This window comes from Triticum urartu, chromosome 6A (assembly GCF_056163025.1).
Source record: "Triticum urartu cultivar PI428250 chromosome 6A, HENAU_Tu73, whole genome shotgun sequence".
Taxonomy (NCBI): Eukaryota; Viridiplantae; Streptophyta; class Magnoliopsida; order Poales; family Poaceae; genus Triticum; species Triticum urartu.
The window spans coordinates 47,403,985-47,548,163 of NC_141878.1; the positions used below are offsets into that span (position 1 = coordinate 47,403,985).

The window sequence follows — 144,179 nt, forward strand, 5'->3', positions numbered from 1 at the left end:
TAATAGGATTTATTAAAGAAGAGTTGTATATGATGCAATAAGAAAGTTTGGTCAATCCTAAAGCTGCTAACAAAATATGCAAGCTCCAGCGATCCATCTATGGACTGGTGCAAGCATCTCGGAGTTGGAATATACACTTTGATAAGTTGATCAAAGCATATAGTTTTATACAGACTTGTGGTGAAGCCTGTATTTACAAGAAAGTGAGTGGGAGCACTACAGCATTTCTGATAAGTATATGTGAATGACATATTGTTGATCAGAGATAATGTAGAATTATTCTCCAAAGCATAAAGGAATGTTTGAAAGGATTTTTTTCAAAGAAAGACCTCGGTGAAGCTACTTACATATTGAGCATCAAGATCTATAGAGATAGATCAAGATGCTTGATAAGTTTTTCAATGAGTACATACCTTGACAAGATTTTGAAGTAGTTCAAAATGGAACAGTCAAAGAAGGAGTTTGTAGGATCTAGAAGTAGATGTGTCTAGAGGGGGGTGATTAGACACTTCATGCTTAAGTTGCAATTTTGAAGCTTTTTCGGTTTAAGTGGAGTTTAGGCACAATTTCAACATACACAATACATATCAAGCAAGCATGCAAAGAGTATATGAGCAGCAGAATGTAAAACATGCAACTTGCAAGAATGTAAAGGGAAGGGTTTGTAGAATTCAAACGCAATTGGAGACACGGATGTTTTTCCCGTGGTTCGGATAGGTGGTGCTATCCTACATCCATGTTGATGGAGACTTCAACCCACAAAGGGTAACGGTTGCGCGAGTCCACACAGGGCTCCACCCACAAAGGGTAACGGTTGTGCGAGTCCACAAAGGGCTCCACCCACGAAGGGTCCACGAAGAAGCAACCACCCACAAAGGGTCCACGAAGAAGCAACCTTGTCTATCCCACCATGGCCATCGCCCACACAGGACTTGCCTCACTAGAGGTAGATCTTCACGAAGTAGGCGATCTCCTTGCCCTTACAAACTCCTTGGTTCAACTCCACAATCTTGTCGGAGGCTCCCAAGTGACACCTAGCCAATCTAGGAGACACCACTCTCCAAGAAGTAACAAATGGTGTGTAGGTAATGAACTCCTTGCTCTTGTGCTTCAAATGATAGTCTCCCCAACACTCAACTCTCTCTCATAGGATTTGGATTTTGTGGAAAGAAGATTTGAGTGGAAAGCAACTTGGGAAGGCTAGAGATCAAGATTCATATGGTAGGAATGGAATATCTTGGTCTCAACACATGAGTAGGTGGTTTTCTCTCAGAACATATGAGTTGGAATGGTGTGTGTGTTCTGATGGCTCTCCCTTCGAATGAAGAGGAGGTGGAGGGGTATATATAGCCTCCACACAAAATCCAACCGTTACACACAGTTTTCCAATCTTGGTGGGACCGAATAAACAAACTCGGTCGGACCGAAATGGTAAACCTAGTGACCGTTAGAGATTTCGGTGGGACCGACTGTATCAACTCGGTGGGACCGATGTGCTAGGGTTAGGGTAAATCCAAAACTCGGTTTGACCGATTACTTAAACTTGGTGGGACCGATTTGGGTAATAAGTGAAACTGAGATTTGGCCAAGCAAACTCGGTGGGACCGATTGCATATCTCGATGGAACCGAGAATATTGCAATGGGTAATAGAGAGTTTGCAAGCCCATCTCGGTGAGACCGAGATCCCATCGGTGAGACAGAACTGATTAGGGTTTGGCAGTGGCTTATGACAAGTGAAGCTCGGTGGCGCCGGATAGGAAGAATCGGTAGGACCGAGTTTGGCTTAGGGTTTAGGTCATATGTGGAAGTGGGAAAGTAGCTGAGGATTTTTGGAGCATATCATTAAGCATATGAAGCAATAGGCTCATTAAGCAACACCTCATCCCTCCTTGATAGTATTGGCTTTTCCTATAGACTCAATGTGATCTTGGATCACTAAAATGTAAAATGAAGAGTCTTGAGCTTTAAGCTTTAGCCAATCCTTTGTCCTTAGCATCTTGAAGGAGTTCCCACAACTTTTAGTCCATGCCACTCCATTGTTGAACTTATCTGAAACATGCTAGATAGAAATGTTAGTCCAACAAGAGATATGTTGTCATCAATTATCAAAACCGCCTAGGGAGCACTTGTGCTTTCAATCTCCCCCTTTTTGGTAATTGATGGCAACATACATCAAAGCTTTAGATAAAGATATAAAGAACAGCAAGTAAAGCTTTGGAAGGACATGTAACAAGCATAGGCTCCCCCTACATGTATGCACTCATGTAAGTATGAAATATAGAGGCATGTGAGAGCATAACCATGACAGATTAGGCAATGTGTTACATGCATCTTGGCCATATGCATCAGAGAAAAAGATTATCAAGGAAAATACCTTCATGCTCATGAGTCCTTCTTGCAAACAGTATGTACATAAGCAAGAACTTCTCATACTCATGATTTTGATGCATATACTTACCTTGTGGTCTTGAGTTGGCTTAGGATGGAATGAACCTGCACAAACAAAGTTAGATAACACAGGTACATCCACTAGCCAGAGCAAACAAAAGAAACCACAAGAATACCAAGACTGGGATGACATGTAGAGAGTGAGTACAAAGTACCACATTGAATTCAACATGTCCCCAAGAGTAAAGATATGCAATGAATTTGACTGATTTCTTTCCCTTAGGTGTCTTGCTCCCCTTGAATCTTACATGGGATATTGGGAGAAGATAGGGAACAGAAAATCAGAGCTGAAAGATACAAATGGATAGAACTTAATGCAAATACATGTCTTTCCCCCAAAAAGACATGTGACATCTCTCCTCTTTGAACATCAAGCATTTGGGATCCTTGAGTATTTTCCCTCCTTTCTCTTGTAGGTTTGGTCCTTGAGACTTTTTCTCTCCCTTGATGTGATCTCTCTCTCCTACAAGCTTTGATGTGATCTCTCTCCCCTACAAGCTTTGATGTGATCTCTCTCTCCCCCTTTGACATCAATTTCCAAGAAGGGCTTTCTGGAATCCGTCTTATAGGTTTGGTCCTTGAGACTCAGCACAAAGCAATGGATAAAACTGTGATGCTTGTAGAGAAAAAGATTCATTGAGTGAAGCTGGATCAGAAGAAATGTAGAACAAGTGGCAAACTGTTTTTCTGATTGCAAAGTCGGTGGCACCAAGTGGTACATTTCGGTGGTACCGAAAAGATTCGGTTGGACCGAAAATTGCAAGTCGGTGAAACCGAGTTTACACAGAGAAAAACACTTGTCACCTCAGCTCACTAGACATGTAGGATCTTACAAAGATTTGCAATGAATTTCCTGAAGGATTTGCAAGGAATTAAGTGCAGAAAATGCAGAACAAAAACAAAGATAAAAGAGAATAAACTGAAAGATCTAGATGAAGTTTTTTTTGTTTTAAAAAAAGAAGGAGGAGAGAGAAAATAAACATGCATGAGACAAATGCAATAACACAAAGAAAGAACACAAGAGAGCTTCATCTAGAGTTGGGCGGTGACATAGTCACCTATGTTAGAGTATATTGACTTAGGAGTCAAGTGAGAACACTTGATCATAGGTCATACTCATCGTTTAAGCTCAAAATGGGGTTACCATGTTTCGTTTAAGCATCTTGATGTATTCACATCTTGTTGAGTTGCTTTGACTCATGTCTTGGAGTAAAGCTTCTCTAAGATGGAATAACATACCTTGGGTGGTGGTGTGGTTCTTGCTCATGTAGTTGAACTTGTGTGGGTGCTCAAGGTTGATGTAGCTCATCAAGAGTTGGGAGCACCACTTGGAGTTTGAGTTCATCTACCTACATGGGTTAGTTCTTGCAAGGAAGAGCACTTGTGTATCCAAAAGTGACAATCATGAAGCTTAACATAGAATTTGTCAAAGGATATGTTTGAAAGGTTTTGTGCTTCCTTGTCTTCAACCACTATTGTGTAGAGTCTTGGTGATGTAGAGATTGCTCAAGATGTGAGTGAGTCGCAATCTCATGGAATTAGATTCAACCAAGCACCTACATGGGTTAGACAACATGCAAGGTGCAAATATATCCAAGACATAAGATAGTTATCATAAGAGATATATCATGGATTAGTCATAAGCTCATGTCTTGCATGTATCCAATGGAGTTTCTACTCCAAGTTCAAAGCATCAATGATGTTCAATTCTCCTCTCAACCTGCAAAACACTTTCTCATCAAGTGGTTTAGTGAATATATCTGCTAATTGCTTATCGGTGCGAACATGCTTAAGATTGATGTCACCCTTAGCAACATGATCTCGAATGAAATGATGACGAACTTCAATATGCTTAGTTCGAGAATGTTGTACAGGATTATGACCAATTTTGATAGCACTTTCATTGTCACAAAGCAGTGGAACATGTTTCACATAAATCCCATAATCTTTAAGAGTTTGGGTCATCCAAAGTAATTGAGCACAACATGAACCAGCGGCAATGTATTCCGCTTCGGCGGTGGATAAGGATACAGAGTTTTGTTTCTTGGAAGACCAAGACACAAGAGATCTACCAAGAAATTGACAAGTACCCGAAGTGGACTTTCTATCAACCTTGTCTCTGGCATAGTCCGAGTCGGAATAGCCAACAAGATCAAGAGAAGATCTCTTAGGATACCAAATGCCAAAATTTGGTGTATGGATTAAATATCTCACTATCCTTTTCACAGCCTTAAGATGACAATCTTTAGGAGCAGCTTGATATCGTGCACACATGCACACACTTAGCATAATATCGGGACGTGAAGCACATAGGTATAACAATGAACCAATCATAGAGCGATAAACCTTTTGAGCAACCGGTTCACCATCTTTGGTCAAATCATTATGTCCACTAGTAGGCATGGGTGTAGACATACCTTTGCATTCTTGCATATTGAACTTCTTGAATAAGTCCTTGGTGTACTTTGTTTGAGAGATGAATGTACCTTCCTTAGTTTGCTTGATTTGCAAACTGAGAAAGAATTTGAGTTCACTCATCATAGACATATCAAACTTCTCTGACATTAGCTTTCCAAACTTTTCACTAAAGAGAGGGTTAGTTGAACCAAATATGATATCATCAACATAAATTTGGCATACAAATAGTTCTCCATTAACCCTTTTAGTAAAAAGAGTAGAATCAATTTTACCAATTTCAAAACCACTTGTAGTAAGGAACTTGGTCAAGCATTTATACCATGCTCTAGGAGCTTGTTTAAGACCATAAAGAGCTTTGTGAAGTTTGTAAACATGATTTGGTTTCTTAGGATTGACAAAGCCGGGAGGTTGTTTGACATAAACTTCCTCCTCTATTTCACCATTTAGAAAAGCACTTTTAATGTCCATTTGGTACAAGGTGATATTATGGTGATTAGCATAGGCAAGTAAGATGCGAATGGACTCAAGTCTAGCAACGGGAGCATATGTCTCACCATAGTCCATACCTTCGACTTGTGTGTATCCTTGGGAAACGAGACGTGCTTTGTTGCGAACCACTTGTCCATCTTCGTCTTGCTTGTTGCGAAACACCCATTTGGTACCAATGATGTTGTGGTTTTTGTCGGGCTTCTCAACCAATGTCCAAACTTGGTTTCTCTCAAAATTGTGTAGCTCTTCATGCATAGCGTTTATCCAATCCGGATCTTCCAATGCTTCTTCAACCTTCATAGGTTCAATGCTAGAGATGAATGAATAGTTCTCACAGAAGTTAGCTAAACGAGTTTTTGAGCGAGTGATTCTCCCGGTTTGTATATCATTGAGGATTTTCTCGACATGATGATCTTTGGCAATTCTTGCTCGAACTCGTGAGAGCTTTTGCTTGGGTCTTCGTTGAACGTCTTCTTCATCTTGTTCTTCTTCTTGGCCTTCTTCATTGTTGACGTTGTCGTTCTCTTGTCATGGTGGAGAAAGAGGTTGTTGATGTTCCTCTTGATGTATTTCCTCGTTTTCTTCATCTTGGTGTGTCCCACTTGTGGATGCTTCCGTGTCGATTCTTGGTTCACCTTGTCGTGAAGTAGAAGCTTCCACTTGGACGGATGAAGTACTCTCCTTCACCTCCGTTGGACGAATTTTGCCAATGGACAAGTCTTGAATTGCTTCTGAAGGGTCTTTGTCTCCTACATCAATTGGCAATTGCTCTACTTGCGAGCCATTAGATTCATCAAACTTCACATCTACCGTCTCTTCAACCTTTCGGGTGAAATTGTTGTAGACACGGTAAGTGTGAGAGTTTGAGCCATAACCAAGTAGAAAACCTTCATGAGATTTAGGAGCAAACTTTGAACGACGATGCTTATCAAGAATGTAGCACTTTGAGCCGAATACTCGAAAGTATCCAACTAGGGGTTTGTTACCGGTGAGAAGCTCGTATGCCGTCTTGCCGAGTAGCTTGTGAAGATATAAGCGATTTGTTGCGTGACAAGCTGTCTCAACCGCTTCTGCCCAAAAGTGCTTTGGCGTCTTGTATTCATCAAGCATCGTTCTTGCCATTTCGATGAGCGTCCGGTTCTTCCTCTCAACAACTCCATTTTGTTGAGGTGTGTACGTAGCTGAGAACTCGTGTGAAATCCCTTCTTCGTCAAGAAAGGTGTCCACATTTGCGTTCTTGAACTCTGTTCCGTTGTCACTCCGAACCTTCTTGATCTTCATATCAAACTGATTTTGGGCCTTCCTAGCGAAGTTTCTGAAGATCTTCTGGACCTGCGACTTGTCATTAAGAAAGAACACCCACGTAAATCTTGAAAAATCATCCACTATAACTAGACCAAAAGAATTTCCACCGAGACTCTTGTAGGCGTTGGGACCAAAAAGATCCATGTGAAGTAGCTCGAGTGGCCTCCTTGTGGTCATGATGTTCTTCACGGGATGTCTTCCTCCAACCTGTTTACCTGCTTGACAAGCGCTGCAAAGTCTATCCTTATCAAATATGACATCGTTAACTCCAAGGACATGATTTCCTTTAATAAGCTTGTCAAGATTTCTCATGCCAACGTGACCTAGTCGTCTATGCCACAACCAACCTTTTGAGGATTTAGCAACAAAGCAAGTTTTAGGTTGTGCCTTTTTAGAGAAATCGACAATGTAAAGATCACCTCTACGCATACCAGTAAAGACCATTTTATGATTGTCTCGACGAAATACTTGGCAATCTACTTCAGTAAATAGGACATTCAAACCGAAATCAGCAAGTCTAGATACTGAAAGTAAGTTGTAGCCGAGAGAATCAACGAGCATGACATTTTGAATGGAACTATCATGTGAAATGGCCACCTTACCAAGGCCAACCACTTTACCCTTTGAATTATCACCAAAGGTGACATATTTTTGAGGGCCGTCATTTTCAGCAAGCTCACGAAACATCTCTTCATCTCCGGTCATATGATCAGTACATCCACTATCAAGAACCCATTCCTTCCCTCCTGATTCATATCCCCGAAGATTTGCCATAAGACCAAAATGTCTCATTGCATCATCAAGATCGAAGTCACTATCATCATCATCATAGTATCCATGTTCATCATGATCTTGTGACTCATCATTTCCTAGAGAGGGTAATTCATTGGATAAATGATCATCAAAGTGGTCACTTTTATGAATTCTTATAGCTTTGAATATGATATCATTAATGATTCCAACATCTCCTTTAGCATGCTTAAGATTGGTAAGTTCAAATAGACAATTACCAAAACTAGGATCAGTAGAGTTCATCTTACTCAAGGCAATAGATTTATGGAGAATTTCATCCAAAGTTTTCAAGGAATGATCGGGAAATCGTTCCTCAAGAAATTTCCATATAGTATAGGCACAATTAAGAGTAGGCAAACTAGCAATCAAATTCTTGGGCAATCCTCTAGTGATGAGCCCAATAGTTCTAAGATTGCGAATCATGTCAATATCTTCATCTAGGGTAGGATGCAAAGGATCAATATGAGGTGCACAAGGGCTAGCAATATAATTGTTCAAATGATATTGATTGAAGATTACAAACATCTCATTTTTCCACTCATGAAAATACTCTCCATCAAGAATAGGCACTCTATGTCTAAGACTCCCTAATGTAGACACATCCATCTTCCTCCAATGGTGATTAAACCAAGGCAATGGAGACCAAAGCTCTGATACCACTTGTAGGATCTAGAAGTAGATGTGTCTAGAGGGGGGTGATTAGACACTTCATGCTTAAGTTGCAATTTTGAAGCTTTTTTGGTTTAAGTGGAGTTTAGGCACAATTTCAACATACACAATACATATCAAGCAAGCATGCAAAGAGTATATGAGCAGCGGAATGTAAAGCATGCAACTTGCAAGAATGTAAAGGGAAGGGTTTGGAGAATTCAAACACAATTGGAGACACGGATGTTTTTCCCGTGGTTCGGATAGGTGGTGCTATCCTACATCCACGTTGATGGAGACTTCAACCCACAAAGGGTAACGGTTGTGCGAGTCCACACAGGGCTCCACCCACAAAGGGTAACGGTTGCGCGAGTCCACAAAGGGCTCCACCCACGAAGGGTCCACGAAGAAGCAACCACCCACAAAGGGTCCACGAAGAAGCAACCTTGTCTATCCCACCATGGCCATCGCCCACACAGGACTTGCCTCACTAGCGGTAGATCTTCACGAAGTAGGCGATCTCCTTGCCCTTACAAACTCCTTGGTTCAACTCCACAATCTTGTCGGAGGCTCCCAAGTGACACCTAGCCAATCTAGGAGACACCACTCTCCAAGAAGTAACAAATGGTGTGTAGGTAATGAACTCCTTGCTCTTGTGCTTCAAATGATAGTCTCCCCAACACTCAACTCTCTCTCATAGGATTTGGATTTTGTGGAAAGAAGATTTGAGTGGAAAGCAACTTGGGAAGGCTAGAGATCAAGATTCATATGGTAGGAATGGAATATCTTGGTCTCAACACATGAGTAGGTGGTTTTCTCTCAGAACATATGAGTTGGAATGGTGTGTGTGTTCTGATGGCTCTCCCTTCGAATGAAGAGGAGGTGGAGGGGTATATATAGCCTCCACACAAAATCCAACCGTTACACACAGTTTTCCAATCTTTGTGGGACCGAATAAACAAACTCGGTCGGACCGAAATGGTAAACCTAGTGACCGTTAGAGATTTCGGTGGGACCGACTGTATCAACTCGGTGGGACCGATGTGCTAGGGTTAGGGTAAATCCAAAACTCAGTTTGACCGATTACTTAAACTTGGTGGGACCGATTTGGGTAATAAGTGAAACTGAGATTTGGCCAAGCAAACTCGGTGGGACCGATTGCATATCTCGATGGAACCGAGAATATTGCAATGGGTAACGGAGAGTTTGCAAGCCCATCTCGGTGAGACCGAGATCCCATCGGTGAGACCGAACTGATTAGGTTTTGGCAGTGGCTTATAACAAGTGAAACTCGGTGGCGCCGGATAGGAAGAATCGGTAGGACCGAGTTTGGCTTAGGGTTTAGGTCATATGTGGAAGTGGGAAAGTAGCTGAGGATTTTTGGAGCATATCATTAAGCACATGAAGCAATAGGCTCATTAAGCAACACCTCATCCCTCCTTGATAGTATTGGCTTTTCCTATAGACTCAATGTGATCTTGGATCACTAAAATGTAAAATGAAGAGTCTTGAGCTTTAAGCTTTAGCCAATCCTTTGTCCTTAGCATCTTGAAGGAGTTCCCACAACCTTTAGTCCATGCCACTCCATTGTTGAACTTATCTGAAACATGCTAGATAGAAATGTTAGTCCAACAAGAGATATTTTGTCATCAATTATCAAAACCGCCTAGGGAGCACTTGTGCTTTCAGAGTTCTTGCCTGTGTTACAAGGTGTGAAATTGAGTAAGGAGTTCTTGCCTGTGTTACAAGGTGTGAAATTGAGTAAGGAGTTCTTGCCTGTGTTACAAGGTGTGAAATTGAGTAAGACTCAAAACCCGACCACGGCAGAAGATAGAAAGAGAATGAAAGTCATTCCCTATGCCTTGGCCATAGGTTCTATAAAGTATGTCATGCTGTGTACCAGATCTATTGTATACCCTACACTGTTTTTGGCAAGGGAGTACAATAGTGATCTAGGAGTAGATCACTGGACAGCGGTCAAAATTATCTTTAGTGGAATAAGGATATGTTTCTCGATTATGGAGGTGACAAAAAGGTTCATCGTAAAGGGTTACATCGATGCAAGTTTTGACACTAATCCAGATGACTCTAAGTCTCAATCTGGATACATATTGAAAATGGGAGCAATTAGCTAGAGTAGCTCCGTGCAGAGCATTGGTGACATAGAAATTTGCAAAATACTTACGGATCTGAATGTGGCAGACCCGTTGACTAAACTTCTCTCACAAGCAAAACATGATCACACCTTAGTACTCTTTGGGCGTTAATCACATAGCGATGTGAACTAGATTATTGAATCTAGTAAACCCTTTGGGTGTTGGTCACATGACGATGTGAACTATATATGGGTGTTAATCACATGGTGATGTGAACTATTGATGTTAAATCACATGGCAATGTGAACTAGATTATTGACTCTAGTGCAAGTGGGAGACTGAAGGAAATATGCCCTAGAGGCAATAATAAAGTTATTATTTATTTCCTTATATCATGATAAATGTTTATTATTCATGCTAGAATTGTATTAACCGGAAACATAATACATGTGTGAATACATAGACAAACAGTATGTCACTAGTACGCCTCTACTTGACTAGCTCGTTGAATCAAAGATGGTTAAGTTTCCTAGCCATAGACATGAGTTGTCATTTGATTAACGGGATCACATCATTGGATAATGATGTGATTGACTTGACCCATTCCATTAGCATAGCACTTCATCGTTTAGTTTGTTGCTATTGCTTTCTTCATGACTTATACATGTTCCTATGACTATGAGATTATGCAACTCCCGTTTACCGGAGGAACACTTTGTGTGCTACCAAACGTCACAACGTAACTGGGTGATTATAAAGGTGCTCTACAGGTGTCTCCGAAGGTACTTGTTGGGTTGGCGTATTTCAAAATTAGGATTTGTCACTCCGATTGTCGGAGAGGTATCTCTGGGCCCACTCGGTAATGCACATCACTATAAGCCTTGCAAGCATTACAACTAATGAGTTAGTTGCGGGATGATGTGTTACGGAATGAGTAAAGAGACTTGCCGGTAACGAGATTGAACTAGGTATTGAGATACCGACGATCGAATCTTGGGCAAGTAACATACCGATGACAAAGGGAACAACGTATGTTGTTATGTGGTTTGACCGATAAAGATCTTCGTAGAATATGTGGGAGCCAATATAAGCATCAGGGTTCCGCTATTGGTTATTGACCGGAGACGTGTCTCGGTCATGTCTACATTGTTCTCGAACCCGTAGGGTCCGCACGCTTAACGTTACGATGACAGTTTCATTATGAGTTTATGTGATTTGATGTACCGAAGGTAGTTCGGAGTCCCGGATGAGATCGGGGACATGACGAGGAGTCTCGAAATGGTCGAGACGTAAAGATTGATATATTGGACGACTATATTCGGACATCGGAAAGGTTCCGAGTGGTTCGGGTATTTTTCGGAGTACCGGGGAGTTACGGGAATACGGGGGAAGAAGTATATGGGCCTTATTGGGCTTTAGGGGAGAGGGAGAGGCAGGCCGCGCATCCCCCCATTGGCTAGTCCGAATTGGACTAGGGGGAGGGGCGGCGCCCCCTCCTTCCTTCTCTTCCCTCTTCCCCTTCCTTGTCTCCTACTCCTACTACTTGGAAGGACTCCTAGTTGTACTAGGAAAGGGGGAATCCTACTCCCGGTGGGAGTAGGACTCCCCTAGGGCACGCCATAGAGAGGGCCAGCCCTCCCCTCCTCCACTCCTTTATATACGGGGGCAGGGGGCACCCCAAAGACACACAAGTTGATCTTCGTGATCGTTCTCTTAGCCGTGTGCGGTGCCCCCCTCCACCATAATCCTCGATAATATTGTAGCGGTGCTTAGGCAAAGCCCTGCGACGGTAGAACATCAAGATCGTCACCACGCCGTCGTGCTGACGGAACTCTTCCCCGACACTTTGCTGGATTGGAGTCCTGGGATCGTCATCGAGCTGAACGTGTGCAAGAACTCGGAGGTGCCGTAGTTTCGGTGCTTGATCGGTCGGGCCGTGAAGACGTACGACTACATCAACCGCGTTGTCATAACGCTTCCGCTTTCGGTCTACGAGGGTACGTGGACAACACTCTCCCCTCTCGTTGCTATGTATCACCATGATCTTACGTGTGCGTAGGAAATTTTTGAAATTACTACGTTCCCCAACAAGGGCAACCACCAAGGAGGGCGACCATGGGAAGGGCATTGTCCAAGTCGCCCCCCTTCGTACTTGCCTTCCACTCTTGGTCTTTTAAGGCATGTTGATATTTAAATTAAATATAAAACATTCTAAGTACCTGTAGATCATTTTATATATTTGTTAAAATCTTTAGAAACATTTTCCACATATATATAATTTATCGGTGATACCCGATACTCTCTGAAACCCTTCCGGTGATCCCGAAACGCTTCTGGATCTTCTCAGAACAATTCTGAATATTCATGAAATAATTCCTCAAATATATTCTCATGACTCCCATCCTACTAACACCAACAGATCGTGATTGCTTTAAGCCTGTGACCCCTAGGTTCGGTAACTCATAGACATAAACCAAACCATTCGTTCAATGACCGGCAGTAGGACCGTGGACGTCCGTATCGGTCCCTATGGGCACATGAATGATATTCGAGTGAACATTTGGTTATCATGTGATGTTCCTTTGCTTTGCGATACTTCACAAAACCTGGGAGGTCCTCCCGAGTCATCACTATGGTCGCTATACCGAAATCCTCGTTACCGGTTTTGTTCTTCTTTCTCGTTATTGTGTTCTGGCATCCCTGCGATGAAGTCACATGTGTCTGGCCAGACGATGTTTGATGCCGTCACAACGAGAGGGACCTAAGAATATCTTTCCATTGTCGAATGAGCAAATCCCACTCTCGAGCTATCTGGCCACTTGTCAAACTTTCCGATGAACCTGTAAGTTGTCGTTATGATCACCGTGTTACACGTGACATTTTAGCAACCCCAAAGCCCACCATACGGTAAGAAGTGATCACGATACTCTCATGGTCTAAGGAGCAATTTCACATGTTAACACTCTGTGTTATTACAATTGAATACAGACGATATTAACTCAATTCATAACAAACAAGATTGGGTCGGTTTAATATGATCGTCCTTCCAGCGCTATAATCTCAATGTTGTTTTGGGATCATCATTACACTTAATGATATCCTAAGATCCGGAAAACGTGATCACCAACAACACTTGAGCCAGTCTTAGAGGTGAGACTAGGAACTTTTTATTTTACCGTTTATCATTCCACACGTGCATATGAGTTTTCCACTGAATCGCATATTCCAGGATCATAACAGTTACATCATAGAATAAACTCAATAATTATGAATATGGAAATACAATAATACAAATATTATTGCTGGTAGGGAATATTTCTAATAGTTCGGTTTACCCCGACCTCTCTTAAAATTATTAGGACACTTTAGCCATCCGCTATGTCCGGAGGCCTGCACTAAATATGCCGAAACCATCTCAGACGATGTTGGACAAGCTTCTCCTCAATCGATACTACCCCAACTCTATCTCGTATATCATCATTCCGGACTCGGTTCTTCCTAGTGTGGCCACACATCCATCTCAACATGCGCATCTCCATCACATTTAACTATTGAACATGTCGTCTTTTACTCGGCCAACCTCAGCAACATATAATATTGCAGGTCGAATCGCCATCCTATAGAACCTGCCTTTTAGATTTTATGGCACTCTCTTGTCATAGAGAATGACAGAAGCTTAGCGCCACTTCATCCTTCGGATAGATGCAACAAAAAATAATAATAAATAAAAAAATTCCATGTTGTATTTTTCAGAAGTTTAGAATACGTTTCTGTTTGCAGTGTGTAAACTAACATAAGAGATTGAATTACAAATTAGGTGAAAATTTACACTGTGTTACAACTTTGACCTATCTAAAACATTTTTTGTTTAGTTGGGTAGGAGTAATGTGCTAAAACTCCAAAATTCGTGACGTTGGCATGAATAATATGCTAAAGATTTTATATATCAGTGAACTGATGACCAAATCTCATGACAAAACACAAATTTTGGAGATCAGGGAGGGATCGTCGACAATAATGTTACTAATTATAAAAACCTAATGCTATCACAATTTTACTTCATTGCTACGTGATATATTTCTAATAATGCCATCATCATTGTGTTTAATTGCGGAAATATGGTATGCCTTGGTTTTCAGTCAAAAGTCCATGTTAAGCTTGGTATTATGAACCATGCAAAATTAGTGGTCTATATTGAAGTGCCATCGCACAAAAGTCTATATAGAGGTGGGAGCACCCTAAAGTTTCATATAACCACTTGTTCTAGTGCTTTGTGCTTTTACTTGGACATACCATCACCTAGTTTAAGAGTATCTTAGAAATGTAGTTGTGCCAAACTTCTTCTGTATGTTTGTAAGACTGTTGGGTTATAGATGATGTGTTATGTGCTCTTCTCTATCCCATAATGTTTTAAACTCTGTTAATATTACAAGATTTTTAATTTGGGATGCACGAGTAATAAATATATATTTTGCATGAGAAATCTTTTATAGTCAATTCACATATCATATCCTTGATGAGTATAGGCGATATTAAATCTTAAAAAATATAGTGTATGCCCCTTAAGAATCTTCTCATAAAAACAACATTAACAAGCCTATTATTTCCTATGATCAATGTATTTTTAACAATTTATAGCGTTGAAAGGACTATTCGGAAAATCATGCATGGAATTTCTAAAAATATCTTGCCGAACTAGTATAAGAGTTGGTCCAACTCTAAATCCTCAACATGTCTCACTTTGCTCCTTCGCCGCCGCTCCCTCCATATCTCTCCAATGCTTCTAACAACTCTATGCACTATACTTTGAGTCCTCATATGGCCTCCACATCCTCCTTGCCACCCCCATAACCTATGGTCGGGTGGTGGCTTTGACACTTAAGCACCCCTGCCCTCTCAACATCAACTCGTTGTCACCATCGGAATGCCTCGAGCTCGTACTCACAGTTTTAGCGTTTACCGGACCAGAAGCCACCAGATCTAGATATATGGTAGCGTCCTCAATACAATTATCAACAACTTCATAGTGTCATACCACTACCTGCTCACCAGATCTAAGGTGGGCTTTGATGAATGTCCATGGTGTAGATCAAACGATAAAGACGGATCACGAGGCTTGATCAGATCACCAAGAAACCACAAGATCAAGCACAACAAATCAGGTACCTACTTAGTATATCTGACAAGTATTTAGCAAAATCATGCATTGAAAAGATGTGTGTGTGTGTGTGTGTGCTCGAAGTTTTAACACCGAGCTCATTGCAAGCTACCAGATCTATGGATGGTAACACCCTCGATTCTCTTCGCCACCCACCTCCTGTTGTTGTACCATCATGGATCACTAGATCTACGGTGGGCGTAAGTGGTTCTCCATGTTGTAAATCCAACAATGAAAAATGAACATGATGCCCCACCAGATTGATTCAAAACCACAAAATCAAGTCCGGCCATGAGGTATGTAACTAGCATATCCTAAAAGACATGCAAAGTTATGCTTATTTTCATGGTTTTTCAGCGGCAAGGTGATCGCATGGCCAAGATCTATGGATGGAAACAACCTGGGCGCTCATTATCACCCACCACCGATCGTCACACCATTGTCGCACACTGGGTCTAGGCGGGTTTTCCCACAACATAAATCTAATGACCAAGATGGATCTTGATGACCAACTAGACAGAATAAAAACAACCGAGAGAGATCAATCGTGACAAACAAGGTACCTACTTCGAAGGTCCTAAGGGCATTCGCAAAATCATGCTTTGAAAAATGAAAGAGACAATATATGCTATAGTTATGATTAATGAAAATGGTTCGATATCTATGACATTTGCAGGCCAGGTCTACGAGGGAGCAGCTTGGGCTACTCGCCTGCCCTTTTACGAAACCATGATGCAAAGATCTGGTGAGACTCGTCTTAGTTTTGACACCTTAACATCATTTTAAACATTATTAGCAAACATGCTCGTGCGTTGCAACGGGAGAGAAGAATCGCACGCTCCATCATAATAAGCACGACTCAATACCCCTCCACAAGCCGACATTATCTTTTTCAACATAGTGCCTCAACCTTCTTGTTGTATATCCTCCTTCCCGCCTTCACCTACCGTGGTCACGGTGTCCATTTCTAATTTGATGATATTGATCACCTCTGTCGTGGTATTTCTCACGGGGGGCTTGCGAGTCGACAGATGCCACAAGGGCTTAGTGTGTGGGTAAGACTGCTGCTGATAGGCCCGGGAGCGGGTATGCGAGTAGCACGCGGTGGTTTACCCAGCTTCGGAGCTCTCCGGAGAGATAATACTCCTACTGCTGCATGTCTGAGTGTATCTGATATATCTAGTACAGAGTTGCTCCTGGAGCTGTATCTGGGATCAGTGCCATAGGCATCTGACTTGGTAAATGCCTACGAGGCATGCTAGTGGCCGGCCATGCTCATGGCCCTGAGCATGTGTGCTCATGTGGATGGATGGATGGATAGATGGATGGATAGCTAGCTTGCTTGCTAGCTTGTGTGTGTCTCCGAGTCCATCCCCTGGATGGATGGATATGTGCCTTTATATAGGCATGGCTAGCTTACTTCCTAAGCTATGTGAGTGGCGTGGGGGGCAAGTGGGCATGGGGCACCATGCCCATGAGAGGTGTGGTGCATGTCATGCTTGTCCCTTAGGCACTTTATAGAATAGTGCCAAGGGGACAGGTACACTGTAGATGATGGTGTCGCGGTACAGCTGTCTCGTCTGCGGTATGGCCGTCCCGTCGGGGTCTTGTCGGTGTCGGGTCGGGCTGCAGTCGGCAGCCGGCTGGTTGGCGCAGTCGGCAGCCGGCTGGTAGGCGCAGTCGGCAGCCGGCTGGGGAGCCGGCGGAAGCAGCCGGGCAGTCGGACTGAGGGGCTTTGCTAGCCCCGATGTCTTGAAATATCGTCTTGCCGTCCTCGGGGTACCCGTGGTCGATTACTCCGACAGTAGCCCCCAAGCCTCCGGGCAACTTGGCAAAGTTGGGCGGAGGTTTTTTGGCAAATGTTCATGGAAATGATCATGAAAAAGGACAAAGTTAGTCCACGCAGATATATCAAATGTTTGCTTTTAGCATTGCAAGTTTTATGCGGAGGGTGCCGACTCGGCTTCGTCCGAGCCCCCTTAATCTTTTTCGTATTCCCTCCGCTTTTTGGCTTGTGCTCTCGCTTGCCGGACAGCCGCTCTGCGGTCTGTGGCTGAGAGTGGGCCGCGAAGTGGAGTGTACAGTACTCAAAGTCTAGGAGCAGATTCAACCGAGTAGATACTCATAAAAGAAACGACCGGGTCGCCCGAACCGTTTTTCTTCCCGGACGTTTTTCACGTGGGTGGCCTCCAGCGTTCACTCTTGCTAGTCGGATAGCCGCTCTACGGTCTGTGACTAAGAGTGGGCCTTTGGTACCGCGCACGGTACTAAGCCGTCTGCGGGAACTAACGTCTCAGGCCAGGCGGCCAGCCCCCGGGCCAACTCTGGCTGGCGCCGGGGCGAACAGTGATGCTACTGTAATAAAATGCGGAGACAGCCCCCGAGCATCGCTCGGGGTTATCCGTGCTTGCGTAGTGCAAAAGTATGCAGGTGAAGAGCTCACATTGATTTTTGTGTAGTCGCGGTCGTCGAAGATAGCCGGCGCGGCTCGACGCTTGCGGAGTGCGTCGGCGCACCCGCTGGGTGCAGCCTTCGAGCCCCCGGGTGCTCGAAGGGGGGTCCCGGCCGGTCAGGCTCGACCGGCCAGGCGGCGAGGCGGCTTGCAGCGCCCTTGTTCTTATTTTTCTCTTCTGCCGGCTGCTGGCAACCAGACAAAACTCTTCTTTTGTCTGCAATCTTCGCGGGGGCGCGCCAGCGCACCCACTGGGTGTAGCCCCCGAGATTCGGGCCAACTGCTGAGCAGTCGGGCCGGATCTCCCCGCGATTACTTTGTCTTCTTCTCTCGCGGGGGCACGTCAGCGCACCCGCTGGGTGTAGCCCCCGAGATTCAGGCCGACTGCTGAGCAGTCGGGCCGGATCTTCCGGCAACTACCTTGTCTTCTTCTTCGCGGGGGCGCGTCAGCGCACCCGCTGGACGTATCGCCCGAGATTCGGGCGCTCGAGGAGGTCCTGGCCGGTCGGGCTTGACCGGCAGGGGGCGAGCGGAACGCGGCCGAGCCGGCGCTCTTGCCGGCCAGACGTTGAAGCTGGCAGGCAGGCCGGGTCGCGTCTAGCCGTCCGAGTGGCGAAGCAGGCGGACGGATAGGCGAACGTTTTTTTTTCTTCGGATACATTTTTTCTAAGTCGACTTGAGCAGTCAGCCACATTTCTATTTCTCTCGATGGGTTGGGCAGTCGGCCCTTCTTCTGCACGAGCAGCCGGCTGGATGCCTCTCTATCTTCTTTTCTTTTTGCTTTTTTGGCAGTCGGTCACTCCTTTTTTTGGCTATGGGCAGTCGGCCCTTTCTTTCTTTTCAAGAGCCGGCAGCACAAGCAACAGGGCAGCCGGCCCACTTCTCTCTTTCTTCTGCTTTTTTTTCAGCCGGCTTGACTTTTCTTTCTCCCTCGACCGACCTCTTTTTTCTTTCAGCCGGCCACTTTCCTTCTCTGTTTCCCTAGCCAGGCCGCTTCGTTCTTCAGTCTGCAGCCGGCAGGGTGGGGTGTAAGCGGGCAGGCGGAGCAGCCGGCGCGGCTAAGCCGGCAGGCCAGGAAGCGGGCGGAAGTCGGCCGCCGGCTGGAGCGGTGACCCGGCCAACGGGCGCGCGGGAGCCGGCCGGCCGAGCGAGGAGGCGGCCAGACGCGGGCGACGTCGGGGCGGGATCCGGCGGGCGGCGCAGGAGCGGGGGAGCCGGCCAGGCCGGCCGGGTGGAGGGTGAAGCCGGCAGGCGACGGAGCCGGCAAGCGACGGAGCCAGCCGTCCGGCTCGGGGCGGAGACGGCAAGCGGCCGGGGCCGGGCGTGGAGGCCGGCAACAGAGGCGGCCGGGTTGGGGCGCCGGCCAGGGCGGAGCAGGCGAGTCGGCGCGGAAGACCCGGAGGGAAGGAGCCGGACGCTCGGGGCCGGCTAGGCGAGAAGGCGGAGCCGGCGCAGAGGTCCCGGGGGGTCGGACGGGCCGGAGCGGGGAGGCCGGGCGCGGGAGTCGGCTGGCGGACGCGGCGACCCGGCAGGCGTGGAGGAGCAGAGCAGGGCCGGGCGCGGAGCCAGCGGGCGGGGCGGACCCGGCGAGACGGCCGGATGCAGCGGCGAGGCCGAGCCGGCACGGGGCCGGGTGGCGCGCGGAGTCGGCCAGCCAGGCGCAGCGACCCGGCGGGAGGGCCGGACAGGGCGCGGAAGTCGGCTGGCGGACGCAGCGAACCCGGCGGGGGTGCGCGGGCGAAGCCGGCAGGGCACGCGGGAGCCGGCCGGAGGGGGGCCACGGGCGAGGGCCGGGTGTAGTCGAAGCAGGGGAGCCAATCCGCGTCGGGGCGGACCTGGATGAGGCACACCATGGACTGCAGCAGCAGCAAGATGGAGCGGAGATGGTGAGGGGGGCGCTTGGGGCCATGGCGTTGACTATTGAGGTAGCCACGGCCATGGTCGTGGAGCAGCGTACGGGGTGGCCGGGGGAGCCGCAGCCTGGAGACGAGCCAGGGAGGCCGAACGCGGTGGAGGCCGCCGGCGCGAGCGTCTGTTGAGCGTGCTAGCTGTAGAGTGCAGACCAAGCCATTGTCTGGGTAGTATACATGCGATGTATATCATGTATCTGGGAGGTTTTCAGGCTTGTGCATGGCCAATGGTTTGACCATTGTTGACTGATGCATCTAGCTAGCTTGTAGATGATATATGGAGGCCGGAGCAAGGCGCAACGCGGAGGAAAGCAGGCGCGAGCGGCGCGTGGATGGCCACGGTCGACCGAGACGAGGCCCCGCGCGCGGACGGGCAGCCGGCGTTGCAATGGTGGTGGTGAAGAAGGCGAGGCCGACGGCGAGGTCACGCCGCCCCTCACGGCCATTCCGGGGGCATGTCAATGTCGAGCCCCCGACCGCTATCGGATAGACGGCGCGACGCCGCGGTGGTGAAGACGAAGAGGCCGACGGCAAGGACGCGCCACCCCTCACGGCCGCTCCGGGGGCGGGTCGATGTCGAGCCCTCGAGCGCTACCGGAGAGACGGCGTGACGCCGCGGCGGAGGCGATGAAGAAAAAGGGGTCCCGCCTGGACAGCGAAACCAGCAGCAGCGTGGTAGCAAAGTACCGCCCCACGGTGGGCGCCAACTGTCGTGGTATTTCTCACGGGGGGCTTGCGAGTCGACAGATGCCACAAGGGCTTAGTGTGTGGGTAAGACTGCTGCTGATAGGCCCGGGAGCGGGTATGCGAGTAGCACGCGGTGGTTTACCCAGCTTCGGAGCTCTCCGGAGAGATAATACTCCTACTGCTGCATGTCTGAGTGTATCTGATATATCTAGTATGTATCTGATATATCTAGTACAGAGTTGCTCCTGGAGCTGTATCTGAGATCAGTGCCATAGGCATCTGACTTGGTAAATGCCTACGAGGCATGCTAGTGGCCGGCCATGCTCATGGCCCTGAGCATGTGTGCTCATGTGGATGGATGGATGGATAGATGGATGGATATCTAGCTTGCTTGCTAGCTTGTGTGTCTCCGAGTCCATCCCCTGGATGGATGGATGGATATGTGCCTTTATATAGGCATGGCTAGCTTACTTCCTAAGCTATGTGAGTGGCGTGGGGGGCAAGTGGGCATGGGGCACCATGCCCATGAGAGGTGTGGTGCATGTCATGCTTGTCTCCTAGGCACTTTATAGAATAGTGCCAAGGGGACAGGTACACTGTAGATGATGGCGTCGCGGTACAGCTGTCTCGTCTGCGGTATGGCCGTCCCGTCGGGGTCTTGTCGATGTCGGGTCGGGCTGCAGTCGGCAGCCGGCTGGTTGGCGCAGTCGGCAGCCGGCTGGTAGGCGCAGTCGGCAGCCGGCTGGTAGGCGCAGTCGGCAGCCGGCTGGGGAGCCGGCGGAAGCGGCCGGGCAGTCGGACTGAGGGGCTTTGCTAGCCCCGATGTCTTGAAATATCGTCTTGCCGTCCTCGGGGTACCCGTGATCGATTACTCCGACAACCTCACACAGAATTGTCACTGAACCACGCCGTTGCAAGTGAATGTCTAATAGTTTTAGAACTAATCTCGTGAGTTGGACGTGACATCTGGGCTTCCTGAGCTTTAATTTGTATATTTATTTATTTAAATGAATCAACTTCTTTTTAAAACTCATAAATACTTTTTAAATCACATGGACCATTTTAAAGAGCATGAATATTTTTTAAAATTATGAATATATTTTAAGCATGTGAACACTTTTTAGAATTACATCAAAATTATTTTTGAGAAAAGGGTGAACATTTTCCAAATTATATGAACATGATTTTAATACATTAACACTTTTCTTAAAACTACAGAAACATTTTTAAATTTATGAATGATTCTTAAAATTTACATAACATCTTTCGAAAGGCACAAACACATTTTCAATGATACGAAAAAAATTAAAATGTGAACACTTTTCGTGAGTTAACTACATGGATTGGATTTGGAGTGTAACACGTGATCAGGTTACACATACGTGCGACCAAGTTTTCTTCTTGATATGATCAGGTTAGTTTTCATCCTTTTAAGTTGTTTGTTCCTGAGGCGGGGCGGAGTTTATTCCTTTTAATTCTTTCCTTCCTAAGGAAAGAAAGGAAAAAAAATAGTGGAGAAAGAAAGGAAAGTATATGTGAACTTGTTTAAGCCAACAGCTTATTGCCCAGACATTGTCATTGGATTCAGTTAGATAAATCCATGCTTAGGCTATCTATATATCCTCTCAAATTATTAAGTGAGGAGTACCTACTAAATTTAGTTAGCAAACAAATTATACTCCGACTAAATTAAGTGAGGAGTACTGACATCGATTCAGTTTACTGAAGTACCTTGAAAATTTTCAGCTTACTCCCATGTTCATTGACATGATGTTCAAGATAAACCTGTCATGTCAAGATTCTTGCTGCCTGCTTAGAACTGCAGTAAAATGCATCAATGGGGATCTAAGATCAAATCTAATGTTCGGATATGTAGCATCTTTTTGTTTGGCAACTTTTAGCATTGGTACCCAGCCAGTTCAGTTTCTTCTACTGCCCCGTCATGTTTTTCTTCCGTGCTACGATTCAGGACAAGGGATCTATATATCTCCTTCAATCCTCTCTTAGCAGTACTCTTCGGAATATCTTTTGCCAATATGCGGAGAGAGGTTAACTTGCTTTAACTTATGTGTTTTCAGACGGTAGCTACCGTGAAGACATCAGTGACTCTGCATACGATAGAGGCACTACTGCGCCGGTGAATTCACTGTCTGTGGAAGAGTTATGCATAACCAATGAATTCATTGTCTGTGGAAGAGGTATGCATAACCAATTTACCAACGAATTTAGTGTCTGCGCTCGTGAATTCAGTGTCTAGATCCCTTCTAGATAGAGAGTTGTTTGTACTTTCTGAATTTAAAATAAAGTGTGACATTATCTTCCTAGTCTGATTTACTCCTCAAATTTGGTGTGTGCTTACTTGTCAAAAATTCTTGTTTACTCCTCAACTTTGGTGTTTATTTTATTCCTCTCTCCATTGACCACTTATATTCTCCTTTTGTTCCTCTCTCCTTGTAAAGATTCACATGTGACAAATGGTCGGGAGTATGACGCTAATATGAATGTCAGCAACTAACTGAATAAAGAGAGAATATAAGTGTCAATGGAATGAATTTTGTCAGTAACTAACTACCTATAAAGAGAGAATATACGTGTTAATGGAATACAAAGAGAATGAATATAAGTGTCAAGATTCACATGTGACAACTAACTGAATTTTTGACAAGTAAACAAACAACAAAGATGAGGAGTAAACATGAATTTTTGATAAGTAAACAGACGCCAAAGCTGAAGAGTAAAATAGACTAGGAATATAATGTCACACTTTATTTTAAATTCAGAAAGTACAAACAACTCTTTGTGTAGAATGGATCCAGACACTGAATTCACCGATGCAGACACTGAATTCATTCGTAAATTGCGTATGCGTATCTCTTCCATGGACAATGAATTCATTGGTTACGCATATCTCTTCCACAGACACTGAATTCACCGGTGCAATAACGCCTCTATTGGATGCAAAGTCATTAATGTCTTCTTGGTCGCTGCCGTCTGAAAACACATAAGTTAAAGCAAGTTAACATCTCTCCACATATTGGCAAAAGATACCCCAAAGAGTACTGCTAATAGAGACATATAGATCATTTGTCCTGAATTATGTCACGGAACAAAAACATGACGAAGCAGGAGAAGAAATTGAACTGGTTGGGTACCAATGCTACCAAATAAAAAGATGCTACATATCCAAACATTAGATTTGATCTTAGATCTCCATTGATGCATTTTACTGCAGTTCTAAGTAGGCAACAAGAATCCTAACATGATGTGTTTATCTTGAACATCATGTCAATAAACATTGGAGTAATCTGGAAAATGTTCAAGGTACTACAGTAAACTGAATCATTGTCAGTAATTCTCACTTAATTTAGTCGGACAATACTTGTTTGCTAACTAAATTTAGTCGGTACTCCTCACTTAATAATTTGAAGCTGAAGCATGGATTTATCTAACTGAATTTAGTAATAATGTCCGGGCAATTGGTTGTTGGATGAAACAAGTCCAGTAAGAAGGCATCTATGATAGGGGAATTGGCTGAAAAAATTTCAGTAACCAGCCAATTTCAGTAAAAATGTCTGGGCAATTGAAACAATTTCAGTAACAATAGATGCCTCCACATTCAGTAACAAAGGAAATGTTGTGAGTTTAAAGATCCAGCTCTACTAAATAAGAAACTCACAAGTCACAACCATGGACCATCTATGATAGGAAGTGGAGGTCTGCAACTTAAACTGTCTGAAATTAGTTCAGAGAGTAGTTCATCGACGGGTGACGGCAGTTTTAGAGACTAGCTCCTCCTTGGCCTCCACGGTCCCAGAGATTACCTCATCCGTGCCGGCGGGGAGGGACGAGCGGAGGCGGGCGGGCAGGAGGAGCGGAGGCGTGGGGAGCGCCCCGGCGAGGAGAAGAGGCCAGGCCAACGAGGCGGTAGACGACTGAGGGGATGAGGGAGACATGGATATCAAGGTGGCGCAGCGTCGTGGCGTCGCCGACGAGCAAGCATCGAAAGAATGGGGGAGCGAGGGGAGAGAATGGGCGGCATGGAGTGTGGATTGTGTAGGGGAAGCTGGAGGTTCGTTTGCAAAATGTACACCGCCACATGCTTTTTCGGATGGAGGGAGTATTATATTAAAACAAGAGGCAAACAAATCACCATATTCTTCCAGATAGGTTAAAAATGTATAGTTCGTTGATTTTTTGATGGCCGAGATAAAAAGATTACGTGAAACAATATTATCGGATGTCCCAATATTAGCCGTCATCCCGAGTCCCAACATCCAACTTAATAGGTCTCTTATTCTTCTTGAGTGCAGATCTGTGAGCAGGTGCCTCTGTCAAAGTTCTTCTACCTGTTGAACACTTACTTGCTCATGTGTTTGAGGTAATGCTTAAATAAAATAACTATGCAAATTATTATCTCTTTTCAGATGAATTTATAGATTTGGTATTGCTTGAAGAAAAGAGCTACGCAATATTGCTGCCAAGTTAACATACCCACCCATAATTATACATCAATACTCACAACCTTATGCTTCCCATAGCTCACAAGCGTCTGATGGATCAGTCTTCCAGATCATATCAATAGCCTATAGGCCATGATTTATTTATTCATGTATTTTAGGCCAACACGTGTGTATATTAGGATGTTTGTAGAATGTCATTTTTACTTACATGGTGCATCCATTGGCGATAACATCATTGTCGTTGCATCGCCATATAGTTGGCATTTGGTACAATTGTAAATTATTTAACATTATGTTTATCCAATTCTCGTTGCAACACAATTGTTATTGCTTGCTACATGCTAGCTAAGCTTATATGATGTATCCATATTCTGGTAGTCCTCTTTATTCTTTTCACTTAAGTGTGTTGGCTCAAGTTTATTTATTGCCTTCCAGTTCTCGTTTATAATTTTATTCTGCACATGATGTTGGCAAGTTAACATACCCACCCACGCTACAGTGTATTACTATGGTATTTTGGGAAATTGTAGTGTGATCTTCTGTTACAATCATGCATTGATATTTGGTTATGTTGTTATTATTTAGTTTAGAGCTATGCAATGACAAACATATGTTTGGTTTAGGTGAACAACTCTTGTGGAATGAACTTGTGGGCAGTGAATTTGTTTATGCCAACACTATAAAAGTGCTTTCAGCCGATTTATTTCAGGATTAGTTTTTTCTCTCATCAGAAAGCTATCTAGAAAAGAACAACGAACAACACACTCCCTAATGTCCATGTTTTCTAATATTTTGCAAATATTACATTCAGTAAGCTAACTTTTATTGTATTAATTTCAAATGGTTTGGTATTTAGAATGTTTTTAGAATTTTAGTTGACTAGCTCTTTTGCTTAAGCTATTGAAATATAATTGTCTCCTCTAGCCGCAAATAAAGAACTCCTCTTTTGGTTAAGTTAGGTAACTTCACTACCTCTTCACGCTTGCTTCGCTTCAGTCTCCAAATCTGATGGTTTTAGAGCTAGCTTTGAATTACCTTTATATTTGACTAGTTGCATTTTTTTTCATTCCTAATGGCCTTTTTTGTCAAGCAAGGACTATGTTCTCAGGGATTTTGTGATATTCCTTCTACTTTCACATCGTTTTTTTTTTTGAAGAATATAATCAAGATAGTGCATTTTCTTGTTTCCATCCAACTTGTTTATTCAGATTTACTTGCTTCCCTTACCATCTCTCTGATGTGATACGGGCAAGAACTATGTCCCTATGATTTAGGCATGCAGGGACCATGCATGGGGTGGTTGTTGAATCCTTGGTTGCTTGGCGTGGCAAGAGGCAAAAATTTGTATTTGGTCTGCCAGCATCTAAGACCTTGTGGGATTATGAAGGTGAGCGCTCTCATTGGAAAAACTAGATGATGCCCCGCATGTTGTTGCGGGAATGTTTGCAATATTTCAATGAGATTTTGATTATATGGAACATGAATTCTTGAAACAATAGTTTCTAAAAGTATATAAGAATTAAATGTAAATAGCGTAATAAAATGGATTTTTTTATGCATGCATGTTGTAGTGGATTTTTAATATGCATAGTTGCATATTGAGGTGGGCCTTTTCTTATGCATGTTGAATGATGAGGTGGCATACTTACATGTTAAGAGAAATATCTTAGTGGGGGCTAGCTATTTAGATATAGAAGATAAGGCGCGTGGTTATCTTCTGCTAAACCCTTTAATCAATGGCTTTCTGGAACGTCTTAATTAATGAACATACCTGCAAAAGTTTTCTAAGTTTTCCTAACTAGTGGAGGTTCCAAGGAAATAAAAGCTACTCTATTTTCTAATACTTGCTGCTACTGTAGGCAGGAATTCCCTCATGGTTGCGGTTACATTATTTACTTTTGTTGTGCCCATATATGTGTGAGCTGATACAATAGCCTTGAATACTGCATTGCATCTTTCTGTTTGTGTGGTCCCGTATGATTTTATACCTTCATGAACCACCGACGCTGTCAAGCTTTTTCTATCAGGTTCTTGATAAGGAATAATATGTGAATTTCTCAGGGTTTGTTCCGAGAGGGTTGAAAATATCAGATTGTTAATAAGGAAAAATCTATGAATTTCTCAGAGAGCGTTGAAGAAATCCACGATTGATTTGAAGTGAAGACGATCTGCCGAGAATTAGTGACAATTTACGATACGGGCATCTAAAGGGAACGTTGCTTGCATGTTTTTTCTAACACGTATTAATCATATTTGTAATACTCTCTTTTTGAACTTTATAATTTTAATAGTATTGATGAGTAGAGATCTTGTTGTTAGACCGAAATATATCAAGAACTTGCGTCAAGGAACCACCAACTGGCCTATATCGAGCAGATGATGCTTCATGACGGCCGGACCTGTGAGAATGGCCTTGTCGGTTTGTCACTCAACATAGCTATCTTGAGAAGCAAAGAAGGATATAGTTAACTCTCAGACCTACCTAGATCAGGGGGCAAAACAATATTTTACGCCCCCTAGGCCCCACCCAACGCTGATAATCACCCTTCTACTCTTTCCATTACAGAAGAAGGAAACACATTTTGAGATCACATTTCTGCATGATGGGCGCCGGCGGTGAGACTGCGGACCTCCACCGCGTGGGTCTGCCCCTCCACCCCTATACCACGCCGGAGCTGTGGCCCCGTACTTGCCTCCCCACCACTTCTCCTCCAAACTGGCGATTTCTCAACTCCATGCGAGAGATGAAGGCGATGAGACGATGCCCGACTTCATCTCGCCGACGACGGAGGCGTTGCATTGGGCAAAGACGATCTGCTCGTCGAAATCCTTGCCCGTCTCCCCTCGCAGCCGTCCTTGATCCTGCACACATTCGTTGTTGCTTGCGCGACCACCACCGCAAACCTCCTATCCATCCCAGCCTTCGACCCCTAGACCACATCCCCACGGAGAGGTTCTCCCTACAGGTCTGTGGCGATAGCACCGCCAATGACCTCTGGAGCATGCTCGGGTGCCGCCACGGGGGCATCCTCATTGTTAAACGAAGTGGTGTGAGCTCGTGGTGTTAGACCCCATCTCCGGCGACCACTGCATTGTGGAGTTTCCATCGCAAACACATGTACAATGCAAACGTATTTTAATCGGCGACAAGCACACTTCGGTCAAATGCATTTCAGTTGGTCTTGATAGGCTTTTCTTACAATGGCCGCGCAAGAGTTGTCACGGCTCGCGTCTACTCTTTGGAGACCAACGAGTGGGGAGAACTCATTGATGTAGCGAGACCATGTGTTGTTGGCCATCTCCCCTGCACACTCATTAGTAAAAGGCTCTACTGGTGGCTAAAAGAGCGTGACCATGGTACACTAGAGTTCAATTTGGAAAGCAAGAGCCTAGTTGTGATCATGCAAAAATGATCTGGAATGTGTTTCCTTCTTCTGTAACGGAAAGGGGAGACCACATTTCTCCATGATCACAGCTAGGCCCTTGCTTTCCAAATTGAACTCTAGCATTCCATGGTCACACTCTATTAGCAACCAGCAGAGCCTTTTGCCAATGAGTGTGCAGGTGAGATGGCCAACAACACATGGTCTCGCTGCAGGAAATGAGTTCTCCCCACTTGTCGGTCTCCAAGGAGTATACACGGGCCATGAAAACTCCTGCGTGGCCATTGTCAGAAAAGCCTATCAAGACCAACTGAAATGCCCTGCACCAGAGTGTTCTCGTCGTCGATCACAATTCTATTGGCGTTGTACGGGTGCTTGTCGAAATCCAGCGGAAACGCCACGATCCAGCAGTCCCCAAAGATGGAGGTCAAACACCATGAGCTCATGCCGCATTCGGTTGACAACGAGGACGCAGCCGTGTTGACATTCGAACACACCCCAGTGGTCATTCGCGGTGCTGCCGACACAGACCTGCAGAGAGAACCTCTCGGCGGGGATGCAGTCTGGAGGGTCGATGGTGAGGATGAATAGGAGCTTCTTTCTATCCCTCTCAAAGATGTCAAGGATAGGGGTTTATGGGTGGTGGTCGCGCAAGCAGCGGTGGATGCGGCAAGGAGACCCCAGCTCTTGGAGACGATGGAGGTGTGCAAGATCAAGGACGTCTACGAGGGACATGGGCGAGGATCTCGACAAGGATTTCGTCTTTGCCCAGCGCCTCCATCGTCGGCGACATGAGGACGAGCATCGTATTGTCGCCTTCATCGCTCGCGTGGAGTGGAGAAATCGTCAGTTTGGAGGAGAAGTGGTGACGCAAGTATGGGGCCACAGGCTCCGGCATGTGGCAGTGGTGTGTTGGAAATATGAGCAATTTACCGAATGATTTTATTAACAGAAATACTAGATAAAGCATGACCAGTATAGTAGTGATAAAACAAGCCATGCGATTTGACAAAGAGAAGGTAAACAACATCTTCATATATGAATTATAACTAAACATATCTAGAGCAGACAATATAGCAAGTTGCATATATGAAATAGAGTCTAACATATCTAAGGCAAATACTAGAACAAGGAACTGTACCAGGACCTCTAATAGAAAGGACAAGAACACGTACGGGACAACAGCAACAAAAGTGCTGGACTTGGGGTCGGTGTCCTCGCCTGCCATGTCGTCGAGGAGGTCGTGGACGTTGGGGAAGAAGTCGTCGTAGGGGAAGTAGTCATCGGCGACCGGATCATCCGTGATGAAGCAGGCAGTAGTCGCGCTGAGCACTCCCCAAAAACCTTATCACCCTTCTCCCGTACAAGACTCAAAGAGGTGCGGTTTCGGAGGCCTACTGTCCCAACCTGCGGTGCACGCCGCAAGCCGGTGCTACGTCTAGAGTTTGCGTTGGTTTTTCCCGAAGAGGAAGGGATGATGCAGCCGAGTAGCGTAAGTATTTCCCTCAGTTTTTGAGAACCAAGGTATCAATCCAGTAGGAGCCCACGCTCAAGTCCCTCGTACCTGCACAAAGCGATAGCTACCCGCAACCAACGCGATTAGGGGTTGTCAAGCCCTTCACGGTCACTTACGAGAGTGAGATCTGATAGATAGAATATTTTTGGTATTTTTGATATAAAGATGCAAAGCAAAAGGTAAAAGCAAAGTAAATAGCAAAACAAGATTAAAGTGATGGAGATTGATATGATGAGAATAGACCCGGGGGCCATAGGTTTCACTAGTGGCTTCTCTCAAGAGCATAAGTTTTCTATGGTGGGTGAACAAATTACTGTTGAGCAATTGACAGAATTGAGCATAGTTATGAGAATATCTAGGCATGATCATGTATATAGGCATCACGTCCGTGACAAGTAGACCGAAATGATTCTGCATCTACTACTATTACTCCACTCATCGACCGCTATCCAGCATGCATCTAGAGTATTAAGTTAAAAATAGAGTAATGCTTTAAGCAAGATGACATGATGTAGAGAGATAAATTCATGCAATATGAAATAAACCCCATCTTGTTATCCTCGATGGCAACGATACAATACGTGTCTTGCTGCCCTTCTGTCACTGGGAAAGAACACCGCATGATCGAACCCAAAGCTAAGCACTTCTCCCATGGCAAGAACTACCAATCTAGTTGGCCAAACCAAACGGATGATTCGAAGAGACTTGCAAAGATAACCAATCATACATAAAAGAATTCAGAGAAGATTCAAATATTGTTCATAGATAGACTTGATCATAAACCCACAATTCATCGGTCTCAACAAACACACCGCAAAAGAAGAAGATTACATCGAATAGATCTCCACAAGAGAGGGGGAGAACATTGTATTGAGATCCAAAAAGAGAGAATAAGCCATCTAGCTACTAACTATGGACCCGAAGGTCTGAGGTAAACTACTCATACTTCATCGGAGGGGCTATGATGATGTAGAAGCCCTCCGTGATGACGGCCCTCTCCGGCGGAGCTCCAGAACAGGCCCCAAGATGGGATCTCGTGGATACAGAAAGTTGCGGCGGTGGAATTAGGTTTTTGGCTCCTGTTCTGATCGTTTGGGGGTACGTGGGTATATATAGGAGGAAGGAGTACGTCGGTGGGGCACCGAGGGGCCCACGAGGCAGGGGGCGCGCCCTGTAGAGGGGGGCGCCCCCTACCCTCGTGACCGCCTCCGGTACTTCTTGGAGTAGGGTCCAAGTCTCCTGGGTCTTATCCGAGAAGAAAATCATGTTCCAAAAAGGATTTTTTCTGTTTGGACTCCGTTTGTTATTCTGTTTCTTCGAAACACTGAAATAGGCAAAAAACAGCAATTCTGGGCTGGGCCTCCGGTTAATAGGTTAGTCCCAAAAATAATATGAAAGTGGAAAATAAAGCCCAATATAGTCCAAAACAGTAGATAATATAGCATGGAGCAATCAAAAATTATAGATACGTTGGAGACGTATCAGGCATCCCCAAGCTTAATTCCTGCTCGTCCTCGAGTAGGTAAATGATAAAAAGAGAATTTTTGATGCGGAGTGCTACTTGGCATAATTTCAATGCAAAATTTCTTAATTGTGGTATGGATATTCAGATTAGAAAGATTCAAGACAAAAGTTCATATTGACATAAAGAATAATAACACTTCAAGCATACTAATAAAGTAATTATGTCTTCTCAAAATAACATGGCCAAAGAAAGTTATCCCTACAAAATCATATAGTCTGGCTATGCTCTATCTTCACCACACAAAGTATTTAAATCATGCACAACCCCGATGACAAGCCAAGCAATTGTTTCATACTCTAACTTTTTCAAAACTTTTTCAATCTTCACGCAATACATGAGCGTGAGCCATGGACATAGCACTATGTGGAATAGAAGGGCGGTTGTGGAGAAGAAAAAAAGAGGGGAAGATAGTCTCACATCAACTAGGCGTATCAACGAGCTATGGAGATGCCCATCAATAGATATCAATGTGAGTGAGTAGGGATTGCCATGCAACGGATGCACTGGAGCTATAAGTATATGAAAACTCATCAAAAAAAACTAAGTGGGTGTGCATCCAACTCGCTTTCTCACGAAGACCTAGGGCAATTTGAGGAAGCCCATCATTGAAATATACAAGCCAAGTTCTATAATGAAAAATTCCCACTAGTATATGAAAGTGACATAACGAGAGACTCTCTATCATGAAGATCATGGTGCTACTTTGAAGCACAAGTGTGGTAAAAGGATAGTAACATTGTCCCTTCTCTCTTTTTCTCTCATTTTTTTATTTGGGCCTTTTCTCTTTTTTTATGGCCTCTTTTTTTCGTCCGGAGTCTCATCCCGACTTATGGGGGAATCATAGTCTCCCTCATCCTATCCTCACTTGGGACAATGCTCTAGAAAATGATGATCATCACACTTTTATTTTTCTTACAACTCAACAATTACAACTCGATACTTAGAACAAATATGACTCTATATGAATGCCTCCGGCGGTGTACCGGGATATGCAATAAATCAAGAGTGACATGTATGAAAGAATTATGAATGGTGGCTTTGCCAGAAATACGATGTCAACTACATGATCATGCTAGCAATATGACAATGATGGAGCGTGTCATAATAAACGGAACGGTGGAAAGTTGCATGGCAATATATCTCGAAATGGCTATGGAAATGCCATGATAGGTAGGTATGGTGGCTGTTTTGAGGAAGGTATATGGTGGGTGTATGATACCGGCGAAAGGTGCGCGGTATTAGAGAGGCTAGCAATGGTGGAAGGATGGGAAAAAGTGCATATAATCCATGGACTCAACATTAGTCATAAAGAACTCATATAGTTATTGCAAAAATCTAGAAGTTATCAAAAAAAAGTATTACGTGCATGCTCCGAGGGGGATAGATTGGTAGGAAAAGACCATCGCTCGTCCCCGACCGCCACTCATAAGGAAGACAATCAATAAATAAATTATGCCCCGACTTCATCACATAACGGTTCACCATACGTGCATGCTACGGGAATCACAAACTTTAACACAAGTATTCTTTAAATTCACAACTACTAAACTAGCATAACTCTAATATTATCACCTCCATATCTCAAAACAATTATCATGCTTCAATCTTCTCTTATTATTCAACGCACTCAAAAGAAAATTTCACATATCTTGAACACCAAGCATATTTATATTAAGCAAATTACCATGCTATTAAGACTCTCAAAATAATTTAAGTGAAGCATGAGAGATCAATAGTTTCTTTAAAACAAATCACCACCGTGCTCTAAAAGATCTAAGTGAAGCACATAGAGTAAAATCATAACGCTCAAAAGATATAAGTGAAGTGCATAGAGCAAAACTACATAGCTCAAAAGATTTAAGTGAAGCACATAGAGTATTCTATCAAATTTCAACTCAAGTATGGCTCTCTCAAAAGGTGTGTACAGCAAGGATGATTGTGGCATACTAACAAATAAAGACACAAATAATACAAGACGCTCCAAGCAAAACACATATCATGTTGGTGAATAAAAATATAGCTCCAAGTAAATTACCGATGGAAGTGGACGAAAGAGGGGATGCCTTCCGGGGCATCCCCAAGCTTTGACTTTTTGGTGTCCTTGGATTATCTTGGGGGTGCCATGGGCATCCCCAAGCTTAGGCTCTTGCCACTCCTTGTTCCATAATCCATCAAAAGAACTCACCCAAAACTTGAGAACTTCACAACACAAAACTCAATAGAAATCTCGTGAGCTCCGTTAGAGAAAGAAAACATAAAACCACTTCAAGGTACTGTAATGAACTCATTATTTATTTATCTTGGTGTTAAACCTACTGTATTCCAACTTCTTTATGGATTATAAACTATTTTACTAACCATAGATTCATCAAAATAAGCAAACAACACACGAAAAACAGAATCTGTCAAAAACAGAACAGTATGTAGTAATCTGTAGCTAGCGCAAGATCTGGAACCCCAAAAATTCTAAAATAAATTTCTGGACGTGAGTAATTTATCTATTAATCATCTTCAAAAATAATTAACTAAATAGCACTCTTCAAATAAAAATGACAGCAGTTCTCATGAGCGCTAAAGTTTCTGTTTTTTTACAGCAAGTTCAACAAGACTTTCCCCAAGTCTTCCCAACGGTTCTACTTGGCACAAACACTAATTAAACACAAAAAACACAACAAAAACAGAGGCTAAATAATTTATTTATTACTAAACAGGAGGAAAAAGCAAGGAATAAAAATAAAATTGGGTTGCCTCCCAACAAGCGCTATCGTTTAACGCCCCTAGCTAGGCATAAAAGCGAGGATAGATCTAGGTATTGCCATCTTTGGAAGGCAATCCATAAGTGGCTCTCATGATGGTTTCATATGGAAATTTTATTTTATTTCTTGGAAAGTGTTCCATGCCCTTTTTTAATGGAAATTGGAATCTAATATTCCCTTCCTTCATATCAATAATCGCACCAACCGTTCTAAGGAAAGGTCTACCAAGAATAATATGGCAAGAAGGATTGCAATCTATATCAAGAACAATGAAATCTACGGGCACGTAATTCCTATTTGCAACAATAAGAACATCATTAATTCTTCCCATAGGTTTCTTAATAGTGGAATCCGCAAGATGCAAGTTTAGAGAGCAATCATCAAGATCGCGGAAATCTAGCAAATCACACAAAGTTTTGGGGATAGTGGAGACACTAGCACCCAAATCACACAAAGCATAAAACTCATGATCTTTAATTTTAATTTTGATAGTTGGTTCCCACTCATCATAGAGTTTTCTAGGGATAGATACTTTCAACTCAAGTTTTTCTTCATAAGATTGCATCAAGGCATCAACAATATGTTCGGTGAAGGCTTTCTTTTGACTATAAGCATGCGGAGAATTTAGCACGGATTGCAACAAAGAAATACAATCAATCAAAGAGCAACTTTCATAATTAAATTCCTTGAAATCCAATATAGTGGGTTTAGCAACATCTAAATTTTTATTTCTTTCAATCCCACTTTCGTCAATTTCATCATAAAGATCTAAATACTCCGAATTTTTGGAACGCCTTCTAGGTAAAGGAAGATCATATTCAGTTTCATCAAGATTCATATTGCAAAACAAAGATTTGATAGGGGACACATCAATAACTTTTAGATCTTCATCTTGATTTTCATAAGGATTAGAGGAACACGCTTTAATAAAGGCATCTTTGGAAGCACGCATCCTAGAGGTTCTTTCTTTAAACTCATCAATTGAAATTCTCATGGCTTTTAGAGACTCATTAATATCATGCTTAGGTGGAATAGATGTAAGTTTCAAAGCATCAACATCAAGAGCAATTCTATCAACGTTCCTAGCCAAATCATCAATCTTAAGAAATTTTTCTTCAATCATAGCATTAAAATTCTTTTGCAAAGAAATAAATTCTTTAATATTAGATTCAAAATCAAAGGGCATCTTATTATAATTTCCATAAGAGTTGTTGTAGGAATTCCCATAATTATTAGAAGGATTACTAGGATAAGGCCTAGGATTAAAATTCCCTCTGTAAGCGTTGTTACCAAAATTATTCCTACCAACAAAATTCACATCCATAGATTCATTGTTATTCTCAATCAAAGTAGACAAAGGCATATCATTAGGATCAGAAGAAACACTCTTAGTAGCAAATAATTTCATAAGTTCATCCATCTTTCCACTCAACACATTAATTTCTTCTATCGCATGCACCTTTTTATTAGAAGATCTTTCAGTATGCCATTGAGAATAATTAACCATAATATTATCTAGGAGTTTAGTAGCATCTCCTAAAGTGATTTCCATAAAAGTGCCTCCCGCGGCCAAATCTAAAAGATTTCTAGAAGCAAAATTCAATCCGGCATAAAAAATTTGTATAATCATCCACAAATTCAAACCATGAGTAGGGCAATTACGTATCATTAATTTCATTCTCTCCCAAGCTTGTGCAACATGTTCATGATCAAGTTGTTTAAAGTTCATAATATCGTTTCTAAGAGAGATGATCTTAGCGGGAGGAAAATACTTAGAGATAAAAGCATCTTTGCACTTGTTCCATGAATCAATACTATTCTTAGGCAAAGACGAAAACCAAGCTTTAGCACGATCTCTAAGCGAAAAAGGAAATAGCTTCAATTTAACGACATCATTATCGACATCTTTTTTCTTTTGCATATCACATAAATCAACGAGGCTATTCAGATGAGTAGCGGCATCTTCACTAGGAAGGCCGGCGAATTGATCTTTCATAACAAGATTCAACAAAGCAGTATTAATTTCAGAAGATTCAGCATCGGTAAGAGGAGCAATCGGAGTGCTAAGGAAATCATTATTATTGGTATTGGTGAAGTCACACAATTTAGTATTATCTTGAGCCATCGCGACAAACAAGCAATCTAACACACGGGCAAACAAAAAGCAAGCGGGCAAAAGAGGCAAATAGAGAGGGAGGATAGAGAGAGCGGGCGAATAAAACGGCAAGGGTGAAGTGGGGGAGAGGAAAACGAGAGACAAATGGCAAATAATGTAATGCGAGAGATAGGGATTGCGATGGGTACTTGGTATGTTGACTTTTTGCGTAGACTCCCCTGCAACGGCGCCAGAAATGGCTCATTGTCGGGAGTCAAATCTTGACTTGCGCGAACCTCCCCGGCAACGGCGTGATAAATCCTTCTTGCTACGTCTTGAGCTTGCGTTGGTTTTCCCCGAAGAGGAAGCGATAATGCAGCAGAGTAGCGTAAGTATTTCCCTCAGTTTTTGAGAACCAAGGTATCAATCCAGTAGGAGGCCACGCTCAAGTCCCTCGTACCTGCACCAAACGATAGGTACTTGCAACCAACGCGATTAGGGGTTGTCAATCCCTTCACGGTCACTTGCAAGAGTGAGATCTGATAGATATAATATTTTTGGTATTTCCGGTATAAAGATGCGAAGTAAAAAGTAAAGGCAAAGTAAAAAAGCAAAGAAAGATTAAAGTGATGGAGATTGATATGATGAGAATAGACCCGGGGGCCATAGGTTTCACTAGTGGCTTCTCTCAAGAGCATAAGTATTCTACGGTGGGTGAACAAATTACTATTGAGAAATTGAGAGAATTGAGCATAGTTATGAGAATATCTAGGCATGATCATGTATATAGGCATCACGTCCGTGACAAGTAGACCGAAACGATTCTGCATCTACTACTATTACTCCACTCATCGACCGCTATCCAGCATGCATCTAGAGTATTAAGTTAAAAACAGAGTAACGCCTTAAGCAAGATGACATGATGTAGAGAGATAAATCCATGCAATATGAAGTAAACCCCATCTTGTTATCCTCGATGGCAACGATGCAATACGTGCCTTGCTGCCCCTTCTGTCACTGGGAAAGGACACCGCAAGATCGAACCCAAAGCCAAGCACTTCTCCCATGGCAAGAACTACCAATCTAGTTGGCCAAACCAAACGGATAATTCGAAGAGACTTGCAAAGATAACCAATCATACATAAAAGAATTCATAGAAGATTTAAATATTATTCATAGATAGACTTGATCATAAACCCACAATTCATCGGTCTCAACAAACACACCGCAAAAAGAAGATTACATCAAATAGATCTCCACAAGAGAGGGGGAGAACTTTGTATTGAGATTCAAAGAGAGAGAAGAAGCCATCTAGCTACTAACTATGGACCCGAAGGTCTGAGGTAAACTACTCACACTTCATCGGAGGGGCTATGATGATGTAGAAGCCCTCCGTGATGACGGCCCTCTCCGGCGGAGCTCCGGAACAGGCCCCAAGATGGGATCTCGTGGATACTGAAAGTTGCGGCGCTGGAATTAGGTTTTTGGCTCATGTTCTGATCGTTTGGGGGTACGTGGATATATATAGGAGGAAGGAGTACGTCGGTGGGGCACCGAGGGGCCCATGAGGCAGGGGGCGCGCCCTGTAGGGGGGGCGCCCCCTACCCTCATGACTTCCTCCGGTACTTCTTGGAGTAGGGTCCAAGTCTCCTGGGTCTTATCCGAGAAGAAAATCACGTTCCAAAAAGGATTTTTCTGTTTGGACTCCGTTTGATATTCTGTTTCTTCGTAACACTGAAATAGGCAAAAAACAACAATTCTGGGCTGGGCCTCCGGTTAATAGGTTAGTCCCAAAAATAATATAAAAGTGGAAAATAAAGCCCAATATAGTCCAAAACAGTAGATAATATAGCATGGAGCAATCAAAAATTATAGATACGTTGGAGACGTATCAGCCGGGATGGGGAAGATCGTAGTAGCAGCACAGTGCTCAGGAACTTGTGGCGAGAGGAGGAAGAGGTTCTGGTGCGTCTTCGCTGGGAGGAGCGACCTCCCTTTTATATGCGCAAGAGAAGGAGGCAAGAGGGCAGCGACGGGAGGCAAAACGAAGAGGAGATGAAGCGAACAACCAGCAGCCGACGAGCTGCACCGTTCGCATTCGAACTCCACTTTTGCAAAAATCTTTTCAACTTCCGTGTGACCTTTCGTATACCCGTAGTGCGTGTCAAAAATTTAGACATCGACTTGGCTCATTCCCGCAACCCACGGCGCGGCGAGGCGGGCGGCGGAGGAGGTGCGCGTGTGGATGTCGCTCTTATTCTCATGCTCATACAAGTGGGGAAAGAACCTCCCTTATAAGGAGGTCCAACTCCCACTCAACTAGCAATGTGGGACTAAACTTTAGTAGTATCCCTTGCCTTGCACAAATGGGCTAAGTGGGCCTCTAGGATTTATTAGGAATTTCTGAAACTGCTATTGGGCTAGGCCCAAAATAGACAAAATTCCAGCAATCCCCCACCAGATCCCAGAGGCACACAAAAACTGTCTTTGGTTCCAAAAACACTGTTTTATATACCGGTACTGCAGTGGAGACTGTTAAGTTGAACTTCCACCTAGAACTCTATGCTACACTAGTAAGCAACTTGAACAGTGGACTGGGCCTTGAACTGCAAGTTTTCTGCGAATCTACCTTCACATAAAGCCTTGACCGATACGTGGCTACCGTGGGTCTTCCCTGCGGGTGGAGCTTATGCGTCATACTCCGAGGCCTTTTATGAGTTTACTAGAGAGAACCCTACTCTCATAGATTGCGACGTTTAACAATCAGACTCATATAGGTGTGTTCTTCAAAAGATGTTCTGCAGGACAACATCTCTGCTTAAAAGATCCACTTAGAACACATTAAGATATACATCAACCTGCCATGCAGATTAGAAGAGTATTGCATCTTCATGGAGTGGTATTGTTAATAGTAAGGATACTCTCCTCTCAGTTGACCAACATCTTGTCTTCCACATCTAATTCACGGGATCTCCGATCACATAGACTAGGTTACCACCGTGAACAACTCATATTGTGGGTCGCATACCCATCTCCCTTGATGCATTATCTATCACATTACGTGATAGACCTTTAGTAAAAGGATCTACCAGATTTTCAGACGTTTGGATATAATCCAATGCAATAACTCCGGAGTTTCTCATTTTCCTGACAGACTTTAACCTTCTCTGAACGTGTCTTGATGACTTCATGTTATCCTTTGAGCTGCTCACTTTCATGATCACAGTTTGATTGCCACAGTTCATAAGGATACCCGGTACAAGTTTCTCAACAACCGATAAGTCATTCAAGAGCCGGCGAAGCCAATCTACTTCGACCGTAGCTGTATCTAGTGCTGTGAGTTCTGCTTCCATTGTTGACCTCGTTAAGATGGTCTTCTTGCAAGACTTCCAAGAAACAGCGCCACCTCCATGAGTGAATACATATCCGCTCGTGGCCTTTATCTCATCAGCATCTGAGATCCAGTTTGAGTCACTATACCCTTCAAGCACCTTTGGGTGCCCGGTGTAGTGAATTCCATAGTGCCTTTCAAATAACGCAAAACTCTCTCTAGAGCTTTCCAATGCACATCTCCTGGTTTTGAAACAAACCGACTCAGTTTGCTAACAGCAAAAGAGATGTCAGGTCTTGTAGCACTAGCTAAGTACATAAGCGAGCCAATAATCTGAGAATACTTCAATTGGTCTCTAGCAATTCTTCGATTCTTTCGAAGCAACACACTAGCATCATATGGTGTTGGAGAGGGCTTGCAGTCACTGTAGCCAAAGCGACTCAAGATCTTTTCCACATAGTGAGATTGAAGCAAAGTAATCCCACCATCATCGTCTCTCAACAACTTGATGTTCAGAATGACATCAGCCACTCCTAAATCCTTTATCTCAAAACAGTGAGATAGGAAATCCTTGACCTCCTTAATAACATTCAGATTTGTTCCGAAAATCAGTATGTCATCAACATACAAGCAAAGGATAACTCCCTCGCCCCTGATACGTCTCCAACGTATCTATAATTTTTGATTGCTCCATGCTATATTATCTACTGTTTTGGACTATATTGGGCTTTATTTTCCACTTTTATATTATTTTTGGGACTAACCTATTAACCGGCGGCACAGCCCAGAATTGCTGTTTTTTTGCCTATTTCAGTGTTTCGGAGAAACAGAATATCAAACGGAGTCCAAATGGAATGAAACCTTTGGGAACGCGATTTTCTCATCAGATAAGACCCAGGAGACTTGGACCCTCCGTCAAGAAAGCCATGAGGCGGTCACGAGGGTGGAGGGTGTGCCCCCTAGGGCGCGTCCCCCTGCCTCGTGGGCCCCTCGAAGCTCCACCGACGTACTACTTCCTCCTATATATACCTACGTACCCCCAAACAATCAGATACGGAGCCAAAAACCTAATTCCACCGCCGCAACTTTCTGTATCCACGAGATCCCATCTTGGGGCCTGTTCCGGAGCTCCGACGGAGGGGGCATCGATCACGGAGGGCTTCTACATCATCATCCAAGCCTCTCCGATGAAGTGTGAGTAGTTTACTTCAGACCTACGGGTCCATAGTTAGTAGCTAGATGGCTTCTTCTCTCTTTTTGGATCTCAATACAATGTTCTCCCTGAGGGAGTCCTGGATAAGGGGGTCTCCGGACAGCCGGACTATCTCCATTGGCCGGACTGTTAGACTATGAAGATACAAGATTGAAGACTTCGTCTCGTGTCCGGATGGGACTCTACTTGGCGTGGAAGGCAAGCTAGGCAATACGGATATGGATATCTCCTCCTTTTTAACCGACCTTGTGTAACCCTAACCCTCTCCGGTGTCTATATAAACTGAAGGATTTTTAGTCCGTAGGACAACAATCATAACATACAATCATACCAAAGGCTAGCTTCTAGGGTTTAGCCTCTCTGATCTCGTGGTAGATCTACTCTTGTACTACCCATATCATCAATATTAATCAAGCAGGACGTAGGGTTTTACCTCCATCAAGAGGGCCCGAACCTGGGTAAAACATCGTGTCCCCTGCCTCCTGTTACCATCCAGCCTAGACGCATAGTTTGGGACCCCCTACCCGAGATCCGCCGGTTTTGACACCGACATTGGTGCTTTCATTGAGAGTTCCTCTGTGTCATCGCCGTTAGGCTTGATGGCTCCTACTATCATCGATAGCGATGCGGTCCAGGGTGAGACTTTTCTCCTCGGACAGATCTTCGTATTCGGTGGCTTTGCACTGTGGGCTAATTCGCTTGGCCACCTGGAGCAGATTGAAAGCTACGCCCCTGGCCATCAGGTCAGATTTGGAAGTTTGAACTACACGGCCAACATCCGCGGAGACATGATCTTTGACGGATTCGAGCCACAGCTGGGCGCGCCGCACTGTCGTGATGGGTATGACCTAGCTCTGCCGCCGAACAGTACCCCAGAGGCTGCGCCCACATCAGCTCCGACCCTTAGCTCGGAGCCAACTGCGCCAGTCGAGGATGGGTGGTTAGACACTGCCTCAAGGGCTGCAGTCTCAACGGCGATCAAGCCGAACACCAGCCTAAACCTCTGCGCAGCCCGTGACTCCAAGGTGTCGGACTCTTTTCCGGACTCCGAATCATCCGTGCCCCTGCCAATCGAATCCGATCGGGCGCCGATCATGGAATTCACCGTCGCGGATATCTTTCAGCACTCGCCCTTCAGTGACATTCTGAATTCACTAAGGTCTCTCTCTTTGTCAGGAGAGCCCTGGCTGGATTATGGCCAACATGATTGGGATGCGGACGACAAAGAAATTTGATGCCCACCCACCACCCATTTTGTAGCCACTGTCGATGATTTAACCGACATGCTCGACTTCGACTCCGAAGACATCGACGGTATGGACGACGATGTCGGAGACGAACATGAACCAGCACCTATAGGGCACTGGAAAGCCACCTCGTCATATGACATATACATGGTGGATACACCCAAAGAAGGCAATGGTGACGGGATAGCGGAGGATGACCCCTCCAAGAAGCAACCCAAACACCGACGTCAGCGGCGCCGCTCTAAGTCCCGCCAAAGCAAAAGTGGTGATACTGGCACAAGAGATAATAACACCCCGGATAGTGCCAAAGACAACAACAATCCCCTCTAGCAAGATTTAGAGCAAGAGAATGAAGGAGCCAGCTCTCCTAAGAGAGCGGCAGATGGAAAGGAGAAGGATGACAATTACATCCCCCCGTCCGAAGACGAGGCAAGCCTCGGCGATGATGAATTCACCGTCCCAGAGGATCCCGTCGAACAAGAGCGCTTCAAGCGCCGGCTTATGGCCACGGCAAATAGCCTGAGGAAAAAGCAGCAGCAGCTTCAAGCTGATCAAGATCTGCTAGCTGACAAATGGACTGAAGTCCTCGCGGTCGAGGAATATAAACTCGAGCGCCCCTCCAAGAGTTACCCAAGGCGCGGGTTACTACCCCGACTAGAGGAAGAAGCGTATGATACAGCTGATTGGCCACCTCATGGACACGATAGAGAGGCATTCCAGCCCAAAGCTCAGCCTCCACCCCAACGCCATTCAAATAAAAAGGCATGGGGAGATACGCTAGACCTGTGAGACATATTGGAGGACAAGGCAAAGCATTCAAGATTGATCTACGGATCACAAGGGCGCACCACTCTGTGAGACGACAAACGTCATGCCGGATATAGTAAAATCAAATCCGGCCGGGCCGAACACAGCGGGCAAGACCCATTCGAGCTGCGTCGCAATATAGCCCAATACAGAGGCGCCGCACACCCCTTATGCTTCATAGACGAAGTAATGGAACATCAATTCCCAGAAGGTTTCAAACCTGTAAACATTGAATCATACGACGGCACAACAGATCCCGCAGTATGGATTGAGGACTTCCTCCTCCACATCCACATGGCCCGCGGCGATGACTTACACGCCATCAAATACCTCCCACTAAAGCTCAAAGGACCAGCGTGACATTGGCTTAAGAGCTTGCCAGCGAACTCCATTAGCTTTTGGGAAGATCTAGAAGCCGCATTCCTCGACAACTTTCAGGGCACTTATGTGCGACCACCAGACGCCGATGATTTGAGCCACATAATTCAGCAGCCAGAAGAGTCGGCCAGGCAATTCTGGACTCGGTTCCTTACAAAGAAAAATCAAATCGTCGACTGTCCGGATGCGGAGGCCTTAGCGGCTTTCAAGCACAACATCCGAGACGAGTGGCTAGCCCTACACCTTGGTCAGGAAAAGCCGAAATCTATGGCAGCTCTCACGACGCTCATGACCCTCTTTTGTGCGGGAGAAGACAGCCGGCTGGCTCGCAGTAATAACATATCAAAGAACCATGGTACCTCAGATACCAAGGACGACAATAGCAGGTCACGTCGCAACAAGCATAAGCGCCGCATTAACAGCGAAAATACTGAGGATACGGCAGTCAATGCTGGATTCAAAGGCTCTAAACCCGGCCAGCGGAAAAAGCCATTCAAACAAAGTACGCCGGATCCATCCAGCTTGGACCGTATACTCGATCGCTCGTGTCAAATACACGGCACCCCAGACAAGCCAGCCAATCACACCAACAGGGATTGTTGGGTGTTCAAGCACGCCGGCAAGTTAATTGCCGAAAACAAGGACAAGGGGCCGCATAGCGATGACGAGGAGGAGCCCCGGCAGCCGCACACTGGAGGACAGAAGAGGTTTTCCCCACAAGTGCGGACGGTGAACATGATATACGCAACCCACATCCCCAAGAGGGAGCAGAAGTGTGCGCTCAGGGACGTATATGCGTTGGAGTCAGTCGCCCCAAAGTTCAACCCTTGGTCCTCCTGTCCGATCACCTTCGATCACAGGGACCACCCCACTAGTATCCGTCATGGCGGATTCGCCGCACTGGTCCTAGACCCAATCATCGAAGGATTTCACCTCACTCGAGTCCTTATGGACGGCGGCAGCAGCCTGAACCTGCTTTATTAGGACACGGTGCGCAAAATGGGCATAGATCCCTCAAGGATCAAACCCACAAAAACGACCTTTAAGGGCGTCATCCCAGGTGTAGAGGACCATTGCACAGGCTCAAGTACACTGTAACTGGTCTTTGGATCTCCAGATAACTTCCGAAGCGAAGAGTTAATCTTCGATATAGTCCCGTTCCGCAGTGGTTATCACGCGTTGCTCGGGCGAACCGCATTTGCTAGATTCAATGCGGTACCGCATTATGCATACCTCAAGCTCAAGATGCCAGGACCTCGCAGAGTTATTACAGTCAATGGAAACACAGAGCGCTCTCTCCGAACAGAGGAGCACACCGCAGCCCTCGCAGCAGAAACGCAAAGCAGCCTCTCAAGGCAATCAACCAGTTCGGCACTTCACAGCCCAGATACCTTCAAGCGCGCTCGGGGCAATCGGCAAATAGACCGCTTGGTGCGATCTGAGCTCGCGTAGCAATACGGCGGCCACCCCAATCCCAGCCCAACGGCGATATTCGTGCCGCGCGTACATAATTACGCATTAAAAATACCATGGGCACATGTGGGGAGGGGGGCACAACTGCGACACGCCCCAAAACGCGGCCTAAACCGCACTAGGGGCTTCCCGTTTGGTTATTTTTTTTCTTTCAGGACCTTAATCTCTGGAAACACTGTCTGGCAGCACTATTGCCGAACACACGATGCAGCAACCAAGGAGGCAGACAGCTACATCATACCACGGAATTCCCAGGTTGATTACAGTAACGAGTGAAATATTCAATTTCATATCATTCCTCAGCTTGCCCTTGGAAGGGACATAGTCCTACCCTTTGCTTATCACACTATCTGTATCACTCTGCTTTAACGCAATTTTTTAATACACAATGCATGACATTACAACTATTATCGCATTCTTGTTATATATATATATATCTGTGTCTTCATTAATGACGCCTTGCAACCGTACACTCTGGTACGGCCAATACACCAGGGGCTTACGTACCCCACAATGCGGTGTGAAAAGTCCGAACACTTTCACAAGTGCGGCACCCCGAACTTATAGCATTATATGCATCAGCTCCGAATCATGTCTTTGATCAAATGTTGGGTTTGCCCGGCTCCTATGTTTTGGCACCTTACGTTCCGCTCTATCGGCTAAGGTAGCGCTAGGAGAACTACTGCGATTGTGCTCCGGTTCTGCCGGGCTTAGCACCTCAGTAGAGAAAGCTAAAACTGACTGTCATGATAAGGCGAGAGACTGGTCGCTGTTCGGCGAGGTTTTTTTGAGTCCCTAAAGACTTATGCCGCTTAGGGCGAGGGGCCGGCCCTGTCCGGCTTACAGGCGTGTATCGCGCCCCGAATTCGGCCTTCCGAATACCAGGGGCTTCGCCGAAATTTAAAATTATAGAATTCTATGGCTAAGTGAGAGTGATAGAGCACTATTAGTCTGGTTGCCTTGTTCGTTGTGCTGAGCACCTCCCTCGAAGGACCCAAATATGGGAACAAGAGTGCTCAGGTTTATCCCGAACACCCCAGCACTCGTGGCATGGAGGCAGAAGCCGAGGACTAGCCATCTCTCAGATTGGATAAACGGCCAAATAGAAGGTAATATTTTAAATTTACACAAGCGTTGCATAGCGCATATGAAACCAGTTTTCATCATACAGGATCACACGAGAAAGTCTCATTCAAATATTAAATCTTTTGAACACTCGTCCGCGATGAGACGGGCACCCGGCAGAACACCCTCGTAGTACATCTCGGGGTGGCGGTGCTCCTTGCCCTCTGGCGGCCCCTCCTTAATCAGCTTCACGGCGTCTAGCTTGACCCACTGCAATTTCACACGGGCGAAAGCCTGGCGTGCACCTTCAATGCAGACAGATCGCTTGACGACCTCCAGCCGCGGGCAGGCATCCACAATCCGCCTCACCAGGCTGAAGAAGCTGTTCAGAAGGGCGTCGCCAAGCCACAGTCGGACTTTAAAGCTCTTCATGGCCTGATCGGCCACCTTATGTAGCTCGACCATCTGCTTCAGCTGGTCGCTCATTGGCACCGGATGTTCGGCCTCAGCATACTGAGACCAGAACAGCTTCTCCGTCGAGCTTCCGTCCTCGGCCTGGTAAAATTGTGCGGCATCGGACACACTGCGGGGCAAATCTGCGAATGCTCCTGAAGAGCTCTGGATCCGGGTAAGTAATCGGTAATTTACTTTTACATGCTTGCTTTGCATATAGAAAGCCTTACCCGCCGCTATCTTCTTCATTGCGTAGATCTCTTGGAGGGCCTTTTGGCTTCGGCCTTGGCACTTTTTACACTCTCGAGGGCCGCGGCAAGCTCAGACTCCCGTGTCTTTGAGTCAAGCTCCAACGCCTCGTGCTTCTCCACGAGAGCCTGGAGCTCTTGCTGCACCTCGCCCACCCGAGCATCGTGCTTCTCTTGCTCGGTGCGCTCCTTGGCCGCTTTATCTTCGGCCTTGGTTAGCGCTTGCTTCAGGGTCACCACCTCGGTCGTGGCCCCTGGCAAACATACAATGATCCTGACATTTTGCAATCACGTCCTTTTTATATATACATTTCTATAGACATGGTATTACTTACCCTTGTTCTCCTCGAGCTGCCTCTTGACAAGGCCGAGCTCTTTCCTGGACCCCTCGAGGTCCTGTTTCAGGACGGCGACCTCCGCAGTCAGTGCGGCGAACGCCAGCAGCGAAGCCTGCATACGCATATTGACATACTTATATTAGACTCCCGCGGTATTATTTGATCCTCTGTTCGGCTTTTCTTTGTGAACACTGAACAAAGCATCAGGGGTTACTGTCTATGCGGTAATATTTCTACTACATTTTAAAACACTTACCTCAAAGCCTGTTAGAAGGATGGCACAGGCTTCAGTCAATCCGCTCTTGGCGGACTGAACCTTCTGGATCACCGCACTCATGATAGTGTGGTGCTCCTCGTCGATGGAAGCGCTGCGAAGCGCTTCCAGCAGATTGTCCGGTGCCTCTGGATGGACAGAGGTCACCGGCACAGGCGTCTTGCCCCTTTTAGAAGGAGGCCGCCTGCCCGAGCCGGGAACCGCTGAAGGTTCCGGCGCGGTGTTCGGCTGAGGGCCAAACTCGGAGCTCTCAGGGGCCCCGTCCCCTCGGCTCCCAGAGTCCGGAAGGTCGCCTTGAGGCGCCTCCGGGACTGTCTCCCCTCGATCCGGTGCCTCTTGAGACAACACCTCGGCGTCGTCGGCAGGATGAGGGGAGGTGGCGGTCGGGACTGGATCGCTATCCATGTCCGACAAGCCCAAGGAGCCGTCCGACGATACATCGATACTGGCTCAGGGCGGCCTGCATAATTGTGTTCGGCGTTAGGGAAAGCAATGCGACAAAGGAATCCTATGGGTTATTTTGGTATCCGAATACTTACGATATCCCCGGGGGCTTGGCCCTGGGCAACCACTCGTCTTCGCCTTCGTCGGCGGCGGTGGAGCTGTCCGGAAGGAGAGTCCTTCCCTTCTTGGACCCTTAGGCCCCCCCAGGTGGGGCGGCCTTCCTTTTTCTGTCTCCCCCAGTCTGTGGGGGAGCATCTTCTTCTTCCTCGTCTTCGGGGGAAGAGTGTGCCGCAGAGTCATCGGACAGTGAGTCCGACGACGCCTGGCGTCGGGAACTCTTTTGAGTTCCCTTGGCCTTCTTGGTCTTCTCCGGCACCGTATAAGGGGCCGGAGTCAACATCTTCGCCAGAAGAGCATCTGCGGGGCCTTCGGGCAGAGGAGCCGGACAGTCGATCTGTCCAGCCATCTTCTGCCAGTCCTGTCAAAGGTACGGGAGTTTAGATCCCGCATAGAGTCAATCTATATGAAAAAATAAGTATCCTGTGAAAGGTAAAGCAGCTTACTGCACTGGCTTGGCGCTTCGCGCTGAATCTGCGATCCTCCGTAATAGGGGGGGGGGGACCTCGGCACTTTTGAACAACACCCTCCAGGCGTCTTCATGAGTCGTGTCGAAGAGCCTGTTCAGAGTTCAGTGCTGTGCCAGATTGAACTCCCACAAGTTGAACTCCCGTTGTTGGCACGGGAGTATCCGGCGGATGAGCATAACTTGGACTATGTTGACAAGCTTGAGCTTCTTGTCCACCATGTTTTGAATACATGTTTGGAGTCCGGTCAGCTCTTTCGAACTACCCCAGGACAGGCCCTTCTCTTTCCAGGAGGTGAGCCGCGTGGGGATGCCAGATCGGAACTCGGGGGCCCCTGCCCATGCAGGGTCGCGCGGCTCGGTGATATAGAACCACCCCGATTGCCACCCCTTTATGGTTTCTACAAAGGAGCCCTCGAGCCATGTTATGTTGGGCATCTTGCCCACCATGGCGCCTCCGCACTCCGCCTGGCGGCCGCCCACCACCTTCGTCTTGACATTGAAGGTCTTCAGCCATAAGCCAAAGTGGGGCTTGATGCGGAGGAAGGCCTCGCACACGACGATAAACGCCGACATGTTGAGGACGAAGTTCGGGGCCAGATCATGGAAATCCAGGCCATAATAGAACATGAGCCCCCGGACGAATGAATGGAGAGGGAATCCCAGTCCACGGAGGAAATGGGTGAGGAATACTACCCTCTCATGGGGCCTGGGGGTGGGGATGAGCTGCCCCTCATCTGGGAGCCGGTGTGCGATGTCGTCGGGCAGGTATCCGGCTCTCCTCAGTTTCTTGATGTCTCCCTTCGTGACGGAGGAGACCATCCACTTGCCTCCCGCTCCGGACATGATTGGAGAAGGTCGAGGTGGGAAGTGCGAACTTGGGCGCTAGAGCTCGAGTGTGCGAAAACGGATGAGCAAAGGAGGAAGAAGGCGTGGATAGAAAGGTGAATCCTTATCCCTTTATATGGTCGGACGAAACTAAGCGCCCCCACTTACCTAGTAAAACTCGCTTATCCCCCAAACGCTGCAATTGATGGCGCGGTTGGGTTACCCACGCCCGTATTGATGAGAATCCCGTAATAAGGGGACACGATCTCTGCTTTGACAAGACGTGTCGAAAAACTGCCTCGCGTTATGTGCGGGGATGGTTAAAGGAAATGGTTCGAATAATCACCGGGCCATGACATAACGTCATGCTGCCAAAACAAGCCAGCAAATTAGATCTGCGAAAATATTATTCTCTCTACGATGGAATGTGGAACTTATTTTGCAGGGTCGGACACTATCCTCGTATTCAAATTCTTCTGTGATGTATTCAGAGAAGGAACCTGCCTTGCAATGCCGAAGACAATACTGCGCGCCGGACTCATCGCCATTGAAGCCTGGTTCAGGGGCTACTGAGAGTCTCCTGGATAAGGGGGTCTCCGGACAGCTGGACTATCTCCATTGGCCGGACTGTTAGACTATGAAGATATAAGATTGAAGACTTCGTCTCGTGTCCGGATGGGACTCTACTTGGCGTGGAAGGCAAGCTAGGCAATATGGATATGGATATCTCCTCCTTTGTAACCGACCTTGTGTAACCCTAACCCTCTCCGGTGTCTATATAAACCGACGGGTTTTTAGTCCGTAGGACAACAATCATAACATACAATCATACCAAAGGCTAGCTTCTAGGGTTTAGCCTCTCTGATCTCGTGGTAGATCTACTCTTGTACTACCCATATCATCAATATTAATCAAGAAGGACGTAGGGTTTTACCTCCATCAAGAGGGCCCGAACCTGGGTAAAACATCGTGTCCCCTGCCTCCTATTACCATCCAGCCTAGACGCACAGTTCGGGACCCCCTACCCGAGATCCGCCAGTTTTGACACCAACACTCCCCTCTCTCGTGGAGATCTATTCGATGTAATCTTCTTTTTGCGGTGTGTTTGTTGAGACTGATGAATTGTGGGTTTATGATCAAGTCTATCTATGAATAATATTTGAATCTTCTCTGAATTCTTTTATGTATGATTGGTTATCTTTGCAAGTCTCTTCGAATTATCAGTTTGGTTTGGCCTACTAGACTGGTTGTTCTTGCCATGGGAGAAGTGCTTAGCTTTGGGTTCGATCTTGCGGTGTCCTTTCCCAGTGACAGAAGGGGCAGCAAGGCACGTATTGTATTGTTGCCATCGAGGATAACAAGATGGTTTTTTTTATCATATTGCATGAAACTACCCCTCTACATCATGTCATCTTGCTTAAGGAGTTACTCTGTTTTTAACTTAATACTCTAGATGCATGCTGGATAGCGGTCGATGAGTGGAGTAATAGTTGTAGATGCAAGCAGGAGTCGGTCTACTTGTCTCGGACGTGATGCCTATATACATGATCATACCTATATATTCTCATAACTATGCTCAATTCTGTCAATTGCTCAACAGTAATTTGTTCACCCACCGTAGAATACTTATGCTCTTGAGAGAAGCCACTAGTGAAACCTATGGCCCTCGGGTCTCTTTCTCATCATATCAATCTCCATCACTTTATTATTGCTTTGCTTTTACTTTGCTTTTACTTTTTACTTTGCATCTCTATACCAAAAATACAAAAAAATATTATTTATCATCTCTATCAGATCTCACTTTCGTAAGTGACCGTGAAGGGATTGACAACCCCTAAGCGCGTTGGTTGCGTTGAGCTATTGTTTTTGTGTAGGTACGAGGGACTCGAGCATAGCCTCCTACTGGATTGATACCTTGGTTCTCAAAAACTGAGGGAAATACTTACGCTGCTTTGCTGCATCATCCTCTCCTCTTCGGGGAACTCCAACGCAGTGCTCAAGAGGTAGCAGCCCCCAGCATGGCGATAATACACACATTTGTCAGCTTCGTTTACAACAAAGCCTGCAGCTGTTAAAGTTCTTTCAAACTTCTCATGCCACTATTTAGGTGCTTGCTTGAATCCATACAAAGAATTCAGCAACTTGCACACTTTTCCTTCCTGACCATCTAGTACAAACCCATCTGGTTGTTCCATATAAATTTCCTCGTCCAACTCTCCGTTTAGGAAAGCAGTCTTAATATCCATTTGATGAACGAGAAGACCATGTGAGGCAGCTAGTGAAAGTAGAACTCGAATAGTGGTCAGTCGAGCCACAGGTGAGTAAGTATCAAAGAAGTCTTCACCTTCCTTTTGGGTATAACCCTTAGCCACGAGCCGAGCCTTGTACTTTTTGATAGTACCATCAGGCCTAAGCTTCTTCTTGAATACCCATTTGCATCCTATAGGTTTGCACCCATAAGGACGATCAGTTATCTCCCAAGTTTCATTTGCCAAGATGGAATAATCCATCTCGCTACGAACCGCTTCCTTCCAGTAGTCAGCATCTTCAGATGCATAGGCCTCTAAAATAGAACTGGGAGTATCATCTATGAGATACACAAGAAAATCATCACCAAAGGACTTTGCAGTCCTCTGTCTCTTGCTCCTAGTAGGAACTTCATTGTTCTCCTCCACAGGACTTTCAAAGTGTTTCATCGAAATGGCAGGTTCGATAATTGTAACTGGTTCTTGATTCGATGAACTAGGCATCTCCTGATTAGATGAGGTAGTCATATCCTTCATGGGAAAGATATCTTCAAAGAAAGTTGCATCATTTGACTCCATGATCGTACCGACATGCATGTTAGGTAACTCAAATTTTACAACCAAGAATCTATAGCCAATGCTATGAAAAGCATATCCCAGGAAAACACAATCCACAGTCTTTGGTCCAAGCTTCCGCTTCTTTGGAATTGGAATATTGACTTTCGCCAAACAACCCCATGTTCGTAGATGAGAGAGTTTTAACCTTTTCTTCTCCCATTTATCGAATGGAGTTATCTCTTTGTTCTTTGTGGGAACTCGGTTTAGGACATGACATGCCGTCAATATCGCCTCCCCCACCATGCCTTGGAGAGACCCGATGTGTCTAACATGGCATTAACCAAATCAGTTAGAGTACGGTTAGTTCTTTCGGCCACCCCATTTGACTGAGCTGAGTAGGGAGGCGTCCTCTCATGGATTAACCATGTTCCGCACAAAAAGCATCAAATTCATTGGAAAAATACTCTCCACCACGGTCGGACCTAAGCCTCTTGATTCTTCGATCAAGTTGGTTTTTCACTTCAGCTTTATAGATCTTGAAAAGGTTCAAAGCCTCATCCTTAGATGTAACATCCCAAATTTTCAATTTGGAATGTTATACACTAGATCATCATTGCATATCATATTTTATTTGCATTTTGGTTGATCCTAGAAAATTCTACGCAACTCAAGGACCCTTGGAGAGAGTTGGGGATTTTGTTATTTTCATATTTGAGTTTTCTCAAATTTTGAAAATAGGATCATTTGATTTTATTTATTTTATCTTCAATTATTTCTATTACAAAAATATGAGAGAGGGAATAAAATGACTTTCCCAAAATAAAGAAATATTGAGGATTTAATAAAAAAAATCAAATAAGATTTTATTTTGGTTTTATTTGCTATTTTATTTGAATTAGGGAAAAATGTGCGTTTTTCAAAATTGCATTTAGGCCCCAAATAAATGTTCATCCTGTGCGGCTTGATTTTAGAAGCCGGGGAAAATTTATTTCGGGATTTTTGGAGTCTGTTTAGTATTCCTTTTGAATTTTTTTTCTGAGTGTAATTATTTTAAAAAAGTCCAAACCGACCTTGGGCCGTAACCGGCCAGGACTCCGCCTGGCCGGGCCTTCAAATAGCGCCGCCGAGGCCCGAGGCCAGCCCAGCCGCGCCCCGCCCCCGAAACCCTAACCCTAGGCCGCCGCCGCCGCCCCGCCGCCGGACCGCCGGATCCGCCACCGCCAGAGGTAGTTTTTTTGCCGCCGTTTTTTTAGAAAACCGATCGGTTTTCCATCGGTTTTGTTCGGTTTCTTTTTTAGTTTTGGTTTTTTTAAATAGATCAGTTTTCCGGTTTATTTAATTAGCGAGCGTTTGTCCGTTCGTTCGTTTTAACGAATCTTCGTCATTTTTCTTTTTCTCGGATTAAATCCGCGATTTATCTGATCGCGATTCCTGATCCGATTTTCGTTGTAGTCTAACTTTTCGCTCGTTTACCGGAATCAGGCGATTCAAGCGCCTGGAGTTTCGTATCGAAACCCTCTTTCCGTTTAACTAACTCAAACAAGTTTTTGCCACAGTAAAAATTTTCCTAGATCCAGAATAGCAAACGAAGCCTGTTTCTTTTGCCGTTTGTCTTTCGTTGCTTTGTTCGATTTGATTCTTTTTGCCAACCGGAGTTCTTAAGTTGAACTTTCTGGTTAGATCTTTTATTCGAGTATTACCTGTGCATTAGTTGAGTACTTATTGTATGCTTGTTTCTTTGCGATAGAGTACCCGGAGTGTGCCGCTTGCTACTTCGAATCGCTAGGTTTTGCGGATCATCAGCAAGGCAAGTAACACTTTGATCATACTTCCAATTATCCAATTTTATTGCATTAGATCAATCCTCACACATTGCATGATTAGGATCTAATTAAATTGTGGGCTTGGGAAGTAGTTGAGGTAGTACCTATTACCTGTTATTATCAAACCTTTGGGAGTTATTTCTACGTTTGCTTATTGTGCCATGCTATGCTAGTAGACGTGGATTGGGTGAGTGTATCCATGACAGATGTGAGATTGTTAAATTAATGGTTTATCTAAGGTGGCAACTTAAATACACATCTGGGTGGATTGAGGCACCTGGGTATTCCAGTGATTGTCTGTTTTTCTTTTGGACCGCCACCCAGGCTCAAAGGGATCATGAGATTATTCATGCTAGAAACTTCCGTGTGCAGCCACAAGCTACTATGGGCTCTAGCATAGTTGATTAAGTTGTGCGAACTCTTACAGTGGTAGACTAGCAGATGTAGGGGAAAGTAGGTGTAACGGTCTACCCGATCGTAAGGTGCTAGCGCTTCTGAAAGACTATGTCTCGGTCATCCGTTTCTCAAACACCATGTAGTGCGAGAAATCAAACGGAGGCGATCGAGTCTTGTGGGGAAAAGTGCGCAAACCTCTGTAGAGTGTATAAACTAATCATGGTTAGCCGTGTCCCCGGTTATGGACATCTTGAGTATCTAGTACTTGGATTATCATGTGAATCTCATCATGTTACTCTAAAATTAATTTTGTTGGGTTTTGTTTAATGATGATGCTTAATTGGGATTGAGAATGTTGTCAACCATTCTCAATGTTTAACAACTACCCTGATAGTTAAATAAAATTTATTCCTTTGCAGTAGGGAAAAATTGGCTTTACGCAAAACTGTAACCATAGAGCTTTCCGCCAGCCAAATATGCATATAGAATAGCCTCTTTCATTCCATTACTCTCTATGTGTTACTTTGCTAGCATATTCCATGTGCTGACCCGTTTCGGGCTGCAACGTTAATGTTGCAGACTTTTCAGACGACGATTAAGGTGCTTTTAGGTCGTGGTTCTATACTCAGTGATGCCGTTGGAGTTGATGGACTCACTTATCTTCCAAGCCTTCCGCTGTTATCGTTATGAGATGCCTTAAGCCATATTTATTGTAATAAGTTCTCTTTTGAGACACTCGATGTAATAAGTGTGTGATTGCTACTCTATTATAAATCCTTCGAGTACTGTGTGGTGTCAGCATTACTGATCCAGGGGTGACACCTGAGCACAGAGATTGGACCGTTTGAGGTCTGGTCGCTACAAGATGGTATCAGAGCACACGCTGACTGTAGGACACGACCACTAAGCTAAAAGACCTAGATCACTACTCACTCTCTTCTCTTTCTGACTTCTCATCTTTTCTACTCTTTTAGGATGGCGGATGCAAGGAACAAGTTCACGCAACCGGATGAAGATACACCCTTTGGACGTCACTTGAAGGAAGTCACTAGATACCTGAACATAGGAGTACCAAGCTTCACCGGGACCTACAATGCCACTTTACCGGAAGAAGAGCGCTGGATGATTCAAGTTCAAGTTCCAGGAAGGACGTTCATGCCAGTCACTGAGCCCATAGAGTTTTTTCTGATGCACCAACTTGGAATCTAGGAAAGAGCATGGCAGCCCACATCGCCATGGGATGCATTGGAGAAGTCTACCGCAATGATCTCAAGGATACGATCTACCAGATTTACGGGCGCCGAGATGAGCACTGGGAGATGATCAGCACCAGGAATGATAGATCAATTGCAGCTTTTATCCAGGAGTTAAACCAGCACATTCGACGTCAGGAGAACCAGATGTGCGCCGACATGATAGATCTGAAGAAGGCAAAGACAAGAATCAAGGAACTGGAGGAAGAACTCAAGGCTACACGTGAAGATTATGAAGAGGAAATTGAAGTACTAGTGGGGAAAAATGACGATCTGATCAAGAAGATTGGAATATTTATGGGAGGCCCTACACCGGTAGAAGAAGACGAGGAACCCAAGGAGATTCGCCCGAAAGACTACATCATCATCGACGACACCGACTCGGATCCAGATGATAGTGATGATGATTATGTTGATGAAGCTGGAGCAGATATCATGGAGTCTGCAACCGAAGAATATTTCTAGTAGACCACCAAATCAGTAGTAGTATTCCACCATGTAAATATAGTAGTCCGAGCACTTTTGTGATAGTTAGATCGATTGTATGCCCTTGTTTGATTGATTGAATGAAGTGAATTGTTTGCTTTTGTCTCATGTGCATATGGGTAGTGTTTTCTCTTTAGACCCCCTCTATTCTTAAATCTCATCTTTTCTAAACCCTCAGATGCCTCCGAGACGTGACCCCGGATTTACCTTCCCACCGGAGCTCACTCAGTTGATCCAGCCGCAGAACACATTGATCTAGTTGCTAGTCCAGAACCAGAATCAGGGGAACAACAAAAACAACCCACCACCACCACCTGTTGATCATTTAGCCCGTTTTCTTAGGCTGAATCCGCCGGTGTTTTCCAGTAGCACCGAGCCGATAGTAGCAGATGATTGGCTCTGTAAGACAGCTAGGGAGTTGACCACAGCAGGTTGCACAGATGCGGAAAAGGTGAAGTTTGCCGCACATCAGCTTGAAGGACCCACAGCATCATGGTGGGAGAATTTCACAGCCACTTTCCCTGTCGACACTGTCACGTGGGACCAGTTTCAGCAGGCTTTTCGTACTGCCCATGTTTCAGCAGGAGCTATGGCCATGAAGAAGCGAGAGTTTCGCAACTTGCGCTAAGGAGGACGGACAGTTGGTCAGTATGTGGAGGACTTTAGTAAGCTAGCACGTTATGCCCCAGATGACGTTGCTATAGATGCATCTAAGCAGGAGAAGTTTCTGGAAGGACTGAATGATGAGTTGAGCATGCAGTTGATGGTAGCAACCTTCAACAACTACCAGGAGTTGGTAGATCGTGCTCTCATGATTGAAGGGAAGCAGCAGTAGATTGAGAATCACAAAAGGAAGTATGGACAAGGGAAGTACAATTCAGGAGCTCAGTAGAAGCCACGTTTTACCCCTAGACCGGGAGGACATTTTCAGCATACCCATGGAGGAGGTAGCTCTCACAATCACAACGGCACCAAGAATGGTAATGGGAATGGAGGAAGCAATGGCCAGAACTGCACCAACCCATCAACCCCAGCCAAGAGAGACCTGAGCCAAGTCACTTGTTTTAAGTGCCAGAAGACCGGACATTATGCCAATGAATGTCCTGAATCCCAGAATGGAAATGGCAATGGAAGCTCTGGGAAGAAGCCGAACCCTTTCAACAGGGGACAGGTGAACCACGTTAACGTGGAGGAGGTTGAAGAGCAGCTGGATGCAGTAATCGGTAAGTTTTTGGTTAAGTCATTTACTGCACTCGTTCTTTTCGATACTGGTGCATCACATTCATACATAGCAAGGGGATTTGTGGATAAGTATAATCTGCCCACCAAAGTTCTTAGAACACCTATGTTAGTAAGCTCACCAGGAGCGGAGTATATGGCTAGCCAAGGATGTTTTCAAGTGCCATTGAGTATAGGTAGGCATGTGTTTCCCTCATATTTAATCATTTTGGAATCACAAGGATTGGATGTAATTCTAGGGATGAATTGGCTGTCGATGTATGGAGGAAACATCGATTGCGCTAGTAAGTCGATCTTGATTATCACCCCAGAAGGGAGAAGGATCAAGTATGTATCCCGGCATGTGCCGAAGAGGACTCAAGTAAATTGTCTAACAAGAGTTGTGCAGGAGGAAGTACCAGTAGTGAAGGATTTCCCTGATGTATTTCCAGAAGAGTTGCCAGGCATGCCACCGGATAGAGATATTGAGTTTTTGATTGAGCTTTTGCCAGGCACAGGGCCAATATCAAGAGACCATATAGGATGCCCGCAAAGGATTTGGTGGAGATTAAGAAGCAGATTAAGGAGTTACTAGATAAAGGATATATTCTCCCAAGTTCTTCGCCTTGGGTATCGCTAGTACTTCTAGTGGAGAAGAAGGATGGATCGTTAAGGATGGTTGTTGATTATCGAGGATTAAATGAAGTAACCATCAAGAACAAATACCCACTACCGATGATCAATGATCTGTTTGATCGATTGCAAGGAGCTAAGGTATTTTCCAAGATCGATCTGCGATCAGGATACCACCAGTTGAAGATTCGAGAATAGGATATACCTAAGACGGCTTTTACCACCAGGTATGGGCTGTACGAGTATACTGTTATGTCATTTGGTCTGACTAACGCACCTGCATATTTTATGAACATGATGAACAAAGTGTTTATGGAGTTTTTGGATAAGTTCATCTTAGTGTTCATTGATGATATCCTTGTTTACTCGAAGAATGAGGAGGAGCATAAGGAGCATTTGTGTTTGGTACTTGGTAAGCTCAGAGAACATCAGTTATATGCCAAGTTTAGCAAATGTGAGTTTTGGTTGAAATAAGTTGTATTTCTCGGACACGTTATATCCGAAGAAGGTATAGCAGTAGATCCCACTAAGGTTGATACCGTGACAAATTGGGAAGCCCCAACAACAGTTGGAGAGATCCGGAGTTTTCTTGGACTCGCAGGATACTACCGGAGATTTATTGAGAATTTCTCAAAGATTGCGAAGCCTATGACGGAGTTGTTGAAAAAGGATACCAAGTTCATATGGACTGAGGAATGTGAGGCCACTTTCCAGGAGTTGAAGAAACTTTTGGTTACATCACCTGTGTTGATTTTGCCAGATCAGACCAAGAATTATGAGGTGTATTGCGACGCTTCACGTCGAGGACTTGAAGCAGTGCTTATGCAGGAAGGAAGAGTTGTTTCATATGCCTCACGACAGCTCAAACCACATGAGTTTAATTATGCTACGCATGATTTGGAGTTAGCAGCCGTAGTGCATGCATTGAAAACTTGGAGACATTTTCTCATTGGAAACCATTGTGAGGTGTACACGGATCACAAGAGTTTGAAGTATATTTTCACACAGAAGGAATTGAACCTCAGGCAAAGGAGATGGTTGGAGCTCATCACGGATTATGATATGAAATTGCATTATCACCCCGGAAAGGCTAATGTAGTAGCTGACGCATTGAGCCGTAAAAGCCATGTCAACACACTAATGACGGGAGATTTACCAAGGGAGTTAGCCGAAAATCTTCGAGAGCTATGTTTGGAAATAGTTCCAAGAGGCTATGCAGCAGCATTGGAGATTCAGTATACTTTGATGGATAAGATCAGAAAAGCTCAAAAGACCGACAAGGAGATTGCCTCTATAAAAGAGAAAATGAGCAAAGGAAAAGCTAAGGGATTTCGTGAGGATGAGCACGATACCTTATGGTTTGAAGACCTTGTTTATGTGCCAAATGATTCGGAGATCAGGAAGTTAATTCTGCAAGAGGCCCATGATTCACCATATTCGATTCATCCAGGAAATACCAAAATGTATTTGGATTTGAAGGACACCTTCTGGTGGACCGGAATGAAGAAGGATATTGCGGAGTATGTAGCAGTTTGTGATGTATGTCAGAGAGTAAAGGCAGAGCATCAGAAGCCAGCACGATTGCTACAGCCATTGCCGATACCCGAATGGAAGTGGGATAAGTTAGGCATGGATTTTATTACAGGATTTCCCAAAACACGTTCAGGCTATGACTCGATATGGGTTGTAGTCGATCATTTGACAAAGGTAGCTCATTTCATTCCAGTAAAGACTACCTATACCAGTGCAAAGTTGGCAAAGATATACATGACCAGAATCGTATGTCTGCATGGAGTTCCTAGGAGCATAGTATCAGATAGAGGAACCCAATTTACCTCAAAGTTCTGGAATCAGTTGTATGAAACTTTGGGTACCAGACTGGAGTTTAGTACAGCTTTCCACCCGCAGACAGATGGACAGACCGAGAGAGTCAATCAGATTTTGGAGGATATGCTGAGAGCTTGTGCGCTAGATTACGGATCTAGTTGGGACGAGAATTTGCCGTATGCAGAGTTCTCTTACAACAATAGTTATCAATCCAGTTTGAAGATGGCCCCTTTCGAAGCCTTGTACGGAAGGAGGTGCAGGACCCCATTGTCTTGGGATGAAGTTGGAGACCGCCAGTGGTTTGGACCGGATCTGATAAAGGAGTCTAAACAGAAAGTGAAATTGATTCACGATAGGCTCAAGGTAGCTCAATCCAGACAGAAGAGTTATGCAGATTCTAAACGCAAGGAGACAGTTTATGAAGTCGGAGACCGATTTTATCTTCGAGTATCTCCACTTCGAGGAATTAAGCGCTTTGGAGTTAAGGGAAAGTTAGCGCCACGTTTTGTAGGCCCATACAAAGTTTTGGAGCGTATGGGAGAAGTAGCCTATAAGTTGGAATTGCCCGAAGGATTGTCAGGAGTTCACGACGTATTCCACGTTTCCCAGTTGAAGAAGTGCCGCGCGGAGATGGCTGATATACCTCTAAGAGACACAGTGCCGCTGGAAGCGATTCAGTTGGACAGTGATTTGACCTATGAGGCGAAACCAGTTAAGATTCTAGAGTATGCCAGTCGAGTCACCCACAGCAAGGTTATCAAGTTTTGCAAGGTTCAGTGGAGCCACCACACGGAGGATGAAGCCACCTGGGAACGAGAGGAAGAATTGCTGAAGGACCACCCTCGCCTATTTTCTAGCTAACCCGAATCTCGAGGGCGAGATTCATCTTAAGGAGGGTAGGTTTGTAACATCCCAAATTTTCAATTTGGAATGTTATACACTAGATCATCATTGCATATCATATTTTATTTGCATTTTGGTTGATCCTAGAAAATTCTACGCAACTTAAGGACCCTTGAAGAGAGTTGGGGATTTCGTTATTTTTATATTTGAGTTTTCTCAAATTTTATCTTCAATTATTTCTATTACAAAAATATGAGAGAGGGAATAAAATGACTTTCCCAAAATAAAGAAATATTGAGGATTTAATAAAAAAATCAAATAAGATTTTATTTTGGTTTTATTTGCTATTTTATTTGAATCAGGGAAAATGCGTGTTTTTCAAAATTGCATTTAGGCCCCAAATAAATGTTCATCCTGTGCGGCTTGATTTTAGAAGCTGGGAAAAAATTATTTCAGGATTTTTGGAGTCCGTTTAGTATTCCTTTTGTTTTTTTCTGAGCGTAACTATTTAAAAAAAGTCTGAACCGACCTTGGGCCGTAACAGCCAGGACTCCGCCTGGCCGGGCCTTCAAATAGTGTCGCCGAGGCCCGAGGCCAGCCCACTCGCGCCCCGCCCCCGAAAGCCTAACCCTAGGCCGCCGCCACCGCCCGCCGCCGCCGCCGGACCGCCGCCGTGCCGCCTTGCCGGACCGCCGGATCCGCCACCGCGGAAGTAGTTTTTTCGCCGCCGATTTTTTTGAAAACCGATCGGTTTTCCGTTGGTTTTATTCGGTTTCTTTTTTAGTTTCGGTTTTTTAAATAGATCGGTTTTTCCGGTTTATTTAATTAGCGAGCATTCGTCCGTTCGTTCATTTTAACGAACGTTCATCATTTTTCTTTTTCTCGGATTAAATCCGCGATTTATCTGATCGCGATTCCTGATCCGATTGTCGTTTTAGTCTAACTTTTCGCTCGTTTATCGGAATCAGGCGATTCAAGCACCTGGAGTTTCGTCTCGAAACCCTCTTTCCGTTTAACCAACTCAAACAAGTTTTTGCCACTGTAAAAATTGCCCTAGATCCAGAATAGTAAACGAAGCCTGTTTCTTTTGCCGTTTGTCTTTCGTTGCTTCGTTCGATTTGATTCTTTTTGCCAACCGGAGTTCCTAAGTTGAACTTTCTGGTTAGATCTTTTATTCGAGTTTTACGTGTGCATTAGTTTAGTACTTATTGTATACTTGTTTGTTTGCGATAGAGTACCCGGAGTGCGCCACTTGCTACTTCGAATCGCTAGGTTTTGCGGATCATCAGCAAGGCAAGTAACACTTTGATCATACTTCCAATTACCCAATTTTATTGCATTAGATCAATCTTCACACATTGCATAATTAGGATCCAATTAAATTTTGGGCTTGGGAAGTAGTTGAGGTAGTACCTATTACCTGTTATTATCAAACATTTTGGAGTTACTTCTACGTTTGCTTATTGAAGGAAATATGCCCTAGAGGCAATAATAAAGTTATTATTTATTTCCTTATAATCATGATAAATGTTTATTATTCATGCTAGAATTGTATTAACCGGAAACATAATACATGTGTGAATACATAGACAAACAAAGTGTCACTAGTATGCCTCTACTTGACTAGCTCGTTAATCAAAGATGGTTATGTTTCCTAACCATGAACAATGAGTTGTTATTTGATTAACGGGATCACATCATTAAAAGAATGATCTGATTGACATGACCCATTCCATTAGCTTAGCACCCGATCGTTTAGTATGTTGCTATTGCTTTCTTCATGACTTATACATGTTCCTATAACTATGAGATTATGCAACTCCCGTTTACCGGAGGAACACTTTGGGTACTACCAAACGTCACAACGTAACTGGGTGATTATAAAGGAGTACTACAGGTGTCTCCAAAGGTACATGTTGGGTTGGCGTATTTCGAGATTAGGTTTTATCACTCCGATTGTCGGAGAGGTATCTCTGGGCCCTCTCGGTAATGCACATCACTTAAGCCTTGCAAGCATTGCAACTAAATGAGTTAGTTGCGGGATGATGTATTACAGAACGAGTAAAGAGACTTGCCGGCAACGAGATTGAACTAGGTATTGGAATACCGACGATCGAATCTCGGGCAAGTAACATACCGATGACAAATGGAACGATGTATGTTGTTATGCGGTCTGACCGATAAAGATCTTCGTAGAATATGTAGGAGCCAATATGGGCATCCAGGTCCCGCTATTGGTTATTGACCAGAGACGTGTCTCGGTCATGTCTACATTGTTCTCGAACCCGTAGGGTCCGCACGCTTAAGGTTACGATGACAGTTATATTATGAGTTTATATATTTTGATGTACCGAAGTTTGTTCGGAGTCCCGGATGTGATCATGGACATGACGAGGAGTCTCGAAATGGTCGAGACATAAAGATTTATATATTGGAAGCCTATGTTTGGATACCGGAGGTGTTCCGGGTGAAATCGGGATTTTACCGGAGTACCGGGAGGTTACCGGAACCCCCCGGGAGCTAAATGGGCCATGATGGGCCTTAGTGGAAAAGAGAAGAGGCAGCCCTACATGGGCCGCGTGCCCCTCCCCTCCCTTGGTCCGAATAGGACAAGGAGAGGGGGCCGGCCCCTCTCTCTCTTTTCCCCCCTCCGCGAATCCTATTCCAACTAGGATTGGGGGGGGGGGGGGAATCCTACTCCCAGAGGGAGTAGGACTCTCCTGGCGCGCCCTCCTTGGCCGGCCAGCCTCCCCCCTTTAGTCCTTTATATATGGAGGCAGGGGCACCCCAGAAACACACAAGTTGATCCACGTGATCTTTTCCTTAGCCGTGTGCGGCGCCCCCAGCCACCATAGTCCTCGATAATACTGTAGCGGAGTTTAGGCGAAGCCCTGCTGCTGTAGTGCATCAAGATCGTCACCACGCCGTCGTGCTGACGGAACTCTTCCCCGACACTTTGCTGGATCGGAGTCCGGGGATCGTCATTGAGCTGAACGTGTGCTAGAACTCGGAGGTGCCGTAGTTTCGGTGCTTGATCGGTCGGATCGTGAAGACGTACGACTACATCAACCGAACGCTTCCGTTGTCAATCTACTAGGTATGTAGATCACACTCCCCCCTCTCGTTGCTATGCATCACATGATCTTGCGTGTGCGTAGGAAATATTTTGAAATGACTACGTTCCCCAACAGTGGCATCCGAGCCTAGGTTTTATATGTTGATGTTATATGCACGAGTAGAACACAAGTGAGTTGTGGGCGATATAAGTCATACTGCCTACCAGCATGTCATACTTTGGTTCGGCGGTATTGTTGGATGAAGCGGCCCAGACCGACATTACGCGTACGCTTACGCGAGACCGGTTCTCCCGACGTGCTTTGCACAGAGGTGGCTTGTGGGTGACAGTTTCTCCAACTTTAGTTGAACCAAGTATGGCTACGCCCGGTCCTTGCGAAGGTTAAAACGGAGTCAAATTGACAAACTATCGTTGTGGTTTTGATGCGTAGGTGAGATTGGTTCTTACTTAAGCCCGTAGCAGCCACGTAAAACTTGCAACAACAAAGTAGAGGACGTCTAACTTGTTTTTGCAGGGCATGTTGTGATGTGATATGGTCAAGACATGATGCTGAATTTTATTGTATGAGATGATCATGTTTTGTAACCGAGTTATCGGCAACCGGCAGGAGCCATATGGTTGTCGCTTTATTGTATGCAATGCAATCGCGATGTAATGCTTTACTTTATCACTAAACGGTAGCGATAGTCGTAGAAGCACAAGCTTGGCGAGACGACAACGATGCTACGATGGAGATCAAGGTGTCACGCTGGTGACGATGGTGATCACGATGGTGCTTCGGAGATGGAGATCACAAGCACAAGATGATGATGGCCATATCATATCACTTATATTGATTGCATGTGATGTTTATCTTTTATGCATCTTATCTTGCTTTGATTGACGGTAGCATTATAAGATGATCTCTCACTAATTATCAAGAAGTGTTCTCCCTGAGTATGCACCGTTGCGAAAGTTCTTCGTGCTGAGACACCACGTGATGATCGGGTGTGATAGGTTCTACGTTCAAATACAACGGGTGCAAAACAGTTGCACACGCGGAATACTCAGGTTATACTTGACGAGCCAAGCATATACAGATATGGCCTCGGAACACGGAGACTGGAAGGTCGAGCGTGAATCATATAGTAGATATGATCAACATAATGATGTTCACCAATGAAACTACTCCATCTCACATGATGATCGGACATGGTTTAGTTGATTTGGATCACGTAATCACTTAGAGGATTAGAGGGATGTCTATCTAAGTGGGAGTTCTTTAAATAAATTAACTGAACTTAAATTTATCATGAAACTTAGTACCTGATAAGTATCTTGCTCGTTTATGCTTGTTTGTAGATAGATGGCTCGTGCTGTTGTTCCGTTGAATTTTAATGCGTTCCTTGAGAAAGCAAAGTTGAAAGATGATGGTAGCAATTACACGGACTGGGTCCGTAACTTGAGGATTATCCTCATTGCTGCACAGAAGAATTACGTCCTGGAAGCACCGCTGGGTGCCAGGCCTGCTGCAGGAGCAACGCCGGATGTTATGAACGTCTGGCAGAGCAAAGCTGATGACTACTCGATAGTTCAGTGTGCCATGCTTTACGGCTTAGAATCGGGACTTCAACGACGTTTTGAACGTCATGGAGCATATGAGATGTTCCAGGAGTTGAAGTTAATATTTCAAGCAAATGCCCGGATTGAGAGATATGAAGTCTCCAATAAGTTCTATAGCTGCAAGATGGAGGAGAACAGTTATGTTAGTGAGCATATACTCAAAATGTCTGGGTATAATAATCACTTGATTCAATTGGGAGTTAATCTTCCAGATGATTGCGTCATTGACAGAATTCTCCAATCATTGCCACCAAGCTACAAGAGCTTCGTGATGAACTATAATATGCAAGGGATGAATAAGACTATTCCCGAGCTCTTCGCGATGCTGAAAGCTGCGGAGGTAGAAATCAAGAAGGAGCATCAAGTGTTGATGGTCAACAAGACCACTAGTTTCAAGAAAAAGGGCAGAGGAAAGAAGAAGGGGAACTTCAAAAAGAACGGCAAGCAAGTTGCTACTCAAGAGAAGAAACCCAAACCTGGACCTAAGCCTGAAACTGAGTGCTTCTATTGCAAGCAGACTGGTCACTGGAAGCGGAACTGCCCCAAGTATTTGGCGGATAAGAAGGATGGCAAGGTGAACAAAGGTATATGTGATATACATGTTATTGATGTGTACCTTACTAATGCTCGCAGTAGCACCTGGGTATTTGACATTGGTTCTGTTGCTAATATTTGCATCTCGAAACAGGGACTACGGATCAAGCGAAGATTAGTTAAGGACGAGGTGACGATGCGCGTGGGAAATGGTTCCAAAGTCGATGTGATCGCAGTCGGCACGCTACCTCTACATCTACCTTCGGGATTAATATTAGACCTAAATAATTGTTATTTGGTGCCAGCGTTAAGCATGAACATTATATCTGGATCTTGTTTGATGCGAGACGGTTATTCATTTAAATCAGAGAATAATGGTTGTTCTATTTATATGAGTAATATCTTTTATGGTCATGCGCCCTTGAAGAGTGGTCTATTCTTGTTGAATCTCGATAGTAGTAACACACATATTCATAATGTTGAAGCCAAAAGATGCAGAGTTGATAATGATAGTGCAACTTATTTGTGGCACTGCCGTTTAGGTCATATCGGTGTAAAGCGCATGAAGAAACTCCATACTGATGGACTTTTGGAACCACTTGATTATGAATCACTTGGTACTTGCGAACCGTGCCTCATGGGCAAGATGACCAAAACACCATTCTCCGTTACTATGGAGAGAGCAACAGATTTGTTGGAAATCATACATACAGATGTATGTGGTCCGATGAATATTGAGGCTCGTGGCGGATATCGTTATTTTCTCACCTTCATAGATGACTTAAGCAGATATGGGTATATCTACTTAATGAAACATAAGTCTGAAACGTTTGAAAAGTTCAAAGAATTTCAGAGTGAAGTTGAAAATCATCGTAACAAGAAAATAAAGTTTCTACGATCTGATCGTGGAGGAGAATATTTGAGTTACGAGTTTGGTGTACATTTAAAAAATTGTGGAATAGTTTCGCAACTCACGCCACCCGGAACACCACAGCGTAATGGTGTGTCCGAACGTCGTAATCGTACTTTACTAGATATGGTGCGATCTATGATGTCTCTTACTGATTTACCGCTATCGTTTTGGGGATACGCTCTAGAGACAGCTGCATTCACGTTAAATAGGGCACCATCAAAATCCGTTGAGACGACGCCTTATGAACTGTGGTTTGGCAAGAAACCAAAGTTGTCGTTTCTAAAAGTTTGGGGCTGCAATGCTTATGTGGAAAAGCTTCAACCTGATAAGCTCGAACCCAAATCGGAGAAATGTGTCTTCATAGGATATCCAAAGGAAACTATTGGATACACCTTCTATCACAGATCCGAAGGCAAGACTTTTGTTGCTAAATTCATAAACTTTCTGGAGAAGGAGTTTCTCTCGAAAGAAGTGAGTGGGAGGAAAGTAGAACTTGACGAGGTAACTATACCTACTCCCTTATTGGAAAGTAGTACATCACAGAAAACTGTTTCTGCGACACCTACACCAGTTAGCGAGGAAGCTAATGATGATGATCATGAAACTTCAGAACAAGATACTACTGAACCTCGTAGATCAACCAGAGTAAGATCCGCACCAGAGTGGTACGGTAATCCTGTTCTGGAAGTCATGCTACTAGATCATGATGAACCTACGAACTATGAAGAAGCGATGGTGAGCCCAGATTCCGCAAAGTGGCTTGAAGCCATGAAATCTGAGATGGGATCCATGTATGAGAACAAAGTGTGGACTTTGGTTGACTTGACCGATGATCGGCAAGCAATTGAGAATAAATGGATCTTCAAGAAGAAGACTGACGTTGACGGTAATATTACTGTCTACAAAGCTCGACTTGTCGCAAAAGGTTTTCGGCAAGTTCAAGGGATTGACTACGATGAGACCTTCTCACCCGTAGCGATGATTAAGTCTGTCCGAATCATGTTAGCAATTGCCGCATTTTATGATTATGAAATTTGGCAGATGGATGTCAAAACTGCATTCCTGAATGGATTTCTGGAAGAAGAGTTGTATATGATGCAACCAGAAGGTTTTGTCGATCCAAAGGGAGCTAACAAAGTGTGCAAGCTCCAGCGATCCATTTATGGACTAGTGCAAGCCTCTCGGAGTTGGAATAAACGTTTTGATAGTGTGATCAAAGCATTTGGTTTTATACAGACTTTTGGAGAAGCCTGTATTTACAAGAAAGTGAGTGGGAGCTCTGTAGCATTTCTGATATTATATGTGGATGACATATTACTAATTGGAAATGATGTAGAATTTCTGGATAGCATAAAGGGATACTTGAATAAAAGTTTTTCTATGAAAGACCTTGGTGAAGCTGCTTACATATTAGGCATTAAGATCTATAGAGATAGATCAAGACGCTTAATTGGACTTTCACAAACCACATACCTTGACAAAATTTTGAAGAAGTTCAAAATGGATCAAGCAAAGAAAGGGTTCTTGCCTGTGTTACAAGGTGTGAAGTTGAGTAAGACTCAATGCCCGACCACTGCAGAAGATAGAGAGAATATGAAAGATGTTCCCTATGCATCTGCCATAGGATCTATCATGTATGCAATGCTGTGTACCAGACCTGATGTGTGCCTTGCTATAAGTCTAGCAGGGAGGTACCAAAGTAATCAAGGAGTGGATCACTGGACAGCGGTCAAGAACATCCTGAAATACCTGAAAAGGACTAAGGATATGTTTCTCATATATGGAGGTGACAAAGAACTCATCGTAAAAGGTTACGTTGATGCAAGCTTTGACACTGATCCGGACGATTCTAAATCGCAAACCGGATACGTGTTTACATTAAACGGTGGGGCTGTAAGTTGGTGCAGTTCTAAACAAAGCGTTGTGGCGGGATCTACATGTGAAGCGGAGTACATAGCTGCTTCGGAAGCAGCAAATGAAGGAGTCTGGATGAAGGAGTTCATGTCCGATCTAGGTGTCATACCTAGTGCATCGGGTCCAATGAAAATCTTTTGTGACAATACTGGTGCAATTGCCTTGGCAAAGGAATCCAGATTTCACAAGAGAACCAAGCACATCAAGAGACGCTTCAATTCCATCCGGGATCTAGTCCAGGTGGGAGACATAGAGATTTGCAAGATACATACGGATCTGAATATTGCAGACCCGTTGACTAAGCCTCTTCCACGAGCAAAACATGATCAGCACCAAGGCTCCATGGGTGTTAGAATCATTACTGTGTAATCTAGATTATTGACTCTAGTGCAAGTGGGAGACTGAAGGAAATATGCCCTAGAGGCAATAATAAAGTTATTATTTATTTCCTTATAATCATGATAAATGTTTATTATTCATGCTAGAATTGTATTAACCGGAAACATAATACATGTGTGAATACATAGACAAACAAAGTGTCACTAGTATGCCTCTACTTGACTAGCTCGTTAATCAAAGATGGTTATGTTTCCTAACCATGAACAATGAGTTGTTATTTGATTAACGGGATCACATCATTAAGAGAATGATCTGATTGACATGACCCATTCCATTAGCTTAGCACCCGATCGTTTAGTATGTTGCTATTGCTTTCTTCATGACTTATACATGTTCCTATAACTATGAGATTATGCAACTCCCGTTTACCGGAGGAACACTTTGGGTACTACCAAACGTCACAACGTAACTGGGTGATTATAAAGGAGTACTACAGGTGTCTCCAAAGGTACATGTTGGGTTGGCGTATTTCGAGATTAGGTTTTATCACTCCGATTGTCGGAGAGGTATCTCTGGGCCCTCTCGGTAATGCACATCACTTAAGCCTTGCAAGCATTGCAACTAAATGAGTTAGTTGCGGGATGATGTATTACAGAACGAGTAAAGAGACTTGCCGGCAACGAGATTGAACTAGGTATTGGAATACCGACGATCGAATCTCGGGCAAGTAACATACCGATGACAAAGGGAACGACGTATGTTGTTATGCGGTCTGACCGATAAAGATCTTCGTAGAATATGTAGGAGCCAATATGGGCATCCAGGTCCCGCTATTGGTTATTGACCGGAGACGTGTCTCGGTCATGTCTACATTGTTCTCGAACCCGTAGGGTCCGCACGCTTAAGGTTACGATGACAGTTATATTATGAGTTTATACATTTTGATGTACCGAAGTTTGTTCGGAGTCTCGGATGTGATCACGAACATGACGAGGAGTCTCGAAATGGTCGAGACATCAAGATTTATATATTGGAAGCCTATGTTTGGATACCGCAAGTGTTCCGGGTGAAATCGGGATTTTACCGGAGTACCAGGAGGTTACCGGAACCCCCCGGGAACTAAATGGGCCATGATGGGCCTTAGTGGAAAAGAGAAGAGGCAGCCCTACATGGGTCGCGCGCCCCTCCCCTCCCTTGGTCAGAATAGGACAAGGAGAGGGGGCCGGCCCCTCTCTCTCTTTTCCCCCCTCCGCGAATCCTATTCCAACTAGGATTGGAGGGGGGAATCCTACTCCCAGAGGGAGTAGGACTCTCCTGGCACGCCCTCCTTGGCCGGCCAGCCTCCCCCCCTTTAGTCCTTTATATACGGAGGCAGGGGCACCCCAGAAACACACAAGTTGATCCACGTGATCTTTTCCTTAGCCGTGTGCGGCGCCCCCAGCCACCATAGTCCTCGATAATACTGTAGCGGAGTTTAGGCGAAGCCCTGCTGCTGTAGTGCATCAAGATCGTCACCACGCCGTCGTGCTGACGGGACTCTTCCCCGACACTTTGCTGGATCGGAGTCCGGGGATCGTCATCGAGCTGAACGTGTGCTAGAACTCGGAGGTGCCGTAGTTTCGGTGCTTGATCGGTCGGATCGTGAAGACGTACGACTACATCAACCAAACGCTTCCGTTGTTGATCTACTAGGTATGTAGATCACACTCCCCCCTCTCGTTGCTATGCATCACATGATCTTGCGTGTGCGTAGGAAATTTTTTGAAATTACTACGTTCCCCAACACTTATTGTGCCATGCTATGCTAGTAGACGTGGATTGGGTGAGTGTATCCATGACAGATCTGAGATTGTTAAATTAATGGTTTATCTAAGGTGGCAACTTAAATACACATCTGGGTGGATTGAGGCACCTGAGTATTACAGTGATTGCCTGTTTTTTTCTTTTGGACCGCCACCCAGGCTCAAAGGGATCATGAGATTATTAATGCTAGAAACTTCCGTGTGTAGCCACAAGCTACTATGGGCTCTAGCATAGTTGATTAAGTTGTGCGAACTCTTACGGTGGTAGACTAGCAGATGTAGGGGAAAGTAGGTGTAATGGTCTACCCGATCGTAAGGTGCTAGCGCTTCTGAAAGACTATGTCTCGGTCATCCGTTTCTCAAACACCATGTAGTGCGAGAAATCAAACGGAGGCGATCGAGTCTTGTGGGGAAAAGTGTGCAAACCTCTGTACAGTGTATAAACTAATCATGGTTAGCCGTGTCCCCGATTATGGACATCTTGAGTATCTAGTACTTGGATTATCATGTGAATCTCATCATGTTACTCTAAAATTAATTTTGTTGGGTTTTGTTTAATGATGATGCTTAATTGGGATTGAGAATGCTGTCAACCATTCTCAATGTTTAATAACTACCCTGATAGTTAAATAAAATTTATTCCTTTGCAGTAGGGAAAAATTGGCTTTACGCAAAACTGTAACCATAGAGCTTTCCACCAGCCAAATATGCATATAGAATAGCCTCTTTCATTCCATTACTCTCTATGTGTTACTTTGCCAGCATATTCCATGTGCTGACCCGCTTCGGGCTGCAACGTTAATGTTGCAGACTTTTCAAACGATGATTAAGGTGCTTTTAGGTCGTGGTTCTATACTCAGTGATGCCGTTGGAGTTGATGGACTCACTTATCTTCCAAGCCTTCCACTGTTATCATTATTAGATGGCCTTAAGCCATATTTATTGTAATAAGTTCTCTTTTGAGACACTCGATGTCATAAGTGTGTGATTGCTACTCTGTTATAAATCCTTCGAGTACTGTGTGGTGTCAGCATTACTGATCCAGGAGTGACACCTGAGCATAGAGATTGGACCGTTTGAGGTCTGGTCGCTACATTAGATTTCAGAAGATACACACGGCAGTATCTAGTGGAGTCGTCAATTAACGTCATGAAATATTTCTTTCCACCTTTTGTCAAAACGCCATTCATTTCACAAAGATCTGAATGTATGAGCTCTAGTGGTGCAAGATTTCTCGTTTCCGCAGTCGTGTGAGACTTACGAGGTTGCTTAGCTTGCACACACACTTGACACTTAGATCCCTTGACAGTGGTGAAACTAGGGATTAAGTTCAACTTTGCTAGTCGCGATATGCAACCAAAGTTAACATGACAAAGACGTGAATGCCACACTTTTGATTCACTATTGTTGCAAACATGATTAACAACTTTATTGCAAACGTCTGATAAGGATATATGAAACAAGCCTCCTGACTCATAGCCTTTACCAACAAAGGTTTCATACTTGGATATTACAAATTTATTCGACTCAAAGACAAGCTTGTAGCCATCTCTACACAGAAGGGATCTGCTAACAAGATTTTTACTGACGGAGGGGACATAATGCACGTTCTTCAGCCGCACGATCTTCCCCGAAGTAAACTTCAGATCGACCGTGCCAACACCACGAACAGAAGCACTTGAACCGTTGCCCATTAGCACGGTTGAAGTCCCTGCGGTCTGATAAGACGAAAACATGGAAATATCACCGCATACATGCACATTAGCACCCGTGTCAATCAACCAATCAGGAGAATGACATACTGAAAGAATAATGGGAAATATACCACACCCAGCATTCTTCATATCAGTGTCTCCAATGAAAACATTAGCGGTCTTGCCACCTTTCCCAGGATGATGCTTGTCATAGCGATTAGGGCAACTAGGAGCCCAATGATCAGGATCCCCACACACATGACAGACACCTTTCTTCTTGTCATTCTTCTTCTTCAAGTTCTTGTGCTGGATAGCCTTGTTCTTCCCATCAAACTTTGCTTTACCATCAAACTTGCCCTTGTTCTTAAACTTGTGAGGCTGGAAGTTCTGCTTCTGTACCACATTGGCACTAGATCCTCCCTCAATACCTCGAGCACGCGTGTCCTTTGCTCTCGCCTTTTCTTCCACATCAAGAGTGCCAATGAGATCCGGGACGGAAAACTCCTGCCTCTTATGCTTCAGCAAGGTAGCAAAGTTCCTCCATGAAGGAGGAAGCTTAGTGATGATACCTCCAGCAACAAACTTGCCCGGTAGCATACAACCAAAGTACTCAAGTTCTCTAGCAAATGATTGTATCTCATGAGCTTGCTCAACCACGGAGCGCTCTTCAGTCATCCTGTAATAATAGAATTGCTCCATAATGTACAACTCAGTGACCGCATTCGAGACCCCAAACTTGGCCTCGAGTGCATCCCACATATCTTTTCCATTATCAATTGACGCATAAGCATCAACTATGTTCTCACCAAGAACACTCAAGAGAGCAGCCTTAAACAGAGTATCCATTTTCTAAAAGGCTTGTGCCTGTTGAGCATCAAGCTCTCCTTCAGGTTTGCCAAGAGTGGCGTCATAGCAACTCATGGTTTGAAACCATAAGACTGCTCTCGCGCGCCACCTCTTATAGTAGATACCCTCGAACATAGGAGGTCTCATGGAAGCAGCAAAACCACTCAGGGTAAATTGCCTATAATAAGATTTTTGGATTGTTGGAAATATGAGCAATTTACCGAATGATTTTATTAACAGAAATACTAGATAAAGCATGACCAGTATACTAGTGATAAAACAAGCCATGCCATTTGACAAAGAGAAGGTAAACAACATCTTCATATATGAACTGTAACTAAACATATGTAGAGCAGACAGTATAGCAAGTTGCATATATATGAAATAGAGTCTAACATATGTAGGGCAAATACTAGAACAAGGAACTGTAGCATGACCTCTAATAGAAAGGAGAAGAACACGTACGGGACAGCAGCAGCAGAAGTGCTGGACTTGGGGTCGGTGTCCTCGCCTGCCATGTCGTCGAGGAGGTCGTGGACGTCGGGGAAGAAGTCGTCGTCGGGGAAGTAGTCGTCGGCGACCGGATCGTCCGTGATGAAGCAGCCAGTAGTCGCGCTGAGCGCTCCCCAAAAATCTTATCACCCTTCTCCCGTACAGGACTCAAAGAGGTGCGGTTTCGGAGGCCTACTGTCCCGACCTGCAGTGCACGCCGCAAGCCGGGATGGGGAAGATCGTAGCAGCAGCGCAGTGCTCAGGAACTTGTGGCGAGAGGAGGAAGAGGTTCCGGTGCGTCTTCTCTGGGAGGAGCGACCTCCCTTTTATAGGCGCAAGAGAAGGAGGCGAGAGGGCAGCAGCCGACGAGCTGCAACGTTCGCATTCGAACTCCACTTTCGCAAAAATCTTTTCAACTTCCGTGTGACCTTTCGTATACCCGTAGTGCGTGGCAAAAATTTAGACATCGGCTCATCTCATTCCCGCAACCCGCGGCGAGGCGTGCGGCGGAGGAGGAGCGCGCATGGATGTCCCTCTTATTCTCATACTCATACAAGTGGGGAAAGAACCTTCCTTATAAGGAGGTCCAACTCCCACTCAACTAGCAATGTGGGACTAAACTTTAGTAGTATCCCTTGCCTTACACAAATGGGCTAAGTGAGCCTCTAGGATTTATTAGGAATTTCTGAAACTGCTATTGGGCTAGGCCCAAAATAGACAAAATTCCAGCATGATGGAGGGGCAGGCCCAGGCGATGGAGGAGGGCTATAGTCTCGCCGCCGGCGTCCATCGTGCAGAAATGTGATCTGGGAATGCTAAGGGGAGAAGGGTGATTGTGAGCGTTGGCAGGGCCTAGGGGAGGGAAAGGATGATTTTGCTCTCTGTTCTAGTCTAGGGGAGGGGCAAAAACAAATCATGACCTTTACTTGAGAGAGCATTTCTCCCTTGACTCAAGTTGGCTATTTCTTGACTCAAGTTCTCAGTATATTTTGGTTTGAAAGCAAGACCTCTACTAATTATTCGTCATCAATAGAATTAAAATTATAAATTTTGAAAAGAGAATATAAAAAATATGAATAATACCTATTTTAAAAAAGCAAGCAACGTTCCCTTTGGATGCCCATGATCTTGATCGTCACAAATTTTCAGCAGATCGTCTTCACTTCAAACCGTAAATTGATATGTTCAACCCTCTCTGAGAAATTCATAGATTATTTCTTATTAGCAATCTAATATTTTCAACCCCCTCGGAACAAAACCTGATAAATTCACGGATTGTTCCTTATCATCAACAACATAGAACAAACCTGACAGCATCAGTGGTTCATGAAGGTATAAAATTTTACAAGACCACACAGGCAGTAAGAAGCACTGCAGTATTCCAGGCTATATTATCATGGGGCACATATATAAACACAACAAAAGGTTATAATGTAACTGCAGCCATGAGGGAATTCCAGCCTGCACCAGCAGCAACTATTGGAAAATGGAGTAGCTTTCATTACCCTGGAACCTCCACTAGTTAGGAAATCTTGGGAAAACCTTTCCAAGTATGTTCATTAATTAAGATGTTCCATAAGACTAGCCACAATGGATAGTAACATAGACTAATAACATGCCCATGTTACTATTCTATATTACTACCTCTATAGTGGGAAATAATATATGCGTGATAACATGCAACACTTTATTTATTATGCTATAGACTCATCTTGTCTTGATATGTGATGTTACTCATACTAGTAGTAACTAGCTATGTTACTGCATGACTCTCTTTCTTCATTTATTATTTGCCACATCATCTATTTTATCTAGATATGTGTGATGTTATTACCTACGTTACTCTCATTATGGGTAGTCTAAAGCATTTGATTAGGCTGGCCACAGTGATTAACATCACTAGCAACATCACACTTTTCAAGATAATTTTGTTTATGTGACACATATTTATTGATGAGAGAAGTGATTGTGGTAATTTAGCTAATTACTGTAACATCACACATACCAAGACAATATGAGTTTATAGGCTAATAAATGAACCATGACATGACACCACACATATGTTACTACCCACCGTGGAGGTAGTAACATAGCCTAATAAAATACGATGTTACTAGTCTAAGATGTTACTAGTCTAACTCTTCATTATGACTAGGTTTAGGAAAAGATAACCCTAAGCCTTATTTTTCGAATGAGCGCTCGCCTTCATAATCCCACAAGGTCATAGATGCTTGCAGACCAACTACAGATTTTGGGACATGATTAAATGGCTTGGCCCAAATGTCTAATCGCTAGCGCTAGGAAAAAGTAAGGATCCGCCGCATCTTGCACGCATCCAATCATCGCAAGGATGTGATTTGAACCCACGACCTCCTCGTTCAAAGTATGCCGCGGTAGCCCATTGTTGATAAAGGTCCCGATTTTAATGGAGTTGTAGTGTAAAGTTGAGTCATTTATTTTGAGACAGACGGGTATTTTTCTAACAGTACGCAACTATTTTTCGAACCGTAGGTAGACGCAATTCGCACGTACTAGCCTAAGATCATCTCGAGCCGAGCCCCCAACACGCCCTCCTTAGACGATTGTTTTCGCGCCGGCACACAAATATCGGCCCAGCCGCGCCCCAGAAGCCCAATTTTCGCCGACTCGGGTCGAATTCGGCACCGGCGGACCCAGGCCGAACCCGGCACGCTGGGGCGCTCGGGGGCACCGGGCGAAATGGTTTTGGCGCGAAAGAGCCGCGGGTCCGCCGAGTCAGCGACACTCGCCTCATCGTCCTGCGAACGCCTCGGTTTCCGCGGGGAATCAATGCCAAGGCTGCCGCCGGTCAGCCTTCCATTGATTCCTCGCGGGACGGTTCTTCACGGACGGCGCGGCGCCGCCCCCCGCCCCGCGTACACACGTCTCCCCGGCGGCTATAAAAAGCGTCCCCCATCGTTGGCCACAGACGCCGTGCTCTCTGTCTCTCTTCGCTGCCGACGAACCTCTTTGTCTTTCTCTCCGCCACCGACGAACCTCTCCTCTCTCCTAGCCCCATCCACGACAATGTGCGAGCGGTTCCCCAGCGACGGAGCAGCGGCCAACGGCTTTGGCCGCCGCTCGTTGCAAACATGGGAGGCGTACCTGCTTTTCGAGGCCAACATTCCGGCGCCTCCAGACATGCGCGCTGGGCCGACAGGATGGAGGCTCAGCGCCGGAGGCGTCCCCACCCCCCTGCCGGACGTCGTCGCGCCCCCCGATTACTTCGCCCGCGAGGTCGACCGTGTTCGGTCGTCGCTGACCGAGGAGAAGTGCGCCTCCCCGCAGTACGCCGCCGACAACCACGAGGCGTGGGCGGCGTACTTCCAGCGCCGTCAGGAGCAACGCCTCGCCTCCACCAACGGGGCACCGGTGGTGGCGGGCGGCCGGTGGAACAACGAGGGGCGACGCCTATGGTGGTCTGTCCCCGGCCGGACGCTCCGTGAGGTTCTCGCGCACCTCGAGGGCGGCAACAACCCGCCGCTCACATACCCTCGAGGACCGGCCGTCGCTTCGGTGCCCTGTCGCAGTGCCGGGCAATGGATGCCAAGGAGGTTTGTCTCCGGTTCGTCGTCCTCGTCCCGCGCCTTGTCCTCGGCTCCTCCCCGACTCGTCAAGCCGAAGACGGAGCCAGGGCTCCCCGTCGTGAAGACGGAACATGGGCTCGCCAGCAACGTCAAGGAGGAGGCGCTCGACGATGAAGCGGCCCTCAAATGGGCGCGCGACGATTGGGTGCAGACGGAAAGGGAGCGCCAGTGCGCCGCCCTCGCGCGGTTCGAAGCTCGTCGTCGTGGCCGGGACAAGGGAGGCATCCTCGTCCTCAACTACAGCGACGACGATGACGACGCGCCGCCATCGCCTGTCCGCCATGGAGACGCCGGGCAGGGGTCCAGCAGGGGCGGCCACGCCATCAAGAAGGAGAAGGCCGCCGACGACGACAAGGACGGCGGCGCCGTCGGGGACTTCGCCGTGCTGATCGAGTTCTTCGCCCCATAGATTAGTTTTTTTAAAATAATTTATGTAAAACGCCGAACATCAAGTTTATCGAATTTTAGCCGAACTTTACCGAATTTAGCTTTTTTAAAATAAAAAAATACGTCCGGGGCGAGCGGCTGGGAACCCGCTCGCTCCGCGCCGATTTAAGCGCCGGCTCACCCCAGGGGGCGTGTAAAATTGCCGCCTGAGAGGGCAACGGCTGGAGATGCTCTAAGCTAGCAAGCAGCCTGGTGGATGCTTTTGCGTCTAGCCTTTGCGAGATCAAGTCACCGGCTTGATCGATTTGGATCGCTTGAGAGAAACGCAAGGCACGCGAGTTATGGCCAAAAGGCTGGTTTTGTATTTTTATTGCTTTCTCAACCTGGTGTTACAACGCAGGCTTACCTAGGTATTTATATTAGCTAGACTAGCCTATTATAAACCTAGTCGGTGACTGATTTTTTGAACATTTTTTGATAAACACTAACAAGTTTGAAATATAAAAAAGAATCTGAAAAACAGAACACAAAATCGAAAAAAAAAATTTAAATGTCCATGAACATTTTTTGCATCTGTGTAGAAAACTTTTTAAAACAGGAACTTCTAAATTCTGAACAAATTATGAAAACGCAAACATTATTGGAAACTCCCCAAACATTTTCTGGATTCCTAAACAAATTTTGAAAATGGGAATTTTTTAACAATTTTGGGAAAATATATGGTTAAGAAATAAGAAGATGTTCATATTCACTGACAATGACGAATATTGCAAATAATAGAAGCATTCAAATTAGGAGAAACTATATGCTGGTGTGAAAACAACGTGCTTTCAAATAGACCCCTCTGGCCTACCCGAACACTTTTCGTTGAACATGATCTATTTTTGGATATCCTTGAAATGACCCCAATTTTTACAAGCATGTGGGCATGCCCATAGTAGGCATTCATGTCTGGTTTGAACGACTTTTGACATCGTATACAAGTTGCGACACATCTGGCAATTTATTGACCTTTTTAACCAAGAACATAAACAAATTGATATGGTGCCTTGAATTGGTGATGTAAGGCCGTGAAAAAATACTAGGTTCATTTCAAAGATGTGAAAAAACAATGTGCTCTTAGACGGACCCTTCCGACCTCTACCCGAACGCGCTCTGTTGAACATGTGTCATTTTTGGACATCCTTAAAATGACCCTAACTTTTGCAGATAGATTGGCATGCCCATGGTAGGCATCAATGTGCTTTCAAACGGACCCTTCTACCTGAATGCCCTCCGTTAAATATCCTTGACATGAACCCAAATTTTATAAACAGGTGGGCATGCCTATGATGAGCATCCATGCCTGGTTTGAATGACTTTTGACATTGATGCAAGTTGCAACACGTCCGGACATTTATCAGCTTTTTTTACTGAGAAAACTTCAGAAAATACAAAACTTATGAAAAACCGAAAAAAAACTCGGTATGGTGGCTTGAATTGGTCATAAAAGTCAATGAAAAGGGGGGTCACTGACGTTTTGTCCCTACTCGAACACTCTCCATTATCGTCCTTTTTTGACCAAGAAAACTCCAAAAAATGCACAATTTATTAAAAAGAAAAACAACTTGACATGGTGCCTTGAATTTATCAAAAATCCAATGACAAAAATTGGGGACATTCGACGGATGTCGAGAAACAATGTGCTCTCAAACAGAGCCTTTTGACCTACCCAAATACCCTTCATTGAACGGGATCTAGTTTTGGACATTATTGAAATGACCCCAACTTTTGCAAGCAGGTGAGAATGCCCATGATAGGTATCCATGCTAGATTTGAATGATTTTCGACACAGTATGCAAGTTGTGACACGTCCAACAATTTATCTGCCTATTTTGACCGAGAAAACCCCAGATAATGCATAACTTGTCAAAAAGGAAAACAACTTGGTATGGTGCATTTTATTGGTCATAAAAGTCAATGAAAAAAGAGGTCATTTGATGGATATCGAGAAACAACGTGGTCTCAAACAAATCCTTCTGTCCTACCTGGACACCCTATGTTTAACATGGTGTTCTCTTAACATTCTTGAAATGGCCCAACTTTTACGAGCAAGGGGCATATGCCCATGATAAGCATCCATGTCAGATTTGAGAAAAAAGTATGTAAAATAAAAAAATTAACATGTACTTAAAAATGTTATTTTAAGTTTGTAGCATAACTAATAAATACAAAGGGATGAAATTAAAAGAGTAAGTATTTCTAAAGAATTTAATAAATATTTGAAGGGAAAACAAATTGAAAATTATAATTTTAAAAAGTTACTCACAACTGTTATTTTGGTATCTACAAACAATATTCCAAATTTTGAACAGATTTCAAGAAAAAAGTTTAAAAAGGAGATAAATGAATTACCCAAAAAGGGGAAGAAAACTGAAAAAAAAACGCCCAAGCCTTTGCCTAACTAGGCGACAACATCGCTCCTGTCAGGCGCCTGTTAGACCGGCCCAAGCGCTCGCGGATTTGAAAACAGTTCATCGATTCAAAAAAGTGTCCTTGTTTTCAAATACAAATTCAACAAAAAAATCCCTGTTCAGAATTTGTTCACAAATTCAAAAAATGTTTGGGGAGTTTCAAATAATTTTTGTGCTTTCAAAATTTGTTTGGAATTGTAAAAATATTGCCATTTTCAAAAAAATTCTACACAAATATAAAAAATGTTCTGGGAAATAGAAAAACTTCAGTGTTTAAAAAAATCAAAAAAAACTTGTTCAAATTTTGGTGTACTTCAAGAAAAATGAAAAGGAAACAAAAAGAAAGGAAAAAGAGATAGTGAGAAAAAGATCGATTTGCTACAGTAAACCAGTCACTAGGGATAGTTCTTGTTGTCCGCGTTTGCTACATAGACACTGCTTATTAGCTCGTCTGGCTAGCGACAGGCGGTCAGCAATGGGGTTTATATGGTTCTATCCCTACATTGCATTAATTTTTCGATGAATTTTGTTCATAAATTCAAAAAATGTTGGGAATTTCGAAAATGTTGTGGTTTTCAATTTGTCTTAGAAGCTTGAAAAATGTTCACACGTTTGAAAATTCTTAGTAGTTTTAAAAATTGTTCGCGCTTTTGCAAAATTGTTCAAAATTTCTAAAAATGTCGACATTATCAAATTTTGTTCTCAAAATTCAGAAAATGTTCAGGATTTTCAAAATTTGTTTCTATCAAAAAATGTTCACGCTTACAAAAAAAATGAAATTTCAAAATTTGTTTGAGTTGTTCAAAAAAATTCGGATCTCAAACATGGCTTTCTTTTTAGAAAAATGTTCACAATCTCCGGGAAATGTTGAAAAAACAAAAACTATCCAGATTCTGCGATGTATTTAGTTCTTAAGTTTGGGCGTTCCATTTTCATCACAAATGCTTGCTAGCTCCACAGGGGCGATGCTACCCCACATGTAGGTTGGACCCTTTGCACGTTTTATGAGGAGGGCTGTCTGAACTTTGAATTTTGGTTGCACACACCTGTTATATATACCTTTGGTCCGAATTCTGCTTGCATACACCTGTACTGTAGTACATGAATCTGACTTGTAGCATGAAACTGGGTATATTTGGTCGGGACCAAACACTGTCCTATACAAAAGACCAAAGACCGAATAATGGAAAACCAGAACAATTTTAGTCGTCAATTATGAAAGACCGAAAAGACCGGACCTAGCAAGCCAAAAAGACCAAATTTCCAGCTATAAAAAATTTGTCAGCTTGCAATATAAAGAAATAAATCCCATATCTACTATATCTAAATAGAAGCTCCCCACTACATGATTTTCCTGCCCTTACAATCAGCCACGTCATCTCAAATTCATTCAACCGTTTGATTGACCACGTGTGGCCAGATTTGCATTCAACCTCCAGACCTCCAGTACTCCATCCCCTTGGTCCGCTTCACCATCCTCCGCCTTCACTCTGTGCATTTCAAAACCGAACCGAAAAATCATACCGAAAATAAACCGAATCGAACCGATTTTATGGTTTTTATGGTTTCTGGTTTCGGTATGGTATGAACTTTTCATACCAATTTGAACTTTGGTTTTTATGGTATATACCAAAAAACCGAACGGTTAACCAAATAAAGCGAAGTAAAAATAAATTTATATTTCTTGAGATGAACAACCATACAAGTTGTCGTTTTTCTTGTACATGAGTCCAATTCACTAATAAGCATGTAAAATTTTCTTGTAACATAGTCATTTTTCTCTTTTTAAAATGCTAAGCACGTCCATAACCATCAATAGATGAATTAATGCATGCATATATACTTATATATATATATAGTCATATACTATTCGTGTAAAATAGTATGTGTTTTGAGTCATAAATTTGCAAATTATTATTACGTCATTTTCAAATTCGCGTTAATTTTGGTTTTTATGGTATATACCGAAACCATACCGAAATAATTTGGTATACACCAAAACCGAACCGTATTTTAATTTCATATCATATTTACCGAAGTATTAATACCGTACAAACTGAAAAAACGTATAAACTGAACCATGTAAACCGAATAAACCGAACGCACAGGGTGACTCCGCCTTCCTCGCTCCTCACCTTCCAAAACAATAACGCTACCAACACAGCCGCCAGATCGTGTAGTGCCTTCCCGTTCCCCTTCCACTTCTCCTTCAAAGATGATGGACACATCATGCTGAGTGATAAAATTCTTCTGGTATTTATCTCTAATTCCTTCCAACTGTTTCAACCACCAGTTTGTGTCCTACGAACAATTGCCGCCTCATACTCCCGGTATCCCTATTTGCTCCCTATTTGCTCCTTCAGGTCACTCCCGTGCTGCCTACCGTCTCCCTCCGCGCATCTTCCAACCACGTGTGTACCTACAGACCTGGTCAAGGTAATCACCCTCCTTCTCTCAACCTAGCCATGCGTGCTGATCGGATCATGCCAAGGAGACTCAAGTCCCTGGCAATTTTTGTTTTATTGGTACGTATACGTTCTATTTGAGTAATCTTATCTCTGGATGACAGGGGACGCTATGAGCAAAGTAGCATAAAGCCTTATAGGCTTTATCATTCCAAGTGCTATTCATGTGGTTCGCCGTCCTTTGATGAAAACAGAAATAAAATTATTATGTTCCACCTGATGCTCTGTGCAATTCAGTGAGCTTAGATGACAATGCAGTTGATAATAAGTAGTAATTGATCCAATTGTCAATTGCTACTCTATGAAATTAGTTATGTTTCGGTGCCAATGTAATAGTGAACATAATCTGCTATGTAATTTGATACGTACATTTGAAGGATATGAAGACTCATCAACTCTTTGTCCTTTCTTTTCTTTTCTTGCGTCCAGACCTGCTGATGGGTTTGTATTGTAATGTTGATATGGCCATGTGAGTCACGGTCTCATGGGGAAGATGCTGGAGCTCAGTCACAGAGAGATCTGCATCGAGGTAGACATATACAGTATGTGTATATCAAGTGGATTTTCCGTAGAGGAGCATGCCCAGGTAGCACGTATGCTAGGAAAGTAGTATCATTTGTAATGGACGCTAACAAGTATTACCTTACAGAAGCACCAACTTGAATTGTTACTTTTAAGATACCATGCTAAAAGCTATAAATTTTCGTAGCAACGCACGGAGTATCATCTAGTACTATATAGTAAAGGCGCTCTGAACTCAAAGTAACCTGCCATACAAAACGCACATCTCTGCGATCCGTGAGCCGACCGCTAATACGTATTCTTTTTTTTTAGCATCAGTCCAGACACAAGCGCTCATATACACGCGCAAACACTCATCCCTATAAACGCATATACACATACCCTACCCCTATGAGCACCTCCAAAAGATTGAGCCGACACATCATATTGAGATTTACGAAGTCATCATAGACACCTCGTCGTCGACGGAAACATCTTCTCCCACTAAAAGCGCATTGCCGAAAATTCTAAAATAAATCCAGAAATAATGCAAACACCAGGATTTGAACCCTGGTGGGTTGAGAATATCACTGTCCACCTAACCATCTCAACCACAGAATATGTAATCTAGGTGGGGTTACTACAACATAGAATACGTTTCACGGCTCTCAACCCCGCCTCGAATACGTAATCTAGCATGTTCCCCGAAACGTCTTCTTCCTCCTCCCCGTCGCCGTCGCCGGCCTCCAATGGCCATGGCGCTTTCCTCTCTCCTCCCGGAACCGGCCCTAAAATCAATGGGCAATGGTCTGGGAAACCATGGTAGGTAGGCCTCCTGCCCACGACCCTGTCCCTCTTCGCCGCCAGCTCTCCAGATCCACACAATGTTGGCATCCTCATCCTCTTGGGTAGGTAGGTAGCTAGGTAAGGTCGTGCTGCGCTGCCTGTTAGTTTCACTTCCTGCGCTGGTTAGTTTGCTGGATGTTACCTCCTACTCCCGCTGCTGCTGCTGTTGCTTTTGTTCTCTGAATCAATGGATGATATTGATTCGTTTCTAGTCTATGATTCCACTTTTTTTTTGGTGTACACATCACTAATTTGTTACTAGGTATGTGAAACATTTACCAGGGAATTTTCTTTTTCTGCTGCTGCCACCGCCCACTATCCCTTATGATTTTCCTTGTGTACAAATCAATATACAGTTTGACTGACCACTAATTTGCTTGGACTGGCAAATTCATCCATGTAATTGCTGAAAACTGCCATTGCACAACACCGGGCACAAAACTTGCTGCATTACTGGAGATTGAGGATGCGATTTATCGGATCTTTTGAATTTTTAAGAACCCAATGTAATTGCTGAAAACTGCCATTGCACAACACTGGGCTTATATCTGATATAGGTTGCAAAGAAAACAAATGCTCGCTAACTGAAGCGGCTTGTATTTGTTGTAGGGTCATATGTCTCATATCACTCCAGCTCAAATGTCAACAAGACACCATTCTCTTCTATATGCTTACCGGCAAACAGGAGGCACACATCTCTGCCGCAGCAGCTCTTATCAATGCCTGCTTTGGAGGCAGTGTCTTTGAGCCTCAGCACAGAAACCAAGCACTCCCGCATTCTATCTTTATGTATATATCTAGGAGAGAGTCTTGTTGATGGCTTTGACAAAGATATCCAGTGACAGTAACCAGTCCAGACTCCAGACACACTTGCCTTGGTGATATGAATATGAGATCTCCGCAATACAATGCAATTTAATTAGCTTCTTTGTTGACTCGTGTGAGGGTCCGAGGCAGGCATATAACCATGCTGGCTCAAGTCCTACCAAATTGCATCTGCGTTTTCAAACCTCCCTTTCTTTTTATTGTTGATAGGCCAAGGCGTGTGCTTCAATTGGCTTGGTTCTTAGCCTTCTTGTTAATGTTTACTACTCCCTCTGTAAAGAAATATAAGAGTGTTCAGATCACTAGAGTAGTGATCTAAACACTCGTATATTTCTTTACGGAGGGAGTACTGATTAATGAAGGAAGGAAGCTTGTTCACAAAAAAAAATTAGATATATCTGTTTATTTTAGTGTTCTTGACCTGATCCGATGAAATTTGTTTTAGCCACATAAACAAATAAAATCGGATTGTTTTTCTTAGAAAAGAAAATAAGAAGAAAAAAGAGGAACTTCTGAAACCCTCTAGAACTGTAGGTCCACTGGTTTACCTGAAGCATGAAGTAATGTTGCCTGCATATGCACAGTTTTGAGAATAGAAAAACAATTACACTGCTCCCTTTCTGGACCTCTACAGAACAAGCTCTAGTGCTACTGTTGCAAAACACCATGGCTCTCCATTTATTTGATACAGTTGTAAAGCAACATTGCTCTAAGAACAATTACTAACTGAAACGTTACATACATTTTCTATCATGCAGGATTATACCTTATACTAGCTTGTTTATTCAAGGCTATTCTGGAGTTCTCGAGTCGAGGCATCTTTTTCTGCTCCATGCCCCCCTACAAATTTGAGGTACGCATCTCTGATTGCATGCATCTCTTCTGCTGCATCTCTCGTTAGTGCTCGGTCTCGAGGTTGTTGCTTTGAGCAGAATATGCCAAGCTTGAAGACTGAAACCAATAACTCCTGGATTCTAATACTTGTACTGTTATCATGTTGTCCGCTGTGCAGCCACATTGTTGGGTCAGCTACCTCCAAGGTTCTATCTGGAAGAGCATCCTCAGCAAACTTGTGCAGATCCAATGAATCTCTGAATGTGCCTTCTGTTGGGCTCCTTCCGGTAAACATCTCAAGCAGCAATATGCCAAGGCTATAAATATCACCAGCTGTTGAGGCCGCAGAGCCTTCTCCATACTCTACAATTATGCAAAGCTTTCTGGTTAGCATGCCATATTCGAGTGAAAAGGAAAATATAAATTAGAATAGTTTCGGTAACCTGGAGCAACATAGCCTATGGAATCTCTAATTCCAGTTGAGCCATATGAAGTTTGCATCCCCTCGCTTGTATTTTCTTGAAGGATCCTTGATATGCCAAAGTCTCCAACTCGTGCACTCATGTCTCCAGCAAGAAGAATGTTGCTTGGCTTAAGATCGCAATGGATTACCAATGGTTGACAGTAGTTGTGCAGATATTCTATTGCGTCCACAATATCAGCAGCAATATCGAGCCTCTGGGCAAGGCTAAGCGTGTTGTTTGTGGTGGGTTCTTGAGATTTTGGATGAAGCCAACCATCCAAGTTACCATTGGGCATGAACTCAAAAACCAATGCCTTGAACTCTTGACCTTGGTGGTTGATGCTCGAACAAGAAGTAATGATCTTAATCAGACAACGGTGTCGTATCCTTCTCATGGCCTCACATTCAACCTCAAAACTCTTGGAATACCTAGATTGACCAAGATTAAATACCTTGACAGCCAATGTTCTATCTTCAGTCTCCAAAACACACTTATAAACCGCACCATAACTTCCTCTCCCAAGCAAATTGGCTATTGAAAATTCATTAGTTCCCCTCAATAATGCATGATATGGGATTCTCTTGTAATGGTCATCAACAATTGAATTGTGTGCTAATGTCTTCTGGCTTGGTTTGAGCTTCTTGCAAAATATCCAAAGAAGAAGAAGAACTAAAAGTGACAGCAAGATTGCTCCAGCTGTTGCTAGAGAAATTACAAGAGACTTTGGCATCCTTTTTCTGTTCTTGCTTGAGGGGCTTGTGGGGCATGGAGCCAAGTGAAGTTGAGGTGTACCACCACACAAATTAATATTCCCAGCAACTGCTAAGTAAGTGATGTTTCTGAAAACACCTTCATCTGGCACCTCACCTTGCAAATTATTGAAGGATATATCCAGTACAGACAATGATGTCAAATTCTGTAGAACTGATGGGATTGACCCTGATAAGCTGTTGTGTGGTATGTATAGTTCTTCCAGGCTTCCAATATGGCCAAGAGCATCAGGAATATTACCAGAGAGCTTATTCATGGTCAGGTTCAGTACTCTGAGCCCCTTTATATTTCTCAGTGACCGAGGTATGCTTCCCTCAAACAAATTGTTGTCTAATGATAGCCATTCCAACACTAAGCAGTTCTGAATACTATCAGGTATGTTGCCAAACAACTGGTTTCCTGATAGAGTCAGTCGGTTAAGATCTGTGAAACGACAAACTTCATTAGGAAGGGGACCAGAAAGGGAATTGTCTGACAAGTCCAAATACCAAGAGAGGCCGGGTAATTTAAAAATCTCTGTGGGTATTGAACCGTTAAGGTGGTAATTCTTTGACAAATCAAGAACAAAGAGGTTTCTCAACTCTCCCAGGCTTGCCGGAATTGGCCCCTCCAAGTTGCCATAATATGCATAAAGCCTATTTAACTGTGAAAGGTTTCCTAGCAATGACGGTATGAGCCCAGACAAGCTATTGTTGTACAAGCCTAGAGCGACCAAGTTCTCTAGCTTACCGACAGTCTCTGGAATCACTCCGGATATCAAAGTATGTGCTATCCCAAGTACTTCCAGACCAACCAGATTGCCAATGTCTGCAGGGATACTCCCAAAGATCCTATTGTTCATTACCTGCAAGAACCGGAGGGTCGTTGAGAGGTTCACAATTGGACCAGGTAGTTGTCCTCCAAAAGGATTGTTGCTGAGTTCCAACGTCTTCAGTTTGCTGCAGTTTGCCAAAGAAGTGATGAATTGCCACCCATCATTGTCATCCGCTTCAAGCTTATTGTCAGCAAAGTATACTGTCTGGAGAGCTCCCAGCTTCCCCAATGCAGGAGGCACGTACCCACTAAATCCATTATGGGAGAGGCCAATTGTCTCAAGGGAAGATATGTTGATATTGAGGAAGGGATGGTTCCTGTGAATTGATTATGACCCAAGCCAAGATAATACAACTTGGGGAACTTGCTACCAATATCATCCGGAATGTTTCCATGCAACTTATTAAACCCTACTTCAAATGCTCCCATCAACGACCAATTGTAGAGAGAAGGTGGAAGCATACCGGAGAGGTTGTTTCCAAAGAGATTGAAAAAACGCATGCTCTGGATGCTGCCAAGACCTGGTGGAATCGAGCCAACGAGCTGGTTATTGGAGAGGTCCAGGACTTGTAGACGGGACAAATTGGCTAGTGACGCCGGGATGAGCCCTGTGAAGCTGTTGTTTCTCAGCGAGATCGCTACCAGGGATGTGAGCTTCTCGCCGAGCTCAGCCGGGATGCGCCCGCCAAGCTTGGTGTTGTACAGTCCCATATTGGTCATGCTGGTGCAGGAGCTCAGGTTCACTGGTAATGTGCCGGAGAAGGAGTTTTCTCCCAAGTAGAGCTCCTGCAGGCGGCGGAGGCGGCCGAGGCTCGCCGGAATGCCCCCGTGGAGCGAGTTGGTGCCCAGGTCGAGAGTCTGCAGGAACGTGAGGTTGCCGATGGCCGGGGAGAGTGGCCCAGCGAGCCCGGCGGCGTTCAATCTCAGCGCCACCACCCGTGCTGGCCTCCGTTGGCTGCACGTCACGCCTTTCCAGCTGCAGAAGCCGGCGCTGCTGTTCCAAGAGGCCAGCAAGCCACCATTGCTGAGGTGCGCTTTGAAAGCAAGCAGCGCGGCCTCGTCGCCAGCGGTCGCCTTCATGGCGATCGACAGGACGGCCAGGAATGAGCATAGCAAACTCATGACTCCCAGTGCCATTGCTTGGTTTGCTCTGCTCTGCTCCGTATATGCTTCTGGTCTCGCTTGATTGCTAATATTCCAATAATGTTCAGCAAGTTGCTCTCATTTCCCAGCTAACAGTAATTAATGTAGAGTTTGTCTTGTCTTGACGACTTGGGAGACCTCAAACCTGTATTTAGATGCGTCAGCTAAATAGAGGAATTAATAATGTGGCAAGTTGGTGAGGTAGACATGTCAACCGTCTCAACTCTATGTACTTCCTTCGTCCCAAAATAAGTGTCTTAACTTTATACTAACTTTAGTACAAAGTTGCACTAAGGTTGAGACACTTGATAGAGGGAGTATTGTGTTAGTAATAAAGAGTGATGTTGTCTTTGTTTAATGAATGCTAAATAAACAAGTTCAATTAAGAGTAATCAGTAGAGGGATTTCTTGTTTTATTTCCAAATCAAATTGCTCTCACTGAATCTCTGAATGTATATCGATCGGTTTGGCTGGCTGGCTGCTGTGTTTGAAATAGTTACATTCAGTAATGAGTAGAGGGATTTGCATCATTCATTTCATTTCTTTCACCGTGATACATTAATTGTTGATAGTAACTAATACAGCTAGCAGTGCTATATATAGGCTGTAAGGGCCTTGCTCAGAAATACTAATGGCAACGCTAATTCAGCTAGCTAGCACTGTACGCATGAACACTAACTAGCTAGCTATAGTATTATAAGGCCTGCTTGGTTTGGTTGGAAAGTACAAGTAGTAAGTAGATATATACATATGTTTCTGGTCTTGGTCTCATTTCCCAGAAATCATGCAGAAATAATTTGCCGTTTTCCACACCCACCCTAATATTCCCACTTGTCTAGTTAGTATGATTGTATAACCTCAATCATATATACAGTTAACATATACTCCCTCCGTTCCGAATTACTTGTCGCGGGTATGGATGTATCTAGATGTATTTTAGTTCTAGATACATCCATTTCTGTGATGAGTAATTTGGAACGGAGGGAGTATACATTTGAGTGATTGACATGCTAGCTTGCAGCTGCATTTTTGTGTGCTGGCGCAGGAAACGCTTAGAACAGACAGAGATACAAGTGTTTGCACCGGGCCAAAATCTCTGTCCTAACCCTGTGGGAACACTTTAGCATAAAATAAATTCCCCATAAAATAAAATCTCTGTTCTGACACTTTTTGGATTTCTGGTGAACATGGAAATGTCAAACCAGCCTTGTTTCTGCCCTACCCCACGGTCAGGCCGCGTTGGCGTTGCTGGCTGACGTGGCAGGTTGGAAACGACAAACCTACCGGCATTTCTAGAGACTCTATAGCCCATGGTGTTTCTGCCCTAGATATTTTAAGTGGTCGTGGGGCTCTCACCCACCACTCATCACTCACGCTAATCTTTCTCATTAGTCATCCCGAGCTCTTGCCTTTTTTTCCCTTTGTCTTCTTAACTTAAACCTCCTCAAATCCTTGCAAATCGATTTTGTTGGTATGTGAATTCAGTGTCATTTCCGTTCCTTGAGGTATTCTCCTTCATCTCATAAATTTTTAGGACAACGCTAACGCCCACACGTGTGGTGGGAGCGAAACCGGCCCACACGTTCTATAACACATAAACTGTGCCACGTCACCGCATGCATGCATGTGGAAATCTTTTTGGATTTTCAGTTTTTAAAATGTTTTATCTCCTAAATGAAAAATCCAATTGAAAATTCATTGTCACCATTAAATCTCTCATGACGAGATCTTCAAAACTAGATCTCATATCAATATATTTCGATGAATTTTTTTGGGTTAGAAGTTGCCATGTCTGTTGCACATGAATTGCCATGGAGTTACACTGAAGTCGCCATGATATGTTTCAGTTATTTTCTTCTACATTTAAAAGTAAATTTTGACATTTATAAAATGGGAAATTAAAAAACTAGACTTGCCATGAACTATAAACTAAATTTGCCATGATACATGCACTTAAAATTACCATGGTTCATACAAAAAATAATTTTCATGCTCAAAGTATTGGAGTTGCCATCATCAAAAATACTACAATTGTCATGCTGTACAAACTGAAATTGTTACATGGTAACTTTAGTTTAAGCATTATGGCAACTACAGTGTAAACATCATGACAACTTTTGGACAAAAAAATTTTCGTCGAAACATATTAACATGGAATCTAGTTTTGAAGATCTCGTCGAAACGGATTTAATGATGAAAACAGATTTTTAATTTGATTTTTTAATTAGGAGATAAAATATTTTTAAGCCAGAAAACCAAAAATATTCCTGCTGATGTCATCTGTTCACATGTGGCAAAATTAGTGGTAAAAGATACGTGTGGACGATATGCAAGATGCCACACGTGTGGGCGTTAGTTTTTTCAATTTTTACGAAAAACTAACGCCCACACGTGTGGGCGTTTGCACATCGCCCGCATGCATTTATCACCACTCATTTTGCCACGTATGAACAAATGACATTGGCAGAAATCTTTTTAATTTTTGGCTTAAAAATGTTTTATCTTCTAATTAAAAAACCAAATTAAAAATCCATTTTCACCATTAAATCCGCCTTGACGAGATCTTCAAAACTAGACCCCATGTTGATATGTTTCGATGAATTTTTTCTCTCCAAAAGTTGCCATGATGTTTTGTAACACCCGTGAAAATTAAATTATGCAAAGTAGTATAGTAGTAATATTTTAAGCCAATTATAGAGATTATCGGATGGTTTGATAGCTTGCACTAATAATATATATGATGGATGCCACTATTTAAGAATTAGTAGTAATTGCTTAGAACCCAAATGCATGTACACGTACTGGTCTAGGCAGACTTTTATTTTTTTTCTTTCCCTTAATTTGTGAGAAGAGTTAGATCAGATATTTTTCTCAACAAGTAGCTGGCTGTAGGAAGGGTCAGGGAGGCAACTGAAAATAAAATGTTTAGTAAATGGAAATAATTATGTTGCTGACTCAGGTACAGGCCAGCAAGCTTATCTATTCCTGTTGTCAGACATACGTGTCAATTAGATCAATTTTACTTAGTGGCAATTAAAATAAAGCTGTGTGTAGAAGAGCCCAGATGGATGGTGGATATTTTAGATCACCGCATGCATTGCTGTCTCTTGCACGGCTGCACACTTATATAAAGGGCCAAGGGCCGGGTAGCTGGACCTCACACCACAACCATTGTCTCTCTTCACTAGAGGTAGTAGTAGTAGAGCCGTAGCTGCTCGTGCAGAGCAGGCGTTAGAAATCCTGCTGCTGTGTCGAGAGAATCAGGAGAAGGCAAACATGCGTTCCATCTAGCTTCTCTAGATGTCCTGCTCCTTCTCTTTCTTTCCTCATGCCATGCCGCTGTTGCTAGTGCTTCTCTATATAGCTAGTTTGTAGCACTATTCTTGTTGTTAATTCTTTAACATCAGCTAGTGTGTCCTTGTACAGTACGCATGGTGGTTTGGTCCTGCATGCTAGTTGTGAAAGATGCATGCGTCTTATCTTCCAAGAACTCCTCTAGATTATTTTGTCTTTTCTCTCTTTCTATCTTGTACCACATGCTTTGTTCTGACTAAGTACGCCTCACTTTTACTTGTTGGACCTGTACACTCGTTATGCTAAGAATAGCACATGCAAGACTAGCTAATCTTGTGCACAAGCTAGAGATGATATATTGGTGATCTTTTGAGATAATATTTCCTCTTCTAATGTTTCAGCCCTAATGAAAAATCTAACACTAAGGCATCACGACGGCAAAAACATTGTACCGGTCACAGTACAAGTATGAGACTGTCAAGGTTCTCCGTCAAGAACGACACCCATTCGGAAGCGTGTCGATGATGGATCCGTAGGAGCGATCGACACTAGTAAGGTCGGGTAGTCGGGTCTTAGCGGGTAAAAGAATCTTGCTCAAGTAGAGCCTGTGTGGTTCCAGTTGAGACTGTTGACGTCGGAGTACCCCTCTTAAGAGTGTAAAAGCGTGAAATTTCACCCCTGTGACTCCTGGGTCAGGAAGCTTGCGGCCATGTGTGATGCCAAAATTATTATTTCTAAGCACATCTTTATTTTCTCTACCATTCCTGTTTCTTTTCTTTTCTTACGGCTAATCCATATACTTGCTTCCGGTGTCACATATTTTCCCTGCTACATGTGTGCTTGCTGAGTGTCATCATACTCATTCTTGCTATCTTATTTATTTTTGCAGAGATGAGCAATGGAAATGATGGTGAACAGTAGAAGTAGTACTACAGGAGGGGATGAAATAAAGAAACTTGCATGCATGTACTAGCAAGAACACTGGTAGTCGTTCCTATGATAATGAATAAAAAATGATCCCAATGTACTACCTTTGTTAACCTGATGGCCTAACATGCTCATAAATTTGAATTGAATTTATAAGCATGTGGCAATTGTCACTGCTATGTTTTGGGGCGTGACATATTTACACTGTAGTTGCCATAGTGCTTAAACTAAAGTTGCCATGTGGCAATTTTAGTTTGTAGATCATGACAATTTTAGTGTTTTTATGATGACAATTTCAGTACTTTGACCATGAAAATATTTTTTTGTATAAACCATGGCAATTTTAAGTGCATGTATCATGGCAATTTTAGTTTATGGTGCATGGCAAGTCTAGTTTCTTAATTCCCTGTTTTATAATATGTCAAAATTTACTTTTAAATGTAGAAGAAAATAGCTGAAACATATCATGGCAACTCCGGTGTAAATATCATGGCAATTCATGTGCAATAGACACGTCAACTTTTAACCCCCCAAAAAAATTTGTCGAAATATATTGATATGAGATCTAATTTCGAAGATCTTGTCGCGAGGGATTTAATGGTGAAAGCGGATCTTCAATCGGATTTTTCATTTAAGAGATAAAACATTTAAAAAATAGAAAATCCAAAAAGATTCCCACATGCATGCTGTGACATGGCGTAGTCTGTGTGTTATAGAACGTGTGGGCGGGTTTGACTTCCACCACACGTGTGGACGTTAGAGTTGTCCAATTTTTATTTGTTGGATTTGTGTATTTGGATGGTTTTGTTCATGTGGATCCTAACCCTGGTTTTGAACATTGTTCCACAATATGATGTTTGTAGTATTTACTAATGAGTATGGTTGGTCTAGTAGTGTTAATTTTTGATGTGGGATGAACAAAGCTTAGGGTTTGGGTTATGCTTAATGTTAGGATTTAGGGTTAGGATTTGGGCAATGCTTAATTTGGATGATCAAAATTGTTCTATGTTGTTTTATATTCAATGTGTTATATTTTGCATTTCTCCTTTGTTGTACTTATGGTGCCATTGTTTTTTAGATGGATTGTGAATGTTCATTACACTACTAGGGAAAACCCTAGTAGTAGCGCGGGGTAATTGCTAGCAGTAGCGCGGGGGGGGGGGGGGGGGGGCTGCGCTACTGCTAGGGCGCTACAGCTAACTTTTAGCAGTAGCGCGGGTGGTACCCGCGCTACTGCTACTTCTAGTAGGAGTAGCGCGGTTGCCACCCGCGCTACTACTACTTAGTTGTAGCACGGGTCAGAGCCCCGCGCTATTACTAACTAATTCAGAATTAAAAAATTAATTACAGCCATGGCGGCTGCTTCTGCTCGGCGTCATCGTCCTCTCCATTCATGGCTGCTACTGGTCCTGGAGGGGATGAAGTTGTTTGTGGTGATGGTGCTTCCCCACCCAACTTGTGCTCGCAGCTCTCGTCTACCGCTGCTACAAAAGAAGAGAAATTTATTAGAAAGAGGAAGAGAGAGATAGAGAGCAGTAGGAGGAGGAACTCACTGGTGGCCGCCGGAGTTGGTGCCGACGCCAAAAACCCTAGATGAATCTCGGTGACCTGCTGCTGCTTGTTGTGGGACCCTTGACCCGGCGAGGAGGTGCAAGTGGTTGCGTCCATGGCGGATCTGGCCGCTGCCATGTGGACGACGCTCTGCTGGTTTCCCTCTCCTTCCAACAGCGGAGAAGGAGGATGGAGGGGGAGGGGAGGGGTCTGCGAGAGGAGGTCACCGGATTTGTGAGTGGCGCCGAGGTGCGAGGCCGGCAGTGGTGGTGGGCGAGGAAGGGAATGACAAGTGGGAGGAGAAGGGAAATCAGAAGAGTGTGGGTTTGGATTTGGGCCTCCGCACGCTATGTGTACATATGTCTTGGTGGGTCGATAGTAGTAGCGTGGTTTTATACCCCTCACTACTACTATGGCATGTCCCGGGTGGGCACAGTAGAGACCACTTAGTAGTAGCGAGGGTTATAAACCCGCGCTACTACTATCAACTTAGTAGTAGCGAGGGCTATAAACCCGCGCTACTAGTAAGTAGCAGCAGGGAGGGGTATAAACCCATGCTACTAGTAAGCGTCTGTCTATAAGCTTTTCCCTAGTAGTGTTATGTTGACAAAACGACAACTATGAATGTTGATATTGTTGATAAAAGTGTTGACATTTCTTTAGAGTCGTAGTTATGATGAGTTTGTGGAAGAAACACAGATTAGATTAAAGTGGATGGATGCAAGTGACCAAGTTGAACTAGTAGGAAGATATGATGTTGGGAGGGGACACAAGTGTCGAATGAAGATGATGCCTATGAAGTCCAATTTGCAATGGGGTGCATATAAGGAGGTTGTTGCATCTTCTGACGTCAAATCACTCGAAGTGTTTGCTACTAAGGTGGTCAGATCTCCTCTCTTTCATATTGACTTGAATCAAACCTTAATATAAGCCCTATTAGTAGTGTGTCACCACTTGTTGAGCAAAGAGTTGAAGTGCAAGCCGCCAATGCAATGAGCCAACCTCCCGTTAGCCAATCAAATGAATTTGAGGTGAAAGACATTCAGCATGGCAACGAACAAGTTGATTATGTCAATGTGTATCCCCAATATGAGTTTCAGGGTGGAGCACCAATCAATGATGATGGTCATGACTCCGAGCAAGAGGATGAGAGGCACTACAACATTCTTGGGGACATAGAGGCCCAAGTCAGGCATAAGGACATGGACTCTGACATCTTCTATCAATGTGCTTGTGTGGATGACTCAGATGATAAAGGCCTGGTGAATGAGTTGGACGAGGATGGATTCACGGAGAAAGAAGCAGATTGGTACACAAAAATCACCGGTCAGATCACAAAAGTGGCCTTGTTTTGTGATGTTAGCCTTGCTGAGCATTTTGGCTCCCGGGAGCACATGCTCCCGTGTGAATGTTTTTAAAAAATTCTAATTTTTGTTGTAGATGTTCGTGTTAGTGTTGCAAACATCCTTGATAACTTTCATGTGAAATGGAGCAGCAATGTTCAATCAGTGAAAAAAATAAATTTGGGGAGACATTTGTGGGTAACATTTGGCTTTTAACTTTTTTTTGCACAGGCCAAAATGCTTAACCTTTTTGCCTAAAATTTTGTAGGTATCATTTGGATGTGACTGTGAACACATAGAATTTTTGTTGGGATTTTTTTGACATTTCAAAATTTTATTTTCTCCCATGGGAGCATGTGCACCGAGGAGCCAAATTGGATTCTTGTTGCTTATAAGGCTATAGTCGATGGTGGCATGAGTAGGACAACTGAGGCAAGACCGTTCCCAAGTAGTACATCCGACTAATCCACTATGTCTTACCTAAGGAAAGGTTTGATGTTTGGCCACATGCTAGAATTCAAGATGTGGTTGTCTGAGTATGCTATTAAGCACCATAGACCTTTCATAGTTGTTCACTCGGACTACAAGAAGAGATACACCATGAAATGTGAGGCCAAAAGATGCTCATGGGAAGTTCATGGAAGACTCGCGAAAGATGAATGGCGAAAGATAACTAAATGCAAGACCACTCACCAATGCCGCCATCTGTAGAAGCACACAAGACCACCCACCAATGCAAACCGTCATCCGTAGAAGCACACAAGACACATCGTTAGCTAACCACAGAATTCATCGGTCATAAGTACCAGAAACATATAGCCAAGGGTACAACCATGAAGGTGAAGTTGATGATGAGTTGGGTAGAAGATAACTTTGGATATAATGTCAAGTGCGGGAAGACATGGAAGGCCAAGCAAGTTGCTCTTAGAATGTTTTATGGTGCATGTGAAGAGGCATACAACATGCTCCTTAGGTTGTTGGGAGTGATGTCATATAGAAACCTAGGAATGTATCACTATGTCCAGGATATTGATGGAGTCTTCCGTCATGCCTTTTGGACATTCAGCCCATGCATTGTAGCTTTTGAGCATTGTCATCCGGTTTTGTCTATAGAGGGAACATTCTTGACAGGTAAATACAAGGGCACACTCATGATAGCAATGGCACATGATGCTAATGATCAGGTGTTTCCTATGCTATTTGCTTTGGTGCCCATCAAGAACCAAGACAACCGGGAATGGTTCATGAGACTTGTGAGGAGAACAACCATTCCTCCGAATAAGGAGGTATGCATCATATCGGACCGTTACCAAGGCATACTAAAGGTCGTGGATATTCACATTCCAGGGCGTGCGAGGCCGCACCACCGATGGTGCATGAGGCACTTTGTGGCACACTTTTACATGGCTTGTAAGAACAAGGATCTTTGGAAGGATCTGACCTCCGCGTGTGTAGCCTTCTCCCTTGAGTCGTTCAAGAAACGCTTGGACAAAATTTACGAGAAGGCGAATGAAGGTGGGGAAGATTTTCTAGAAAGGAATATTGATGAGAGACACAAGTGGTCATAGGGATGCGATGAAGGAGGCATGAGATATGGTGATGTTGATACGTCTCCGTCGTATCTATAATTTTTTATTGTTCCATGCCAATATTCTACAACTTTCATATACTTTTGGCAACTTTTTATACTATTTTTGGGACTAACATATTGATCCAGTGCCCAGTGCCAGTTCCTATTTGTTGCATGTTTTTTGTTTCGCAGAATATCCATATCAAACGGAGTCCAAACGGGATAAAAACAGATGCAGATTTTTTTGGAATATATGTGATTTTTGGGAAGAAAAATCAACGCGAGATGATGCTTGAGGGGCCCACGAGGCAGGGGGCGCTCCCCTGACCCTCGTGGTCCCACCGTAAGGCGGTTGATGCCCTTCTTTCGCCGCAAGAAAGCTAATATCCGGATAAAGATCGTGTTAAAATTTCAGCCCAAACGGATTTAGGGATCTCCGGGAATATAAGAAACGGTGAAAGGGCAGAATCTAAGAACGCGGAAACAGAGAGAGACAGAGAGACAGATCCAATCTCAGAGGGGCTCTCGCCCCTCCCACGCCATGGAGGCCATGGACCAGAGGGGAAACCCTTCTCCCATCTAGGGAGAAGGTCAAGGAAGAAGAAGGAGGAGGGGGGCTCTCTCCCCCTCGCTTCCGGTGGCACCGGAGTGCCACCGGGGGCCATCATCATCACCGCAATCTTCACCAACAACTTCACCGCCATCATCACCAACTCTTCCCCCCTCTATGAAGCGGTGTAACCCCTCTTTTACCCGCTGTAATCTCTACTTAAACATGGTGCTCAACGCTATATATTATTTCCCAATGATGTATGGCTATCCTATGATATTTGAGTAGATCCGTTTTGTCCTATGGGTTATTTGATGATCAAGATTGGTTTGAGTTGCATGTTTTATTATTGGTGATGTCCTATGGTGCTCTCCATGTCGCGCAAGCGTGAGGGATCCCCGCTGTAGGGTTTGCAGTATGTTCATGATTTGCTTATGGTGGTTGGCGTGAGTGATAGAAGCACAAACCCGAGTAAGTAGGTTGTTTGCGTATGGGATAAAGAGGACTTGATACTTTAATGCTATGGTTGGGTTTTACCTTAATGATCTTTAGTAGTTGCGGATGCTTGCTAGAGTTCCAATCATAAGTGCATATGATCCAAGTAGAGAAAGTATGTTAGCTTATGCCTCTCCCTCAAATAAAATTGCAATAATGATTACCGGTCTAGTTATCGATTGACTAGGGACAAATAACTTTGTCGTAACAAAAAGCTCTTTACTAAAACTAAATTAGTTGTGTCTTTATCTAAACAGCCCCTACTTTTTATTTACTTGCTCTTTATTATCTTGCAAACCTATCCAAAAACACCTACAAAGTACTTCTAGTTTCATACTTGTTCTAGGTAAAGCGAACGTTAAGCGTGCGTAGAGTTGTATCGATGGTCGATAGAACTTGAGGGAATATTTGTTCTACCTTGAGCTCCTCGTTGGGTTCAACACTCTTACTTATGGAAAGAGGATACAATTGATCCACTATACTTGTGGGTTATCAAGACCTTTTTCTGGCGCCGTTGCCGGGGAGCCATAGCGTGGGGTGAATATTCTCGTGTGTGCATGTTTGCTTTATCACTAAGTAATTTTTATTTGTTGTTCTTAGTTATTTTCTATCTTTAGTTATGGGTAGGAAACGCAAAATACCAAAAAAAATAGTTGTACCTACTGAACCAATGGTTGAAGAACCACTCAAAATCTATCACAGTCGTGAAGCTTTTTACTTGGATCATCTTCGATCCCTTTGTGCTCGAGCTGAAACCCCAACTAGCTTAGTTGAGGGAAAATCTTTAGATGAGCATGCTTGTTATGTGCGACACCGTATATCCGAAAAGGGGAAACGTTTACTGGATCAAATTCATCGTTTGCAATGCTATGCTTGGAATTTATGCGAAATATATGATTATACTTGTTGTTCTGAAGACCCTAAGAAACACCTTCCCTACCAATGTTTGTTTAGTAATAATGGAATCGTATATTCTTATGCTAAGGGTGTTTATAATTACTATGATGTTCAACAAATTGAAGAATTTGTTGCTTTTAAGGGTGCTTATGAAATTGCTTCTTGATTGAAAAGTATGATGCTACTCTTTACAAGTCTAAAAATATTTCCATACTTGAATATTGTTATGAGAATTATGTTTCTAATGCCTATGTTAAACCATATATCGATGTCTCCTCCGCTGTCCAAGAAGAGACTAATATTTTGCAGGAGTCTATGGAAGAAGAAATTGACGAAACTGTGAGCTCATTGGATGAAAAAGATGACGAGGAGAGCGAAGAACAAAAGGAGGAAGAGCGGATTAGCTACCCGTGCCCACCTTCTAATGAGAGTAACTCTTCAACTCATACATTGTTTAATTTCCCTTCATGCTTACCGAAGGATGAATGCTATGATGATTGTTATGATCCCGTTGATTCTCTTGAAATATCCCTTTTTGATGATGCTTTCTATGCTTGTGGCCAAGATCCCAATATAATTATGCTCATGGAGATGAACTTTCTATAGTTCCTTATGTTAAACATGAAATTGTTGCTATTGCACCCACGCATGATAGTCCTATTATCTTTTTGAATTCTCCCGACTACACTATATCGGAGAAGTTTGCACTTATTAAGGATTATATTGATGGGTTGCGTTTTACTATTACACATGATGATTTTGATAGATATAATATGCATGTGCTTGCTGCTCCTACTTGCAATTATTATGAGAGAGGAACTATATCTCCACCTCTCTATGTTTCCAATACGATAAAATTGCAAGAAACCGTTTATACTATGCATTGGCCTTTACTATGTGTGCATGAATTATTCTTTTATGACATGTCGATGCATAGGAAGAGAGTTAGACTTCGTCATTACATGATATACATTGCTTTGTGCTCACTACTAAATTACAAATCATTGCTAATTAAAATTGGCTTTGATATACCTTGGGATCCGGGTGGATTCATTACTTGAGCACTATATGCCTAGCTTAATGGCTTTAAAGAAAGCGCTGCCAGGGAGACAACCCGGAAGTTTTAGAGAGTCATTTACTTCTATTAGTGCTTTTATAAAGTTTAAAAATAAAAATAATGTGCCAAGGTTTGCCTTTAGGATGTTTACTTTGCTTGTTGGTTTGTACAGTGCAGGACAGAAACTTTGGCTGTAGTGCGCGATTTTACATTTTTTACTGGAACGTCAGATGGTTCTGATTCTTTTTGCACTGTCTTTATATACAAATTGTTTATTTTTCCTAATTTTGGTAGAATGTTTGGAGTATCAGAAGTATGGTGAATGCTCAGATTATTACAGACTGTTCTGTTTTAGACAGATTCTGTTTTTGATGCATAGTTTGCTTGTTTTGATGAAACTATCGATTCATATCAGTGGATTAAGTCATGAAAAATTTATACTACAGTAGAAAAAATTCCAAAACAAAATATGAATTGGTTTGCAACAGTACTTAGAGTAGTGATTTGCTTTATTACACTAACAGATCTTACCGAGTTTTATGTTGAAGTTTTGTGTGGATGAAGTGTTCGATGATCGAGAAGGTCTCGATGTGAGAAGAAGGAAGAGAGGCAAGAGCTCAAGCTTGGGGATGCCCGAGGCACCCCAAGTAAATATTCAAGGAGACTCAAGCGTCTAATCTTGGGGATGCCCCGGAAGGCATCCCCTCTTTCTTCAACAAGTATCGGTATGTTTTCGGATTTGTTTCGTTCATGCGATATGTGCAATCTTGTAGCATCTTTTGCATTTAGTTTTCATTTTTATTTTATGCACCATGCTGGTATGAGATAGCCCTTGGTTGATTTATAGAATGCTCTATGCACTTCACTTATATCTTTTGAGTATGGCTTTATAGAATGCTTCATGTGCTTCACTTATATCATTTGAGGTTTGGATTGCCTGTTTCTCTTTACATAGAAAACCACCATTTGTAGAATGCTCTTTTGCTTCACTTATATTTGTTAGAGCACGGGCATATGTTTTGTAGAAAGAATTAAACTCTCTTTCTTCACTTATATCTATTCAGAGAGATCACAGGAACTGGTCATTCACATGGTTAGTCATAAAATCCTACATAAAACTTGTAGATCACTGGATATGATATGTTTGATTCCTTGCAATAGTTTTGCGATATAAAGATGGTTATATTAGAGTCATGCTAGTGGGTAGTTGTGGATTAGTAGAAATACTTGTGTTGAGGTTTGTGATTCCCGTAGCATGCACATATGGTGAACCGTTATGTAACAAAGTCGGAGCATGAGGTATTTATTGATTGTCTTCCTTATGAGTGGCGGTCGGGGATGAGCGATGGTCTTTTCCTACCAATCTATCCCCCTAGGGGCATGCGTAGTAGTACTTTGCTTCGAGGGCTAATAAACTTTTCCAATAAGTATGTGAGTTCTTTATGACTAATGTTGAGTCCATGGATTATACGCACTCTCACCCTTCCACCATTGCTAGCCTCTCTAGTACCGCGCAACTTTCGCCGGTACCTTAAACCCACCATATACCTTCCTCAAAACAGCCACCATACCTACCTATCATGGCATTTCCATAGCCATTCCGAGATATATTGCCATGCAACTTCCATCATCATCATATACATGACTTGAGCATTTATTGTCATATTGCTTTGCATGATCGTAAGATAGCTAGCATGATGTTTTCATGGCTTGTCCATTTTTTGATGTCATTGCTACGCTAGATCATTGCACATCCCGGTACACCACCGGAGGCATTCATATAGAGTCATATCTTTGTTCTAGTATCGAGTTGTAATATTGAGTTGTAAGTAAATAAAAGTGTGATGATCATCATTATTAGAGCATTGCCCGCCAAAAAAAGAGAGGCCAAAGAAGCCTAAATAAAAAAAAGGGGCCAAAGAAGCCCGTAAAAAAAGAGAAAAAGGGGGGCAATGTTACTATCCTTTTACCACACTTGTGCTTCAAAGTAGCACCATGTTCTTCATATAGAGAGTCTCTTGAGTTATCACTTTCATATACTAGTGGGAATTTTCATTATAGAACTTGGCTTGTATATTTCGATGATGGGCTTCCTCAAATGCCCGAGGTCTTCATGAGCAAGCAAGTTGGATGCACACCCACTTAGTTTTCAGTCTGAGCTTTCATACACTTATAGCTCTTAGTGCATCCGTTGCATGGCAATCCCTACTCACTCACATTGATATCTATTGATGGGCATCTCCATAGCCCGTTGATACGCCTAGTTGATGTGAGACTATCTTCTCCTTTTCGTCTTCTCCACAACCACCATTGTATTCCACCTATAGTGCTATATCCATGGCTCACGCTCATGTATTGCGTGAGGGTTGAAAATGATGAAGTGCGTTAAAAAGTATGAACCAATTGCTCGGCTTGTCATCGCGGTTGTGCATGATGTGAATATTTTGTGTGGTGAAGATGGAGCATAGCCAGACTATATGATTTTGTAGGGATAACTTTCTTTGGCCTTGTTATTTTGAAAAGACATGATTGCTTTATTAGTAGGCTTGAAGTATTATTGTTTTTATGTCAAATGCTAGACTATTGCTTTGAATCACTCGTGTCCTAATATTCATGCCATGATTAGATATGTGATCAAGATTATGCTAGGTAGCATTCCACATCAAATATTATCTTTTTTATCATTTACCTACTCGAGGACGAGCATCAATTAAGCTTGGGGATGCTGATACGTCTCCGTCGTATCTATAATTTTTGATTGTTCCATGCCAATATTCTACAATTTTCATATACCTTTGGAAACTTTTTATACTATTTTTGGGACTAACATATTGATCCAGTGCCCAGTGCCAGTTCCTGTTTGTTGCATCTTTTTTGTTTCGCAGAATATCCATATCAAACGGAGTCCAAACGGGATAAAAACTGACAGAGATTTTTTTTGGAATATATGTGATTTTTGGGAAGAAAAATCAATGCGAGACGATGCTCGAGGGGCCCACGAGGCAGGGGCGCGCCCCTGACCCTCGTGGCCACCCCGTAAGGCGGTTGATGCCCTTCTTTCGCCGCAAGAAAGCTAATATCCGGATAGAGATCGTGTTAAAATTTCAGCCCAATCGGAGTTACGGATCTCCGGGAATATAAGAAACGGTGAAAGGGCAGAATCTGAGAACGCAGAAACAGAGAGAGACAGAAAGACAAATCCAATCTCGGAGGGGCTCTCGCCCTTCCCACGCCATGGAGGCCATGGACCAGAGGGGAAACCCTTCTCCATTAGTAGAAAAAGGCCCATTTGTCCCGGTTCATAAGGCCCATCTGTCCCAGTTGGGGAACCGGGACTAAAGGGTCGTTACTAATGCCCTAGGCCTTCAGTCCTGGTTCTTATACTAATCGGGACAGATGGGCCACCACGTGGCCGCTCCGGCGAGCCCAGGCACGAGGGCCTTTGGTCCCGGTTGGTAGCACCAACCGGGACCAATAAGTTTCCACGCGTCAGCATTTCAAGGGCTGTTTTTTTAAAGGAGGTGGTTTAGGGGTTTTGGGGGTTAATTTAGGTTGGTATAGGTAGCTAATAGAGAGATGTGTCCTCTCTTATCTCCGTGCTACTGCTACTGCTATGCCTAAACATGACTTAGATTGAAGTGAGGCAACATGTGGTGCATGTCGAAAGTAATACTAACCCTAACTTGATCAAGTTTGGATTGTACTACTTTCGACATGCACCACATGCATGTTGCCTTCACTTCAATCCAATCCGTTCTCATTTCACCCGCCGATATATAATAACTCTTCATGCTCGCATCATGCATCATCATAATAACAAGTCCTACTAATCATCATCATACAACTTCTACTCGTTATTAATAACAAGTCATACGATCATCATCCTCATAGTCATCGAACCAACCCTACTTAATTGTTCTTAGCACATGATCATCAGTATTAGGTAGGACCTAAATACCCTCTTTAAGGTAAAATAGCATAAAACAAAATAGACCTTGACTCTCCATTATGGAGAATGGAGATCATCCTGTCTCCAATTCTAGCGCTTCGCTTGCTTTTACTTCCAAGAACCTCCTTACGACTGTCCATACATTTTTTCCATCATTTGATTTGCATGCCTCCACTTCTTTTAGAAATCTGGTATAGACAGTTGAGATTCGTAGGATGACCTGGCTGTATGTTCAAAACATTAAGGCTATCTTTCTGATACATCAAATGAGGCACACAATTCTCTGGGATTATCTGTTGAAAAACATAGTAATAACTTCATAGTTAGCAATGATGTACTAGTCTTAGAAGTATGCAAAAGATGCACGGATGTTGTAATAGTAAAAAATCTTACCAGGGTATCTCCATGGTAGTTACCGTAGTTGAACACATGCACTAGTGGCGCGTATTGACCATAATGCTGAGGAGTTTGATTGTAGATATTGTAATTCTCAATGTTAGTACAAAATCCAACTAGATGATTTTTCTCCTTGTAAGTTAATTCGGAGCCATCGGTGTAGTGGGTTTTGTCTACCATCTCCCGCACATTCTTTGAAGAATGAAAATAAGCTGTCAACTATTTTGAAATAAACAATATAAATTAGCTAATAACTATGTTTGAGAAACTCACATAGTGGTAGAATTGGAGGCGTATCAACAAGGACCCAAATGTCCATATTGTCTTGCTCGATTTCAGGATCACCAAGATCCATGGTGACAAGCATACCCTCATCAAAACCATACATCTTGCAAAGTGCTTCCCATTTTTTGCAACCAAAATGGGTACGCTCTCAGAATTGTACAGCTTTACTTCAAAATCCACATCATGATGAGTCCTTAGGTGAATTTTCTTTGTTTCAAAACTTTCATGGTCTTCAAAACCCATCCTCTCCAAGACTTAGCGCCTTGCATGGCATGGGATAAGCTACTCGAATTGTAAAATATGAAAATTACACGTTGAAATAGTTGTAGTCATGCTTAGTTACAAATAAACACTTGTCGTCGTTGCGTACCGTTTCAACATCGAAGGTCTCCTCGAGCTTAATGTTGAAGCGCCGATCATCGTTCAGGTGAGGCATGTCGCACAGACCTCGATCGTCGTGGCACCAGCTGCACTCCCCCAGGAGACTTTCATCGTCTGATGACGACATTTCCTATGTTCATAATTCAAAGATTAAACTTGTACAATTAAATATATGTACTACAAAAACTAAATTAGATCATTATTATTCATCACAGGTTGACTATCGGTCTGTCGAGTCTTTTCTTGAAAACTCTCAGCTCACGTGCTGTAATATTCGACTCTCGGTGATGATCGCTCCTCACTTTGTCCCCGAGTGCATTACACCAAAATGTCTAGCACACGGGAACGAAGGAGAACCGACCCCCATGACAACAATCGGGATTCTTCGTCCTCTCATATATATATATATATATATGGTGGAACTCTCCCTCACTGATTCCTCTCTGACATTTGCGACCGTCGGTGATGGTCGTTACTCCTTCTTCCCCTAGTGCATAACAAAGGTCTAGCACCCGGAGAAGAAGGAGAAACGACCCCCACGACAACAGTCGGGCTTCTTCGTCCTCTCATATATGGTGGAGACTCGACAGACTTAAAGTCAACCCGAAATATCGTTTAATTATCTTTCTAAAAAAGGATTTGGCTGGTCTCACCTCGAGGTTGGAGGGGGTCGGTGACGGGGACGACTGCGGGGATGATGGAGGGGGGCTCCTAGATTTCTGTGAAAACAAAAACCATATAAGCTATCAACTAATCATATGCATACACCTTGCATAGTGCTCTCCAATTTTAGCATTCAAAGTAGGAGTAGTTTTCCAATTTGAGCATTCAATAAGCAAAATCAAATTGCAAAATAAAGTAGTATTCAAATTAGGATGCATTCAATTATTAGCAAAACTACATCATCTCTTGGGTCCATACATCGTCGAATATTATCACTAATACACCTCGAATACTATCATACATATAACATCGGTAGTACAGCTAGAACCGTAGCGCCCGATGGGTATCGGCATGGGGGGTGGACACCCAAAGAGAAGGAACCATCACAGGATCGCTCCAGTGAGATCCCTGAAGAACCTGCCAGGTATTGTTGAACCTGCCCTCCAAAACAACCATGTAGCGACGGACGTGCGCGTCCTCCTCGCTGACACGGTGACGTACCACCTCCCCGGTGTCCGGAAGCCTAGGCACCGTCACTGGCCCACGCGACCGCCACCAAACAAGGATAGGGTCAACGACGGGCTGGCTCCTCACCAACCTACGCCCCCCGGAAGGTAGCACCTCCCAATACCAGCCCGGCGGAGCCTAGTCCCGGACATGGCCCCTCTGATCAAGCCGGCCTCCTCCGCCGAGTCGACGACGAGGATGCGGGATAGGCATCGTCGACGTCGATGCGGGAATAATTGCTTGAACTAAAAAATAAACTAGTTCTATTAATTTTCTTGATAAAAATAAACTACTTCTATAGTAAAATAAAGTAGTTTTTATTAAATCAACTAGTTCAACTACTAATTAAGCACTTACTATAAATAAAATAAAGTAGTACTTACTAAAAATAAACTACTTCTATATATAGTAAAATAAAGTAGTTTTATTAAATCAACTAGTTCAACTACTAAACACTTACTGTAAATAAAATAAAGTAGTACTTACTAAAAATAAACTACTTCTATATATAGTAAAATAAAGTAGTTTTATTAATTAATCAACTAGTTCAACTAAAAATAAACTAACTTTAAATGCACTAATAGTAGAACTAATGACCTAAAATGCACTAAATCAACTAACCTTAAATGTAACTTTTGCAACACAATTTTTCCCCTCCTTTCTAACCATAAACATTGAACAAAAATAAAACTATACAACCTATAAAAATGCTATGAACAAAAAACTATGAACAAAAAAAACTATGAACACATACACATACATCCATCCATAGACATGCATATCCATCCATAGATACATATACATACATACATACATACAAAAACAGGGGCGGCGGCGCGGCGCAGGGGGCGGCGGCAGCCGCGATAGCGCACGGATCGGGATGGGAAGGGGCTCACTGGGGGCTCGAGGCAGGACGGTGACGAGGCCGGTGACGAGGAGGACGACGATGACGGCGACGAGGACGGCGGGCTCGTGGGGGAGGGGTTACGCGCGCGGCGAGGGCTCGGGGAGGAGCGGCTCGGGGGCGGCGACGGCAACAGCGAGGACGACGTTGACGGCGGGTCAGGGGCGGGGCGACGGCGTCGGGGCAGGGGCTCAGGGTGGCGACGGCGACGATGACGAGGAACGGCCTGGCGGCGTTGGGGGGAATGGGAGTAGTTGGCGAAATTTTCACAAGTGCTACCTTATATAGCAAAACCAATGGAACCGGTTCGTGGCACCAACCGATACCAATGCCCACCTATGGTCCCGGTTGGTGCCACGAACCGGGACCAAAGGTCTCTTTTCGGCAGCCCAAAGGGCGGGAACCTGAGGCCTATGGTCCTGCTTGGTGTCACGAACCGGGACCATAGGTGGGCATTGGTACCGGTTGGAGCCACGAACCGGTACGAATGTGCGCCTTTAGTACCGGTTGGTGGCACCAACCGGGACTAAAGGCCTTGTGCTTCCCGCATCGCGGCACGAAAGTTTAGTCCCACCTCGCTTGCTGAGGGAGCTCGAGAGTGGTTTATAAGCCCCACTCCCGCTGCCCTCTCAAGCTCCTCTCAAATGCAGGCTTTCGGGCCTAAACACACTGTACCTATATTGGGCCTTCTACGGACCTGAATCCTGGCCCATGGGTGGGTTTCTAGTCGTACTCAGGCCGTGGTGGCCTAGTAGGTTGTTTTTTTCTAGTTTATTTCTTTTATTTTTTGCTTTATTTCTTTTATTTTGTTTCTAATTACTTACTTATTATGTAATTTTGCTATTAAAGTTTCTAACAAAAAAAGTTCTTTATGAAAATTCTTTTTGCTTTTAATGATTTTGAACAGAAAATACTTTGATATTTTTTCCTTTTTCCGTGATTCTTTTTGTTTCTATTTTTATTTATTTTATTAAATTTTATTTTGTTTCTACTTATTTGTTAAAGTTTATTTTGTTTCTACTTATTTATTTTATTTTATATTTATTTTATGAAAATTCTTTTTGCTTATAATGTTTTGAACAGAAAATACTTTGATAATTTTAGTTGCATAAATTTTATATAATTTTAGCTTCAATAATACTAGAGGTTTATAAAAGTTTTATGAAAATTCTTTTTGCTTATTATTTTTCTATTAGAGTTTCATAACAGTTTTCCAGATCATTCTTTTTTATATTAGTTCATTATTTGAGCTAAATGACCCAAAAATTGAAAATGCACCATTCAAAGCCACATCATCAATTTTCAACCCTTTCTGACTTCATTTGTTATTTTTCATGCATTTATTGATTTTTTTGAGATATATGACCCTGAAAATGAAAAGCACTACAAATGAACTCTAAAAAGGTTGAAAGTTGGCATGGTATCATCATTTCACCCACATAGCATGTGCTAAAATGTTGAGAGTTTACGGCAAAAACTGCATGCACTTCGTGTACAAAATGACAATCTCTTTCGAAGTATCACGGTTTCATACGGAAACTTGTCTGTTACAAAGAGATTTCATTTTTTTGAACTTATTTGAACTCCAGACTTTTTGTGTGTTAAAAATGCACCATTCAAAGCCACATCATCAATTTTCAACCCTTTCTGACTTCATTTGTTATTTTTCATGCATTTACTGATTTTTTTGAGCTATATGACCCTGAAAATGAAAAGCACTACAAATGAACTCTGAAAAGGTTCAAAGTTGACATGGTATCATCATTTCACCCACATAGCATGTGCTAAAAAGTTGAGCGGGTTACGGCAAAAACTGGATGCACTTCATGTACAAAACGGACAATCTCTTTCTAAGTATCAAGGTTTCATACGGAAACTCGTCTGTTACAAAGGGATTTCATTCTTTTGAACTTATTTGAACTCCAGACTTTTTGTGTGTTCAAAATAGACCATTAAAAGCCACATCATCAATTTTCAACCCTTTCCGACTTCATTTGTTATTTTTCATGCATTTACTGATTTTTTAGCTATATGACCCTGAAAATGAAAAGCACTACAAATGAGCTCTGAAAAGGTTGAAAGTTGGCATGGTATCATCATTTCACCCACATAGCATGTGCTAAAAAGTTGAGAGGGTTACGACAAAAACTGGATGCACTTCGTGTACAAAACGGCAGAAACTCGTCTGTTACAACATGCATTTCAAATGAACTAGGAAAATGTTGAAAGTTGGCATGGTATCATCATAATAGTTGTGGACAGAAAGTCTTCACTTTGTCTTCGCTTGTGTGCTTTGCTTATTGCGCCGTAACCATGGATAATGTTCATCGTTTATCAGGATGCTTGGGTCAGCCTTAACTTTGAAGGAGGAATTTCATGAAACTTTTCATAATTTTTGGACATGTCTATCTTGCCCTCCACTCCCACGATGTCCCTTTTTCCTGAAATAACTATGTGGCGCTTTGGCTCATCGTATGATGTATTCGCTTCGTTATCTTTTTTTTGTCGGTTTGGTAGACATGTCCTTCACATAGATAACCTGTGCCACATCATTGGCTAGGACGAACGGTTCATCAGTGTACCCAAGATTGTTCATATCCACTATTGTCATTCCGTACTGTGGGTCTACCTGTACCCCGCCTCCTGACAGATTGACCCATTTGCACTTAAACAAAGGGACCTTAAAATCATGTCCGTAGTCAAGTTCCCATATGTCCACTATGTAACCATAATATGTGTCCTTTCCCCTCTCGGTTGCTACATGAAAGCGGACACCACTGTTTTGGTTGGTGCTCTTTTGATCTTGGGAGATCGTGTAAAATGTACTCCCATTTATCTCGTATCCTTTGTAAGTCAATACAGTCGAAGATGGTCCCCTGGACAACGAGTACAGCTCATCACAAACAGTGTTGTCACCTCTGAGACGTGTTTCCAACCAACTGCTGAAAGTCATGATGTGTTCACATGTAATCCAGTCGTCAAACTGCTCCGGGTGTTTGGAGCGCAAACTTTTCTTGTGTTCATCGACATACGGGGTCACCAAGGTAGAGTTCTGTAGAACTGTGTAGTGTGCTTGAGACCAAGAATGCCCGTCCCTGCATATTATTGAGTCTGCTCCTAGTGTGCCTTTTCCAGTCAGTCTCCCATCATACTGCGATTTAGGGAGACCTATCTTCTTAAGGACAGGAATGAAGTTAACACAAAACCCAATGACATCCTATGTTTGATGGCCCATGGAGATGCTTCCTTCTGGCCTAGCATGGTTAGGGACATATTTCTTTAGGACTCCCATGAACCTCTCAAAGGGGAACATATTGTGTAGAAATACGGGGCCCAGAATGACAATCTCATCGACTAGATGAACTAGGACGTGTGTCATGATATTGAAGAAGGATGGCGGGAACACCAGCTCGAAACTGACAAGACATTGCGCCACATCACTCCTTAGCCTTGGTATGATTTCTGGATCGATCACCTTCTGAGAGATTGCATTGAGGAATACACATAGCTTCACAATGGCTAATCGGAAATTTTTCGGTAGAAGCCCCCTCAATGCAACCGGAAGCAGTTGCGTCATAATCACATGGTAGTCATGAGACTTTAGGTTCTGGAACTTTTTCTCTGGAATATTTATTATTCCCTTTATATTCGACGAGAAGCCAGTCGGGACCTTCATACTGAGCAGGCATTCAAAAAATATTTCCTTCTCTTCTTTGGTAAGAGCGTAGCTGGCAGGACCTTCATACTGCTTTGGAGGCATGCCGTCTTTTTCGTGCAAACGTTGCAGGTCCTCCCGTGCCTCAGGTGTATCTTTTGTCTTCCCGTACACGTCCAAGAAGCCTAACAGGTTCACGCGAAGGTTCTTCGTCACGTGCATCACGTCGATTGAAGAGCGTACCTCTAGCTCTTTCCAGTAGGGTAGGTCCCAAAATATAGATGTCTTCTTCCACATGGGTGCGCGTCCCTCAGCGTCATTCGGAACAACTAGTCCGCCGGGACCCTTTCCAAATATTACGTGTAAATGAGAGACCATAGCAAGTACCTGATCACCGGTACCTATAATTTTTGATTGTTCCATGCTATTATATTATCAACCTTGGATGTTTTATATGCATTTATATGCTATTTTATATGATTTTTGGGACTAACCTATTAACCTAGAGCCCAGTGCCAGTTCCTGTTTTTACCTTGTTTTAGAGTATCGCAGAAAAGGAAAATCAAACGGAGTCCAATTGACCTGAAACTTCATGGAACTTATTTTTGGAAGGAAAGCAACCCGGGAGACTTGGAGTCCACGTAAGGGAAGCAACGAGGAAGCCACGAGGTAGGGGGTGCGCCCACCCCCTGGGCGCGCCCTCCACCCTCGTGGGCCCCTCGCGGCCCCCCTGACGTACTTCTTCCACCTATATATCTCCATATACCCTAAAACTACCGGGGAGCACAACAGATCAGGAGTTCCGCCGCCAGAAGCCTCCGTAGCCACCGAAAGCCAATCTAAACCCGTTCCGGCACCCTGCCAGAGGGGGCAATCCCTCTCCGGTGGCCATCTTCATCATCCCGGTGCTCTCCATGATGAGGAGGGAGTAGTTCTCCCTCGGGGCTGAGGGTATGTACCAGTAGCTATGTGTTTGATCTCTCTCTCTCTCTCTCGTGTTCTTGAGGTGATACGACCTTGCTGTATCGCGAGCTTTGTTATTATATTTGGATCCTATGATGTTTCTTCCCCCCTCTACTCTCTTGTAATGAATTGAATTTCCCCTTTGAAATTATCTTATCGGATTGAGTCTTTAAAGATTTGAGAACACTTGATGTATGTCTTGTCGTGCGTATCTGTGGTGACAATGGGATACCACGTGATTCACTTGATGTATGTTTTGGTGATCAACTTGCGGGTTCCACCCATGAACCTATGCATAGGGGTTGGCACACGTTTTCGTCGTGATTCTCCAGTAGAAACTTTGGGGCACTCTTTGAGGTTCTATGTGTTGGTTGAATAGATGAATCTGAGATTGTGTGATGCATATCGTATAATCATACCCACGGATACTTGAGGTGACATTGGAGTATCTAGGTGACATTAGGGTTTTGGTTGATTTGTGTATTAAGGTGCTATTCTAGTACGAACTCTAGGGCTGTTTGTGACACTTATAGGAATAGCCCAACGGATTGATTGGAAATAATAACTTTGAGGTGGTTTCGTACCCTACCATAATCTCTTCATTTGTTCTCCGCTATTAGTGACTTTGGAGTGACTCTTCGTTGCATGTTGAGGGATAGTTATGTGATCCAATTATGTTATTATTGTTGAGAGGACTTGCACTAGTGAAAGTATGAACCCTAGGCCTTGTTTCAACACATTGCAATACCGTTTACGCTCACTTTTATCATTAGTTACCTTGTTGTTTTTATATTTCCAGATTACAAAACCTATATCTACTATCCATATACCACCTGTATCACCATCTCTTTGCCGAACTAGTGCACCTATACAATTTACCATTGTATTGGTGTGACGCCCTCGATTCAATCATACACTAATCATACACGCAAATGTGAACGATCAAGATCAAGGACTCACGGGAAGATATCACAACACAACTCTAGACACAAATTAAAATAATACAAGCTTTATATTACAAGCCAGGGGCCTCGAGGGCTCGAATACATAAGCTCGAATACACAAGAGTCAGCGGAAGCAACATTATCTGAGTACAGACATGAGTTAAACAAGTTTAGCTTAAGAAGGATAGCACAAAAGCAACATCGATCGAAAAGGCAAGGCCTCCTGCATGGGAGCCTCCTAACTACTCCAAGTCGTCAGCGGTCGTCACGAAGTAGTAGGGGAAGTCAAATAGGAATGTTTTCCCGGAGTCTGGCATTTTCGGTCACACGAAACGAAGGGGAAAGGTTGCATGTTTGCTATGCTAGGGAGATGTGGCGGACGAACGGACCACGTATTCGGATTCGTCTCGTCATTCTGAGCAACTTTCATATATAAAGTTTTTCGATCCAAGGTACGGTTTATTTTCTATTAATTTTCAAACTTCATACAATTTTCTGAAATTTCAGCATTTATTTAAACCGAATTGACCAAGTGAACTTGACTAGTCAAAAGGGCAGGGCGTGGCCAACATGTCACAGGAAGCAACTAAACTATTCTAGTTAAATAGATTAAGTAGCCTGAGGGTCCACTTGTCATTGACTTAGACATTTTTATGTTTGTTTTATTTTCTTAATCTAACAATGGGTCCTGCATGTCATTGGCATATATTAGACTAATTAACCTAATCACTAATTGCTACTCCTTGTTCCTAGTTAACAAGGGTTGTCTACTCACACGCACACACATCATGCACACTCAACACACTCAGGCGCTCAGCCATGGCTGGCTGTAGTAGCGACAGCAATAGAAGCACGAGCAGCAGCAGGAGCTAAGTAGCAGCAGCAGCGCAGCAAGCAACACGGTAGCAGCGGCATAGTAGCGGCAAGGCAGCAGAACAACAGCGCGACAAGAGCAGCTGTGAGCAGTAGCAGCAATAGCAAGCAGCGGCAGCACGCAGAGGCAACGGCAAGTAGCAGAAGGCAACAACGGCCGAGCAGGGCGTGGCCCAGGCAGGCGCTGGTGCGCGGGGGCGCGCGGCCTGGAGCGGCCAGGGCACGAGGCAGGGGAGCCCAGGGCGCGGGTTCGCTGCGGTGAGCGCGAGCTCAGGCGGAGGCGGTGCACAACGTCTACGGCGATGGAAACAAAGGGGTAACGGGGGGAATCGACGTGGTGCTCACCGGGGAGCACAAGGTGGCTCGGCGATGGCTTAGGAGCAGCAGAGGCGGCGGATCGACAGCGGAGGCGGTGGTGCCCAAGGAAGTAGAAGGCATCGATCCCGTCGATGCAGGGGCTCCCGGTTTGAGCTCGTGGCGGTAGTCGGCGCAACGGAGGACGGCAGACCTCCTGGACGTCCCCAGCACTACTAGGAAAATGCCTATTAATGGCGCATCAGTTTTGCCTACTAATGGCGCATCACTGGTGCGCCATTAGTATCACGCCACTAGTATTTTTTACTACTGGCGCACCACTGGTGCGCCATTAGTATCTGGTATACTAATGGCGCACCATCCAGTGCGCCATTAGTATATAACACCATGCGCCATTAGTGTGCCTCCCAGGGGCCATATTTAACCATGTGCTTTGGCACACTAATGGCGCACTGTGGATAGATGCGGCATTAGTATACTTGGCATACTAATGGCGCACTCTGTCTTGATGCGCCATTAGTATCCTTTGGCATACTAATGGCGCACCTTGCGGTGATGCGCCATTAGTATGAATATTTGGGTTTTTTTACTTTTCTGATTTTTGCACAGGTTACAAAATATATTATTTGACAGAATATAGACAGTAGCACACAACAACAGCAGATTTATCGAATACAATAGAAGATTAGTCTCTGAATACAATTCATCATATTAGTCTCCAAATTCAAAAGACCGAACAAAGATAAAACATTACAAGTCTCGAGACCGCGAGTATCGAGTTTGTCTTCACATTACAAGTCGATATCAATCATCTAAACTACCATCACATAGAAGAGAGCTGCGGTCATCACGATGAGCATCATCGCGATCAAACTGGTCTTCATCCGGTTTCTTCAATGCTCCCTCCTCTCTCCCGCTAGATAGCGGGCGTATCTAGATTCGGCCTCCGCCCTAGTGGTGTACCCTTTGTAACTGTTACCGCTGAAACGGTGAACCTGTCTCCAACACTCCTCCCAGTCGTCGTAGACTCCGGGAACCTTACCCTTGTACACGACATACGACGGCATCTCTATGCACAAGCCAAACAACAGACAATACATACATAAGCAATATAAGTATGCAACAAAAGGATCGGAAGAGAAAAGCAAGACATTAATAGCATGATTCATGGTCCTACTAATAAATAGCATCGATTACATCTAAGTTGAACGACTGTCCAAACCAAAGAGACATACAATTCATTAAAGTTTAATTACAACATGAGCCAATCAATGTTTCAGAACTACACATCACTACTTTCGACTCGACTCATGGACAGGAGCATGGATGAAGCCGCCGTCTGTCGTGATGGTCATGAAATCGCGGGCGTTGTCAGCCTGCATTTGTAGCATTCCGTCTATCTCAATGTTGGACGGTTGATATCTGAGGAAGAACTGCCCTGAGGTATGAAGGACATCTTGATGGATGATGTTCACAAACTCCGACTGGATGCGAAAGAATTATTGTCTGATGTCCGCGTCCTGGATTGCCGACAAGCTCGCGGCCCAATCATTGAGATTATTTGGTAGCAGAAGGTGATGATGGTCCCTTACGATCGCCCGCATGTGATGGAGGGCGTAGTAGGCATCCTTCTGACTGCCAGGCGGCTGCTTGACGCAGAAGAACGTTGTATTGTGGGCGAACACGTGCTTGCCGTACTTACGAACTGCCCTGATGAAGGTGCCTCCAGATTTGGCGTAGCCAGGGAGAACATCATCAAGAACTTTCTTGATATTTGTGTAGTCTATCTTGGAGTTACGGTTCGGGTCGAAATACGTGGCCATGGAATATTTCGGGCTTAAGAGGATGAGTGTGCAACGTGTGTCACTGCACAGAACACGGAATGTTAGAAAAAAAGAACGATCGAAATCTAAGAAATCATATGTTACGGGGCGGTTAAGGGATGAATTACTTGGGAAAGTAAGGCACAAGGAAGTTATCCTTACCTGGGTTTGCCAGAATGACGTCTTCGAGGTGTGAACTCGCGACTTGGCGGTCCCCAGCGCTGCTCAAGAGCTTGGCACGCATGTAGAAGGGGTCGACGATCACGATGTCCGGGGTCTTGTCTCTAATGATCCGCATCTCCATACTCAGCGAAAACAGCCGAACGAAGGTGTAGTGCAGCGGATGAAGGTTGAACATAGCAAAGATGTCATCAAACCGCAGGACGATCGTACCCCCGATGGCGCCATCCACAAAGCCCTTGCCCTCTGGCACCTTGGCCACGAAAACCGGGTATGCCACATCATTATCTCTGAGACGCCGCTTCTCCAAAGAAAGAACACTGTCGTGCAGACTCCGCATAGCACCGGTTGCAGCACTGAGCATATTTGTCGGTAGCATCGCCCTACCCGCCACATGCACCCTCCTCGAGATATCCTTAGGTGAAGGTGGCCCGTCCTGAGCACGGATCGTACTCAGTGCCGGATGGCTCGCACTGGCGGCGTTTTTAGTCGGCCGTTTCCGGCCCTTCTTCTTGATCTGCTGTAATGGGACCGAGTTCTGCTCACAGACCGCCTTCTAGATAATTCGTGCAGTAGGAGATGCACTCTTCGGTCAGAAAGCCCCTGGCTATACTTCCCTCTGGACGTGACATGTTGCGAACGTATCCTTTGATGACACCATTCATCCTTTCGAACGGCATCATGCTGTGCACGAACGTCGGCCTGAGTTGGATGATATCCTCCACGATATGGACCAGCAGATGCACCATAACATCGAAGAATGCGGGCGGGAAGTACATCTCAAGCTCGCATAGTATCACCACGATCTCTTCCTGTAGCCTTCTGAGTTGCCTCATGCCAATTGACTTCCGAGAGATGACGTCGAAAAAGTTGCATAGGCCAAATAGCGTTTCACGGACATGCGCGTCCATGATCCCACGGATTGCAACTGGAAGTATCTGCGTCATTAGCACGTGACAGTCGTGAGACTTCATCCCGCTGAACTTCTGCTTCGCTGGGTCTAGGTATCTGCTTATCATCCCCGCGTAACCGTAAGGAAGTTTTACTCCTACGAGGCAGGTGAAAAACTGCTCGATCTCCTCCTAACTTAGAGTGAAGCACGCGGGAGGGTAGTCACTTCCGGTCTTCTTGGCCTTTTTGCTTTTGCGACGAGTTTCTGTGTCCTGCTTCGCCTCATCATCATCATCATCATTAGCGTGAAGCTCCTGCCTGATGCCCATTGATTTCAAGTCTGCCCTTGCTTTCGGCCCATCTTTGGTCCTCTCTGGCATGTTGAGGAGGGTACCAAGCAGACTCTCGCACACGTTCTTCGTGATATGCATGGCATCAAGGCTGTGAGGCACACGATGGATCTTCTAGTACGGCAAGTCCCAGAAAATAGACCTCATTTTCCATACCTTCAGCAGCGGCTCTGGCGCCTTTCGCTTCTTTCCCGGCTCTGGTGCCCTTTGCTTCTTTCCTGGCAGTGGGCAATCTTTCCAATTTTTCAACAGCTCGTCTATTTCCTCGCCGCTCCTCGTACGCGGGCATTTTCGGGGTTCGGTTTCACCATCGAACAGATCCTTGCGTTTCCTCCACGGGTCATCATCGCGAAGCCACCTTTGATGTCCCATGAACACGGTTTTCGAAGATCCGGGATCTCTATCTAGCTGGCGATACGTTGTGTCATCCATGCACCTTACGCATCCAGAAAATCCGTGGACTACCTGCCCCGCGAGATATCCGTAACCGAGATAGTCGTGCACCGTCGTGAGCAGTGCGGCTCTCATAGGGAAATATTCTTTCTCTGCGGCGTCCCACGTATTGGCTGGCGTTTTCCACAGCATGTCTAGCTCCTCTTTCAGCAGCCCCAGATACAGATTGATGTCGTTCCCTGGTTGTTTCGGCCCTTCAATTAGCATACTCATGTGAATGTACTTCCTCTTCATGCACAACCAGGGGGGAAGGTTGTACATCCACACAAACACAGGCCACGTGCTATGTGTGCTTCTCTGGCTGCCAAACGGATTGACTCCATCGGTGCTCGCGCCCAGCACGATGTTCCTTGGATCCTTCCCAAATTCTGGGTATTCGAAGTTCAACGCTTGCCACTGGCTCGCATCCTTATGGTGACTCGGCATCTTGTCTTTTTTATTTATCTCCGGATCATTTCCGTCATCTTCTCGCTTCTTCTCCTCCCTATCCGCGTGCCAACGCAGGAGTTTTGCTACCTTAGGGTCCGCGAAATACCGCTGCAGACGAGGAGTGATCGGAAAGTACCACACCGATTTTCGAGGAGCTTTCTTCCTCTTCTTGTATCGAGTGACGCCGCTCACCGGACATATGGTAGACTCCGCGTGCTCGTCCCGATAAATGATGCAATTGTTCATGCACACATGGTATTTCACGTGCGGTAAATCCAGAGGACACACGATTTTCTTCGCCTCCTTGAAACTGGTCCGGCACTTGTTCCCCTTGGGAAGACGTTCGTGCCAGAATGACATGTTCTTGTCGAAGCATGCGGCGGTCATTTTGTGTTTTACCTTCATCTCCAGAGCCATGAGTGTTACTTTCAGGCGGGTATCCTCAGGCCTGCATCCTTCATACAATGGAGTAACCGCGTCTATCTCCAGTTGATCTAGCTTGGCTTTCTCTCGGGTGGCAGCTCTTGCGTTATCCGTCTACTTGAGAAGCAGCTCTTGAATATGAGGGTCCTGCACCCAGCCTCCATCGTCGTCTGCTCCGGCATCTTCATCTTCATGATCATGCCCTTCGTCTTGATCTTCCTCATCATCATGTACGACATCTTCTACATGATGACTATGTGCAGCATCACCGTCGTGATCACGTCCTAGAGATTCTTCGTCTTCTTGCCCGCCCTCGCCGCGGTGGTACTTGTCTTGTTGCCCTTCCTCATTTCTTGCCCGGCCCCCATGGACGACTTCATAGTCATCTTCATCACCTTGCCACCGATAGCCATCCATGAAACCACGCAAGAGCAGGTGGTCCCGCACCTTCTCGGAATCTGGGTCCGCAATAAGGCTCTTCAGCTTGCATCTTCGACACGGACATCTTATCTCCGTCTCGTTCTTTTGAAGCATCTCGGCCTTCGCGGAGCTCAAAAACCTATTCACGATGCCTTCGGTCATCGTGCGGACCATGGTCGCCTGCGGGGTAGAGCAAAACGATATTTTAGAACCAAGAAAAAATTTGGCATGACCTTCCCTAAAAATAGGACCAAAAAGAATGCATAGTGCCAAAATTCTCGCCGAAACGGAAATGAATCAACATTCCGGCAAAATATTGGCAACTATCGCATTTCAAATACCGGTACCTTCAAACACAAACATATATGCAACACCACAAACACATGCAACACCACAAACATACATAGATCTAGCTAGGCCGCAAAAAGTGCATGTGCACGTTGTTGGAGTGAGCTAGGGAGAAAAAAGTAGATCTACATCATGAAGATAGCTTTCCCCTTACTTACCTGTCAAAAAAAGGTAATTTCACCACTTAATTTTGATGAATCTATGGTGGAAATGAGGTGAGGAGGAGGCAGCCGAAAGCTTGGAGAAGGAGGTGGAGGGAATGAAGTGGGGAAAGTGAGTGGGTAGGTGTGGGGTTGTCCAAAATACCTTGTTGGGGTCCCAGGTTACTAATGACGCACCACCTGCAAATGCGCCATTAGTAACCCTGGTTACTAATGGCGCACCTCAGGTGCGCCATTAGTAGTTTTGCAGAAAAGTAAACAAAAATAAATAAATATATATATATACTAATGGCGCACTTTTACAGTGTGCGCCATTAGTAGTTTAAACTAGTAATGGCGCACGGTGAGGCGGTGCGCCATTAGTAGTTTTGCAAAAAAAGAAAAAAAATCAGTACTGGCGCACTCCATGTCTGGTGCGCCATTACTAGTTAGAACTAGTAATGGCGCACTTTGGTAGGATGCGCCATTAGTATGTATGTAAAAATAAAAAAATTATCACTAGTGGCGCACCTATTTTCTGGTGCGCCATTAGTGTCTTCCACACTAATGGCGCATCACCAACTGGTGTGCCATTAGTATATAGTAGTGGCGCACTACTTCCCTGGTGCGCCATTACTGTCAATCCTATCTATAGCCCTTTTCCTAGTAGTGCAGGTGGCGCGGGGAGCTCAATGGCCACAGCAACGGGTCGGCCATGGCTATGGTCGCGCTCGGGCGACGGAGGAAAGGAAAGAGAGAGCGGGCGAGGGAGAGGATTAGTTGGCCTAGGGTTTCAAGGGAGGGTCCGTGGGCGTCGTTTGTAGGGGGGTTGGGGGGCTGGATGGCCTCCACGCATCCAGTGCAGCCATGGATAGCCTCCACGATCCCCTGCCTCCTGTAGCGCCTCCTGTAGCGGGAGGTGGGGGAAAGGCCAGCCGTGGTGGGCTGGGCCGCACTGTTGCCACGGCTGGGCCATGTGTACAGTGCCCGTTTTCCATTTTTCCTTTTATTTCTCTCTGTTTCTTATTTACTCGCGGCTCTGCATTGTATTTTCACACCACTTGAATTGTGTTAAAAGTCAAACTTGTTACAACAAAAAAACCTTGGTGTATTGTGGAGCTTTCAACAAAGTTTTCAGGTTAATTTGAAAAGTTTAAAACCATGTTTGAATTTAAATGGCCCAGTAAGATGATGTTGGTCCATTACATTAAATCCCAGGGGGATTTTGGAAATCCAAATGAGGTTGTTTTCATCATAACAAATACTTGGAGATTATTTCCAACATTATGAACATTTTACATTTTATGTTTCAAAATTTTATTGTTTACTTGATTTTGAATTTTGAATTCGAATGGGATTGAACCATCGCGGGATTAACAACAGTAAACGTGGTGATGTGGCATCATTAGTAGATGGTTACTATAGGTTAATTATTCGGGCGTTACAATTCTCCTCCACTGTAAGAAATCTCGTCCCGAGATTTAAGGGGTGGAGTAAGGGGGAAAGACTCGGGAAGGACGAAGCTCAACAGAAGATAGGTACCTAGGGTCCATCTCAGTGAACGTGGCATAGAGGCATCTCTCGAATTGAAATTAAATAAAGTCATCAAGAGCAAGGTAAGGAGGAGCGATAAGAAGCTTCAATTAGGTAGGCAAACGTTCGATGTCCGAAACAGAGTGTGAAAGGGGTTCAGAGCATCGAGAATAAGTATGGCGTCTGATACCAGAATAGATCACCAGGAAGGTGGCTCGTGATTTACATATGAAGCCAAGCGCGGGGGACAATTTGGAGAACATGGATACAAGAGAGTTAGGATCCTGTGGAACTGTGGGTTATGGGCCCACCATGTGGGTTAAAAGCAGGAAGGGCGCTAACAGTTTTGCACCGTCATGATAGCAAGGCATGTCAGAGGATAGTCTGTCAGTTATATTGGCAACAACGTTGGTACCAAGGGCGAGGGACGAAGAGAACCATTTTCCTGCTCGTTAAATGAGGCGAACCAATAGGCAAGGTTCTCGTCCATCGGTGGTTACCGGAATGTCATCAACAATAGTAACAAGGTCTTACTAATAGAGTTGTACACCAAGGTGTTTACATAAGCAGGGAATTATTACTTCTTATATCATATAGATCACAAGAAGGGTTAAACAAACCAACGGAAAAGAAAAATATGATTATCGAATCAAACAACCCAAAGGAAAGGAAGATGTGTTTACACATAAGAGTTGGGAGTATATCCTTCCCAAGGAAAAGCGGAGCATGATATACATGATAAGACAACAAGTTCAAAAGCATTTAGATAATGGGGAGAGGGGAGAATCATGATATTACCCATACAACGGTGTGAGGGTAATTGAACGAGAAACATTTTGTATTATGCTTTCGATGTTCTTGTTGATATTCGGAATACCACAGTCATGCTTCGATGTGGCAATGATATGGTGTCAAGTAAATATTGGGTTCGAAGATCTCAAGAGATACCGAGAAACAATTCCAAGATATCTCAGAATGTAAGGAATAACCAAGAACAACCGGGTATGTGTTGGTCGAGAGTCAAGATGTCATTGATGATATCACAAATCATCGATGGGCAGGGAGCCAGGGATGGTATCTCTAGCCATGAATTCAATTGACATCTCTGAAGAAGCCAAAGTGTTGATGGTGATCACGACAAATTTTGTCGAGAGACTCTATGAAGATGCCATCAAGCAGCAACGAAAGCAAAAGGAATGATGAAGCAAAGGCTATTGTAACCATGGATACGACACAAGCTCGGATTCAAGCTTGTTGTTCAAGGTGGAATGATAAGATGAGAAAGATCGACGTAAGCTTAGCTCATCGTTGAAAATTTGTGCTCCGGAAATAAGGACTAGGTAGCACAGTTAAAATTAGCACGATAATGATATAGGCGATCAGGCTAGGAATGATGTGACGGAGTATCACTCCAATTAAGAATTTACAAGATGTAGTGCAATGACACAATATCCTCGAGGTAACATGAGGCGATACTTGAAGGTAGATCAAATTAGAGGTTGGACGGGTGAAATGACTTGCAGGAGACAAGTATTTTAACTTGTCCGGGAAATGGAATTAAGGAGAAACTATGGTTGGAACCACGATTATGAATGACCAAACCACCAATACAAGATGAACTTATAACAAGTGGGTAATTATTTTTACGAGCAGCTTCCATGATAAGTTCTACATCGGGTCCATGGGCATGAACACAAAGGTTCAAGGTCGACTCCCACTTCTTTAATGCATAACATTTCATTCACTCCTTGTTTTTGAAGAATTTGTAGTGCGAAAGATTTATCTGGTGAAGCACCAGAAGAGTATGACTCACATCTCTTTTGAGTTCACACGGATTAGGGAAGGCATAGGTTCAACCCGTAGGGGTATCTTAGGAGCATATACCACTAACTTCAGGATTAAAATATACCAGCTCGAAAGCAGAGCATGGTTGACAATAGCATATGGTAGAATTTACTAAAGGCATTATGTGCCAGGGGAGGAGCGCACGAGATTTTTAATATGAAGGATATTACGAGATAATAATCCAACAAAGGATTCAGCGGTCCTCAATGGATCTGATGTGAGTATCAGTACTCAATCAGAAGAGGGAATGAATGCAAAGGCATTAGATTATAGAAACAGCTGAATAATTTGACGTTCAAGTTGAAGGGAACTAGGTGGACAATCAATTACAACATGATTGGCCGAGATCCAGCCATGTCTAGAATGACGTATGAGCAGGAAGGTCAAATTTCAGGGTTCAGCTGATGATTGCGAGCAATCGCAACATAATGAATCAATAGGCTCAGGAAGACAATGACAAAGGATGTTAATGAATATTGCTGGACATATGAATTTAACCATAATGCAGGCAGACAAGACTTTCGGGAGCACTAGGCTGCAGAGGATCTTCAGGAGATCCAATTGCATTCGAAGAATTTTGTGAGACATATGATCAACTGGGGATGAACGAACCCCTGATAAGTGTGAGGAATTATTCATAGGGTTATTCAGGCGGAAAAGAGCTACATGGCAGTCGGAAAAAGGATTCTCGAAAGTCGGAGAATAATTTCGGGTATCTTGTAGTAATAAGAACAACTAGGGATGAAAGTATGAACGGCGAGGGTACACAGTTATCCATAAGGATTCAACGGTGTTAAGGGATTGCAAAAGAAATCAACACAAGTTCTCGGGAGTAGATCGGAGAATATCTTCGAAGTCTTCTGGTGAAGCAGGCAACCATCCGGAATGAAGGGGCTCTGGGAAAGTCGTTACGAGAACCTAAAGTAGTTAGTAAATTCATTTAACCCGAATAGAAGACAGAATAGAGTCCCAGAGTATAGACGAGGAATAAAAGATCCTAATACCATCCAATAGCGACGTGGGCCTGTAAGCCACACAGCCAAGTTAGTAAAACAGTTTTGGACGACTAGACTCAACTTCGGCCAAGGAGTTGGCAAGGGGGCTACCTACAGGCAGTCGGCTCTGATACCAACTTGTGACGCCCTCGATTCAATCATACACTAATCATACACGCAAATGTGAACGATCAAGATCAAGGACTCACGGGAAGATATCACAACACAACTCTAGACACAAATTAAAATAATACAAGCTTTATATTACAAGCCAGGGGCCTCGAGGGCTCGAATACATAAGCTCGAATACACAAGAGTCAGCGGAAGCAACATTATCTGAGTACAGACATGAGTTAAACAAGTTTGCCTTAACCTTAAGAAGGCTAGCACAAAAGCAACATCGATCAAAAAGGCAAGGCCTCCTGCATGGGAGCCTCCTAACTACTCCAAGTCGCCAGCGGTCGTCACGTAGTAGTAGGCACCCTCGGGGTAGCAGTAGTCATCAGTGGTGTCGTCTGGCTACTGGGATCCGTCATCTGGTCGCAACAATCGGGTATGGGGGAAAAGAGGTAGCAAAGCAACCGTGAGTACTCATCCAAAGTACTCGCAAGACTTACATCAGATCTAAACTAAGTATGCATCTGTATCAAAGGAATGGGTTGTATCTGTGGACTAAACTGCAGAATGCCAGAAGGGAAGGGGAAAGCCTAGCCTATCGAAGACTAGCATCTTCTGGAAACCACCATCTTGCAGCAACAGGAGGGAGTAGAGTAGCATAAAGTAAAGTAGTAGAAGTGTTATCAACCTCGGCCAGAGATCCTTTCTCGACTCCCTGCGAGAAAGCAATCCCAGAGCCATACTATCCAGGTGTCATCACAATCCAATTCTCATCACCATCCAGTTCCCATCACAAGTATCCAGTTCTAGTTGTATCGATCGAGATACAACTCCAAGTGTCCGTTACCGTAGGACAGGCTATCGATAGATGTTTTCTTCCCTGCAGGGGTGCACCAACTTACCCACCACGCTCGATTAACTCCGGCCGGAAACACTTTCCTGGTTCATGTCCGGCCTCGGCCAAACAATACGCCGCAACCCGACCTAGGCTTAATAGAGAGGCCAGCACGCCGGTCTAAACCTATGCCCCAGGGGTCATGGGCCATCTCCCCAGGAACTCCTGCATGTTGCGTACGCGGCCGGTGATCAGACCTAGCTAGCTCCTTCAACAAGGTAGGTGCTTACCAGTCCAACCCGGTGCACGCCGCTCAGTCACTGACATCTATTAAGCTTCTGATTGGATCCTGGTAGTATTAGCATATCTATGTTGTAGATCAATAGCTCGCGTTGTTGCTTTCATATGTTTATTTTGATATGTTCCTAGAGAAAATTGTGTTGAAAGATGTTAGTAGCAATGATGCGGATTGGATCCGTAATCTGAGGTTTATGCTCATTGCTGCACAGAAGAATTATATCCTTGATGCACCGCTAGGTGACAGACCTATTGCAGGAGCAGATGCAGACATTATGAACGTTTGGCTAGCTCAATATGATGACTACTTGATAGTTTAGTGCACCATGCTTAACGGCTTAGAATCGGGACTTCAAAGATGTTTTGAACGTCATGGACCATATGAGATGTTCCAGGAGTTGAAGTTAATATTCAAGCAAATACCCGAGTTGAGAGATATGAAGTCTCCAACAAGTTCTATAGCTAAAAGATGGAGGAGAATCGCTCAACTAGTGAGCATGTGCTCAGATTGTCTGGGTACTACAATCGCTTGAATCAAGTGGGAGTTAATCTTCCAGATAAGATAGTGATTGACAGAATTCTCTAGTCACCATCACCAAGTTAGTAGAACTTCGTGATGAACTATAGTATGCAAGGGATGACGAAAACGACTCCCGAGCTTTTCATGATGATGAAATCGATGAAGGTAGAAATCAAGAAAGAGCATCAAGTGTTGATGGTTGACAAGATCACTAGTTTCAAGAAAAGGGCAAAGGGAAAAGGGGGAACTTCAAGAAAAACAGCAAGCAAGTTGCTGCTCAAGTGAAGAAGCCCAAGTCTAGTCCTAAGCCTGAGACTAAGTGCTTCTACTGCAAAGGGACTGGTCACTGGAAGCGGAACTACCCCAAGTGATTGGCGGATAAGAAGGATGGCAAAGTGAACATAAGTATATTTGATATACATGTTATTGATGTGTGCTTTACTAGTGTTTATAGAAACCCCTCAGTATTTGATACTAGTTCAATTGCTAAGATTAGTAACTCGAAACGGGAGTTGCAGAATAAACAGAGACTAGTTAAGGATGAAGTGACGATGTGTGTTGGAAGTGGTTCCAAGATTGATATGATCATCATCGCACACTCCCTATACTTTCGGGATTAGTGTTGAACCTAAATAAGTGTTATTTGGTGTTTGTGTTGAGCATGAATATGATTTGATCATGTTTATTGTAATACGGTTATTCATTTAAGTAAGAGAATAAATTGTTGTTCTGTTTACATGAATAAAACCTTATATGGTTACACACCCAATGAAAATAGTTCGTTGGATCTCGATCGTAGTGATACATATATTCATAATATTGAAACCAAAAGATGCAAAGTTAATAATGATAGTGCAACTTATTTGTGGCACTGCCGTTTAGGTCATATTGGTGTAAAGCGCATGAAGAAACTCCATGATGATGGACTTTTGGAATCACTTGATTATGAATCAGTTGATGTTTGCGAACCATGCCTCATGGGCAAGATGACTAAGACTCCATTCTCCGGAACAATGGAGCGAGCAACAGATTTGTTGGAAATCATACATACTGATGTATGTGGTCCGATGAATATTGAGACTCGCGACAGGTATCATTATTTTCTGATCTTCACAGATGATTTGAGCAGATATGAGTATATCTACTTGATGAAACATAAGTCTGAAACATTTGAAAAGTTCAAAGAATTTCAGAGTGAAGTGAAAAATCATCGTAACAAGAAAATAAAGTTTCTACAATCTGATCGTAGAGAAGAGTATTTGAGTTACGAGTTTGGCCTTCAGTTAAAAACAATGTGAAATAGTTTCACTACTCATGCCACCTGGAACACCACAATGTAATGGTGTGTCCGAACGTCATAAACGTACTTTATTAGATATGGTGCGACCTATGATGTCTCTTACCGATCTACCACTATCGTTTTGGGGTTATGCATTAGAGACAGCTGCATTCACGTTAAATAGGGCACCATCTAAATACGTTGAAACGACACCGTATGAACTATGGTTTGGCAAGAAACCTAAGTTGTCATTTCTTAAAGTTTGAGGTTGCAATGCTTATGTGAAAAAGTTTCAACCTGATAAGCTCAAACCCAAATCGAAGAAGTGCGTCTTCATAGGATACCCAAAAAAAATGTTGGGTACACCTTCTATCACAGATCCGAAGGCAAGATATTCGTTGCTTTGAATGGATCCTTTCTAGAGAAGGAATTTCTCTCGAAAGAAGTGAGTGGGAGGAAAGTAGAACTTGATGAGGTAACTGTACCTGCTCCCTTATTGGAAAGTAGTTCATCACAGAAATCTGTTCCTGTGACTACTAGACCGATTAGTGAGGAAGCTAATGATGATGATCATGTAATTTCAGATCAAGTTACTACCGAACCTTGTAGGTAAAACTAGAGTGAGATCCGCACCAGAGTGGTATGGTAATCCAGTTCTGGAGGTCATGTTACTTGACCATGACGAGCCTACGAACTATGAGGAAGCGATGATGAGCCCAGATTACGTGAAATGGCTTGAGGCCATGAAATCTGAGATGAGATCCATGTATGAAAACAAAGTATGGACTTTGATTGACTTGCCCAATGATCGGCAAGCCATTGAGATTAAATGGATCTTCAAGAGGAAGACGGACGCTGATAGTAGTGTTACTATCTACAAAGCTAGAATTGTCACAAAAAGGTTTTCGACAAGTTCAAGGTGTTGACTACGATGAGAGTTTCTCACTCGTATCTATGCTTAAGTCTGTCCGAATCATGTTAGCAATTTCCGCATTTTATGAAATCCGGCAAATGGATAAACAAAACTGCATTCCTTAATGGATTTATTAAAGAAGAGTTGTATATGATACAACCGGAAGGTTTTGTCAATCCTAAAGGTGCTAACAAAATGTGCAAGCTCCAGCGATCCATCTATGGACTGGTGCAAGCATCTCGGAGTTGGAATATACGCTTTGATAAGTTGATCGAAGCATATAGTTTTATACAGACTTGCGGTGAAGCCTGTACTTACAAGCAAGTGAGTGGGAGCACTACAACATTTCTGATAAGAATATGTGTTTGACATATTGTTGATCGGAAATAATATAGAATTATTATGCAAAGCATAAAGGAGTGTTTGAAAGGATTTTTTCGAAGAAAACCTCGGTGAACCTGCTTACATATTAAGCATCAAGATCTATAGAGATAGATCAAGACGCTTGATAAGTTTTTTCAATGAGTACATACCTTGACAATATTTTGAAGTAGTTCAAAAATGGAACAATCAAAGAAAGAGTTCTTTGCTGTGTTATAAGGTGTGAAATTGAGTAAGACTCAAAGCCCGACCACGGCAGAAGATAGAAAGAGAATGAAAGTCATTCCCTATGCCTCAGCCATAGGTTCTATAAAGTATGCCATGCTGTGTACCAGATCTATTGTATACCCTACACTGTGTTAAGCAAGGGAGTACAATAGTGATCTAAGAGTAGATCACTAGACAGCGGTCAAAATTATCCTTAGTGGAATAAGGAAATATTTCTCAATTATGGAGGTGAAAAAAGGTTCGTCGTGAAAAGTTACGTCGATGCAAGTTTTGACACAGATCTAGATGACTCTAAGTCTCGATCTAGATACATATTGAAAGTGGGAGCAATTAGCTAGAGTAGCTCCGTGCAGAGCATTGTAGACATAGAATTCGCAAAATACTTACGGATCTGTATGTGACAAACCCGTTGACTAAAATAATCTCACAAGCATAACATGATCACACCTTAGTACTCTTTGGGTGTTAATCACATAAACGATGTGAACTAGATTACTAACTCTAGTAAACCCTTTGGGTATAGGTCACATGACGATGTGAACTATGGGTGTTAATCACATGGTGATGTGAACTATTAGTGTTGAATCACATGGCGATGTGAACTAGATTATTGACTCTAGTGCAAGTGGGAGACTGAAGGAAATATGCCCTAGAGGCAATAATAAAGTTATTATTTATTTCCTTATTTCATGATAAATGTTTATTATTCATGCTAGAATTGTATTAACCAGAAACATAATACATGTGTGAATACATAGACAAACAGAGTGTCACTAGTATGCCTCTACTTGACTAGCTCGTTAATCGAAGATGGTTATGTTTCCTAACCATGAACAAAAGAGTTGTTATTTGATTAATGGGATCACATCATTAGAAGAATGATGTGATTGACATGACCCATTCCATTAGCTTAGCACACGATCGTTTAGTATGTTGCTATTGCTTTCTTCATGACTTATACATGTTCCTATGACTATGAGATTATGCAACTCCCGTTTGCCGGAGGAACACTTTGTGTGCTACCAAACGTCACAAAGTAACTGGGTGATTATAAAGGAGCTCTACAGGTGTCTCCAAAGGTAAATGTTGGGTTGGCGTATTTCGAGATTAGGATTTGTCACTCTGATTGTCGGAGAGGTATCTCTGGGCCCTCTCGGTAATGCACATCACATAAGCCTTGCAAGCATTGCAACTAATGAGTTAGTTGCGAGATGATGTATTACGAAACGAGTAAAGAGACTTGCCGGTAACGAGATTGAACTAGGTATTGAGATACCGACGATCGAATCTCGGGCAAGTAACATACCGATGACAAAGGGAACAACGTATGTTGTTATGCGGTCTGACTGATAAAGATCTTTGTAGAATATGTGGGAGCCAATATGAGCATCCAGGTTCCGCTATTGGTTATTGACCGGAGATGTGTCTCGGTCATGTCTACATTGTTCTCGAACCCGTAGGGTCCGCACGCTTAAGGTTTCGATGACAGTTTCATTATGAGTTTATTAGTTTTGATGTACCGAAGTTAGTTCGGAGTTCCGGATGAGATCGGGGACATGACGAGGAGTCTCGAAATGGTCGAGACGTAAATATTGATATATTGGACGACTATATTCGGACATCGGAAAGGTTCCGAGTGATTCGGGTATTTTTGGAGGTATCCGGGAGTTACGGGAATACGAGGAAGAAGCAATGGGCCTTAATGGGCCTTAGTGGGAAGGACCAGGAGGTGGCGCGCGCCCTTCCCAAGCCCAGTCCGAATTGGACAAGGGGTTTGGGGCGCGGCCCCTCTCTCCCTTCCTTTCCCTCTTCCCCCCTTTCCCCCCTTCTCCTAGTTGGACTAGGAAAGGTGGAAACCTACTCCAACTAGGAGTAGGAATCCTACTCCTCCTTGGCGCGCCCACAAGGGTCGGCCGGCCTCCCCCTTGCTCCTTTATATACGGGGGCAGGGGGCACCCCATAGACACACAAGTTGATCCACGTGATCATATTCTTAGCCATGTGGCGGTGCCCCCTTCCACCATAATCCTCGATAATATTGTAGCGGTGCTTAGGCGAAGCCCTGCGACGGTAGTACATCAAGATCGTCACCACGCTGTCGTGCTGATGGAACTCTTCCCCGACACTTTGCTGGATCGGAGTCCAGGGATCGTCATCGAGCTAAACGTGTGCTAAAACTCGGAGGTGCCGTAGTTTCGGTGCTTGATCGGTCGGGCCGTGAAGACGTACGACTACATCAACCGCGTTGTGCTAACGCTTTCGCTGTCGGTCTACAAGGGTACGTAGATCACACTCTCCCCTCTCGTTGCTATGCATCACCATGATCTTACGTGTGCGTAGGAAAATTTTTGAAATTACTACGTTCCCCAACAATATCCTCGAGGTAACATGAGGCGATACTTGAAGGTAGATCAAATTAGAGGTTGGACGGGTGAAATGACTTGCAGGAGACAAGTATTTTAACTTGTTCGGGAAATGGAATTAAGGAGAAACTATGGTTGGAACCACGATTATGAATGACCAAACCACCAATACAAGATGAACTTATAACAAGTGGGTAATTATTTTTTCGAGCAGCTTTCATGATAAGTTCTACATCGAGTCCATGGGCATGAACACAAAGGTTCAAGGTCGACTCCCACTTCTTTAATGCATAACATTTCATTCACTCCTCGTTTTTGAAGAATTTGTAGTGCAAAAGATTTATCTGGTGAAGCACCAGAAGAGTATGACTCACATCTCTTTTGAGTTCACACGGATTAGGGAAGGCATAGGTTCAACCCGTAGGGGTATCTTAGGAGCATATACCACTAACTTCAGGATTAAAATATACCAGCTCGAAAGCAGAGCATGGTTGACAAAAGCATATGATAGAATTTACTAAAGGCATTATGTGCCAGGGGAGGAGCGCACGAGATTTTTAATATGAAGGACATTGCCAGATAATAATCCAACAAAGAATTCAGCGGTCCTCAATGGATCTGATGTGAGTACCAGTACTCAATCAGAAGAGGGAATGAATGCAAAGGCATTAGATTATAGAAACAGCTGAATAATTTGACGTTCAAGTTGAAGGGAACTAGGTGGACAATCAATTACAACATGATTGGCCGAGATCCAGCCATGTCTAGAATGACGTATGAGCAGGAAGGTCAAATTTCAGGGTTCGGCTGATGATTGCGAGCAATCGCAACATAATGAATCAATAGGCTCAGGAAGACAATGACAAAGGATGTTAATGAATATTGCTGGACATATGAATTTAACCATAATGCAGGCAGACAAGACTTTCGGGAGCACTAGGCTGCAGAGGATCTTCAGGAGATCCAATTGCATTCGAAGAATTTTGTGAGACATATGATCAACTGGGGATGAACGAACCCCTGATAAGTGTGAGGAATTATTCGTAGGGTTATTCAGGCGGAAAAGAGCTACATGGCAGTCGGAAAAAGGATTCTCGAAAGTCGGAGAATAATTTCGGGTATCTTGTAATAACAAGAACAACTAGGGATGAAAGTATGAACGGTGAGGGTACACAGTTATCCATAAGGATTCAACGGTGTTAAGGGATTGCAAAAGAAATCAACACAAGTTCTCGGGAGTAGATCGGAGAATATCTTCGAAGTCTTCTGGTGAAGCAGGCAACCATCCGGAATGAAGGGGCTCTGGGAAAGTCGTTACGAGAACCTAAAGTAGTTAGTAAATTCATTTAACCCGAATAGAAGAGAGAATAGAGTCCCAGAGTATAGACGAGGAATAAAAGATCCTAATACCACCCAATAGCGACGTGGGCCTATAAGCCACACAGCCAAGTTAGTAAAACAGTTTTGGACGACTAGACTCAACTTCGGCCAAGGAGTTGGAAAGGGGGCTACCTACAGGCAGTCGGCTCTGATACCAACTTGTGACGCCCTCGATTCAATCATACACGCAAATGTGAATGATCAAGATCAAGGACTCACGGGGAAGATATCACAACACAACTCTAGACACAAATTAAAATAATACAAGCTTTATATTACAAGCCAGGGGCCTCGAGGGCTCGAATACATAAGCTCGAATACACAAGAGTCAGCGGAAGCAACATTATCTGAGTACAGACATGAGTTAAACAAGTTTGCCTTAACCTTAAGAAGGCTAGCACAAAAGCAACATCGATCAAAAAGGCAAGGCCTCCTGCATGGGAGCCTCCTAACTACTCCAAGTCGTCAGCGGTCGTCACGTAGTAGTAGGCACCCTCGAGGTAGCAATAGTCATCAGTGGTGTCGTCTGGCTCCTGGGATCTGTCATCTGGTCGCAACAATCGGGTATGGGGGGAAAGAGGGAGCAAAGCAGCCGTGAGTACTCATCCAAAGTACTCGCAAGACTTACATCAGATCTAAACTAAGTATGCATCTGTATCAAAGGAATGGGTTGTATCTGTGGACTAAACTGCAGAATGCCAGAAGGGAAGGGGAAAGCCTAGCCTATCAAAGACTAGCATCTTCTGGAAACCACCATCTTGCAACAACAGGAGGGATTAGATTAGCATAAAGTAAAGTAGTAGAAGTGTTATCAACCTCGGCCAGAGATCCTTTCTCGACTCCCTGCGAGAAAGCAATCCCAGAGCCATACTATCCAGGTGTCATCACAATCCAATTCTCATCACCATCCAGTTCTCATCACAAGTATCCAGTTCTAGTTGTATCGATCGGGATACAACTCCAAGTGTCCGTTACCGTAGGACAGGCTATCGATAGATGTTTTCTTCCCTGCAGGGGTGCACCAACTTACCCACCACGCTCGATTAACTCCGGCCAGACACACTTTCCTGGGTCATGCCCGGCCTCGGCCAAACAATACACCGCAACCCGACCTAGGCTTAATAGAGAGGCCAGCACCCCGGTCTAAACCTATGCCCCCAGGGGTCATGGGCCATCTCCCCAGGAACTCCTGCATGTTGCGTACGTGGCCGGTGAGCAGACCTAGCTACCTCCTTCAACAAGGTAGGTGCTTACCAGTCCAACCCGGCACGCGCCGCTCAGTCGCTGACGTCTATTAAGCTTCGACTGATGTATACGACGCAGAACGCCCATACCATGCCCACGTGATGGTTAGTGCTATCAGGCCAGAGGCCCCTCGGATCAAATATCCAAATCGTAGTGGATTAGGAACGCGCGGTAACGAGCAGAGACTCACGATCGACGTGACCCCGTCGCCCCGTCTCGAGTACTTGTGGCAAGGGCTAAGAATGCCCGACCACACCTTGTAAGTATCTCGCGGGCACCTTCCAGGTCAACCCGACTCCACATCACTCGCTAATAAGCTCGCGCGGGTACCCCTCAGGGTTGACCCGTCTTTAGTAACATGGTTCGGTGTAAAGTCATAGTAACCATAGTAACTGTGTGTCTAACACCAAAGGGAAAACTCGAGGAATCACCCCCGGTGAATTCCACTCGATGTTGTCATCAAGGTGAACGTAAGAGGATCCACCCTCGAGGTTCACGTTTGATGGGTTGCACGACAGAGCCGTAACGGAAGTGGTTAAGGAGGAAATCACCCTCGATGACCTCGACCGTATAGCTACACTACGGAGATCTCATCAGGAGTGATGTAAGAGGTTCCACCCTCGGCACTCGATGGTAACTCTGCAGAGTCGTACAACTAGGGGAGGTGATGTGCGGTGTCGGGGCCTGGACGTCGATCACGATGATCGAGTCATCGAACATAAAGCGAGGCAACTGGGACAAGGTGGGGTCACTGATGGATCTCTAACCAACCTATACTAAGCAGTTTAGGATAAGCACGTAAGGTATGAAAGCAGGTAACATCAACAGGCTATGCATCGGAGTAGGATCACACATAAAGAAGTAGCAGTTCTAATGCAAGCATGAGAAGGAAAGAAGTGGGCGATATCGGAATGCTCAAGGGGGGTTTGCTTGCCTGGTTGCTCAGACAAGGAGGGGTCGTCGGTGCCGTAGTCGATCACAGTGGCATCAGCATCGTCACGGGGTCTACCGAAGAGAGGGGGAAGAAACAGTAAATACATAGCAAGCAAGTGCATAACAGGACAACAGGCAGAGCTAGACGTGTTCTAACGTGGTGCTACACGATACCGGTGAAAAGGGAAGTCAAACGGGAATGTTTTCCCGGAGTCTGGCATTTTCGGTCACACGAAACGAAGGGGAAAGGTTGCATGTTTGCTATGCTAGGGAGATGTGGCGGACGAACGGACCTCGTATTCGGATTCGTCTCCTCATTCTGAGCAACTTTCATTTATAAAGTTTTTCGATCCGAGGTACGGTTTATTTTCTATTAATTATCAAACTTCATACAATTTTCTGAAATTTCAGCATTTATTTAAACCGAATTGACCAAGTGAACTTGACTAGTCAAAAGGGCAGGGCGTGGCCAACATGTCACAGGAAGCAACTAAACTATTCTAGTTAAATATATTAAGTAGCCTGAGGGTCCACTTGTCATTGACTTAGACATTTTTATGTTTGTCTTATTTTCTTAATCTAACAATGGGTCCTCCATGTCATTGGCATATATTAGACTTAACCTAACCACTAATTGCTACTCCTTGTTCCTAGTTAACAAGGGCTGCCTACTCACACGCACACACATCACGCACACACTCAACACACTCAGGCGCTCAGCCATGGCTGGCTGTAGTAGCGACGGCAACAGAAGCACGAGCAGCAGCAGGAGCTAAGTAGCAGCAGCAGCGCAGCAAGCAACACGGCAGCAGCGGCATAGTTACGGCAAGGCAGCAGAACAACAGCGCGACAAGAGCAGCCGTGAGCAGTAGCAGCAATAGCAAGCAGCGGCAGCACGCAGAGGCAACGGCAAGCAGCAGAAGGCAACAACGGCCGAGCAGGGCGTGGCCCAGGAAGGCGCTGGTGCACGGGGGCGCGCGGCCTGGAGCGGCCAGGGCACGAGGCAGGGGAGCCCGGGGCGCGGGTTCGCTGCGGTGAGCGCGAGCTCAGGCGGAGGCGGCGCACAACGTCTACGGCGATGGAAACAAAGGGGAAACGGGGGGAATCGACGTGGTGCTCACCGGGGAGCACAAGGGTGGCTCGGCGATGGCTTAGGAGCAGCAGAGGCGGCGGATCGACGGCGGAGGCGGTGGTGCCCGAGGAAGAAGAAGGCATCGATCCCATCGATGCAGGGGCTCCCGGTTTGAGCTCGTGGCGGTAGTCGACGCAACGGAGGACGGCAGACCTCCTGGACGTCCCCAGCACTACTAGGAAAAGGCCTACTAATGGCGCACCAGTTTTGCCTACTAATGGCGCATCACTGGTGCGCCATTAGTATCACGCCACTAGTATTTTTTACTAATGGCGCACCATCCAGTGCGCCATTAGTATATAACACCATGCGCCATTAGTGTGCCTCCCAAGGGCCGTATTTAACCATGTGCTTTGGCACACTAATGGCGCACTGCGGATAGATGCGCCATTAGTATACTTGGGATACTAATGGCGCACTCTGTCTTGATGCGCCATTAGTATCCTTTGGCATACTAATGGCGCACCTTGTGGTGATGCGCCATTAGTATGAATATTTGGTTTTTTTTTACTTTTCTGATTTTTGCACAGGTTACAAAATATATTATTTGACAGAACATAGATAGTAGCACACAGCAACAGCAGATTCATCGAATACAATAGAAGATTAGTCTCTGAATACAATTCATCATATTAGTCTCCGAATTCAAAAGACCGAACAAAGATAAAACATTACAAGTCTCGAGACCGCGAGTATCGAGTTTGTCTTCACATTACAAGTCGATATCAATCATATAAACTACCATCACATAGAAGAGAGCTGCGGTCATCACGATGAGCATCATCGCGATCAAACTGGTCTTCATCCGGTTCCTCCAACGCTCCCTCCTCTCTCCCGCTACATAGCGGGCATATCTAGATTCGGCCTCCGCCCTAGTGGTGTACCCTTTGTAACTGTTACCGCTGAAACTGTGAACCTGTCTCCGACACTCCTCCCAGTCGTCGTAGACTCCGGGAACCTTACCCTTGTACACGACATACGACGACATCTCTATGCACAAGCCAAACAACAGACAATACATACATAAGCAATATATAAGTATGCAACAAAAGGATCGGAAGAGAAAAGCAAGACATTAATAGCACGATTCATGGTCCTACTAATAAATAGCATCGATTACATCTAAGTTGAACGACTGTCCAAACCAAAGAGACATACAATTCATTAAAGTTTAACTACAACATGAGCCAATCAATGTTTCAGAACTACACATCACTACTTTTGACTCAACTCATGGACAGGAGCGTGGATGAAGCCGCCGTCTGTCGTGATGGTCATGAAATCGTGGGCGTTGTCAGCCTGCATTTGTAGCATTCCGTCTATCTCAATGTTGGACGGTTGATATCTGAGGAAGAACTGCCCCGAGGTATGAAGGACATCTTGATGGATGATGTTCGCAAACTCCGACTAGATGCGAAAGAATTATTGTCTGATGTCCGCGTCCTGGATTGCCGACAAGCTCGCGGCCCAATCTTTGAGATTATTTGGTAGCAGAAGGTGATGATGGTCCCTTACGATCGCCCGCATGTGATGGAGGGCGTAGTAGGCATCCTTTTGACCGCCAGGCGGCTGCTTGACGCAGAAGAACGTCGTATTGTGGGCGAACACGTGCTTGCCGTACTTACGAACTGCCCTGATGAAGGTGCCTCCAGATTTGGCGTAGCCAGGGAGAACATCATCAAGAACTTTCTTGATATTTGTGTAGTCTATCTTGGAGTTATGGTTCGGGTCGAAATACGTGGCCATGGAATATTTCGGGCTTAAGAGGATGAGTGTGCAATGTGTGTCACTGCACAGAACACGGAATGTTAGAAAAAAAAGAACGATCGAAATCTAAGAAATCATATGTTACGGGGCGGTTAAGGGATGACTTACTCGGGAAAGTAAGGCACAAGGAAGTTATCCTTATCTGGGTTTGCCAGAATGACGTCTTCGAGGTGTGAAGTCGCGACTTGGCGGTCCCCAGCGCTGCTCAAGAGCTTGGCACGCATGTAGAAGGGGTCGACGATCACGATGTCCGGGGTCTTGTCTCTAATGATCCGCATCTCCATACTCAGCGAAAACAGACCTCCTAGACGTCCCCAGGTGGCGCGGGGAGCTCAGTGGCCACAGCAACGGGTCGGCCATGGCTATGGTCGCGCTCGGGCGACGGAGGAAAGGAAAGAGAGAGCGGGCGAGGGAGAGGATTAGTTGGCCTAGGGTTTCAAGGGAGGGTCCATGGGCGTTGTTTGTAGGGGGGTTGGGGGCTGGATGGCCTCCACGCATCCAGTGCAGCCATGGATAGCCTCCACGATCCCCTGCCTCCTGTAGCGCCTCCTGTAGCGGGAGGTGGGGGAAAGGCCAGCCGTGGTGGGCTGGGCCGCACTGTTGCCACGGCTGGGCCATGTGTACAGTGCCCGTTTTCCATTTTTCCTTTTATTTCTCTCTGTTTCTTATTTACTCGCGGCTCTACATTTTATTTTCACACCACTTGAATTGTGTTAAAAGTCAAACTTGTTACAACAAAAAAACCTTGCTGTATTGTGGAGCTTTCAACAAAGTTTTCAGGTTAATTTGAAAATTTTAAAACCATGTTTGAATTTAAATGGCCCAGTAAGATGATGTTGGTCCATTACATTAAATCCCAGGGGGATTTTGGAAATCCAAATGAGGTTGTTTTCATCATAACAAATACTTGGAGATTATTTCCAACATTATGAACATTTTACATTTTATGTTTCAAAACTTTTATTGTTTACTTGATTTTGAATTTTGAATTCGAATGGGATTGAACCATCGCGGGATTAACAACAGTAAACATGGTGATGTGGCATCATTAGTAGAGGGTTACTATAGGTTAATTATTCGGGCGTTACAATTCTCCTCCACTGTAAGAAATCTCGTCCCGAGATTTAAGGGGTGGAGTAAGGGGGAAAGACTCGGGAAGGACGAAGCTCAACAGAAGATAGGTACCTAGGGGCCATCTCAGTGAACGTGGCATAGAGGCATCTCTCGAATTGAAATTAAATAAAGTCATCAAGAGCGAGGTAAGGAGGAGCGATAAGAAGCTTCAATCAGGTAGGCAATCGTTCGATGTCCGAAACAGAGTGTGAAAGGGGTTCAGAGCATCGAGAATAAGTATGGCGTCTGATACCAGAATAGATCACCAGGAAGGTGGCTCGTGATTTACATATGAAGCCAAGCGCGAGGGACAATTTGGAGAACATGGATACAAGAGAGTCAGGATCCTGTGGAACTATGGGTTATGGGCCCACCATGTGGGTTAAAAGCAGGAAGGGCGCTAACATTTTTGCACCGTCATGATAGGGTACAACAGTTAATGTGGTGATGTGGCATCATTAGTAGAGGGTTACTGTAGGTTAATTATCCGGGCGTTACAATTGGGTGTGTTGGGGACACAAGAGACTCTTTGTTATTTGGTTGCAGGGTTGCTTGAGAGAGACCATCTTCATCCTACGCCTCCTACGGATTGATAAACCTTAGGTCATCCACTTGAGGGAAATTTGCTACTATCCTACAAACCTCTGCACTTGGAGGCCCAACAACGTCTACAAGAAGAAGGTTGTGTAGTAGACATCAAGCTCTTTTCTGGCGCCGTTGCCGGGGAGGTTAGCGCTTGAAGGTATATCTTTAGATCTTGCAATCGAATCTTTTTGTTTCTTGTTTGAGCACTAGTTTAGTCTATAAAAGAAAACTATAAAAAATGTAATTGAGTTTGTCTCATACGCTTCACCTTTTTAATATCTTTCGTGAGTATGATGGAAAGGATAATTGTGCTCAAGTGCTAGAAGAAGAAATCTATAAAATGTTTGGCACTAAATATTTGAATGATGAGCATGATTGCAATGTTGTTAGTATGAATTCCTTGAATATCCATGATGCTAATGATATGCAAAGCCACAAGCTTGGGGAAGCTATGTTTGATGAAGATGATATTTTTTGTCCCCCAAGTTTTGATGAGCAAATTTATTATGATGAAAGCATGCCTCCTATCTATGATGATTATTGTGATGACACGTATGCTTTAAAGAATAATGATAACCATGAAACTTGTCATCTTGATCTTAATTTTCAATCACATGATAGTTATTTTGTTGAGTTTTCTCCCACTATTATTCATGAGAAGAATTTTGCTTGTGTGGAGAGTAGTAAATTTTCTATGCTTGTAGATCATGAAAAGAATGCTTTAGGTGCTGGTTATATTGTTGAATTCATTCATGATGCTACTGAAAATTATTATGAGGGAGGAATATATGCTTGTAGGAATTGCAATAATATCAAACTTCCTCTCTATGTGCTTAAAATTTTGAAGTTATGCTTGTTTTACCTTCCTATGCAAGTTGATCCTTGTTCCCATAAGTTGTTTGCTCACAAAATCCCTATGCATAGGAAGTGGGTTAGACTTAAGTGTGCTAGTCATATTCTTCATGATGCTCTCTTTATGTTTCAATTATTATCCTTTATGTGAGCATCATTGAAATCATCATGCCTAGCTAGGGGCGTTAAACGATAGCGCTTGTTGGGAGGCAACCCAATTTTATTTTTGTTCCTTGCTTTTTGTTCCTGTTTAGTAATAAATAATTCATCTAGCCTCTGTTTATATGTGGTTTTATGCTTTTAATTAGTGTTTGTGCCAAGTAGAACCGTTGGGAAGACTTGGGGAAAGTCTTGTTGATCATGCTGTAAAAAACAGAAACTTTAGCGCTCACGAGAATTGCTGCCATTTTTATTTGACGAGTGCTATTTAGTTAATTATTTTTTTCAGATGATTAGTAGATAAATTCCTCAGGTCCAGCAATTTATTTTAGAATTTTATGAGTTCCAGAAGTATACGTTTGATCCAGATTACTACAGACTGTTCTGTTTTTGACAGATTCTGTTTTTCATGTGTTGTTTACTTATTTTGATGAATCTATGGCTAGTAAAAGAGTTTATAAACCATAGAGAAGTTGGAATACAGTAGGTTTAACACCAATATAAATAAAGAATAAGTTCATTACAGTACCTTGAAGTGGTGATTTATTTTCTTATACTAACGGAGCTTACGAGTTTTCTGTTAAGTTTTGTGTTGTGAAGTTTTCAAGTTTTGGGTAAGGATTCGATGGACTATGGAATAAGGAGTGGAAAGAGCCTAAGATTGGGGATGCCCTAGGCACCTGAAGGTAATATTAAAGGATAGCCAAGAGCCTAAGCTTAGGGATGCCCCGGAAGGCATCCCCTCTTTCGTCTTCGTTCATCGGTAACTTTACTTGGAGCTATATTTTTATTCGCCACATGATATGTGTTTTGCTTGGAGCATCAATTTATTTTGTTAGGATTTGCTTACTGTTATTTAGAAAAAAATTGCATCTTTTATTTCAATAAAAGTGGCATTGGTAGCCTTTACTATGCCTATGTTACAAGTCTTCATGTTGCTGTTTGAAAACAGAAAGTTTACCGCTGTTGCAATAATTCCCTAGAAAAGTCAGAATGTGACAAAATGTTGAAACCTTTTGAATATTAAGCTCTGATAAATTTACTACAGTGGGAATTTTCTTTCATAATTTTTGGAGCTAGGGAGGTATGGATGTTGCTGCATTCTTTACAGACTGTCCTGTTTAGGCAGATCGCTGTTATGTTTGCATTGTTTGCATATGTTTGCTTCTTTAATGATTCTATTTGAGGATAGGACTATTAAATATGCAGAGGCATTTAGTATGCAATGTTGAATAATAATTTTAGTGATTTTCTACAGTAGAGTATGATAAGGTTTTTGCAATGGTTTATACTAACTTATCTCACGAGTCCTTGTTGAGTTTTGTGTGGATGAAGCTTTTGAGATTTAGGGAGACCCTGATATGAGAGGAATTAAGGAGACACGAAAACTCAAGCTTGGGGATGCCCAAGGCACCCCAAGATAATATTTCAAGAAGTCTCAAGCATCTAGGCTTGGGGATGCCCCGGTTGGCATCCCACCTTTCTTCTTCAACAACTATCGGTTAGTATCGGTTGATCCTAAGTTTTTGCTTCTTCACATGATGTTTGCTATTCTTAGATGTCATTTTATTTTGTTTTGCTTGCTGTTTGAATAAAATACCAAGATCTTCACTTATATCTTTCGGAGTAGTTTTATTTTATTAAATGTTAGAGAGTCTTCACATAACTAAATAATTATTTAACTACTCATTGATCTTCACTTATATCTTTCGGAGTAGTTTGTCATTTGCTCTTGTGCTTCACTTATATCTTTTAGAGCACGGTGGTGGTTATATTTTGTAGAAATAGATGAACTCTCATGCTTCACTTATATTATTTTTAGAGTCCTAAACAGCATGGTAATTTGCTTTGGTAATGAATTTAGTCCTAATATGATGGGCATCCAAGAGGGGTATAATAAAAACTTTCATATAGAGTGCATTGAATACTATGAGAAGTTTGATACTTGATGATTGTTTGAGATATGAGCATGGTAATATTAGAGTCATGCTAGTTGAGTAGTTGTGAATTTGAGAAATACTTGTGTTGAAGTTTGTGATTCCCGTAGCATGCACATATGGTGAACCGTTATGTGATGAAGTCAGAGCATGATTTATTTATTGATTGTCTTCCTTATGAGTGGCGGTCGGGGACAAGCGATGGTCTTTTACTACCAATCTATCCCCCTAGGAGCATGCGCGTAGTACTTTGTTTCGATAACTAATAGATTTTTGCAATAAGTATGTGAGTTCTTTATGACTAATGTTGAGTCCATGGATTATACGCACTCTCACCCTTCCACCATTGCTAGCATTTCTAATACCGCGCACCTTTCGCCGGTATCATGCACCCACCATATACCTTCCTCAAAACAGCCACCATACCTACCTATTATGGCATTTCCATAGCCATTCCGAGATATATTGCCATGCAAATCTCCACCGTTCCGTTTATTATGACACGCTCCATCATTGTCATATTGCTATGCATGATCATGTAGTAGACATCGTATTTCTAGCAAAGCCACTGTTCATAATCCTTTCATACATGTCACTCATGAGTCATTGCACATCCCGGTACACCGCCGGAGGCATTCATATAGAGTCATATCTTGTTCTAAGTATCGAGTTGTAATTCTTGAGTTGTAAGAAAAAAAGTGTGTTGATCATCATTATTAGAGCATTGTCCCAGTGAGGAAAGGATGATGGAGACTATAATTCCCCCACAAGTCGGGATGAGACTCCGGACAAAAATAAATAAATAAAAGAGGCCAAAGAAGCCCAAATAAAAGAGGCCATGTTATTTTGAGAAGACATGATTGCTTTGTTAGTATGCTTGAAGTTATTTTATGTCAATATTAAACTTTTGTCTTGAATCTTATGGATCTGAATATTCTTGCCACAATAAACAGAACTACATGAATAAATATGTTAGGTAGCATTCCACATCAAAAATTCTGTTTTTATCATTTACCTACTCGAGGACGAGCAGGAATTAAGCTTGGGGATGCTGATACGTCTCCAACGTATCTATAATTTTTGATTGTTCCATGCTATTATATTATCAGCCTTGGATGTTTTATATGCATTTATATGCTATTTTATATGATTTTTAGGACTAACCTATTAACCTAGAGCCCAGTGCCAGTTCCTGTTTTTACCTTGTTTTAGAGTATCACACAAAAGGAAAATCAAACAGAGTCCAATTGACCTGAAACTTCACGGAACTTATTTTTGGAAGGAAACAACCCGGGAGACTTGGAGTCCACGTAAGGGAAGCAACGAGGAAGCCATGAGGCAGGGGGGCGCGCCCTCCACCCTCGTGGGCCCCTCGTGGCCCCCCCTGACGTACTTCTTCCGTCTATATATCTCCATATACCCTAAAACTACCGGGGAGCACAACAGATCGGGAGTTCCGCCGCCAGAAGCCTCCGTATCCACCGAAAGCCAATCTAGACCCGTTCCGGCACCCTGCCGGAGGGGGCAATCCCTCTCCGGTGGCCATCTTCATCATCTCGGTGCTCTCCATGATGAGGAGGGAGTAGTTCTCCCTCGGGGCTGAGGGTATGTACCAGTAGCTATGTGTTTGATCTCTCTCTCTCGTGTTCTTGAGGTGATACGACCTTGATGTATCGCGAGCTTTGCTATTATATTTGGATCCTATGATGTTTCTTCCCCCATCTACTCTCTTTTAATGAATTGAGTTTCCCCTTTGAAGTTATATTATCGGATTGAGTCTTTAAAGATTTGAGAACACTTGATGTATGTCTTGTCGTGCGTATCTGTGGTGACAATGGGATACCACGTGATTCACTTGATGTATGTTTTGGTGATCAACTTGCGGGTTCCACCCATGAACCTATGCATAGGGGTTGGCACACGTTTTCGTCGTGATTCTTCGGTAGATACTTTGGGGCACTCTTTGAGGTTCTATGTGTTGGTTGAATAGATGAATCTGAGATTGTGTGATACATATCGTATAATCATACCCACGGATACTTGAGGTGACATTGGAGTATCTAGGTGACATTAGGGTTTTGGTTGATTTGTGTCTTAAGGTGCTATTCTAGTACAAACTCTAGGGCTGTTTGTGACACTTATAGGAATAGCCCAACAGATTGATTGGAAAGAATAACTTTGAGGTGGTTTTGTACCCTACCATAATCTCTTCGTTTGTTCTCCGCTATTGGTGACTTTGGAGTGACTCTTTGTTGCATGTTGAGGGATAGTTATGTGATCCAATTATGTTATTATTGTTGAGAGGACTTGCACTAGTGAAAGTATGAACCATAGGCCTTGTTTCAACACATTACAATACCGTTTACGCTCA

The 144,179-nt window shown here is 44.0% G+C and overlaps 1 protein-coding gene, 2 long non-coding RNA genes and 3 pseudogenes across 3 annotated transcripts; 3 read left to right on the plus strand and 3 right to left on the minus strand.

The window, feature by feature from the left end:
- Window positions 1-27,467: 27,467 nt before the first annotated feature.
- LOC147963796 (uncharacterized) lies at window positions 27,468-28,277 on the plus strand (annotated as a pseudogene).
- A 39-nt stretch (window positions 28,278-28,316) lies between these two features.
- On the minus strand, window positions 28,317-29,145 carry LOC147963797 (uncharacterized; annotated as a pseudogene).
- A 151-nt stretch (window positions 29,146-29,296) lies between these two features.
- On the minus strand, window positions 29,297-72,680 carry LOC147963798 (uncharacterized). The gene is made up of 2 exons (XM_087529713.1): window positions 72,115-72,680; window positions 29,297-29,306 (listed from the first exon to the last, which is right to left on the minus strand). Exons 1-2 carry the CDS (start codon window positions 72,675-72,677, stop codon window positions 29,297-29,299), a joined length of 573 nt encoding a protein of 190 aa, XP_087385839.1. The 5' UTR covers window positions 72,678-72,680.
- A 10,726-nt stretch (window positions 72,681-83,406) lies between these two features.
- LOC147963799 (uncharacterized) lies at window positions 83,407-88,839 on the plus strand. The gene is made up of 3 exons (XR_015609428.1): window positions 83,407-84,451; window positions 85,157-85,251; window positions 85,411-88,839. It is a non-coding gene; the product is annotated as an uncharacterized LOC147963799 (long non-coding RNA).
- On the minus strand, window positions 85,180-88,417 carry LOC125513395 (receptor kinase-like protein Xa21; annotated as a pseudogene).
- Window positions 88,840-91,453: 2,614 nt separating the features above from the next.
- LOC125516655 (uncharacterized) lies at window positions 91,454-93,026 on the plus strand. The gene is made up of 2 exons (XR_007287374.2): window positions 91,454-92,273; window positions 92,607-93,026. It is a non-coding gene; the product is annotated as an uncharacterized LOC125516655 (long non-coding RNA).
- The last annotated feature ends 51,153 nt before the right edge of the window (window positions 93,027-144,179 follow it).

Excerpts from the sequence above, each read along its gene's own strand:
- LOC147963798 (XM_087529713.1), bottom strand. The coding sequence starts at position 72,677 with ATGGAGCAATTCTATTATTACAGGATGACTGAAGAGCGCTCCGTGGTT.